Here is a 144,179-nt window from a genome sequence, read left to right on the forward strand (position 1 = left end):
AGTGGACAGGGGTGCCCCTGTAAAGGCTAGTATGAAAACTTAGAGTGTCATCATTAAAGGGGTTTTCTAAAAATGTTTAATTTATGACCTTTCTTCTGGACCTGGAAATTAACTGTAACCAGGAAATTAATTGTAAATGGAAAGCTCATTCTGGGAAAAAAGGACTTTTAATTCCTATGCAAATGAGCAGTTAAGTGCACCCAGGGTGGACCCAAGCTCCTCCTGCTTCCTTTGCCAGACCCTCTCCTTCCTTTTTGTTTAACAGGACCAGATGAGAGGACTATGCAGGACCCTGGTCCTCTTAATCAAGGAGAGGGAGTGGCAGAGAAAACAGGGGAAGCAATGGTGCATAGAGAGGCTTGGGTCCACCCTGGGTGCACTTACCTGCTCATTTGCATATGTATTGAGTCCTTTTTCTTCAGAATACATTTTATCTTTGTAGCTGTTATACAATAATAAACACACTGAACCTTACACTGAACACCAAGCTTTATTCCCAAGTCAAACTATCATCAATAACATAAAACATAAATACGCTAAATACAACAGTAATAAAAATGCTTGAACAATCCGACAACAGACTGGAAATGTAAAATAGAAATAAGCACTATGTCGGTATACATGAGAATTTTACAAAATTTCACAATAAAAGGAAGTAAAAAAGAAACATGCAATAAAAAGAAAATAATTGAAACGATAAAAACTAGAGACACTATAAGAAATCACACAACAGTAATAACCAGATACCACAACATGTTAAACTGCTTAAAAAAAAAATCAATATTTCTTTATATTTTTTTAACAATATGATTTTCTGTTCATAAATTTGACCCATGATATATACAGTATACTGGCAAATCATGCTAATGGGTTCCAGCATCCTTGGAGCCCAGCACCTAATAGGGTAGGGATGGCCAATCTGCGGCTCTCCAGCTGTTGCAAAACTACAACTCCCAGCATGTCCAGACTGCCTACAGCTATCAGCCTACAGCAGGGCATGGTGGGAATTGTAGTTTTACAATAGCTGGAGAGTCGCAGGTTGGCCATACCTCTAATAGGGCATATGGACACTAGCCATCTTTGTGAGACAACAACTTTAATGGGGTTTTCCAGGATGGCCTACTCTTCTGATCTGATCGGTAAGGGACCGAAACTATGCACTCGCCAATCAGTTGTTCTGCAGTAGCTCTGGCGTCAGAACTACACATCTCTGTCTAATGTACTGGATGGAGCTGGATGGAGCCTGCACTGTCCACTCCATAGTAGACGCAGCTGTGTAACTCTGGTGCAGGACAGGCCATCACTTGTAAAAATGGACGACCCCTTTAAGGCCAGGTTCATGTTTTGGTGCAGGCTTTTTGTTTTAATTTTTATTATTTTAATTTTTTTTAAATCATTTTTAAAAATAGTGAAAAATTAGACTTCTCTTATTTTTGTATCTTCCTCTTTAGTACCCAATCCTGCTGAAGCCATGTAAGTCCTCATACATATAGCTATATAACATATGAGCGCTAGACTCTGTTCACATTTTGCTTCCAGTTGAGCTTTTTAACAGCTTGGAAAATCCAGTTTTATATATCCGATAGGGTACATCTTAGGCTACTTTCACATTAGCGTTTTTTGCGGAAAGTAAATGGGGGACGGATCCGTTTTCTATTGTGTCAGAGAAAACAGATCCGTCCCCATTGACTTACATTGTGTGTCAGGACGGATCTTGCAGCGTTTTTCTGTCCGCGATGGGGACGCAGCCAAACAGAACAGAATGCATTTTAGTGCACTCCGTTTCGTTCGGTTCAGTTTTGTCCCCATTGTCAATGAATGGGGACAAAACTGAAACGTTTTCTTCCGCTATTGAGATCCTATGACGGAACTTAATAGTGGAATTGAAAACGCTAATGGGAAAGTAGCCTTAGACCAACAAGATTATTTATAGAGATCATTTATATAAAGAGTTGCCCTAGAAGACCCCATTTTTGTGGATATTTTTTAGCCCCTTGAGGAGGTGTGAAAAACCTCCATTAGTCTACCTGGGATCCCCATTCACATAACAGACCACTCATATCCTAAGGCCGTATTTTCCAATCTAGCCCTCGAGGAACCCCAACTGGTTAAATATTTGGCTGATACGTGTTCTGATGGGGTTCCTTGAGGATGTGATAAGAAACATTACCCTTATGTTTTATCAAACATAAATGAAAACACAATTAGTTGGGAAACCTAATTCTTTATCATTTAGGAAAATGGTTCTCCGCATTCAAGCTTGATCATGAACTCACAGTCATACTTTCAGATGTTACATCTGCCTGATGGGATCTTCTCCAATTTTTGGAGATTGGATGCAACATGGAAAGACTATATGACCAGATGTTACCATTACCAGTTCTTAACAGTAAAGCATGAACATTGGTTCAGTAACTCCACCAGAGCCGTATCCAATTTTTTAGTTCCCTTAATTAAAAAATAAGAGCTAAATATACGACATATAGGAATCAAGATACTGAATAGATACGCCCATGATGTTTCATTGATAACAAAAAGTACAGAACTAAAAAACACAGAATGAAATATAAGGAACTTAGCAAACAGTAAAGTGGTGACTGTTTTCACTGTGCGAATATGAGCTTCCATGTTCGGAGATCTGGATCCCACAGCATTCCCTTGTATTCTCTTTATGTGTTTGAACAAAGAGATCACAATGGTCAGTGCCGATACTAAGCAAAGCACAGAGCACAAGACACATATAATCAGAATGATCAATGATGACCAAGAACATCTTAAAGACACCTTCATTGATACAGCTGTGGACGTTGTGTTTAGACACTCCTGAACTGCTCCTATTTCAGAAAAATGAGGCAATAAGATGTAAACTACAATACAAGTAATCAAAGTCCGAGGAATCACCTTCGGAAATCTTCTCTGAAGACCAATGTAGAACCAATGGTTAAAATTGACAATCTTCAGACAGAAATGCATGCTAAGGAGGGCAGAAAAACATAAGGTGCACATGTTAAAGTACATAAGGGCCTGGCCAGTTTTCTTGACATACTTCTTACTGGCCGTTTGAAATATGTCTAGAAATCCATGTAGAAAGCCAAACATGCTATAGCCAAATATGAGCTGGTCGCTCAATGGAAGTCTTCTGTTCTTGTAGAAATCTAGAAGATTCACAACAATAATGAAGAAGTTTCCAGATAATGAGATGATCAAAGTCACAATAGCAACATATATAATGGCACCCCCTTCAACAGTCATCTCTCTGTGTCTGCAGTTTCAGAAGTTTAGAAATAACCAGTTGTTCCTCATACTCTACAATCTATGCCAGATGCAAATATAACGCGCAACATGAGACACTGGTTCTTTCATACGTTTTGCAAATAGGCTCTTCCCAAAGTGATGACAGTGAGGGAAAACATATAGTACAGTTTGGAAAAAGAAGTTGTGTACAGGTCATTCTTCTATACTTCTTTATATCCAGGGATGCCTAAAGGTTCCCATAAAGTTGACCATTCATTAGGTGAAACCAATGATCATTTTAGCCGAGCGATGTGAGACCATTATCTTGTGAAAAGAAGTAAGCCGTGTATGAAGTTTTCACCTAATAGTCGAAAGAAAAATCTTTCATTAAAACAACATTTCCAGAAAGATCTTTCGTCCATCACCCATGTATGGCCAGTTTGAACAACTAATGAAATGCCCAATATGGACTAAAATATTGTGTCTACAACAAAGAATGTTCACCAAATGATTGTTTGTTCAACTGATTTTCAACCATCAACCAACTTCTGTCTATGTGTGTGGTCACCTAAAGGAGGCTTAAAGGCTCTTCTGCCATATAAAAAGACCAATATTATACATGGCACTTGGTATATGGTTGTCCTGTTACAGATTTTGCATTGGGACCCAAGAGCTTTGTTACACCTCATCTTCAGGCAATACCCCATGTAAAGCCCAATCAGATTTGTGGAAATTTGTATTAGTATGCAGATCCCTTAAGAACTTTGGGCTCAGCCAAGCCAAACTGGAGGAAGCCACTGTAAGACATCTCTGACAGCACCTTATCTGCTCGAGATAAATCCGCAACATCTGTCGTCAGGGAATTACCATATGCTTAGATTGTTTGGCACACCTTTATGTGTATATTCTGTTGACAACTTACTGACTTGAGCACTGTGTAATACTTAATTTCTCCTGTGGGGGTGCTGCAGAAAAACTGAACGCCTACAGTCAGATTTACCCACAGTTGTTCGCTGAAGGTCAAAGTAGGGGAAAACTGTGTAATCAGCTTACTTCTAACAAGTTGGGTTTACCCCAAAACGTGTGCTTTTATGAGAAATATAAACTTTTTGGGAGGGGCTGGTTTTAATCTTCATAAGGGCTTACTCTTTTATGTCTTTTATAGGCTATATTATTCTTTTCAAATCTGATACACAGAACTGGGCAAGCAAATTGCTATGAGATTAGTTACTCTGCCAGACAGAATTTGCAAAGCAAATACAGGAAGAATTGCTTGCAAATGTACAAAATGATATGTATAATTATGCTGCCAAAACTCACAGTCCATATTAAACAAATAAAAAAAGTAACAGCGACTTATACAGTATAAAGTGACAAGTACAATGATTTACAAGTTCATATATCCAATAATACAAAAAGACACACAAAAGAGGATGATTCATACACACACAAACCATATAATAACTGCAGTAGAGGAATATAACAATAAAATAAACTCACAGTGGTAGAAACACTGTATCTCTGGTGGGACATCTGTAATGCCCCAGAGTGGCATTACCACCTTTGCACCCCGCTGCTGTCTTTATTGGTTAACCTAATGTCATCATGTGTATTTATTTCAGGTCCAAACACTGTGCATTTCCTATAATGTAACTGTTATGTTCATGTAATGTGCCTGGTTCACCAGTAGGTGGCAGCAAACACGGCAGAGCTAGTTAGAGAGAATGGAACCCTTCTTTCCATTCCAACTCTCCCTCTAAGGAGGGGAGGGGACTAGTTAGTTGGAGGTCAGTTTAGCTTACCCCCTGCTAGGGAAAGGAAGCAAGGGCTGGGCACGTCACCGTTGAACGTGCCGAAGCTAAGCAAAGCAAGCCAGCTAGAGCACCTTTAGCTCTGCTGGACATGGAGGCCACAGCTTAAAGCCTCGGAAGTCAGGAGGAGTTTTTCCTGGACAAATCTAGAGAGAGAGAGTTTGGGAATCAGGGCACAATATCTCCTCATATCCCTTTTCAAGCGGGCTTGTTGAGAGGCCCAAATCAAGGAATGGCGATGAAAAGAATATCTGAGTGTGGGATCACTTGTTTGGCAAGACTCTCCATGGTGGGAGGATGGAGGATCACGGTGGAGATTCTGTTGACCAGACTCTTGGCTACTGAGACTGGACTTGGTGGAAGACAGGGTGGTGCTTAACCGACTGGAATCATTATCTGAGGCAATCCAACCGACCACCTGGTCGCATTGGTCTGACTTCGAGAGTGGTGTCCTGCACCGCCCTGCAAACTGGGACATGAAGCTAAGTATCGTAGATCAGTGTGTTTCTTGTGCCCTGGCAGCAGGCACAATTTCACCGTGCCCAGGGCCACGGCCTCTGCGTGCACTATCAGCAGCAAGGCCACTTCCCCCTCCCTTACTACTCGCCTGCTCGGTATAGCGCAGGTAATGTCGCTGTCATTTATTGCATACCCAAACTACATAAAAATCCACAGGATCCTACGGTCTGCCCGATCATTTCAGGAATAGGCTCCCTCACCTGAAGTTTGTCGCAATACATTGATAAACTACTACAACCGACAGTGAAAAAGACTCAATTATACATTAAGGACACAACACAAATTATCCAGATAGTGGAAAATCTAGAATTTCAACCACACTGGATTATTGGTACGTTGGACGTCCATTCTCTATATTCTATAATTAATCATCAACAAGGGGTGGAGGCGATGAAAAAACAACTACAAATGGATAACCAACTACCCTTAAAACAGATAAAATATCTAGCAGAGGGGAAACAATTTATACTAACCCATAATTATTTTTACTTTGAGTCTGGATTTTATCTACATATACAGGGTACAGCCATGTTATGCCAATTTATTCATGGCCCAATGGGAACACCAAGTTATATTACCTAGACTGGGGACAGACCTGGTGCTCTGGCAAAGGTACATAGACGACATTATATTTGTATGGCAAAAAGAAGAACTTCAAATTTTTGGGGAAGAGATTAATGAAAATACATTCAATTTACAATTTACATCCAATATAGGCAAATCATCAGTTGAATTTTTAGATCTACAGATCACTATAGAAAAAGAAAGTTTGGTTTGTAGTACTTACCAGAAACCTGTCACCAAGAACAGTTACATTCTATATTCGAGTTGCCACCTTCCCAAGTGGCTTCTCAACATACCACTAAGACAATTCCATCGAATCAAACGTAATTGCATTAGGGAAGACAAATTTGAGGAAGAAGCCATAAAAATGAAAGAGCATTTTTTAAACAAGAAATATCCGTTGACAACGATAGAAACATCTTTACAGAAAATTCGAGATATGGACAGGCACGCAATTTTTAAAGATGAAACTATATCATCAGATAAACCCAAAGAAGTGGGCAGGGAGAGTGCCAGGGACTCATAAGGGATATACATGTTGTTCCCAACGGCAACAGGATCTGAAAAGAGAATTAAGACCTGCTGAATAGTGATGAAAGAACATCTACCGGGACGGTTCGCGAACGCGATCAAATGGCAGGTCCCATTTATTTTAATGGCAGGCGAACCTGAAAAACCTTCAGCTCATATTTGCAGCCAAGAAATAATTACTAGAAGTGCACAAATAGTCCCACAACATGGACAGTGACAAACCAGATGTGTTATTTGAATTTTCAATCTCCATAAAAAAAATATTTCAATGCGTTTTTTCAATGCAAAATATCGGCAATATAATTTTTGCGTGCGCGCATGCGCAAATGCACTATACAGTACCGAAAATGCACTATAAAGAAAGCATATTGGTATATAACACCCCGCTTCAATCAGTTTTTTGGGGGGGGGACTGGTATATCACACCAGTAGAAATGATTTGTTCCAATAACGCTTGTCCCTCTATCTAGCTGCGGTATCGCAGCAGAACCGCACACAACTGCCGCACAATACAAATGCACTATAATATACTGTCTAACATAGAAAGTATAACATTGTACAAGGAAGGCAATCCATTAGAATATACATGAAGATAAAACGTAATGTTTAATAATGTTAATATGAGGGTCCATTTACACGTCCGTAAGTATTTTGCAGATCCGCAAAACACGGACACCGGCAATGTGATTTCTGCAATTTGTGGAGCGCACATCGCCGACACTATAATGAAAAATGCCTAATCTTGTCTGCAATTGCAGACAAGAATGGGACATGTTCTATTTTTTTGAGGAAACAGAAGTACAGATGCGGAAGTGCGGATCCGCAAATGCGGATGCGGACAGCACATTCCGGCCCCATTGAAAATAAATGGGTCTGCACCTGTTCCGCGAAATTGTGGAACGGATGCGGACCCATTTTGCGGATGTGTGAATGGAAAAGATATCCCTCAAAATGAAAATAAATGAAATTATTAAAGTTAAGCAAAAAGCATAGTTATGATCCACTACTCCTGCCATATCAATAAACCGTGAGTAATGAAGGACATGATATGTCCCACCTCTCAGCAATTCTGCCCTTTACATAGACCCTACTAAAATGATGTATAAGACGATTATTGAATCTTTGTAAACTATAATAAATTTTTTGAGGGGCTGTTTGTGTTTTAATGCAAAAATAATAAAAAGGTAGATTTAAATTTTTTTGTTCTAAGTTCAATTGCAGAATTACTTCATTTTCAAATAAAACCATAGAGATAACTTCTAACATGTAACTCTACAAACTTTATTTACGTCATTCAATGTCCCTGTGACAAACAGTACATGGGGAGAACCAAAAGGACCCTCAAGAAAATAAATTCCGAACACATAAAGAACATAAAAATTAGTACATAACCAAGACCCTACGGGGTTAAAATTTGCGGCACTTGAAAAGGTAGAGAGGCATTGGAGGGGAGGGGACCATATCAGCCAAATGCCCAGATTAGAATCCAGGAGAATCTTAGAATTTAATACGTTATTACCTGCGGGCCTGTATGCCGAACTTGAAGTATTTGGATTCTTGTAGATTCAGGGTGGGTGCCCTCTGCCGACGAGTGATTGAGTTATCCTGTTGGTATACCGATCCCTCCTTAGCAGGAGGCCCCCACCCAAATACCAGAGATGTTCAGCTTGGGATATTCATCTGTAAAGAAAAAGGAACATATAATGTAACTTTGTCCAGCCCTAAAACATATCTCTTATTTAACTTACTATTACAGAATTGATGGAAGAATCAACTATGAATTAAAAACATGGAATGATATGTCGTAAGTGTCGATCGTTAGAATAAGGCCTCATGCACACGACAGTTTATTTTCACGGTCCGCAAAAACGGGGTCCGTAGGTCCGTGATCCGTGACCGTTTTTTCGTCCGTGGGTCTTCCTTGATTTTTGGAGGATTCACGGACATGAAAAAAAAGTCGTTTTGGTGTCCGCCTGGCCGTGCGGAGCCAAACGGATCCGTCCTGAATTACAATGCAAGTCAATGGGGACGGATCCGTTTGACATTGACACAATATGGTGCAATTGCAAACGGATCCGTCCCCATTGACTTTCAATGTAAAGTCAGGAGTCCCTTTACTTTCACACTTGCGTTCATATAATGCAGACGGTGGCTCCGTTCAGAGCGGATCCGTCTGCATTATATTGTTAAAATATTTCTAAGTGTGAAAGTAGCCTCAGACGGATCCGTCCAGACTTTACATTGAAAGTCAATGGGGGACGGATCCGTTTGAAAATTGCACCATATTGTGTCATCTTCAAAAGGATCCGTCCCCATTGACTTACATTGTAAGTCTGGACGGATCCGATTGCCTCCGCACGGCCAGGCGGACACCCGAACATAACTTGAAGCGTCCCCATCACCATGGGAACGCCTCTATGTTAGAATATACTGTCGGATATGAGCTACATCGTGAAACTCAGATCCGACAGTATATTCTAACACAGAGGCGTTCCCATGGTGATGGGGACTCTTCAGGTTAGAATATACTGAAAAACTGTGTATATGACTGCCCCCTGCTGCCTGGCAGCACCCGATCTCTTACAGGGGGCCGTGATCAGCACAATTAACTCCTCAGGTGCCGCACCTGAAGGGGTTAATTGTACTATGAAGGGGTTAATTGTACTATCATATCCCCCTGTAAGAGATCAGGGCTGCCAGGCAGCAGGGGGCAGACCCCCACCCCCCCCTCCCCAGTTTAAATATCATTGGTGGCCAGTGCGGCCCCCCCCCTCCCTCCCTCTATTGTAATAAATCGTTGGTGGCACAGTGTGCGACCCCCATCGCCCCTGAAGATCGCCCCTGTAGAAGATTCATACTTACCTGCTTGCTGCTGCGATGTCTGTGTCCGGCCGGGAGCTCCTCCTACTGGTAAGTGACAGTTCTTTAGCAATGCGCCGCACAGACCTGTCACTTACCAGTAGGTGGAGCTCCCGGCCGGACACGAACATCGCACCTGAAGGGGTTAATTGTGCTGATCACGGCCCCCTGTAAGAGATCGGGTGCTGCCAGGCAGCAGGGGGCAGTCTTGTACAAAGTTTGCAGTGTATTCTAACTAGAAGCGTCCCCATCACCATGGGAACGCTTCTGTGTTAGAATATACTGTCGGATATGAGTTTTCACGAAGTGAAAACTTAGATCTGAAAAAGCTTTTATGCAGATAGATCTTCGGATCCGTCTGTATGAAAGCAACCTACGGCCACGGATCACGGACACGGATGCCAATCTTGTGTGCATCCGTGTTCTTTCACGGACCCATTGACTTGAATGGGTCCGTGAACTGTTGTCCGTCAAAAAAATAGGACAGGTCCTATTTTTTTGACAGACAGGATACACGGATCACGGCCTCGGCTGCAAAACGGTGCATTTTCCGATTTTTCCACGGACCCATTGAAAGTCAATGGGTCCGCGAAAAAAAACGGAAAACGGCACAACGGCCACGGATGCACACAACGGTCGTGTGCATGAGGCCTAAAGGAAAATAAAAAGGTAAAAAAAATCACCAAAACAATCGCTAAAAACCGCATGTAGATCATAAGCAGACTAAGGCTCCTTTCACACCTGCGTTCAGGTGTCCGCTCGTGAGCTCCGTTTGAAGGGGCTCACAAGCGGCCCTGAACGCAGCAGTCTGGCCCTAATGCATTCTCAGTGGAGGCGGATCCACTGAGAATGCATCCGCCTGCCAGCGCTCAGCCTCCGCTCCGCTCAGTGAGCGGACACCTGAACGCTGCAAGCAGCGTTCGGGTGTCCGCCTGGCCGTGCGGAGGCGAGCGGATCCGTTCCGACTTAGGCCTCATGCACACGACCGTTTTTTTTTAAGGTCCGCAAAAATGGGGTCCGTAGGTCCGTGATCCGTGACCGTTTTTTCGTCCGTGGGTCTTCCTTGTTTTTTGGAGGATCCACGGACATGAAAAATGAAAAAAAAATCTAAGTCAAGTTTGCCATTGAAATGATAGGAAAAAACGGACACGGATCACGGACACGGATGACAATCTTGTGTGCATCCGTGATTTTCACGGACCCATTGACTTGAATGGGTCCGTGAACCGTTGGCCGTGAAAAAAATAGGACAGGTCATATTTTTTTCACGGCCAGGAAAAACGGATCACGGATGCGGGTGCCAAACGGTGCAGTTTCCGATTTTTCCACGGACCCATTGAAAGTCAATGGGTCCGCAAAAAAAAACGGAAAACGGCACAACGGCCACGGATGCACACAACGGTCGTGTGCATGAGGCCTTACAATGTAAGTCAATGGGGACGGATCCGCTTGAAGATTTCACCATATGGCTCAATCTTCAAGCGGATCCGTCCCCCATTGACTTTCAATGTAAAGTCGGAACGGATCCGCTCAGGCTACTTTCAGACTTAGAAAATTTTTCTAAGTTCTAATTAGGGGTGCACCGAAATGAAAATTCTGGTCCGAAACCGAAAATTCAGGATACCCCTTGACCGAGATCGAAACCGAAACTGCCTTTTTGCCCAAATACTTTTAAAATACTTTTTTTTTAAATGATTTTATATTTTATTAATAATTCTTTTTCATGAATTTAATAAATCATATTACCCACCCACCCCATAACAGTGCCATCCACAGACCCCCACCCACCCCATAACAGTGCCATCCACAGACCCCCCCACCTCATAACAGTGCCATCCACAGACCCCCCCCACCTCATAACAGTGCCATCCACAGACCCCCACCCACCCCATAACAGTGCCATCCACAGACCCCCCCACCTCATAACAGTGCCATCCACAGACCCCCACCCACCCCATAACAGTGCCATCCACAGACCCCCACCCCATAACAGTGCCATCCACAAACCCCCCCAACTCATAACAGTGCCATCCACAGACCCCCACCCACCTCATAACAGTGCCATCCACAGACCCCCCCACCTCATAACAGTGCCATCCACAGACCCCCACCCACCCCATAACAGTGCCATCCACAGACCCCCCCACCTCATAACAGTGCCATCCACAGACCCCCCCACCTCATAACAGTGCCATCCACAGACCCCCACCCACCCCATAACAGTGCCATCCACAGAACCCCCCCACCTCATAACAGTGCCATCCACAGACCTCCACCCACCCCATAACAGTGCCATCCACAGACCTCCACCCACCCCATAACAGTGCCATCCACAGACCCCCACCCACCCCATAACAGTGCCATCCACAGAACCCCCCCATTGCCGCTCCAGTACAGACTAGTTATTATAAAATGTGTACAATTAATAGAAAATAGCGGGGAGGGACTGGGAGGAGGAGCTGGGGGCCGGTGCGTTCACTGTGCTCCGGCCCCCAGCTCCAGTAGTTATAAAATGTTGTACAATTAATAAGGATTCTATTCATGAGGCCCCCTCTGCAGTAGAACATTCAATATAGCCACATCCTACTCACAGGGCTGTTATCTTAAGGCCTCCTGCACACGAACGTTTTTTTACATGGTCCGCAAAAACGGGGTCCGTAGGTCCGTGATCCGTGACCGTTTTTCCGTCCGTGGGTCTTCCTTGATTTTTGGAGGATCCACGGACATGAAAAAAAAGTCATTTTGGCGTCCGCCTGGCCGTGCGGAGCCAAACGGATCCGTCCTGAATTACAATGCAAGTCAATGGGGACGGATCCGTTTGATGTTGACACAATATGGTGCCATTTCAAACGGATCCGTCCCCATTGACTTTCAATGTAAAGTCTGGAGTTCTGTTATACCATCGGATTGGAGTTTTCTCCAATCCGATGGTATATTTTAACTTGTAGCGTCCCCATCACCATGGGAACGCCTCTATGTTAGAATATACTGTCGGATATGAGCTACATCGTGAAACTCATTTCCGACAGTATATTCTAACACAGAGGCGTTCCCATGGTGATGGAGACGCTTCAGGTTAGAATATACAAAAAAACTGTGTACATGACTGCCCCCTGCTGCCTGGCAGGTGCTGCCAGGCAGCAGGGGGCAGACCCCCCCCCTGTTTTTAACTCATTGGTGGCCAGTGGGCCCCCCCTCCCCTATTGTTAACTCGTTGGTGGCCAGTGTGCGCACCCCCCTCCCTCCCTCTATTGTAATAATAGCATTGGGGCCAGTGTGCGCGCCCCCCCACCCCCCCCCCCCTCCCTCCCTCTATTGTAATAATAGCATTGGGGCCAGTGTGCGCGCCCCCCCAACCCCTCCCCCCTCCCTCCCTCTATTGTAATAATAGCATTGGGGCCAGTGTGCGCGCCCCCCCACCCCCCCCTCCCTCCCTCTATTGTAATAATAGCATTGGGGCCAGTGTGCGCGCCCCCCCAACCCCCCCCCCCTCCCTCCCTCTATTGTAATAATAGCATTGGGGCCAGTGTGCCCCCCCCCCCCCCCCCGATCATCGGTGGCAGCGGAGTAGAAGATTCATTACCTGGCTGCTGGCTGCTGCGATCTCTGTGTCCGGCCGGGAGCTCCTCCTACTGGTAAGTGACAGGTCTGTGCGGCGCATTGCTGTCACTTACCAGTAGGAGGAGCTCCCGGCCGGACGCAGACATCGCAGCAGCCAGCAGCCAGGTAAGTATGAAAATCTTCTACTCCGCTGCCACCGATGATCGGGGGGGGGGCTGTGGGGGGGGGGGGGGCTGTGGGGGGGGGGGGGGGGGGGGGTTGTGCGCACACTGGCCCCAATGCTATTATTACAATAGAGGGAGGGAGGGGGGGTTGGGGGGTGCGCACACTGGCCCCAATGTATTAAAACAATAGAGGGAGGGAGGGGGGGGGGTTGGGGGCGCGCGCACACTGGCCCCAATGTATTAAAACAATAGAGGGAGGGAGGGAGGGGGGTGCGCACACTGGCCACCAACGAGTTAACAACAGGGGAGGGGGGGGGCCGCACAATGATATTCAAACTGGGGAGGGGGGGGGGGTCTGCCCCCTGCTGCCTGGCAGCCCTGATCTCTTACAGGGGGATATGATAGTACAATTAACCCCTTCAGGTGCCGCACTATCATATCCCCCTGTAAGAGATCGGGTGCTGCCAGGCAGCAGGGGGCAGTCTTGTACACAGTTTGTAGTGTATTCTAACTAGAAGCGTCCCATCACCATGGGAACGCTTCTGTGTTAGAATATACTGTCGGATCTGAGTTTTCACGAAGTGAAAACTCAGCTCTGAAAAAGCTTTTATGCAGACGGATCTTCGGATCCGTCTGTATGAAACTAACCTACGGCCACGGATCACGGACACGGATGCCAATCTTGTGTGCATCCGTGTTCTTTCACGGACCCATTGACTTGAATGGGCCCGTGAACCGTTGGCCGTGAAAAAAATAGGACAGGTCATATTTTTTTCACGGCCAGGAAACACGGCTCACGGATGCGGCTGCCAAACGGTGCATTTTCCGATTTTTCAACGGACCCATTGAAAGTCAATGGGTCCGTGAAAAAAAACGGAAAACGGCACAACGGCCACGGATGCACACAACGTTCGTGTGCAGGAGGCCTAATGCTGGCCGGCCGGGCAGACGAGCGGCAGCGTCACGACTGACGTCATGTGCCCGGCCTACTTTCTGAATGAAGGAGGCGGCGCAGGCATGTGACGTCAGTCGTGACGCTGCCGCTCGTCTGCCCGGCCGGCCAGCATTAAGATAACAGCCCTGTGAGTAGGATGTGGCTATATTGAATGTTCTACTGCAGAGGGGGCCTCATGAATAGAATCCTTATTAATTGTACAACATTTTATAACTACTGGAGCTGGGGGCCGGAGCACAGTGAACGCACCGGCCCCCAGCTCCTCCTCCCAGTCCCTCCCCGCTATTTTCGGCCGATATGTACAAATATCGGCAGAAATGGATTAGGTGCATTTTCGGCCGCCGAAATTTCGGTGCACCCCTAGTTCTAATGCAGACGGATCCGTTCTGAACGGAGCCACCGTCTGCATTAATATGAGCGGATCCGTTCAGAACGGATCCGATCGAACGCAGGTGTGAAAGTAGCCTAATTATGTTGTATAGAGAACATTTTTAAACTTTTTTTACTTTTATCATTATTTGTTTGTACTGAATTCTGCACCGGTAGTGATAAGGGTATGGGGGACCTAATAAGTAGGTCTATATATAGATTATAAGGTGTTCGGTGGCAATATACAGTCCTGATCAAAAGTTTAAGACCACTTAAAAATGGCAAAAAATCATATTTTACATTGTTGGATCTTAACAAGGTTCCAAGTAGAGCTTCAACATGCAACAAGAAGAAATGGGAGTGAGACACAACATTTTTTGAGCATTCAATTACCGGTAATTGAAAATAACGATTAAACTGAAACAGGCTGTTTTTCAGCTGATCCAAATTTTAGGACCACATGCCTTTAAAAGGCCAAATCTGTGCAAAGATATAGATTCATTGTCATTTTCTGTCAGGTAGTCACACGTTGTGATGGCAAAGGCAAAAAAACTCTCCCTTTTTGAACGTGGTCGGGTTGTTGAACTGCATAAGCAGGGTCTCTCACAGCGCGCCATCGCTGCGGAGGTGGGACGCAGTAAGACAGTCATTTGGAATTTCTTAAATGATCCTGAGGGTTATGGAACAAAAAAGTCAAGTGCAAGACCCCAAAAAATTTCACCAGCACTGAGCCGGAGGATCCAATTGGCTGTCCGTCAAGAGACTGGACGATCCTTGACCCAAATTAAGGCCCTTACTGGTGCTGACTGCAGCCCCATAACTATCAAACGGCATCTGAGACTGAAGGGCTTCAAAAACAAAAAAACGTCTTCAAAGACCTCGTCTCCTTGAACGCCACAGAACTGCTCGTTGGGACTTTGCAAGAGAGCACCAAACATGGGACATTCAAAAGTGGAAGAAAGTTTTATTCTCTGATGAGAAAAAATTTAACCTTGATGGTCCTGATGGTTTCCAACGTTACTGGCATGACAAGCAGATCCCACCTGAGATGTTTTCTACGCGCCACAGTGGAGGGGGCGCCATAATGGTCTGGGGTGCTTTTTCCTTCAGTGAAACAATGGAGCTTCAGGAAGTGCAGGGGCGTCAAACGGCCGCTGGCTATGTCCAGATGTTGCAGAGAGCATTCCTCATGACTGAGGGCCCTCGTCTGTGTGGTAATGACTGGGTTTTTCAACAGGACAAGGCTACAGTACACAATGCCCGCAGGACAAGGGACTTCTTCCAGGAGAATAACATCACTCTTTTGGCCCATCCTGCGTGTTCCCCTGATCTAAATCCAATTGAGAACCTTTGGGGATGGGTGGCAAGGGAAGTTTACAAAAATGGACAACAGTTCCAGACAGTAGATGGCCTTCGTGCGGCCGTCTTCACCACTTGGAGAAATGTTCCCACTCACCTCATGGAAACGCTTGCATCAAGCATGCCGAAATGAATTTTTGAAGTGATAAACAATAACGGCGGAGCTACTCATTACTGAGTTCATGTTTGGAAGTTGGATTTCTGTTTTGGGGGGGTTAGTTTTTTTTTTGGAGGTGTGGTCCTAAACTTTTGATCAGCTGAAAAACAGCCTGTTTTAGTTTATTCGTTGTTTTCATTAAATTGAATGCTCAAAAAATGTTTTGTCTCACTCCCATTTCTTATTGTTGCATGTTGAAGCTCTACTTGGAACCTTGTTAAGATCCAGCCATGCTAAATAGGATTTTTTTAAAGTAAAGAAGTGGAATAGACGGCTCTACTGCTCAGGTAAATGGTAGAGGTGCAAAGCTGCTTGATCTGACTCACCCAGTCAGAGACATAAAATTACAAAAGGATAAAGGATAAGCAGGCACAACACTCTTATTTGGGTACAAGGTATTGATTTATTTATATTCTAGTCTGGTGGATGGAAAAAAGTGTATAAAAGTAGTCCCTTTTAATAAATGAAAATTTGAAAAATGAAAATTGGAGGAGTATTGAAGTGATAATTAATCACCACTGGATGAGAGGTGATGGATGTTCTGGAAAAAATTGTCCTAGGAAAACTGGTGGATAATAAAATGTATAGGATACCTAGATAAAGAGTAAAATGTCTAGATATAAATCTAGATAAAAAACTTTGGAAAAGAATGTTTATAGAGTCTTTCAAAAGCAGATAAAAATACCTAGAAAAAATATATTCATAAAGTCTTACATATAGTGGTCACTGATCAGGAGTAAAATCAAGTAAAAGATGTATGGGATAGTCATTCAGAGTCACTGTAAAGAGGATTTTTGTCCAATAATGCCCCTTTGTGCAATTGGGATATAGTGTAGATAACAAATTGCCGCTCAGCAGAGGATCAATGGTGCGCCTTTTCAAAGTGTAGTTTACAAATGTAACAATTTATGGCTGGTGGTAGTTATGTTCCATATATTGCGCTGTAGAGGAAAGGGGTGCTCTGTGCCTAAGGTGCAGCGTCCCGCACTGTCTCTGGCTACAGAGATCACTTACCCTTCCCGGCGCTTGATCTCTTGGGTCCTCTGATGGTAGTCTACTGTTCCTGGGAGGCTGTTGCGATCCAGTCCGGTTCTCAGGAGACAGCGGCGTGCCTCGTGTTGCCAAGGACGCCGGGGGGCGTGGTTCGCGCGTCTAGAGAGTGACGTAGGTGGTCACGTGATCACGGACTTTCTTTCAAGCGCCTTCACAGTGTTTCTCCTACTCTGTTGCGAGTAGTGAATATTCCGGTAATCCTCAGCTTTCTTAAACGCGTTTCGGGAGTCTATCCCTTCATCAGTAATGCACTTACTGATGAAGGGATAGACTCCCGAAACGCGTTTGAGAAAGCTGAGGATTACCGGAATATTTTACTCCTGATCAGTGACCACTATATGTAAGACTTTATGAATATATTTTTTCTAGGTATTTTTATCTGCTTTTGAAAGACTCTATGAACATTCTTTTCCAAAGTTTTTTATCTAGATTTATATCTAGACATTTTACTCTTTATCTAGGTATCCTATACATTTTATTATCCACCAGTTTTCCTAGGACAATTTTTGATTGATGGTCCTGATGGTTTCCAACGTTACTGGCATGACAAGCAGATCCCATCTGAGATGTTTTCTACGCGCCACAGTGGAGGGGGCGCCATAATGGTCTGGGGTGCTTTTTCCTTCAGTGGAACAATGGAGCTTCAGGAAGTGCAGGGGCGTCAAACGGCCGCTGGCTATGTCCAGATGTTGCAGAGAGCATTCCTCATGACTGAGGGCCCTCGTCTGTGTGGTAATGACTGGGTTTTTCAACAGGACAAGGCTACAGTACACAATGCCCGCAGGACAAGGGACTTCTTCCAGGAGAATAACATCACTCTTTTGGCCCATCCTCCTGATCTAAATCCAATTGAGAACCTTTGGGGATGGATGGCAAGGGAAGTGTACAAATGGACAACAGTTCCAGACAGTAGATGGCCTTCGTGCGGCCGTCTTCACCACTTGGAGAAATGTTCCCACTCACCTCATGGAAACGCTTGCATCAAGCATGCCGAAATGAATTTTTGAAGTGATCAACAATAACGGCAGAGCTACTCATTACTGATTTCATGTTTGGAAGTTGGATTTCTGTTTTGGGGGGGTTAGTTTTTTTTTTGGAGGTGTGGTCCTAAACTTTTGATCAGCTGAAAAACAGCCTGTTTCAGTTTATTCGTTGTTTTCATTAAATTGAATGCTCAAAAAATGTTTTGTCTCACTCCCATTTCTTATTGTTGCATGTTGAAGCTCTACTTGGAACCTTGTTAAGATCCAGCCATGCTAAATAGGATTTTTTTAAAGTAAAGAAGTGGAATAGACGGCTCTACTGCTCAGGTAAATGGTAGAGGTGCAAAGCTGCTTGATCTGACTCACCCAGTCAGAGACATAAAATTACAAAAGGATAAAGGATAAGCAGGCACAACACTCTTATTTGGGTACAAGGTATTGATTTATTTATATTCTAGTCTGGTGGATGGAAAAAAGTGTATAAAAGTAGTCCCTTTTAATAAATGAAAATTTGAAAAATGAAAATTGGAGGAGTATTGAAGTGATAATTAATCACCACTGGATGAGAGGTGATGGATGTTCTGGAAAAAATTGTCCTAGGAAAACTGGTGGATAATAAAATGTATAGGATACCTAGATAAAGAGTAAAATGTCTAGATATAAATCTAGATAAAAAACTTTGGAAAAGAATGTTTATAGAGTCTTTCAAAAGCAGATAAAAATACCTAGAAAAAATATATTCATAAAGTCTTACATATAGTGGTCACTGATCAGGAGTAAAATCAAGTAAAAGATGTATGGGATAGTCATTCAGAGTCACTGTAAAGAGGATTTTTGTCCAATAATGCCCCTTTGTGCAATTGGGATATAGTGTAGATAACAAATTGCCGCTCAGCAGAGGATCAATGGTGCGCCTTTTCAAAGTGTAGTTTACAAATGTAACAATTTATGGCTGGTGGTAGTTATGTTCCATATATTGCGCTGTAGAGGAAAGGGGTGCTCTGTGCCTAAGGTGCAGCGTCCCGCACTGTCTCTGGCTACAGAGATCACTTACCCTTCCCGGCGCTTGATCTCTTGGGTCCTCTGATGGTAGTCTACTGTTCCTGGGAGGCTGTTGCGATCCAGTCCGGTTCTCAGGAGACAGCGGCGTGCCTCGTGTTGCCAAGGACGCCGGGGGGCGTGGTTCGCGCGTCTAGAGAGTGACGTAGGTGGTCACGTGATCACGGACTTTCTTTCAAGCGCCTTCACAGTGTTTCTCCTACTCTGTTGCGAGTAGTGAATATTCCGGTAATCCTCAGCTTTCTTAAACGCGTTTCGGGAGTCTATCCCTTCATCAGTAATGCACTTACTGATGAAGGGATAGACTCCCGAAACGCGTTTGAGAAAGCTGAGGATTACCGGAATATTTTACTCCTGATCAGTGACCACTATATGTAAGACTTTATGAATATATTTTTTCTAGGTATTTTTATCTGCTTTTGAAAGACTCTATGAACATTCTTTTCCAAAGTTTTTTATCTAGATTTATATCTAGACATTTTACTCTTTATCTAGGTATCCTATACATTTTATTATCCACCAGTTTTCCTAGGACAATTTTTTCCATAACATCCATCACCAGTAGTGATTAATTATCACTTCAATACTCCTCCAATTTTCATTTTTCAATTTTTCATTTATTAAAAGGGACTACTTTTATACACTTTTTTTCCATCCACCAGACCCCACGAACACTAGAATATAAATAAATCAATACCTTGTACCCAAATAAGAGTGTGCCTGCTTATCCTTTATCCTTTTGTAAATATGATTTTTTTGCCATTTTTCAAGTGGTCTTAAATTTTTGATCAGGACTGTATAAAGAAAAAAAAGGATAATAATAAACCCACTGTTGTAGTATGTTTTCCCCCATCCCTTACATACTCAATAGGGACGAGGGGGAACATTGGATAATCATGAAAGACACGATTGATAATCGGATAAAAACACACATGAATGGGATGCGATAATATGTTTACCAGCAGGAAGCCGATATACTAACATTTTTATGCTATAGACGTAGTATGTAAGTTAAGGTATCATGGACACTGACTATCTAGAGGTATGGTAAACGGAGAATAATCTTGATAGTTGTGCAAAGAATAGCGAAACATGGAAGGGAAGATCCACTCCACTTTTCCGTATTACGGTATCTTGAAGCCATATGGAAAAACAGTATTTAAGGGTACGAATAGCATAAAGGAATTAACCACTGAAGAAGGAGCACGTTTTAAAGCTCCGAAACGCATATGGTCGGAAATATCCTTATGTACAAGTACCCTCGTATGGATTTATAAAAAACAATAACCAGTGGAGCGCTCCAGGGACTTCGTCCACTGCAGATCACCTTAGACGCGGGACGCCGACTAGACCTTCTGTTGGATATCAATCCACCGAATACGTGAGACGCCAACTAGATTTTCTGTACCACACGAAAGTTTGCATAAAGAGCTGACACTCACGAATAAAAAGGAGATACGGAGGTAAGGTGTGTCGGTGGCCTGTGTTAGGCGGGACGCGACATTCCCGCTTCCGAACAGTGCCTGGGCAGCACGTGGGACGCCATAACCGATACTCAACAGTGAGTAACAAACTAACATATCGCGCAACTGTGCGGCATAATAGTAAGAAGGTCTATGCACTCCCCTTTTGATTTATTTACTATCATTGATCTCGAAAAAATAGAGATCAAGTGATTAGTGACATACTAATATCGGATGAATTACAGACAACTTCCATAAATGTGCACATGGAATACGCAAATGAATTAAAGGGCTTCTGTCAGCCCACTAAACCCTTTTTTTTTTTTCCCGTTAATATTAATCCCTACACTGCAAGCTCCCTGTACATATGCTAAATATTAATTTTCGTTCAGTAGATATTGTTAAAAATCAAGTTTTATCATATGTAAATTACCTTGCTACCAGCAAGTAGGGCGGCTACTTGCTGGTAGCAGCCGCATCCTCCTCTCATCATGACGCCCCCTCCGCCGTTTGATTGACAGGGCCAGGGAACGGGTTCGTTCTCTGCTGGCCCTGTTCGAATTCAAAATATCGCGCCTGCGCCGTACCTTTCTTTAATCGGTGCAGGCGCACTGAGAGGCGGCCTCTCTCCCGGCCGCTCCATCCTCAATGCGCCTGCGCCGGGTGTGGATGTGACGTCATCGGCGCAGGCGCACTGAGAGGCGGCCTCACTCCCGGCCGCTCCATCCTCAATGCGCCTGCGCCGACAGAAGCCCTTTAAACTAAGTCTGTCTATAGACTCAATATCCCGGGATACATTTGGATACAACATAACATCTGAGTTCCCTGCCGAAGCTACTTAACAATTTTAGGTGTTCATTACGCACTATGTATCACAATATCCTATGATAGCGTTTGCCCGGCAGAGGCATGTCACCAATGGGTCTTGGCACAACTGATTTATGTGGTGTATGACAATTGCCTTATCGGAGATCTCTCACTGTCGGGTGAGATTTTGAGCATTTACAGTGACGTTAGTGTATAAATTTGTATTTTAATATTATGATATTTTTTATAATACTATATTTTATTTTATTAGAATTTTTTGGTATTTTTATATTCTTTATCACATGTGAAGAGTAAGATTTTATTAATAAAACGTTTGCACATGGTGATTCCGGATGTTGAGTGCCGATCATTCGTAATAGATAACTTTCAATGGTTAATGATTAGTCCTAACGATTAGTGCACCAGTTCCATACTAGATAACGGGAGAGCCACTTTGATCCCTACAAATATATTTATATATATTGATTTATATATTATATTATATAAATTTACATACACATATCTTCAGAAGATCACCAGACCTGGATGGGCCAAAAATTCTAAAAAAATATATACATAGATTAGGCTACTTTCACATTAGCGTTTTTCTTTTCCGGCGCTGAGTTCCGTCACAGGGGCTCTATACCGGAAAAGAACTGATCAGGCATATCCCCATGCATTCTGAATAGAGAGTAATCCGTTCAGGATGCATCAGGATGTCTTCAGTTCAGTCATTTTGACTGATCAGGCAAAAGAGAAAACCGTAACATGCAACGGTTTTATCTCCGGCGAAAAAAAAAATGAAGACGTGCCTGAATGCCGGATCCAGAATTTTTTCCCATAGGAATGTATTAGTGCCGGATCCGGCAGTCAAAATACCGGAATGCTGGATCCTTCCTTCCGGTCTGCGCATGCGCAGACCTTTAAAAATGAGAAAAAAATAAATACCGGATCAGTTTTGCCTGATGACACCGGAAAAACGGATCCGGTATTGCAATGCATTTTTCTGACTGATCAGGCATTTTTCAGACTGAGGCAGGCAGTTCAGGCAACGTAACTGCCTGCCGGAATCAAACAACGCAAGTGTTAAAGTACCCTAACAGTGCTTGAAAAGAAAATGCACCCCAAAACCTATATACAGCATTTCCAAAATGCAGACCACCTGGTGATTGCATTTTTTTTAATGGGATGTTAACGAGCTTGTCCACCCTCATGTAACTTTGTGTCAAACAGGAATTTTTTTAATGAAAAGTATGCATCAAAAACATTTAGATCTAAAACTCCTATCCAAGCACAGGTGTAAACACAAAAACAATGTCAAAATAATCTACAAAAGGTGTACAAAGCTGATATATACCACAAGTGTAAAAGTAAAAAGAGCTTGTGTTCTCAAAAACATCGGAGCAGAGCCATGTTATATATAGTTATCATCCACATATGTGCTAAAAATGTATACTGTACACTGCAAACAGCTACTATGTTACCAAAATCTACGTTTTCTGAGAGAGCAAAACATAGCGTATGAAAATATAACCACCTCAGCCAGCTCTGTACTAGTATTTAAGGACGGCATTCGGATCGGAGCGGGTGCTATAGCTGCGGGGTTCCTGATGTTTCATACAGCAGACACCTGCAGCTCATGTCCGTGACCAGTGATAATGCCGGTCGCGGACATTTAGCAATTCGGATGTCGTGGTCATTCCTGACCATGGCATCCGAGCACGCAAAAACCCGGAAGTACACGATTCTGGGTATGCTCCGTCTCCCTCAAGTGGTGGTCGGAGGACACTTGTGTGTGGCAGCCCCTCTCATTGAGAATGACAAGAGGATAGTGTTTCCTATGGAGCCCTTGTCTGTAATAGGGCTCCATAGGAAAGTAGTAATTTTCTCCTAGACTCCAAAGCTAATGCATTGGAGTCTACGAGAATAGCAATCCAATGATGCTTGTTATAGTTCCCTATGGGAACCATAAAAAAAAGTGTAAAAGATAATAATAATAATAATAATAATAATAAAGCTTTAACAATTTTTTTTAAAATTTAAAAATATTAAAATTAAAATCACCCCAAAATAAAAATAAAAAAATACACACCATCGGTGTCATCACATGTGAAAATGTCCATACTATAAAAATATTTAAAAAAAATTCCCATACTGTAAATGGCGAAACAGGAAAAAAAAAATCAAAATGGCTGATTTGCTGTTTTTGATTGCTTCATTGCCCACAAAAAAAAAGTGATCAAAAAGTCATACGCACACCAAATTGGTACTAATGAAAAGTACAGATCGCCCCACAAAAAGTTTAGCCCTCACACATCTCGGTATACATAACTACAAAAATGTTATAGGGGTCAGAATATGGCAATGAAAAGATAAAACTGATTTTTTTTTCAAGGTTTTTATTATTTTATCAGTATCAAAACGCAAGAAAAACTACACATATAAGGTATTGACGGATTCATACCGACCTGGAGAATGAAAGTAACTGGTCAGTTTTATCGCATACAGAACTCATAAATAAATAAAAAATGTAAAACTGTGGCAGAATTGCTTTATGTTTTTTTCCAATTCCACCCCATTTGAATGTTTCCCACTACATCATATGCAATATTAAATGATGGCGTTGGATAGTACAACTTGTCCCACAAGTGGAAAAATAAAAAAAGTTATGGGTCTGGGAAGACAGGGAGCACAAAACGAAAACGCAAAAACCTCAGTGTAGAAAGGGTTAATGCACACAACCGCCCTCATATAACTTTGCAGCAAACACGTATTATAAGCAAAGATTTGACAAAAATTTAAATGTGTGACTAAAATTCATAATCTAGGAAAGACTGTATACAAATACTGAACAATATAGTCTGCAAAAGCCTGTAAGATGTGAGGAGTTCATACACACCGCACATCTAATACACCTCCAAACCATCCCATCTGGGACAGTCTCAGATTTCGGCGACTGTCCCGCAGTCCCAGGGTGGCTGAGGTATGTCCCTATTTCTGAAGACACAGATATAGTTGAACGCCATGATGAAGCCGGGAGCTGTCAGGAGATTATCCCTCGGCCTGTGCACTCTCCCAGTCAGCTCAGCAGGCGTGATGACATCATCGCATCGTGCCTGCTGCTGGGGAGAGCGTGATTTCTCCATTCATCGGGGGAACAGGGCTAGGTGAGCATTGTTTTTTTATTTAATTAACACTACAGGGGCAGCACTACTATCAGGGGACCAACGAGGTAGCAGCACTACTGTAAGAGTGGCATTAAGGGGGCAGAACTGTAAGGGAGGAAAGGGGCAGCACAACTGTAAGGGGAAGAACTGTGAGGGAGGCATAAAAGGGGCACTAAAGGACCAACAATGGGCAGCACTACTGTAAGGGAGCACGAAGGGGGCAGAACTGTAAGAGAGGCATTAAAGGGGCAGCACTACTGTAAGAGGGTCACTAAGTTGGCAGCACTACTGTAAGAGGGTCACTAAGGGGGCAGCACTACTGTAAGAGGGGAACTAAGGGGGCAGCACTACTGTAAGAGGGTCACTACGGTGGCAGCACTACTGTAACAGGGTCACTAATGGGGGGTGCTACTGTAAATAGGGCATTAAGGTGGCAGCACTACTGTAAGAGCGGCACTAAGGGGGCAACACTACTATAAGGGGGCATTAAGGGGCAACAATACTGTAAGAGGGTCACTAAGGGCGCAGTACTACTGTAAGAGGGACATTAAGGTGGCAGCACTACTGTAAGAGGAGCACTAAGGGGGCAGCACTACTGTAAGAAGAGCACTAAGGGTGCATTAAGGGGGCAGCACTACTGTAAGGGGCATTAAGTGGGCAGTACTACTGTAAAAGGGGCATTAAGGTGGCAGCACTACTGTAAGAGGGGAACTAAGGGGGCAGCATTACTGTAAGGGGAAGAACTGTAAGAGAGGCATAAAAGGGACACTAAAATGGCAGCACTACTGTAAAGGGACACTAAGGGAGCAGAACTGTAAGAGTCATTAAAGGGGCAACACTACTGTAATGGGACCAACAATGGGCAGCACTACTGTAAGGGAGCACTAAGGGGGCAGAACTGTAAGAGAGGCATTAAAGGGGCAGCACTACTGTAAGAGGGTCACTAAGGGGGCAGCACTACTGTAAAAGGGGCATTAAGGTGGCAGTACTACTGTAAGAGGGGAACTAATGGGGCAGCACTACTGTAAGATGGTCAGTAAGTTAGCAGCACTACTGTAAGAGGGTCACTACGGTGGCAGCACTACTGTAACAGGGTCACTACGGGGGCGGTACTACTGTAAATAGGGCATTAAGGTGGCAGCACTACTGTAGGAGGGCATTAAGGGGCAACAATACTGTAAGAGGGTCACTAAGGGGGCAGTACTACTGTAAGAGGGACATTAAGGTGGCAGCACTACTGTAAGAGTAGCACTAAGGGGGTAGCACTACTGTAAGAAGAGCACTAAGGGGGCAGCACTACTGTAAGGGTGCAGCACTACTGTAAGGGTGCATTAAGGGGGCAGCACTACTGTAAGGGGGCATTAAGAGGTCAGCACTACTGTAAGAGGGTCACTAAGGGGGCAGCACTACTGTAAGAGGGTCACTACGGTGGCAGCACTACGAGGGCGGTACTACTGTAAAATGGGCATTAAGCTGGCAGCACTACTGTAAGGGGGCATTAAGGGGCAACAATACTGTAAGAAGGTCACTAAGGGGGCATTACTACTGTAAGAGGGGCATTAAGGTGGCAGCACTACTGTAAGAGGGTCACTAAGGGGGCAGCACTACTGTAAGAGTGTCACTAAGGGGGTGGTACTACTGTAAAAGGGGCATTAAGGGGGCAGCACTACTGTAAGAGGGGCACTAAGGGGGCAGCACTACTGTAAGAGGGGCACTAAGGGGGCAGCACTACTGTAAGGGGGCATTAAGGGGCAACAATACTGTAAGAGGGTCACTAAGGGGGGCAGTACTACTGTAAGAGGGGCGTTAAGGTGGCAGCACTACTGTAAGAAGAGCACTAAGGGGCAGCACTACTGTAAGGGCGCATTAAGGGGGCAGCACTACTGTAAAGGGGCATCACTACTGCAAAGGGGTCACTAAGGGGCAGCACTACTGTAAGGGGGGCATTAAGGGGGCAGCACTACTGTAAAGAGGCAGAACTACTGTAAAGGGGTCACTTAAGGAGCAACACTACTGTAGGGGGGCAACAATACTGTAAGAGGGTCACTAAGGGGGCAGTATTACTGTAAAAGGGGCATTAAGGTGGCAGCACTACTGTAAAGGGGTCACTAAGGGGCAGCACTACTATAAGGTGGCATCACTACTGTAAGGGGGCATTAAGGGGCAGCACTACTGTAAGGAGTCACTAAGGGGGCAGCACTAATGTAAAGGGGTCACTAAGGGGGCAGCACTACTGTAAGGAGGGCATTAAGGAGGCAGCACTACTGTAAGGAGGGCATTAAGGAGGCAGCACTACTGTAAGGAGTCACTAAGGGAGCAGCACTACTGTAAGGGGGTCACTAAGGGAGCAGCACTACTGTAAGGGGGTCACTAAGGGGGCAGCACTACTGTAAGGGTGCATTAAGGGGGCAGCACTACTGTAAGGGGGCATTAAGGGGTCAGCACTACTGTAAGAGGGTCACTAAGGGGGCAGCACTACTGTAAGAGGGTCACTACGGTGGCAGCACTACGAGGGCGGTACTACTGTAAAATGGGCATTAAGCTGGCAGCACTACTGTAAGGGGGCATTAAGGGGCAACAATACTGTAAGAAGGTCACTAAGGTGGCAGCACTACTGTAAGAGGGTCACTAAGGGGGCAGCACTACTGTAAGAGTGTCACTAAGGGGGTGGTACTACTGTAAAAGGGGCATTAAGGTGGCAGCACTACTGTAAGAGGGGCACTAAGGGGGCAACACTACTGTAAGAGGGGCACTAAGGGGGCAGCACTACTGTAAGGGGGCATTAAGGGGCAACAATACTGTAAGAGGGTCACTAAGGGGGGCAGTACTACTGTAAGAGGGGCATTAAGGTGGCAGCACTACTGTAAGAAGAGCACTAAGGGGCAGCACTACTGTAAGGGCGCATTAAGGGGGCAGCACTACTGTAAGGGGGCATCACTACTGCAAAGGGGTCACTAAGGGGCAGCACTACTGTAAGGGGGGCATTAAGGGGGCAGCACTACTGTAAAGGGGCAGAACTACTGTAAAGGGGTCACTTAAGGAGCAACACTACTGTAGGGGGGCAACAATACTGTAAGAGGGTCACTAAGGGGGCAGTATTACTGTAAAAGGGGCATTAAGGTGGCAGCACTACTGTAAAGGGGTCACTAAGGGGCAGCACTACTATAAGGGGCAGCACTACTGTAAGGAGTCACTAAGGGGGCAGCACTAATGTAAGGGGGTCACTAAGGGGGCAGCACTACTGTAAGGAGGACGTTAAGGAGGCAGCACTACTGTAAGGAGGGCATTAAGGAGGCAGCACTACTGTAAGGAGTCACTAAGGGAGCAGCACTACTGTAAGGGGGTCACTAAGGGGCAGCACTACTATAAGGTGGCATCACTACTGTAAGGGGGGCATTAAGGGGCAGCACTACTGTAAGGAGTCACTAAAGGGGCAGGACTAATGTAAGGGGGTCACTAAGGGGGCAGCACTACTGTAAGGGGGTCACTAAGGGGGCAGCACTACTGTAAAGGGGTCACTAAGGGGGCAGCACTACTGTAAGGGGGTCACTAAGGGGGCAGCAGTACTGTAAGGGGGTCACTAAGGGAGCAGCACTACTGTAAGGGGGTCACTAAGGGGGCAGCACTACTGTAAAGGGGTCACTAAGGGGGCAGCACTACTGTAAGGGGGTCACTAAGGGGGCAGCAGTACTGTAAGGGGGTCACTAAGGGGGCCGCACTAATGTAAGGGGGTCACTAAGGGGGCAGCAGTACTGTAAGGGGGTCACTAAGGGGGCAGCACTACTGTAAAGGGGTCACTAAGGGGGCAGCACTACTGTAAGGGGGTCACTAAGGGGGCAGCAGTACTGTAAGGGGGTCACTAAGGGGGCAGCAGTACTGTAAGGGGGTCACTAAGGGGGCCGCACTAATGTAAGGGGGTCACTAAGGGGGTCACTAAGGGGGCAGCACTACTGTAAAGGGGTCACTAAGGGGGCAGCACTACTGTAAGGGGGTCACTAAGGGGGCAGCAGTACTGTAAGGGGGTCACTAAGGGGGCAGCAGTACTGTAAGGGGGTCACTAAGGGGGCCGCACTAATGTAAGGGGGTCACTAAGGGGGTCACTAAGGGGGCAGCACTACTGTAAAGGGGTCACTAAGGGGGCAGCAGTACTGTAAGGGGGTCACTAAGGGGGCAGCAGTACTGTAAGGGGGTCACTAAGGGGGCCGCACTAATGTACGGAGGGCACTAAGGGGGCCGCACTACTATAACTACTGTGTGGGGGCACAAAGCGGACTGAGCCTGTATAGATCGGCATTGGTCACAGATGGAGGCCTGACTTGTCAAACAATTGCTGAAGCACCTGGTGCACAAAGCTGCGGTCGCTCCTTGGCCTCCTCAGAAGACGGACTATGATATATTATCTTTATTTATGCACTTTACAAATAAAAAAACACCAATATATTTTTATTATATGTATTTTTAATTAATAAAAAATATATATATTTTTATACCTGCACACTATGGCCACTTTCCCTCCAGGCCCGTCATGAGTACAGCCATCATAAAACCTCACAGTCCTGCTGCATATAACAGGCGAAAAACAACCCTTTCCATCCTGACTGGACGCCATTTCGGGCACAGACGGGGGCATCACGTGACCTGACCAGCGTGTTTCCCGCCAGTTGTGAGACGCTGCTGCGTCACGTGACCTGGCGCGCGCCTCTGTCTCCCCCCTCCTAGCCGAGAAGCTGTTTCCCGCCCGTCTCCTCAGGCGCGCAGCTCCACGGCCGCCATTTTACCTGCAGTTAAGTACCCGGAGCCGCCTGACAAGTCACACAGCAGCGCCTGTCAGTGTTAGTGAGGGGCTCATGTAGTGAGCCGTGGAGCTGGTCGTCCACGGGGGATAATATCGCATTAGTATATCAGGGGGGAGTTTCTGAGGTGAAATGATCATTTAAGGTGACCAGAGGTTAATGAACACTGGAAATAAAAAGGCATTTGTAAAGCTTTTTTTCTTCTTAGGGAGTAACTGAAGTGAAATCGCTATCGTGAATTGCGCAGACATTTTAGCCGCCATGTTTTTTCATCCTCGTTGCTCAGTCACAGACGCCTTAAAGGGGGCTTCCAGTTACAGAAACTTATCCACAGGATAAGGGATGACCGAAGTGTGGGGTTCATTCTGATGGGACCCCACGAGAACAGGGGCCCCGTACCCCTTGAAGTGAAGGGAGCCACCACTCCATTTCTGGACATAAGCGACTACAGCGCTCAGCATTTATTTAACCCCTTAAGGACATAGGGCGTACCGGTACGCCCTATTTCCCGAGTCCTTAAGGACCAAGGGCGTACCGGTACGTCCTAACTTAAAATCTTAATTCCGGCGCCGCTGGGGTTAATCGGAACGGGATTTCGGCTGAAATCATTCAGCCGGCATCCCGTAACAACGCAGGGGGGGGTCATTTGACCCCCCCGTATCGGCGATCGCAGAAAACCGCAGGTCAATTCAGACCTGCGGTTTGCTGCGCTTTTTGCCGTTTCTGATCCCCGCGGTCCCTGACCGCGGGGATCAGAAACTTCAGAGTGCCCGAAATCAATATTGTTAACCCCCCCCTGCACCCCTGCACGATTTGATGGCGGCGGGTGGTGCAGGGGGGGTGTCGCATGCAGTGGGGGCGTTGCGGGAGGCGGGCGGTGCGGCAGGCGGGATCGCGATCCCCCGCCCGCCTCCCATTGCATAATCGTTGGTGTACAGTGGGTATACCAGGGTGCCAGCACATTGCTGGCACCCTGGTATAAACGGCTGACATCGTTGATGCGATGTCAGCCGTTTAACCCTTTCCATACAGCGGTCCGTACGGACCGCTGTATGGAAAAGGTTAACAGTAAGAGGGAGCTCCCTCCCTCTCCGATCGGGGGGCTGCTGTGCCTTTGCAGCCCCCCGATGGGAGAAGGAGAGAGCCCCCAGACAGCCCCCCCAGAACCCCGTCCTTACCCTTCCCCGTCTGCGAAGTTCTGAGCAGACGGGGAAGGTTCCCATGGCAACAGGACGCCTGATCAGGCGTCCTGCTGTCCATGGTGCTGAACAGATCTGTGCTGAAAGCATAGACCTGTTCAGTGTAAGTAAAATACAGTGCAGAAACCTATATAGGTTCTGTTCTGTATTTTACAGACATCAGACCCACTGGATCTTCAAGAACCAAGTGGGTCTGGGTCAAAAAAATCAAATAAAAAGTGAAAAAAGTTAAGATAAAAAAAAAAAACATTTATCACTGAATAAAAATAAAAAAAATAAAATACACTACACATATTAGGTATCGCCGCGTCCGTAACGACCTGATCTATAAAATGGTCATGTTACTTTCCCCGCACAGTGAACGCCATAAAAATAAAAAAATAAAAACTATGAGAAAATTGAAATTTTGCCCACCTTACTTCCCAAAAAAGGTAATAAAAGTGATCAAAAAAGTCGCATGTACGCCAAAATAGTACCAATCAAACCGTCATCTCATCCCGCAAAAAATGAGACCCTACTCAAGATAATCGCCCAAAAACTGAAAAAACTATGGCTCTTAGACTATGGAAACACTAAAACATGATTTTTTTGGTTTCAAAAATAAAATCATTGTGTAAAATGTACATAAATAAAAATAAAGTATACATATTAGGTATCGCCGCGTCCGTATCGACCGGCTCTATATAAATATCACATGACCTAACCCCTCAGGTGACCACCGTAAAAAAAAAAAAAAAAAAACTGTGTAAAAAAAGCAATTTTTTGCCATCTTACGTCACAAAAAGTGTAATAGCAAGCGATCAAAAAGTCATATGCACCCCAAAATAGTGCCAATCAAACTGTCATCTCACCCCGCAAAAAATTAGACCCTACTCAAGATAATCACCCAAAAACTGAAAAAACTATGGCTCTTAGACTATGGAGACACTAAACAATTTTTTGGTTTTCAAAATGAAGTTATTGTATAAAACTTACATAAATAAAAAAAATTGTATACATATTAGGTATCGCCGCGTCCGTGACAACCTGCTCTATAAAATTACCACGTGATCTAACCTGTCAGATGAATGTTGTAAATAACAAAAAAAAAAACATGCCAAAAAAGCTATTTCTTGTTACCTTGCCGCACAAAAAGTGTAATATAGAGCAACCAAAAATCATATGTACCCTAAACTAGTACCAACAATACTGCCACCCTATTCCGTACTTTCTAAAATGGGGTCACTTTTTTTGGAGTTTCTACTCTAGAGGTGCATCAGGGGGGCTTCAAATGGGACATGGTGTCAAAAAACCAGTCCAGCAAAATCTGCCTTCCAAAAACCGTATGGCATTCCTTTCCTTCTGCGCCCTGCCGTGTGCCCGTACAGTAGTTTAGGACCACATATGGGGTGTTTCTGTAAACTACAGAATCAGGGCCATAAATAATGAGTTTTGTTTGGCTGTTAACCCTTGCTTTGTTACAGGAAAAAAAATATTAAAATGGAAAATCTGCCAAAAAAGTGAAATTTTGAAATTGTATCTCTATTTTCCATTGAATCTTGTGCAACACCTAAAGGGTTAACAAAGTTTGTAAAATCAGTTTTGAATACCTTGAGGGGTGTAGTTTCTTAGATGGGGTCACTTTTATGGAGTTTCTACTCTAGGGGGGCATCAGGGGGGCTCCAAATGGGACATGGTGTCAAAAAACCAGTCCAGCAAAATCTGCCTTCCAAAAACCGTATGGCATTCCTTTCCTTCTGCGCCCTGCCGTGTGCCCGTACAGTAGTTTACGACCACATATGGGGTGTTTCTGTAAACTACAGAATCAGGGCCATAAATAATGAGTTTTGTTTGGCTGTTAACCCTTGCTTTGTTACTGGAAAAAAAATATTAAAATGGAAAATCTGCCAAAAAAGTGAAATTTTGAAATTATATCTCTATTTTCCATTGAATCTTGTGCAACACCTAAATGGTTAACAAAGTTTGTAAAATCAGTTTTGAATACCTTGAGGGGTGTAGTTTCTTAGATGGGGTCACTTTTATGGAGTTTCTACTCTAGGGGTGCATCAGGGGGGCTTCAAATGGGACATGGTGTCAAAAAAACTGTCCAGCACAATCTGGCTTCCAAAAACCATACGGCGCACCTTTCACTCTACGCCCCGCTGTGTGGCCGTACAGTAGTTTATGGCCACATATGGGGTGTTTCTGTAGACAGTAGAGTCAGGGCAATAAAGATACAGTCTTGTTTGGCTGTTAACCCTTGCTTTGTTAGTGGAAAAAATGGGTTAAAATGGAAAATTAGGCAAAAAAATGAAATTCTCAAATTTCATCCCCATTTGCCAATAACTCTTGTGCAACACCTAAAGGGTTAACGGAGTTTGTAAAATCAGTTTTGAATACCTTGAGGGGTGTAGTTTCTTAGATGGGGTCACTTTTATGGAGTTTCTACTCTAGGGGTGCATCAGGGGGCTTCAAATGGGACATGGTGTCAAAAAAACTGTCCAGCAAAATCTGGCTTCCAAAAACCATACGGCGCACCTTTCACTCTACGCCCCGCTGTGTGGCCGTACAGTAGTTTATGGCCACATATGGGGTGTTTCTGTAAACAGCAGAGTCAGGGCAATAAAGATACAGTCTTGTTTGGCTGTTAACCCTTGCTTTGTTAGTGGAAAAAATGGGTTAAAATGGAAAATTAGGCAAAAAAATGAAATTCTCAAATTTCATCCCCATTTGCCAATAACTCTTGTGCAACACCTAAAGGGTTAACGGAGTTTGTAAAATCAGTTTTGAATACCTTGAGGGGTGTAGTTTATAGAATGGGGTCATTTTTGGGCGGTTTCTATTATGTAAGCCTCGCAAAGTGACTTCAGAGCTGTAGTGGTCCCTAAAAATTGGGTTTTTGTAAATTTCTGAAAAATTTCAAGATTTGCTTCTAAACTTCTAAGCCTTGTAACATCCCCAAAAAATAAAATATCATTCCCAAAATAATTCAAACATGAAGTAGACATATGGGGAATGTTAAGTCATCACAATTTTTTGGGGTATTACTATGTATTACAGAAGTAGAGAAACTGAAACTTTGAAATTTGCTAATTTTTCCAAATTTTTGGTAAATTAGGTATTTTATTATGCAAAAAAATTAATTTTTTTGACTTTTTTTTACTAGTATCATGAAGTACAATATGTGACGAAAAAACAATCTCAGAATGGCCTGGATAAGTCAAAGCGTTTTAAAGTTATCACCACTTAAAGTGACACTGGTCAGATTTGCAAAAAATGGCCTGGTCCTTAAGGTGAAAATGAGCCCGGTCCTTAAGGGGTTAAAAAATGCATTAGGGGTTGGCCTACCCCGTGCAGTACCTCAAACCTCCATTTGGGGTGCTGTTTTCATGCCCTTCTGGCCCCCACAGGGCAATTATACGTCGTGGCATACTGCTTTTTCATACACAGTCCAATAAAAACAACGTATGGCAGACGGTATGTTCTTTTTGGAAGCCTGTAGGTGACGTCTGCAATTGTACGGCATACAGCGACATTTTGGGGGGCGACGAGCCGAATGTAATTTAGCGTGGTGTGAACAGACCCTGATTTCCTCCCTAAGGCCACCTGCACACGATGAGGATTAGGCGTGGTTTTACCGAGCGTATGAGATTAAGGGCTCATGCACACGACCATATATATTTTGCGGTCCCCAAAAAATACGGATGATCGTTTTGCAGAACGGAACAGCTGGCCCCTAATAGAACAGTCCTATCCTTGTCTGCAATTGTCTATTTTTTTCGGGATCGGAATTGTGGACCGCATTTCCGGATCCGGGCAGCACATCGTGCGGCCCCATAGAAATGAATGGGTCCGCAATTCTGTTCCGCAAAATGTGGAACGGAATTGCGGACGTGTGAATGGAGCCTTGTAGGTTTTTATGTCTAAGGGCTCTTTCACACTTGCGTTGTTCTGTTCCAGCATAGAGTTCCGTCGTCGGGTCTCTATGCCGGAAGAATCCTGATCAGTTTTATCCTAATGCATTCTGAATGGAGAGAAATCCGTTCAGGATGCATAAGGATGTCTTCAGTTCAGGACCGGAACGTTTTTTGGCCGGAGAAAATACCGCAGCATGCTGCGCTTTTTGCTCCGGCCAAAAATCCTGAACACTTGGCGCAAGGCCGGATCCGGAATTAATGCCCATTTAAAGGCATTGATCCGGATCCGGCCTTAAGCTAAACGTCGTTTCGGCGCATTACCGGATCCGACGTTTAACTTTTTCTGAATGGTTACCATGGCTGCCAGGACGCTAAAGTCCTGGCAGCCATGGTAAAGTGTAGTGGGGAGCGGGGGAGCAGCATACTTACCGTCCGTGCGGCTCCCGGGGCGCTTCAGAGTGACGTCAGTGCGCCCCACGCGCATGGATGACGTGATCGCATGGACACGTCATCCATGCGCATGGGGCGCTCTGACGTGATTCTGGAGCGCCCCGGGAGCCGCATGGACGGTAAGTATACCGCTCCCCACTACTACTATGGCAACCAGGACTTTAATAGCGTCCTGGCTGCCATAGTAACACTGAAAGCATTTTGAAGACGGATCCGTCTTCAAAAGCTTTCAGTTCACTTGCGTTTTCCGGATGCGCCGTGTAATTCTGGCAAATGGAGTACACGCCGGATCCGGACAACGCAAGTGTGAAAGAGGCCTAAATAGTGTAAAAATTAAACTTTGAGAACAAATATATATATATTTTCAACACCATATTCTGACCCCATAACTTTTTTTATAGTTATATCTACTGATCTGTCTGGGAGCTCAGTTTTTATTGATACCATTTTGGAGTGTGTGTGACTTTTTGATCACATTTTATTACATTTTTGAGGTTAGAGAAGCAATGAAAAAATGGCAAATTGGCCATTTTGACCTTTTTCTGTTTTTTTAATATATTTTTTAAGTTAAAAAATTTGTATGATTTTGAAGCTCGTATTTGAGCATACAAAATCAAATTTTTTTAAAAGTCTGAACAATCATGGATTTTTTACATCCATTTATTGTTCAGAATTGCTAATTTCTTATTTTGGCCTGCCATCTGCTGGGCAAAATAAGAATTGCAGCTATAATACCCTTGGTCTATTCAGCAAGACCTGGGGTACTGAATTCAATTACCGGCATCCTCATTGGCCGCAGTGGATGCCGGTAAAAAGCCTAGCCAGAAGAGCGAGCTACAGATTGTCCTGCAAAAAATGAGCCCCCACACAGCTCGGTAGATATAACTAAAAAAAAAGCTATGGGGGTCAGAATAGGGCGACGTAAAAAACATTATTAATTTTTATAGTATTTACACGTATAAAACCTATACATACGGGGTATCGTTGTAATCGTACTGACCCAGAGAATGAAGGGCATGGGTTAGTTTTGCCGCAAAGGGGGCGGCATAGGGACAAACCCGTAAAACGGTGGAGGAATATATATTTTTTTCGCATTTCACCCCATTTGAAATCTTTCTCGCTTCCCACTACATTTAATGCCATATTAACCCCTTAAGGACACATGACGTACCGGTACGTCATGTGTTGTTCCCATCACCGGTGGGCGGTTATCGGAACAAGGTGCCTGCTCAAATCATTGAGCAGGCACCTAGGCTAAATGCGCTGGGGGTCCCGTGATCCCCCCGTGTCGGCGATCGCAGAAAACCGCAGGTTTGCGGCGCTTTCTGCAGTTTCTGATCCCCGCGGTCCCTGACCGCGGGATAAGAAACTTTAATATGTGCACCCCTGATTGATTTTATGCCGGCGGGTGGTGCTGGGGGGGTTGCGGGCGGTGCGGCAGGCGGCATTGCGATCCCCTGCCCGCCTCCTCTTGAATATTCATTAGCGTCCAGTGGTTATACCAGAGTGTCAGCACATTGCTGACACTCTGGTATAAACGGCTGACATCTGTGCTGTGATGTCAGCCATTTAACCCTTTCCATACCGCGGTCCGTACGGACCGCGGTATGGAAAGGATGAAAAGGGTTAATAGTCAGGGAACTCCCTCTCACATCGGGGGGCGGCTGTGCCTTTGCAGCCCCCAGACAGGATGGGGTCATAGAGGGAGGGAGCCGCCCTCCTTACCCTTCCCCGTCTGCTCAGTGGTGGCAGATGGGGAAGGTTCCCATGGCAACAGGACGCCTTCTCAGGCATCCTGCTGTTCATGGTGCTGAACAGATCTGTGCTAAAGGAACCCCTTAAGGATCCATGACGTAGCTGTATGTCATGGGTCCAATCCCTAAACATGGCGCCTTGCTGGCGTGTGCAGCTGGCGCCTTAGCCGCGGAGTCTCTGCTATTTTAAATAGCAGAGACCCGCGGTACATGTATGCAATCAGCTATAAGGCTGATCGCATACATCTTACCTTTCAGATGCCGTTGTCAAATGTGACCACAGCATTTGCGCAGACCGGAACCGGAAGTTGCGCGCTTCCGGTCCGGTAACAGCGTTCCCCGGCTGAGATCCGGGGGCCTGTTACTACGATCTAATTGACCGAAGGCCCCAAGAAATTATTCAAGTGTGGTATCGTTATAACCGTACTGACCTGGAGAATGAAGATTACAGGTCCAATTTTACCGCATAGTGTACAGTGTAAAAAAATAAAAACCTTTGTCAGAATAGTTTTTTCCCAATTCTACCCCATTTGGAATTTTACTCCCGCTCCCTACTACATGGTGTGCAACCGTAAATGGTGCCATTAGAAAGTACAACTTGTCCCGCAAAAGATAAGCCCTCATAAGGCTATGTGAATGGAAAAATAAAAAAGTTAGGACTATGGGAAGGCGGGGAGTGAAAAACTAAAACGCAAAAATGGAAAATCCCAGGGTCCTGAAGGGGTTAATTCATATTTTACCACAGATTTAGATTTTTAGGCTTCCAATTGGTTTCATCGAAGAATTTCCACGCAGAACCGTACTAAGGATATACCGCTACACGTTACTTTTTTAAATCTAGGACATTGATTTTCAATCCCCTTTGAAAACAATGGGAGGTGGATCAAGAATGGTGTCTGCATGCCTTTGGGTGCAAAAAAGCGCAGGAAAATCCACTGTGTGAACATAGCCTTATGTCCCCGTGTGATCTAATTCCACAGTAAATCTGCTTGAGTAATGCCTCTTTCACACAAGCGTGTCCGGATGCATTGCGGCAAACCCGCGTGAGTAGGTACGCAATTTCAGTCAGTTTTGAATAATAAAGATCGGGTCCCCATCCTGATCGTCTCCTAGCAACCGTGCGTGAAAATGGCACCGCATCCGCACTTGCTTGCGATTTTCATGCAGCCCCATTCACTTCTATGGGGCCTGCCTTGCGTGAAAAACGCACAAAATAGAGCTTGCTGCGATTTTCACACAACGCACAAGTGATGCGTGAAAATCACCGCTCATGTGAACAGCCCCATAGAAATGAATGGGTCAGGATTCAGTACGGGTGCGATGCGTTTAACTCACACATTGCACCCGCGTGGAAAACTCGCCCGTGTGAAAGGGGCCTAAGGGCACTTTCACACTAGCGTTATTCTTTTCCGGCATAGAGTTCCATCAAAAGGGCTCTATGCCGGAAAAGAACCGATCAGGCATATCCCCATGCATTCTGAATGGATAGAAATCTGTTCAGTTTGCATCAGTATGCCTGATCAGTCGCCGGAATACCCGATCATTATTTCCCATTGACTTGCATTAGTGCCGGATCCGTCCTTCCGGTCTGCGCATGCACAGCCCGTGAAAAAGACTGCATCTGTCCATCCGCATGACAAGCGGAGAGATGGATCCGTTCTTGCAATGCATTTGTAGACAGAGCCGCGCCCGGATCCGTCTATAAATGCTGTCATTTGTCACACTGATCGGCGGATCCGGCAGGCAGCTCCGACGACGGAACTGCCTGCTGGATCACACTAAGGGCTCATGCACACGACAGTATTTTGCGTTCAGTATACTGGACGTTTTTTGAGCTCAGTATACGGAACATATACTGAACCATTCATTTCAATGGTTCCGCAAAAAAAACGGAATGTACTCCGTATGCATTCCGTTTCCGTATTTCCGTTTTTCCGTTCCGTTTTAACATAGAACATGTCCTATTATTGCCCGCAAATCACGGTCCGTGGCTCCATTCAAGTCAATGGATCCGCAAAAAAAACGGAACACATACGGAAATGCATCCGTATGTCTTCCGTTTCCGTTCCGTTTTTTCCTGAACCATCTATTAAAAATGTTATGCCCAGCCCAATTTTATCTATGTAATTACTGTATACTGTATATGCCATACGGAAAAACGGAACGGAAAAACGGAACAGAAACGGAAACACAACGGAAACAAAAAACGGAACAACGGATCCATGAAAAACGGACAGCAAAACACTGAAAAAGCCATACGGTCGTGTGCAATAGGCCTAACTCTAGTGTGAAAGTACCCTTACATGCGCATTTCAAAGGGTGCAGTGATGAAACCTGCGGTGGAAACTTGCAGCATAAATTGACATCCTGCAAATTAAAAATCTTTGCTGCAGGTCAAATTTCACTGCAGATTTTTATATATATATTATTATTTTTTAAATCTCATCCACTTTGCTGTTGCTTTACATTACTGTGGATGTCACTTTTACGGGCTAGCGTGGCTGGTGTTGTAATGGGGGCACTGGCTTTCACTGTTATGTTAACCCTTTCAGGTAGTTTTCCCTTTTTTTTTCATTTTTGTTTTGTACTCCCATACTTCCCAAAGCCGTCATTTTTTTATTTTTCCTTCCACATAAGGCCTGCACACGACCGTATTTTGTTTCCGTGTCCGATCAGTTTTTTTTTGTGGATAGGATGCGGACCCATTCATTTCAATGGGTCCGCAAAAAGCGCGAACAGGGTGGAATTCTAAAAAAACCCACAATTTCGCCACAGTTTTATTTTTACAGCGTTCCCTATACGGTAAAACTGACCTGTTACTTCCCTTCTCCGGGTCAGTGCGATTATAACAAATACCACAAATGTTTTTTTGTTTTTTCATTTTAATACAGAAAAAAGTAAAAACTTTAAGGAAACTATTTTTTTATCTTCATTGCCGTTTCCTGACTACCCCATAACTTTTTTGTAGTTATGTGTATGGAGCTTTGTGGGGGCTCAATTTTTCCGGGCTGGTTTGTACTTTCTATTGATACCATTTTGAACTTAAAAGGGATTGCCTTTTTAAGTTTGGTTTTCTTCGGATAAGGCTACATGCACACGACCGTTGTTTTGGTCCGCATCCGAACGGTAGTTTTTGCGGCTTGGATGCGGACCCCTTCACTTCAATGGGGCCACAAAAGATGCGTACAGCACTCCGTGTGCTGTCCGATCCGTTGCTCCATTCCGTGGGGCCGCAAAATAAAATAGAATATGTCTTATTCTTGTACACAATCGCAGACAAGAATAGGCATTTCTATTATGGGTGGCCTATTCCATTCTGCAAAATGCGGAACGCACAAGGGCTGCATGCGTGTTTTGCAGATCCGCAATTTGTGGACCACAAAACACGACGCGGTCGTGTGAATGTAGCCGCATGGTGTGTATTGACTGGATTTCCTAAAGATTCTTCTGTGGACTTCGTGTGCAGCTTGTGAACACAACCTTAGGACTCTTTCACAGACGTGTGCTTTCCCTGGTCTCCATTGACTTTAATGTATTCACACTTCAGTGGTTTCCCAAGCATGCCCTATCTTGTTCATGATTATGGAAATGGGCCGTTGAATACCATTCCAGGTGCCATCCGTGTTTGGTCCGTAGTTTCCAGGGACTATTGGTATGAGGAATGTGGATGACACACAGACCAGACACTAATGAACCACTGACCATCTTGTCACGGATGTCATCACAGACGCGTGAAAGAGGTTGGACAGGGCCAACTCTACATCAATGCCAAAGTTTCGGAGCTAAGATCCAGCAGCTCCAGCCCCTAGGAGGCAATCAGCAGGAGTAACACAGCAGTGATATTGGCTTAGCTGCTTCGACAGTTTTGTGCTGTGTATAAATGACGAAGATGATGTGTATTTCAGGTCGGGAACAGATCTGAAGATGGCAACTGCTCAGATGCACCGAAGCGCGGTGGTGAGTTTTCATAACCGTATGTGTCATTTCTTATCTAAAATTGCGGAACGGGTGCGCACTCAGTCATACAGTGGTGTGAATGAGCCGTAATTCTCGGTTGTCCCTTTGCTGATGGATGGAGACTAGCTGCTATGATGTCTCCCATACACAGCAGACAAGAAGTAGAGGGGATTCTGCTCTCCTATCTCTGTGTCTCACGTCCTGATCTGTGTAGATATGAATCTGCAGCATGTCTGTGTGAGTCTCCCTGCTTCTCTCTCAGCTTCACCTCCCTTCTCCATGGGCAGCACGAAATGTGATCCCTCAGTGCTGCCCGTCTTGTCTACCAAGACTGATTTAGCTGTGAATTCAGAGAGAGTTATCAGTTTATGGAGGGGAGGACAGGAAATGGGCCTGATAAGTGGAGAAAGAGGCAATTTTCTCTGGTAAGATATATTAAAAGTCGCTTTATTCAGACATTTTTGAAGGCGATGCTCACACAGGGTGACAGCGCAGTGGAGTTTTGACATGGATTGTGCACCACAAAACTACACCAAATCACATTCAAACATAAAGAAAAACATCTGAACAGGAGCCGGAACATGCCGCTGAGTTTCATCTTACGGAAGACTGTGGATTTCACTTGAAGTCATTGTATAGCGTGAAATCCCTGGTGAATCTGCGGCACAATTCATGGGGACTTACCCTAGTAATTTTCTACTCAAATTGCCAGTTTGTGTATTTGCAAGCAGTGCAGTGAGTGTTGGACTGTCTGGCTCTATGGGATTCATCCATTTTTACTGTACCATTTGGCTGATTTTTTTGTCTTCAGAGCTCGGTGACACTACCTAACCGCATCGCTACAGAGCAGCAGTCTTTGGTTCTTGTGAAGAGGCTGCTGGCCATCTCCGTGTCGTGTGTCACTTACCTGAGGGGCTTATTTCCTGAATATGCATATGGGACAAAATACCTGGAAGGTAAGAACCGTTTTACTCCCCTTTTCCTCAGGGAATCTGCTCTTACAATCATGGATTATTATGTGAAGTAATACAAGAGGAATACTGCAGATAAGGAGTCCGGATCTCTTTTTTTTTTCCCTACTGTCAGCACTCAGAGCTGCGCTGAAATACACAGTTCGGACTCCTGTGCTGTGCTAACATAATGCGCATGCACAGCAGTCCTGACAATGTATTTCAGTGAAGCCCTGAGCACTGACAGCGGGGGGACGGAGGGCAGTAGGAAAAAAAAAAATAGTCATTTGGACTCTTTACTTGCAGGACCCCTTGTATAGTGCTGCAGATAATAGTCTAAAGGCCCTTTTACGCAGGCCAAGGATCTTTACGCAGGCAGGAATGCTCGTTATTGATTATGTGGCAGTGCTGATTGATTACCCGATCAATGAGAGTAATAAGCTCGTTAGTGCAGGCACCTAAATCATCGTGCCGACTAAACATCTTCTGCTACTGGCAAACAACGAGTCTGTATTGGGATGAGCGATGGCATCAGTGATCGTTCCTCCCCATACTGTGGAGGAGATCGCTGCATGTAACGGTTCCTTCCCGACAATCGCCTGCTGAATTGTCCCGTGTAAAGCGACCTTAAAAGGGTTTTCCGAGACTTGAGCGCCGCAGCCTTCTCTGTTCTCACCGAGCACATCGCCGTACATTGTATAGCAGCTGTGCTTCTATGGGGCTGAGCTGTGCTCGGGACATGTGACCAATGGACCTCGCCTAGTCACTACTGCGAGCACCAGTACAGTACCTTCTCAAACAGCTGACCGGCGGGGGTCCTGATGTCAGACCTCCACTGATCAGATACTGGTGGCCTAGCCTAAGGATAGGTCATCAGTATTAAAGTCTCGGAGAACCCCTTTAAGATTGTGGTGACAGATTCCCTTAAAATTGTCAATTAATGACAAGTGCACTTACTGTGTATTTTTGTAACAGTTAGGCCTCATGCACACGACCGTTCAGTTTTTTGCTTTGCGGTCCGCAAACCGTGCATCCGCAAAAAACGGAAGCCGTCCTTGTGCCTTCCGCAATTTGCAGAACGGAACAGACGGCCCATTGTAGAAATGCCTATTCTTGTCCGCAAAATGGACAAGAATAGGACATGTTATATTTTTTTGCGGGGCCACGGAACGGAGCAATGGATGCGGACAGCACACGGAGTGCTGTACGCATCTTTTGCGGCCCCATTGAAGTAAATGGGTCCAAACCCGAGCCTTAAAAACTGTGGCTCGGATGCGGACCCAAACGACGGTTGTGTGCATGAGGCCTTAAAGGCATTTTCCAGTTTTTGATATTGATGACCTGTCCTCTGGATAGTTTATCAGTAACATATCAGTGGAGATTGACACTCGTCGCCTCCATTGATCTGCTGTTTGGGAGCTATACGGGGGACGTACCAGGAAGCAGAAGGTTCTGTCTAGTGGCCAGGCCAGTTCCTAGTGAATGGGAGCTGAGCTGGAGTATACCGCCACAGCAACTACACAGTGGGTGGGGCCTTCTGCTTTCAGCTCCGCCCACTGTATAGTTCCTGACATTAGCATCTGCTGCAAACAGGCGATAACGGGAGTGTCGGACCCCCACCAATCTGGTATTGATGACCTCGTTAATATCAAAAAGCTGGAAAACCCCTTTAACTCTGCATCAAGTTCCATGAAGTTATAATTACTATTTAAACAGCGCAGCTTCCAAGCAGATCAATGAGAAATTGAGATGATTGCCTAACAATTACTTAAAATTGGATCTTTCCCTTGAAATCTGGTTGAATTACTGATGTCATGGCATTTCCATTGACGAGTGGCTTATGATTTCTTAAGAGGACCTTTTCTTTCTTCTCTTACCAGACGTATGTGTAAAGATTCTCAGGGAAGATAAAGGCTGTCCTGGCTCCACCCAGATGGTGAAGTGGTGAGAAATGTGTAGCAGAATCGGACACTTCAAGGGGTTTCTGGCATTATGAGCTGCAGTATTACACTGCCAGATGATCGCTAATGAGCATTCCTGCGAATGCGCATTAGCGATTGTCTGCTGAAAAATCGGGCAGTGTAATACAGGCGTAACTGCTTCAAATCTGGCAAACTCGACCAACTTCCAGGATTACTGCACTTTCATATGTTTCTATGCATAAGCATCCAGCAAAAAACATATATAATGCGTTATATATATTTTTTTTTACTATTTTATCCTATGGACACATGTGCCACTGAATGCCTGTGCAGTACAATGGCATGCCTAGGGGCCTTCCATCGGAAGTACACGTCCGGACATCCTCCCAAGGTGTGCCACCAATGGGGGGCTTGAAGGCTACGTGAGCAGAACTTGGTCACTGATTCTTTTGAAGGGACACTATGTAATACCACTCCCATTATCCCCTGCAGCTTAGAAAAGCTGGGCTTGCGACGATCATATTAATACCACATGCAATAAAATATATATATTGTCTTTTTGTTGCAGGATTTTGGGCTGTTATGATGCATTACAAAAAAAATATGTAAGTATTATTATTCAGAGTTGCAGTAAAATTTGCCTCAAAATGATTGTTTCAAAGACGCAGAACTAACTAAACGCAGAACCATTTATGGCGTATCATAATGAACATAGATAATGCGTGGCTTCCCTCTGTTCTGAAATTACGTGCTTGCCTATTTTTGAAAGAACCATAGCAGTGAATGGAGAGCAAGACACAAAGGCACAGCCGCCCGTCAGTTCACCACTATGGTGCACACTTTGCTTTCGTTTTTCCTCTGGGCCCCGTTCTGGCAGAGGTGGGACTCGCATGTATCTATCTGGCTTTTTTGGCATATCCTATTGTGATGCCATTAGATAGGTTATAAGTATCAGAGTGGTGGGGGTCTGACTCTTCTTGTCCTTGCACGTAATTCAGAAGGGTCCATCGGGCACTGTGTATTCACTGTTCTGCACTCTCCAGGGGGGACACTGGTTACCAGCCATGTAACATTTGACACTGTAAATACTACAAGAACATATCCCATAAGTTAGTGATATGTTGTTCTAATCTGTCCTTTTGCTTTGTACAGCTGAGAATGGTGATATTAGCGGTAAGTGTGGCTTATTACTATGCAGCGTTTGCCTTGGCAATTGTCATTGTGCGCTAGAACACAAAGTCCATTATACATTACATGTACTGCCATACAGATTGTTTACAGCTCACCCTGATGTGTAGAGGCCAGCACTTTCTTTTTTGCCATTCTTTTACCTTTAAAATATTCCCAATTTACATGGTTAATGTGGCTGTCAGAGAAAGCCAAGCCATGTCTACTCTATAGGAGTGGCCACTGGGCCATATAATACTGTGCGGACCTGCTGAGAAGTTCTGGCTCACATACTTTTTTGCAGTTACTTTTATTTCTCATGGTAAGTGCATATGACATAAAGCTGTATTTTACTTTACTTTTAGCTTTACACCGACATTGAAGATCCAAAGGTATGGATTTTAGCACAGACTGTGGTACTGTATTGGCGAAGTGTTTTACAGAACACTATGTGCGGCATTGGAATCGTGAAGCATCTCGTCTGTCAGAGGTGGACCTCGGTGCTCAATATATAGTAAAGGAGACCACGGCACTCGTTTTTCGTATATATGAAAAAAAAAAATTATATTTTCATTTCATAATATTATTATCTTATTTCATCATTTCATCATTTGTAATTTCATTATTTGTTAGCATCCAGGAATGCATAGACTTGGCCAACGTTTAACGTTTCGGTCCTTGTATGGGACCTTGATCACGGCCTGGAGTAAAGCACAATGCAATGTATCAGAAAACATTATACATGATTAGGATAAGTTAAATTATAGTTCATAGTATATATCACATATATGTCAAGTTGTCCACTGTCTAGTAGCTAGGGCCGCAGAGGGTAATAGGTAAGCATACTATCATTTCAGATATATATTTCTCATATAGAAATCATCTACTGTCAAGTTACATACACATAGTTAGGTACAATTAGGTACAACATTGAATGGCAGAACAGGAAAAACAATGCAGAAGTCCGCAGCAAATGTAATGGTGATATCTTTTGCGAAATTCCTAATTAGCAAGGGTAATAATTGGCAGGCATGGGCAGAGTCAGGCAGGGCAGCGGAGCTTCTCAGGGGTGGCAAGACCTGTGAAGTGTTGCAGAGGTTATATCCTTTGTCATTAGCTTAATAACATGTTGTTGTAAGGCTAGACATATATGCATACACCAAATAAGAGCGGAACCTCGGTGCTCAACACTGGTGCCCTGCAGCGCTGGGGTCCTGCACGGAGTTTGTATGTTCTCCACGTGTTTGTGTGACCTACTGATAGGGATCTTGTGAACCCCATTGGGGACAGTGTGATGACAATATGTCAGCCCTATGTAAGTGCGTAAAATAAAATAATAAAAATACCTCTGATGAAAGGCTGTGACTTATGCCAATGTGTTAGCATGCAGTAGGATACAGCAACTATAAGCTCACGTTGTAAAAAAAAAAAGAAAATACTGCACGGTATGTGTCTTAGATTAGAAAGAGTAGTAGACTACGTTACCCAATACAGTGTAGAAATGCTGACACATACTGGGCCAGGACAAAAGGACGCTTTTTTGACATGAAAACATGGGAGAATACCTCTGACTGATTTGAACAGAGCCTGAATGCACTGCGTCTCCCCGACTTTGTCTTTTCCCGCGGCACTAAGGGCTGTATTATTTGGGATTCGCGTCCCCACCTATCCCTTGGTTGAATTTGATGGACGTCTTTTTTCAACTGTATTAACACAAACAGATTATCTGTCCGATAGATGGACAATAATTGGTCAGATAACCTGTCGGGGCAGTACAGCCCTAAGACTCTGCCCATCCTCTCTGTTATACTCTCCTGACTGGTAGAATTATACGCCCGCCTAGTCTGGCAGATGACAGACCGCCACCTTCATGTGTGCAGAATATAAAGACATGTACAAAGCTGACCCGACTTCAGATGTAAATCCGTGGTTATTTCTTGGTTTCAGACCGTCACTGAATGCTACCAGTTTAAGTTTAGCTACACTCCTAGCGGACCCATTATGGACGTCAGCAGGTAAGTAGCTCTTTAGTCTGATAACCTACCTCTCTATGGTGTTGATAATGACTCCGTTTTCCGATTACATTCAGTTAACTATAATCAGTCACAATGGTAATTATTTCAACATATTTTATAATAAAAGGGGACTTTTTTTTTTTTATCCACATTTGATATTAAAATGAATGTCACGGCAAAAAATGTAACCTTTTCTTTTTCAATCCCATGACACGGGGGCTGCGACGTCCACCAGGAAAGAAAAACATCTATAACTTTTGACACCAGATAAACAAAATACCAAGTCCTTTTCTGTTTCTGATAATGCAAAAATGTCTAATTCGACCCGACGTTCCGGTTTCAGGAAATGTGTCTGGAGCACAAGTGGCTGATTTACACAGAACTAGCTATTCAATGTAATGATCTAGACGGCGGGCCCCATGGTGTATAGATAATGTACTTGACTGATGGCTGCGCACACAGGCATATTGTTTTTGCATACAGATCAATTATACCAGCCTGCCCTCTTAATATCTCATCGATTAAAACCGCCTCTTGACATTGTTTTTCGTGTGGAAAGTGAATAGTTCATCTTCCGCTAAGGCTCAAGAGGTGGGCTTTCATCTCCCCACTTAATGGGTGTCAAGGGAAGTGAGCTATAAGGGACGCTAGAACAAAAAGTTAGGTGTCTGAGGCTTCTCAGGTCAGGGCAGCCATGATGGCGACTGCAAAAGAGGGGTGAGTAATTGAAGTTCAAGGGACTAATGGTGACAGAGTTAGGAAAAGCAGCTGGCTGTGGTATATTAGATGGGGTGCAGGATGGGTTTAGTAGGGCAGGTAGATTTTTTTTGATTTGATGGTGGATTTTTATTGCAATGTGTTGGGTTACATGGCCTTGATTCTCAGAACTGCACCCCTATGGTTTGGTGGTGCTCCACTGTCACAGCCGGTGGACTAGGCCTACCACTTGAATGGGCAGCCGATCAGATTGGCCTATGTGGCAGAAGGGGCATGGCCAATCCTTTAGGTGGCTCAGCAACAAAGAGCGGTGTGAGATTTTTAGGCAGACCCATAGTAAAAAGTATTTAGAAGTGCACTTAAATGGGGTTGCTCTCTTTTTAGTGAGGTGCATGATACCTAATAAAAGAATCATACTCACCTGCTGACGCTATCCAGTCCTGCACCCAGACTCCCATTTAGCAATTTTCCAGTCCCCAGCTTATTTACGGACGAGGTTACGTGCGGCACTGCAGCCAGTGACCGGCCTCAGCAGTGTTGTGCCCCCAAGTGGCCATTGCTGTGTCACAGGGTATGGAATCTAAAATAGGCCAATGACCAAGCTATGCTCCTTCTTGTGCACCAGTCTTTATATACATGTAGCAGAGCTGAGTTTGACATCGCGATACTGAGATCATCCGTCAGTCCTAAGAAACCAATAAAAGCCCATTCATCACTTTTGCATTGGAGAGAGCACAGCGCGGCCCACATATGCTGATCCGCACCCTCTACAAGCGATCGGATGATTTCACTGGAAATCCTTTCATCTTCTGTGCATCCACAATGTTCTTTGTTTTTTTACATGACTGATGGCAATGTTGCTTTGTAGAAGTTAGTGTTTCAGCCATGTTACCTGTGAAACGACATCATACGCTGTACAATAAACCTGCTCCTATCATATTCTTTGTTTGCAGCAATAAAGGAAGCATTGCTTCCGTCTGCACAGATTTGAGGACATCCAGCATCCTGCTGGTCCGCAAACTGTACATTTTGATGCAGAATTTGGGTCCTCTGCCAAACGATGTCTTTCTGACTATGAAGCTGTTTTATTACGATGAAGGTAAATTCTAGTAATGGATTCAATGCTGCCGCTACATGCTAAGTTCATGTTATGGTTATCATACAAGTGTACTTGTATAAGCGTGTGCGCCAATCTGTATTACAGCTATAAGGCTACTTTCACACTAGCGTTCGATCGGATCCGTTCTGAACGGATCCGCTCATATTAATGCAGACGGTGGCTCCGTTCAGTACGGATCCGTCTGCACTATATTGGCAAAAAATGGCTAAGTGTGAAATTAGCCTGAGCGGATCCGTCCAGACTTTTACATTGAAAGTCAATGGGGGACGGATCCGTTTGAAGATTGAGCCATATTGTGGCATCTTCAAACGGATCCGTCCCCATTGACTTACATTGTAAGTCTGGACGGATCCGCACGGCCAGGCGGACACCCGAACGCTGCAAGCAGCGTTCAGGTGTCCGCCTGCTGAGCGGAGCGGAGGCTGAACGCCGCCAGACTGATGCATTCTGAGCGGATCCGCATCCATTCAGACTGCATCAGGGCTGGACGGAAGCGTTCGGGTCCGCTCATGAGCCCCTTCAAACGGAGCTCACGAGCAGACAGCCGAACGCTAGTGTGAAACTAGCCTAAGGTGTACGTAATATCCAACCTACCTTGATTTCATACAGTTTTTTTTTTGACCTGTCAGATTTTGTATGAATGTGACAAAAACAATTGTGGCATCCTCAATTTGACTCTGTATGTATTGGAGCAATGCTACTAGGAGAAAATTCTTCATATGCAATGGAGCCTATGCGAATCCATACTAAGGAGACATACCACCTCTTCATTCACTGCCGTACAGACTCAGACGGCTCTATGACATAAGCATATACACATTCCCCTCCATAGGAATTCTTCTCCCCACTTTAGGACTCTCATGTTCCTTAGAAAAGCACTGGATAAATAACCTAATAGAATTTAAGTTGCATCTTATACTTTTTCTTCTTTTTGCCATTTTCAGTTACACCAATGGACTATCATCCTCCCGGCTTCAAAGAAGGGACCTGTGACGGCATGATGTTTGAAGGGGAACCCATGTATCTAAAAGTGGGGGAGGTGGCTACACCTTTTCATAACTTAAAAGTAAGGGTGACCACAGAAAAAGACAGGATGGAAAACCTTGAAAAGAACATCCTAAAGAATGTAGAGCACAAAACTCCCATGCCGGCCATCAGGATGGACGTGGACGAAGCTCAAGATACAGGCAGTTTTGTAAGTTTAAGGGTCCATTCACACGTCCGCAACTGTTTTGTGGTTCGCAAATTGCGGATCCGCACAACACGGACACCGGCCATGTGCGTTCTGCATTTTGCGGACTGCACATGGCCGGCACTATGATAGAAATGCCTTTTTTTGTCCGTGGCTGCGTACAAGAATAGGACATGTTCTATTTTTTTGCGGCGCCGCAGAACGGAAGTTCTGATGCGGACAACACATGGTGTGCTGTCCGCATCTTTTGCAGCCCCATTTGAAATGAATGGGTCCGAACCCGTTCCACAAAATTGCGGAACGGATTGCGAACGTGTGAATAGACCCTAACAAGGAGATGCATCAAGTACAGAAAGCCTTAAATGGGGTTTTCCGAGATTTTACTACTGATGGATGACCTGTCCTCTGGATAGGTCATCGGTATCTGATCGGTGGGGGTCCGACACCCGGGATCCCCACTGATCAGCTCTTTGAGAAGGCAGCGGCGATCACAGCAGCGCTGTGGCCTTCTCTCAGCTGTTACTAGACGGAGTGACAACATGTCACGTGGCCTAGGAGCAGCTCAGTCCTATTCAAGTGAATGGGGATGAGCTGTGATACCGAGCAGAGACACTATACAAGGTACGGCGCTGTGTTTGGTGAGCATAGAGAAGCCCTCTCAAACAGCTGATCGGTGGGAGTCCCAGGGGTCAGACCCCACCGATCAGATACTGATGACCTATCCTGAGGACTGGTCATCAGTATTAAAAATCTCGGAAAACCCTTTTGAAGCAGGCACTACAGCTGGTATTCAACTACAACTCCCAGTGTACTCTATTCACTTCTATGAGAATTTCAACAACAGCTGAACAAGTGCGCATGCTGGGAATTGTAGTATCATAAGTGTCAGAAGTCTGGCAGTCAGATAGGAGAGAATGGGAGTGTTTAGTCCTTGCCTGGCAAAAATGACAATTACCAGAGGAACTGAGGAGGTGTTATGTAGTCTGGTGAGGACTGGGCACTATATAAAGCTACTGTCCTATGCAGAGTAAGGGCTCATGCACACGACCGTATGCCCTCCGAGACATGCGGTCTGTGAGCGGGCCATATGTCCCAGAGCGGCATACATAGTGCGTACCGGAGCGCACAGCATCATAGATTACTATGATGCTGTGCGCATCGGGCCGCCCGCGGGACTATTGTCTCGCACTCATATGATATTAGCCCTGCGGGCGGCACGATGCGCCCAGTATCATAGTAACCTATGATGCTGTGCGCTCCGGTACGCACGATGTATGCCGCTCCGGGACATATGGCCCGTTCACAGACCGCATGTCGGTCGTGTGCATGAGCCCCAAGTTGTGGCCGTGTGCTGTCCACGGTCTCACCTATCCATTGGCTTTAATGTTTGTATTCACAAATCAGTGGTTCCATGGTGACACCCCGGAAGCATACCCCATTGACAGACCGCTCACACACATTATAATCTATGGGCCTGGACACAACATGGACAGCATACATTTTCTGTCAGTGGTTATCACGGACCATTGGTAGGAGATGGTCTGGAAACTGATTGTCAGCCTAGCAGTTTACGTGGAATAAGGATGACACACAGACCAAACATGGATCCTTCATGGACACAGATGAACCACGGATATCATCATAGACGTGTGAAAGAGACCTCTTTATATTCAGGGTAACCCAGGGCACCACATGGCATTGTCTGGGCACCCAGAGCATCATCTTCCAGTTAGTCTGTATTTTTTATTCTAATGTAATCTGAGCTGTCGTCATTTCAGGTTTATTAATAGACTGCATTTGGCAATTGTATTTTAATTGAGCCCCACATTTACTCAAAGCTGCATTTCTGCGACTTAAATACTCCAACCTGGTTATTATCTTCCTGGTGCTGCCCTGAAATTAGATTTCTGAAGCTCATTCTGTTCTGCTAAACAAAAAGCAAAATCAATAAACCCAAATGAAATCTGTTACAGGAAGAATAAACCGCTGTATTTTCTTTTTACCTCCATAAAGGATGAGCCACTTCACGAGCCTTCAGTTGATTTTGAGAAAAACAACATTGCAGATTTGAAGGTGGACGGTAAGAGGCACAAAGTGGATAAATATCAGCGCTGTCTGTTCGGTTATTAGGAGGCCGGGGTCGTTCTGTGCCGAGACTTAGGAATTCATATAAGCTGTATGAGGTAGACTTCATGTTCATTGATTAGTTGACGTTTCCACTGCTGGATTTTGGGGGTTGTCAGTATAATGTGACATTGGCCGACGAACTAGTGCAGTCATTTGTATGCTTGGAAAACCAGTATAAGGGCTCATGCACACAAACATAGGTTCCGTTTTTTTTTTGTGAGGCCAGTATGCTGAAGCATTCATTTCAGTGTGGCAGCAAAAAAACAGAAATGACTCCATGTGCTTTCTGTATGCCCACAAGCCTGTTCTGGAAAAAAATACAACACGTCCTATTCTTGTCCATTTTGCAGACAAGGACAGGCATTGTTACAATGGATCTGCAAAAAAAAAAACGGACGTCACAAAATACATACGGTCATGGGCATGAGCCCTAATGTGCATATAAGGCTCTTGGGCCGAGTTCTGCATTGACAGGCAGATATTGTCACTTACCGGACCTACCTCCAGCAGCGCTCTGCCTCTCCTCCTGATACCACGGCTGTCCGAATCCTTGAAGCAGGTGATTGACAAGGAACTGCTTGGGGATTCATTATGGGGAAAATCTATACTTCCTTGCAGAAGTTAAAGGGGTTGTCTGGGGTTATTTTTTATTTTTTTTCAAATTTAACCCACAGCCAGCGGTACCTGTGGAGAAATCCATACTGACCTTCCTCCCGTTCCGGTTCCCAGGACTGTTCCTGTACTTCCGATCCCCGCATGGATGGGGTCACATGAGCCACTGCAGCCAGTGACAGTCCAATGTGGTGCTTCACCCAGCAGTGAGGTGACACATGGGGACACGTCAGCTGTAGTGGCAGAGGTTGACAGGTAAGACCAGAAGTCCATTGAAGGGAACCTGGGAGCCAGAACGGGGAGCGGGTGATTATAGGTTTCTCAGCAGGTACTGCTGGCTAGGGGGAGGCAAGTTTAAAAAACAAAACTTGGACAATCCCTTTAATAGTGAAGAACGCATAATCACTTAGCCCTCGCTGGTTTAGTCTGCATTCGTCGAACTGGGGCTTAGAGGATTCACTGCCGCGTCCAGCACCAGATATATTTCACTTGAATGGGAAAAAGACACATTTATTCCATTTAGATAGGTCTCCCCCTTTATTATCATGTCTACTAGAAGTATGGCATTCTGCTGTACACGGTGAGGAGATGCAGCCATTTCCTGAGTGCTGATCTGCAGGAATGCCCCTTCGATATGCCGCATAACATATCAATCTGCACACGCATCACAACTGCGACATAACCTCGTTGTGTGGTCGTACCCTTAGGCCTCTTTCACACGAGCGTCATGTTTTTTGCCCGGATAAGATGCGGGTGCGTTGCGGGAAAATGCACGATTTTTCCGCGCAAGTGCAAAACATTGTAATGCGTTTTGCACGCGCGTGAGAAAAATCGTCATGTTTGGGTTAGGTGTTGTGTAGATTGAATTATTTTCCCTTATAACATAGTTAGAAGGGAAAATAATAGCATTCTTAATACAGAATACATAGTACAATAAGGCTGGAGGGGTTAAAAAAGAATAATAATAATTTAACTCACCTTAATCCACTTGATTGCGCAGCCGGCTTCTCTTCTGTCTTCTTCTTTGCTGTGCACAGGACCTTTAATGACGTCACTGTGCTCATCACATGGTCCGATCACGTGGTTCATCACCATGGTAAGGGACCATGCGATTTGACCATGTGATGAGACGTCACCACAGGTCCTTAGCCGGCAGCTCAACATTACAGAAGAAGACAGAGATCCGCAACTACGCGATCAAGTGGACTCGGTGAGTTATTTATTTATTTTTTTAACCCCTCCATCACTATTTTACTTTGCATTCTGTATTCAGAATGCTATTATTTTTCCTTATAACCATGTTATAAGGGAAAATAATACAGATCGGGTCCCCAGCCCGATCGTCACCTAGCAACCGTGCGTGAAAATCGCACCGCATCCGCACTTGCTTGCGGATGCTTGCGATTTTCACGCGGCCCCATTCACTTCTATTGGGCCTACGTTGCGTGAAAAACGCAGAATATGGCCTCATGCACACGACCGTTGTGTGCATCCGCGGCCGTTGTGCCGTTTTACGTTTTTTTTCACGGACCCATTGACTTTCAATGGGTCCGTGGAAAAATCGGAAAATGCACCGTTTGGCAGCCGCATCCGTGATCCGTGTTTCCTGGCCGTGAAAAAAATATGACCTGTCCTATTTTTTTCACGGCCAACGGTTCACGGACCCATTCAAGTCAATGGGTCCGTGAAAAATCACGGATGCACACAAGATTGTCATCCGTGTCCGTGATCCGTGTCCGTTTTTTTTCTATCATTTCAATAGCAAACTTGACTTAGATTTCTTTTTTCATTTTTCATGTCCGTGGATCCTCCAAAAAACAAGGAAGACCCACGGACGAAAAAACGGTCACGGATCACGGACCTACGGACCCCGTTTTTGCGGACCTTAAAAAAAAACGGTCGCGTGCATGAGGCCTATAGAGCATGCTGCGATTTTCACGCAACGCACAAGTGATGCGTGAAAATCACAGCTCATGTGCACAGCCCCATAGAAATGAATGGGTCAGGATTTAGTGCGGGTGCAATGCGTTCACCTCACGTTAGTGTTGTGCTGCGATAGGGCAGATCTCTATTGAGAAGCTGCAGAGAGATCCTATGACTGCTTCTGCCTAGCTGTGCTTTTCAGAACCAGACAGGCAGCTTCTTCAGGCCTTACAATAAATGGCAGCAGTAGATGAACATATATTTGCTAGAATGACAGTTTAAAAAAAAAAAGTATATATAATACAATAAAAAGGTTAAAAACAATTGCATGCTGCCATAAATTAAAGTGAAAGATGTAGGAATGAACGCCACACGTAGTGGTGTGAACAACAGTGGCTACTTTCCGTTCTAAAGCAATGACTTCCATTTCTTTACCTGATAGACTAGCGTAGCAAGCTGTGCTGTCCTGCCTAGCAGGGAAAAAAAGATTTCCGATGGAAAGGAGGTTTTCTGATGCCAAACTGATGAGATTTGTTATCAAAAGAATATTATTGAAATCAATGGAGCCTCGGAGGGAAACATCTCTTTAGACTTTTCTGTGAAGACAACAGAATAATGTGTCCTGTATCTTTTCAGAACTCAACCTTGCTTGTCAAGAGGATGAAGACATGAAGCCTGAGAACCCAGCTAGTCAGAAGTCACAGGTACGTGAGCCCTTCCTATTTATAATACCTACTGACAGTAGTCACCCGATACGCCCAAAGAATCAGTGTAATGGGTGGGAGTTCCCCTGCTTTACATAATACGCTATAAATGACCTGACATTAGTAAGGGCTGTTTCACACGTCTGTGAATCACGGACAGCACATGTACCCATTGATTTTAATGTGTTTATTTACTCAGCCGTGATTTTCCACTGACTAACAGACGTGCACTATTTTGGTCCTTGATGAGGGCGAACCACTCTTACTAAAGTCTACAGGTCAGTGAAACCACTCATACAACATGGATGTCTTCCGAGTTCTGTCAGTGTTTTTCATGGACCATTGGTAAGATATTCAAGAAAAAGGCAGCAGTCGAGGCTCACCTGGTCACGGTCTGAGATGGAGGCACGGATAATCGCCAGGAACTCATGAGTAAGGATCTGAATTTGTTGATCTGTAACGCGTAGACCTGGTGTACATGTCCGGATTTTAGCACGTTTTTTCATTAAAGCATTTATATGGTCGTCTGGAAGCTGGATTTCCTTTTTTCTTATATTGGTAAGATATTGCTCCGCCTCGCAGTGTCTGTGGAATAGGGATACCAGATACACAGACCAAACATCTTCATAGATGACCTCTGACCATCTTGTCACAGATGTTATGACAGATCCAGACGTGTGAATGAGTCCTAACCATGAGGACCTCTCGTACAGGTGTGCTTTATTTTTCTCGCCCATTCCATTGGGGGACACAGACCATGGGTATAGCTTAGGTCATTACTAGGAGGAGACACTATGCAAATAAAAAAAAACAGCTCCTCCTCCACTGGCTATACCCCCATGCTCCAACAGGAGGACCTCAGTTTTAGCTTAGTGTCGGATAAGGAGGCTTGTCCCTGTCGTTTTTTCTTCTCCTGTTTGTTTTTTTCTAAACAGGACGCAGGGTCGCATGGTGCGTCCCTGGTCTCTCAGTGGAGCGAGCACCGGGGTCGAATGGCCGTCCCCGGCTACCTCCTTTTCCCCCCAGAAGATAAGTGGAACCGGGCTCGACCTGCAGCTCCGGTGGCCTACCAGATCTGGGGTCACCTAGTCCTGCCCTCTATCCAGTGCACTGCCACTCTTTGTGCCAGATGACTGAAGAGGTGACCCCATGCTGGTCCGGAACAGAGGGTGAAGACTGCAGGACTCAGATAAGTACATCGGCTCTCCTGCAGCTTCCCCTCCCCCCGTGCTCACACTGTGACACGGTTGTTTAGGGCTTACCTGTGAGAGGGAGGAGGGATTCCTTCTTGTCCCCTGTATCCTGGTGGTGTGCGCCATTTTTGGAGCCGGAGTCTGCCTTTTCTCATAGTCCCGCGCGCGTGCAATTTTTTTCCCACGATTTCTGTGATGCGACTGGGGGGCGGAGCCTATTCCGCTTTGCATCAGCGCCTCTCCACGCTTGACTGCTACTCCAGCTCCTCACAGGTCATGGTAGGACTGATAGTGTTCTGCAAAACTTTAGGAGACCCTGACTCCGGGATTGCCGCCATCATGCCAAGACCTGGGGCCTCCCAAAAATCGAAAGCAACACCTCAGGTTCCACTGGGATCCTGTAAGGTCTGCTGCTTGCCACTATCGGTTACAGGCTCCTGTGACTCTTGCCTTGCCTCGGGACACGATCATCCACCGCCTCCTCCTCCTCCACCAAACCAGCCCAGTCCCTCCTCCGCCCCTTCGGAGCCCGCGGAGCCCTCCTGGGCCTCTGCCATAGCTAGGGCGGCCACGGACTTGGCCCAAGTCTCACGCGCGGCCATGGCCTTTATGGAACGCATGGCGGCCACTGATCCTCCGCCTGCGGTGCCTGTGGTTAGCACCGCTCCACCTCCCGGTGCCCCCCACGGAGGACGCTTGACCGCTAAGAGGCAGCGTACGCACCAACATCCCTCATCGGATGACTCTGCTTCCCCCCCCTCGCCTGGAGGGGTGTTCGGCCTCTCCCTCTCGCAGGGATTACAGGTCTGAAGGGAAAAGGTCTGGCTCGGACGAGGACACGGAGCCGGAACCCTCACCTAAGCTCTCCACAATGGTGGCAGACTTGGTCACGGCGGTACGTGACACCTTTGACATCCAGGGGGAACCTCCTTCTACTAGTAGCCAGGAATTCCCCCTCTTCCACTCCAGAAAACCGGAGGCTGTCACATTCCCCATTCATGGAGAGTTCGCCAAGGTCATTTCTAAGGCTTGGCAACGCCCTAATCACCGTTTTTCTGCTACAAGGCGCATGGATACTCTTTATCCTTTCCCGGCAGATAACGTGCAGCAGTGGTCTTCTCCTCCTAAGGTCGACCCGCCGGTGGCCAGATTGGCTAAGAATACGGCAATACCAGTCCTGGACGGGTCCTCCCTACAGGACTCCGTTGACCGGCGTCTGGACTCTCTTTCCAAAGCCATCTTCTCTCTGGCGGGCACAGGTCTGCAGCCCGTGTTCACCTCGGCCTGGGTAGCCAGGGCGCTTTCGGTGTGGTTGCAGCGCCATCATCAGGACCTCGCAAAGCAGGATGCCTCTGCGGACACCCTAAACTTCATCCTCCAGATGTCCCAGGTGACAACATTACTCTGTGAGGCCTCATTGGACGTCAGCACTCTCTTTGTGCGGATTTCGGCCCTCTCGGCCACGCATCGCAGGGAGGTCTGGTTGAAGGTCTGGGATGCCGACGCTTCCTCCAAGCGCTCCCTCACTAACCTCCCCTTTGCGGGCTCCAGGCTCTTCGGTGCTAAGCTGGATGAGATTATCTCTGATGCTACGGGGGGCAAGAGTACACACCTGCCCCAATCTAGATCCAAGCGGGCCTTCAGAGCTCGCCCCTCTGGCTCTAGAAACCAGTCCTTTCGGCGCTTCTCCTCCTCCAGGTCTGCGACAGCCCCCTCCTCCGGCGGCTCTCAAGACTCCCGCAAGAAGCCTTCCTTTAAGCCTCAACCTTCATGGCGCCCGCGGGCACAGTTCCAGGGGAGTTCTGCCCGCCCCACGGTTCCCAAGCCGTCTGCTCTCCTTTCAGCATATCTGGAGAGCTCACGTTCAAGACGCCTGGGCCCTGGAAATTGTAACTTCCGGTTACAAGATAGAATTTGTTTCCAGACCTCCGGAACGTTTCTTTCAGTCTCGTGTCCGGGGGATCCGGCCCGAGCCTCGGCCCTTTTACAAGCGGTTTCTTCCCTTCGGGTCAGGGGAGTAGTTGTCCCAGTTCCGCTGGAGGAACAGGGGGCAGGTTTCTACTCAAATCTCTTTGTAGTGCCAAAGAAGGAGGGATGAGTGTGTCCGGTCCTAGACCTGAAGCTGTTAAACAAGTACCTGCGGGTGCGGAGCCGGATGGAATCCCTCCGCTCCATTATTGCTTCTCTTCTTCCAGGGGAGTTCCTCGCGTCGGTGGACATCCGGGACGCCTATCTGCATGTCCACCGACATGCAGATAGGCGTGGGTATTCACAAAGATCCCGTGGGTATTCACAAAGATCTTGGCGCCGATCATGGCGTTTCTCCGTACCAGGGGCATATCTCTGCTGCCCTACCTGGATGACATTCTGATAAAGGCTCCCTCTCGTCCCCAGGCCGAAGACAGCGTCAGGATCACTGTTCAGACTCTGCAACAGTTCGCCTGGCTGATCAACTTCCCGAAGTCCTCTATCCAACCTTCCCAGAGGGTGACCTTCCTGGGGATGATTATGGACACTACTGCAGCCCGGGTATTCCTCTCGGATTGCAAGTTCTCACGGATACGGGAGTCGGTGTCTCGCCTTCTACATTCCCCGTGTCTCTCCATCCGGGAGTGCATGCAGGTTCTGGGGCTTATAGTGGCCTCCTTCAAGGCAGTCCCATTTGCCCAGTTTCACGCTCGGCCTCTGCAGCAGGCGATCCTGTCCTTCTGGGACAGGACATCAAGGGGTCTGGACTCTCGGATCCGCCTTCCTCCTCGGGTTCGCATGGAACTCCTGTGGTGGCTGTCCCCTCAGAATCTGACTTTGGGGAAATCATTCCTCCCAATCTTGTGGACAGTAGTCACCACCGATGCCAGTCTCCTGGGTTGGGGTGACGTTCTCCTGGCTCGGGCGGTTCAGGTGTGGTCATAAGTGGAAGCCCGCCTTCTGATCAACATATTAGAGCAATTTTCCTCTCTCTGTCTCATTGGACCCCCACAGCCGTGGCCTACATCAATCATCAGGGTGGAACCCGCAGCCGGCCGGTGATGCAGGAGGTGAAGAGGATCCTCCAGTGGGCGGAGGCTCACGTTCCAATATTGTCTGCAGTATACATCCCAGGGGTCGAAAACTGGACGGCGGATTTTCTCAGCCACAACAGGGTGGATTCGGGAGAGTGGTCTCTGCATCCGGACGTATTCGAGGACCTCTGTCGCCTTTGGGGCCGCCTGGATGTGGACTTGATGGCGTCCAGGCTCAACAACAAGGTTCCCATGTTCCTGGCCCAAGCCCCGGATCCGGAGGCGTACGGGGTGGACGCTCTGGTGTCTCCCTGGCAAGACTTCGCACTCCTCTATGTCTTCCCACCATTGCCTCTACTCCCAAAGGTTCTTCGCAGGGTCGCGGCAGAAGGAATTCTGACCATCCTCATTGCCCCCGATTGGCCTTGCCGCGCCTGGTTCTCGGAGGTCACTCGGATGCTGGCGGACGTTCCGTGGCCTCTTCCTCTCAGGGAGGACCTACTGTCTCAAGGACCTCTCTTCCACCAGAATTTACAACCACTTTGTTTAATGGCGTGGCTGTTGAGACCACCATCTTGAAGAAGAGGGGCTTCTCGGACTCTGTCGTGAAGACCATGATCAAAGCCAGGAAACCAGCTTCCTCCCGGATATACTATCGTACCTGGAAGGCCTTTCTTGCCTTTTGTGAGAAGATTTTTTCCCCTTCATTTCTCCGTTCCGGTGGTCCTCTCCTTTCTCCAGTCGGGTCTTGATATGGGAATGTCCCTGAGCTCTCTGAAGGGTCAGGTCTCCGCTCTGGCCATTTTCTTTTAGCGCTCTCTGGCTCTGCTAGGTCCGGTGAGGACCTTTCTGCAGGGGGTGGAGCATTCGGTCCCTCCGTATGTCCCTCCTCTGCCCCCCTGGGATTTGAACCTGGTTCTGTCTTCTCTCCAGGCGGCTCCTTTTGAGCCCCTGAGGGACATTTCCCTGAGTTTTCTCACCTGGAAGGTGGTCTTTTTGGTGGCCATCACCTCTATCAGGAGGGTATAGGAGCTGACCGCCCTTTCCTCTAAGGAGCCCTTTTTGGTCTTCCACAAGGACAAGGTGGTACTGCGCCCTGTCCCTTCCTTTTTGCCCAAGGTGGTCTCCGCCTTCCACCTTAATGAGGACATAGTCCTGCCATCCTTTTGCCCCACTCCGGCGAACCCCAAGGAGCGCGCTCTCCATTCTCTGGATGTTGTCCGTGCTTTACAGGTGTACCTGTCGGTTACTGCCCCATTTTGCCCCTCGGCCTCCCTTTTTGTGGTTCCTGAGGGGCCTCGTAAGGGTCTGGCGGCCTCCAAGGTCACTGTGGCTCAGTGGATTCGGTTGACTATTGCCATGGCCTATCGATCCTGGGGTAGGGTTCCCCCAGCGGGGGTTACCGTGCACTCCACTAGAACGCCGTTGGGGCCTCCTGGGCCAGGCGCAATCAAGCTTCTACATCACAACTTTGTAAGGCGGCCACCTGGTCGTCCTTACATACCTTTACAAAATTCTACCAGCTGCACTCTCTGGCGTCGGCTGATGCTGCCCTAGGGCGCAAGGTATTGCAGGCTGTGGTTCCTGTTTAAACCGTTGGACGTTTTCCCTCTGGAGGTGCTGGTCTTCCGACCCCATGGACTGCTCTAGGACGTCCCATGGTCTGTGTCCCCCAATGGAATGGGCGAGAAAAGGAGATTTTTTGTGAAACTCACCTGTAAAATATTTTTCTCATCTTTTCCATTGGGGGACACAGCTCCCACCCATTCTTGTCTGTTGCAGGAGGGGTTGGTTCTATTCTAGTGGGACCTTATGGTTAACGGCCTGCTGGCGGTGTTCCTTGGTTCTGCTTTTCTTTGTTAATATTTGGGCTCTGATCTCCTTCTCCTACTGCTTTTGCATGCACTGAGGTCCTCATGGGGGTATAGCCAGTGGAGGAGGAGCTGTTTTTTTATTATTTGCATAGTGTCTCCTCCTAGTAATGGCCTAAGCTATACCCATGGTCTGTGTCCCCCAATGGAAAAGACAAGAAAAAGATTTTACAGGTGAGTTTCACAAAAAATCTCCTTTTTGTATTCCCCATTGGGCGCGGTTCAGGGTCAGCAGGTCTCTTGAATGCTATGTATGATAAAACTTTGCATCGGGCGGTGCAGACCTATAATATGGGCATGATTGTAAGCCAATTATTCAGAATAATTCCCGGGGCCATAACTTTTTAATTTTTCCGTTCACATACCTGTATGAGGGCTTGTTTTTTTATGGGGCAAGTTGTACTTTCTAATAGCACTATTTAATGTTGCGTACGATGTAGCAAGGAGCTGGTAAAAAATTCGAAATAAAGTGGAATTGGAAAAATACATTTTTTAATTCTGCCACAGTTTACTGGTTTTGTTTTTATGACGTTTCCTTTGCGGTAAAACTGACCAGTTACCTTCATTCTCCATGTCAGTACGATTGTATAGTGTTTATATAGTTTTGTGTTTGAATACTGAAAAAAATAAAAACCTTGTTTCTTTGCATCACTTAATTTTGACCCCCATAACTTTTTTTATTTATGACTAGAGAGCTGTGTGAGGGCTAATTTTTTGTTGGGGAGATTTGTATTTTTTATTGATACCATGTATGGCATTTATCAGCAGATGAAAGTATTCAACCCACACAACTCAGAAGTAATTGCCCAAATGAAGTACATGGTGTATTGAGAGAATGTATACATTAAATTACCAAAAAAAACACATTTCTTTGAAAGAAATGAATAACTTTTATTGAAACACACCTGTAAACTTGATGGGGGTAATTTATGACACTTTTTGGCATACTTTTGTCACAGATTTGGTTGCAAAGGCGACTGTTCTCCGCTCACACCACTTTTACAAGGATGCGGATAAAGGTGGGGGTGAGCCGGACAGCCCAGCTTCATTTATCATTTGCTACAGCTGTTTTTGGTGTAGAAAATAACTTAAATCTAAGCCAGTAAGGGAGCACGGCCAGCGCCTAAGTTATGTAGAGGCCGGCACCTCTACAAAAACTTAGGCACATCAAGCGCGATCGCAGGGTTATTAGGAATAAAACGCTGGTCTTAATAAATTACCTCAAATATGTGTAAAATACATATACAGTACTGACCAAAAGTTTGGACACACCTTCTCATTCAAAGAGTTTTCTTTATTTTCATGACTATGAAAATTGTAGATTCACACTGAAGGCATCAAAACTATGAATTAACACACGTGGAATTATATACATAACAAAAAAGTGTGAAACAACTGAAAATATGTCATATTCTAGGTTCTTCAAAGTAGCCACCTTTTGCTTTGATTACTTCTTTGCACACTCTTGGCATTCTCTTGATGAGCTTCAAGAGGTAGTCACCTGAAATGGTCTTCCAACAGTCTTGAAGGAGTTCCCAGAGATGCTTAGCACTTGTTGGCCCTTTTGCCTTCACTCTGCGGTCCAGCTCACCCCAAACCATCTTGATTGGGTTCAGGTCCGGTGACTGTGGAGGCCAGGTCATCTGGCGCAGCACCCCATCACTCTACTTCATGGTCAAATAGCCCTTACACAGCCTGGAGGTGTGTTTGGGGTCATTGTCCTGTTGAAAAATAAATGATGGTCCAACTAAACGCAAACCGGATGGAATAGCATGCCGCTGCATGATGCTGTGGTAGCCATGCTGGTTCAGTATGCCTTCAATTTTGAATAAATCCCCAACAGTGTCACCAGCAAAGCACCCCCACACCATCACACCTCTTCCTCCATGCTTCACGGTGGGAACCAGGCATGTAGAGTCCATCCGTTCACCTTTTCTGCGTCGCACAAAGACACTGTGGTTGGAAACAAAGATCTTAAATTTGTACTCATCAGACCAAAGCACAGATTTCCACTGGTCTAATGTCCATTCCTTGTGTTATTTAGCCCAAACAAGTCTCTTCTGCTTGTTGCCTGTCCTTAGCAGTGGTTTCCTAGCAGATGTTCTACCATGAAGGCCTGATTCACACAGTCTCCTCTTAACAGTTGTTCTAGAGATGTGTCTGCTGCTAGAACTCTGTGTAGCATTGACCTGGTCTCTAATCTGAGCTGTGGTTAACCTGTGATTTCTGAGGCTGGTGACTCGGATGAACTTATCCTCCGCAGCAGAGGTGACTCTTGGTCTTCCTTTTCTGGGGCGGTCCGCATGTGAGCCAGTTTCTTTGTAGCGTTTGATGGTTTTTATGACTGCACTTGGGGACACTTTCAAAGTTTTCCCTATTTTTCGGACTGACTGACCTTCTTTTCTTAAAGTAATGATGGCCACTTGTCTTTCTTTACTTAGCTGCTTTTTTCTTGCCATAATACAAATTCTAACAGTCTATTCAGTAGGACTATCAGCTGTGTATCCACCTGACTTCTCCACAACGCAACTGATGGTCCCAACCCCATTTATAAGGCAAGAAATCCCACTTATTAAACCTGACAGGACACACCTGTGAAGTGAAAACCATTTAAGGTGACTACCTCTTGAAGCTCATCAAGAGAATGCCAGGAGTGTGCAAAGCAGTAATCAAAGCAAAAGGTGGCTACTTTGAAAAACCTAGAATATGACATATTTTCTGTTGTTTCACACTTTTTTGTTATGTATATAATTCCACATGTGTTAATTCATAGTTTTGATGCCTTCAGTGTGAATCTACAATTTTCATAGTCATGAAAATAAAGAAAACTCTTTGAATGAGAAGGTGTGTCCAAACTTTTGGTCTGTACTGTATATATATTATCCAAAATGTAACAATACATTTAATACACCTCTGCCAATATTTAAAGAGGTTATGCAGATATTTATGAATTATCCTCGGGATAGGTCATCAGTATCAGATCAATTCAAGTCAGTGGTGCTGAGTTGCAATACCAAGCACTGCCACTATACTATGTATGGAGCTGTCCTCGGAAAGCCTGCATCACTGACCAGAGCTTTGGTAACCACAGGGGCTCCCTAAAACAGCTGAACGTCAGGGGTGCCGGGACTCGGACCCCCAGTGATGTGGTAATAATGACCTATCCTGAAGATAAGTCATGATTATCTTTTTCAGGATAACCCCTGTGGGGATTTGCTCTGGTAGTTAGGACTAGCGGATGCAGTATAGAGGCAAAGTACACAGTTCTTGAATCAAACAGCGGTGTTTATTCACACATTGGTGTATAACAAATTGCAGATAAGGTGTATCACAAAACGCAGGTGGCTTGGTGTTTGTTCACACACAAGGAAAGTCCATAAACAATAAAAGTCACCTTTTCTCCTGGGTGTTAATTCACACCCTGTTAGCAGTTCAGCTTCATCAAGTCCATGGGCAGCCTGTTCGCCTTTAGAGGGGCCTGAGTCCTCCAGCCCGGCTCAAATCCCAGGACAGCCCTCAGTTCAAAGCACACAGACTCCTGAGCTCCACTGTCAGAGGGAGGTAAATCCACCACACCTGTGTCACGAGGGTGTCAAGAGCCACGTCTGACTCCGTTATACCCGGGGTCAGGAAGTCGCAGCGGGTGGCTGCGCGCTCTATGTCTAAAGATCACGTTGTTTCTTAGTGATTGTTTTCTGTGTTTGCCTTGCAATCCTTTTTGTCTCACTCAGGGATCCGTAGCTTCTCCTCCTCAGCTGTTTCTTGTATGCCACTCCCAACCTCCTTATATTCTCCTCTCACACTTCTCTAGTTGCCAGTTATAGAGCTTCCTGCCTGGACTTCTATACTGACCCACTGGAGCTGTGAATCCTGGTTGTTGTTCCAGAGTGCTACCCTCCGGATCCCTGTTGGGCTTTTTGTTGTCTCCTGTTGTCGCCCACCTGGGATTATATGTTGAGTCTGTATTGTCTGTCCTCCCCTTGGTGTTTTCCTTTAGAGCTAGTGGTGCGGACTAGTGTTCCCACCGCCCTGTTCACTATCTAGGGCTCATCTTAGGGAAAGCCAGGGTTTTAGGCACGTGATCGGCGTACGGGTGAGGAACCCGTCTAGGGACGTCAGGGCAGCCAGGTGCCAGCCGCAAGGTGAGTCAGGGGTCACCACCTTCCCTCTCACTTGGGCAGGGCCTTCCTCTTTCCCTCCCTCTGTGTCACGTATGTGATAGTCACGCCGATCGTGATATTATAACTGGCCCTTATTTTTTGGATTCTCTACTTAGAATCCAATATGGATCCTATTGCTGCTTTGGCAAAACAGCTTCAAGGCCTGTCTTTGGAGGTGGCAGGATTGAAGGCGTCTGTCCTCCAACAACAGCAGCAAATGCAGCAGACCGCAAGCCCAGCGGTTGCTATGGGTAACCAGGTTGTTACAGAACCCAAGGTTGTTCTTCCTGACAGATTTTCTGGGGGAAGGGACAAATTTGTGACGTTCCGTGAGGCCTGCAAATTATATTTTAAGCTGCGCCCTTACTCCTCAGGTAATGAAGAACAGCGAGTGGGGATTGTTATTTCCCTGCTTCAGGGGGACCCGCAATCCTGGGCGTTCTCGTTACCCCCTGGTTCCTAGGCGCTCCGGTCAGTGGAGGGATTTTTTGGGGCTTTGGGTCTCATATATGATGACCCTGACCGAGTCGCCCTGGCTGAGTCGAAGTTACGGAGACTCCTACAGGGAGATCGGCCAGCAGAGGAATATTGCTCACAGTTCCGTAGGTGGGCTACGGATACTCAGTGGAACGACCCGGCTCTCAGGAGTCAGTTCTGCTCTGGGTTATCTGAAAGGGTTAAGGATGCGCTGGCGCTGTATGAGACCCCCCTTTCCCTTGATGCTGTTATGTCCCTCTCTATCAGAATAGATAGACGTCTTAGGGAGAGATCGAAAATTCCTGAGCAATTGGTAACCTCTCCCAAGCAGCAGTTAGTCTGTACTGACTTAGATGAGCCTATGCAGCTAGGAGGAACTTCTCGTCAGGTCCGTCCTCCTGAGGTTCGCCGTAGGTGGGGGGCTTGTTTTTTCTGTGGGGGGAGGGGTCATTTCATTAATGTCTGTCCCTCCTTTCTCAAAACAAAAGACCGTCGGAAAACTACTAACCCCAGGCTGTGCGGAGGATGTCAGCCGGGGGGTATACGTTTCCTCCATACGAACATCTCAATTTGTGTTGCCAGCGGTTATTGTTTTTGGTGTTAAGACGGAGTCTATTTCTTTTTTTCTAGACAGTGGAGCAGGTGTAAATTTGATAGATGCCCATTTTGCCCGCACTATGGGTTTGTCTCTCTGTACGCTGCAGAGACCTATTCCCATATTCGCTATTGATTCTGCTCCTCTGTCTCAGAGAAACCTCACTCACATTGTCCATAACTTACACCTTCGGGTAGGGGACCACCATAATGAGTGTCTTTCATGTTACGTTCTGGAGGGCCTTCCCTCTCCTGTGGTATTGGGTCTTCCCTGGTTGGTAGCGCACAATCCAGTGGTGGATTGGCAGGCCAGGGAGATATTGGAGTGGAGTGAGCATTGCAGAGAGAATTGCTTAAATAACAATTGCTTAATCGCCTCCATAGCTTCCCTACCTACATTTATTTCGGACTTTGAGGATGTTTTTTCTGAAAAGGGTTGTCAGAAGCTACCACCTCATCGTCCTTATGATTGCCCGGTTAACCTGATTCCCGGTGCAAAATTACCCAAGTCCAGGTTGTATAATCTTTCGGGTCCCGAGAGACAAGCCATGAAAGATTATATCTCCGAGAGTCTGGCTAAGGGACACATCAGACCCTCTTCTTCACCCGTGGCTGCAGGGTTTTTCTTTGTTAAAAAGAAAGATGGGGGCCTGCGTCCTTGCCTAGATTTCCGTGAGCTAAACCGGATAACCATCCGAGACCCATACCCTCTTCCTCTCATTCCTGACCTTTTTAATCAGATTGCGGGTGCTAGGTGGTTCTCCAAACTTGATCTTAGGGGGGCCTACAATCTGATTCGTATCAAGGAAGGGGATGAGTGGAAGGCAGCTTTTAACACCCCTGAGGGGCATTATGAAAATTTAGTCATGCCTTTCGGTCTGACCAATGCCCCTGCTGTCTTCCAACATTTCGTTAATGATATTTTTAGTCATCTCATCGGCAGGTTTGTAGTCATATACCTAGATGATATCTTAATTTATTCGGCGGATCTGAAAACACATGAAGTACATGTCAGGCAAGTACTGCAGGTCCTACGGACGAATAAATTATATGCGAAAATTGAAAAATGTGTCTTCGCCGTTCAGGAAATACAGTTCCTGGGATATCTATTATCTGCTTCAGGTTTCCGTATGGATCTTAGGAAGGTCCAGGCAATTTTAGATTGGGATCTTCCTGAGAACCTTAAAGCTCTACAACGGTTTTAGGGTTTCGCAAATTTCTATAGAAAGTTCATTAAAAATTATTCAGTGATCGTTAAACCCCTTACTGACATGACTAGGAAGGGGACTGATTTTTCTAAATGGTCTGACGCCGCTAAAATTGCATTTTCCTCTCTAAAAGAGAGATTTACCTCGGCACCTGTTCTAATTCAACCTGATGTCTCCCAGCCTTTTATTGTTGAAGTAGATGCGTCAGAGGTGGGAGTGGGGGCTGTATTGTCTCAGGGTCCGTCTCCTGGCAAATGGCGTCCTTGCGCTTTCTTTTCCAAAAAGTTATCTACTGCAGAAAAGAACTATGATATTGGAAATAGGGAACTGTTGGCGATTAAACTGGCGTTTGAAGAGTGGCGTCACTTCTTAGAGGCAGCAATCCACCCCGTCACGGTGATTACGGATCACAAAAACCTTCTGTACCTAGAATCGGCTAAGCGTCTCACCCCTAGACAAGCTAGGTGGTCGCTATTCTTTACCAGATTTAACTTTGTAATCACCTATCGTCCTGGGGCAAAAAATACCAAGGCAGACGCATTATCTCGTAGTTTACCTGGAGGGGGTAATGTTAGTGATCCGGTACCTATTTTACAAAGAGGAGTGGTTGTCTCTGCTGTACACTCTGTTCTAGAGGGAAAGGTGTTAGAGGCCCAGGGGGACGCCCCGGCCTCTTGCCCCTCAGAGAAATTGTTTGTACCGTTAAACCTGCGTCTTGAATTATTAAAGGAACATCATAATTCGGCACTTGCTGGGCACCCGGGTAGTAAAGCAACCTTGGAGCTATTGTCTCATCGTTTTTGGTGGCCAAGGTTGCGTCAGGATGTAATGGATTTCGTGTCTACTTGTTCTACTTGTGCACGCGCGAAAGTCTCTCATACACGTCCAGCAGGGTCTTTATTGCCACTTTTCATCCCCAATAGGCCATGGACACATCTGTCAATGGATTTCATCACTGACTTACCGTTGTCTGCGGGTAAAACAGTTATCTTGGTAGTAGTAGACAGGTTTAGCAAAATGGTACACTTTATTGCGCTACCCGCACTTCCTAATGCTAAGACTCTTGCTCAGGTGTTTATCAGTGAAATCGTGAAGCTTCACGGGGTCCCTTCCGATGTGGTTTCGGATCGGGGAACCCAGTTTATTTCTAAGTTTTGGAAAGCTTTTTGTTCCCGTTTGGGGGTACACTTGTCCTTTTCCTCAGCTTTCCATCCTCAGTCGAATGGACAGACTGAGCGTACCAACCAAAACCTAGAAACATATTTAAGGTGTTTTGTGTCTGAAAACCAAGAGGTGTGGTCATCATATTTACCGTTAGCCGAGTTTGCCATAAATAATCGCTGTCAGGAATCCACTGGCAAGTCACCATTTCTTGGTGCATACGGTTTTCATCCCCAATTTTGTACTTTCAAAGAGGGGGGGTCTTCTGGGGTTCCCGAAGAGGAACGGTTTTCTTCATCTCTTTCATCGGTATGGCAGAAGGTGCAAGCTAACTTGAAAAATATGAGTGGTAAATATAAATGCATGGCCGATAAGAAACGGTCGCCAGGTCCGGACCTAGGAGTGAATGACTATGTGTGGTTGTCTACTAGGAATATTAAGTTGAAGGTTCCCTCTTGGAAACTGGGCCCTAGGTTCATTGGTCCTTATAAAATAGTAGCCGTCATTAACCCTGTGGCTTTTCGCCTGGAGCTACCTCAGACTTTTAAGATCCATAACGTCTTCCATAAGTCGTTACTCAAGAAGTATGTTCCACCTCTAGAACCATCACCGCTGCCACCTCCTCCTGTTATTGTGGATGGTAATCTGGAGTTTCAAATATCCAGAATTGTTGATTCTCGTCGGGTCCGCCGCTCTCTTCAGTATCTGGTGCATTGGAGGGGTTACGGTCCCGAGGAAAGAATGTGGGTTCCAGCGTCAGAGGTAAACGCCAACAGGTTAATTCAGGCTTTCCATGCCTCTCATCCTGAGAGACCTGGTCCTGAGTGTCCGGAGGCCCCTCGTGAAAGGGGGGGTACTGTCACGAGGGTGTCAAGAGCCACGTCTGACTCCGTTATACCCGGGGTCAGGAAGTCGCAGCGGGTGGCTGCGCGCTCTATGTCTAAAGATCACGTTGTTTCTTAGTGATTGTTTTCTGTGTTTGCCTTGCAATCCTTTTTGTCTCACTCAGGGATCCGTAGCTTCTCCTCCTCAGCTGTTTCTTGTCTGCCACTCCCAACCTCCTTATATTCTCCTCTCACACTTCTCTAGTTGCCAGTTATAGAGCTTCCTGCCTGGACTTCTATACTGACCCACTGGAGCTGTGAATCCTGGTTGTTGTTCCAGAGTGCTACCCTCCGGATCCCTGTTGGGCTTTTTGTTGTCTCCTGTTGTCGCCCACCTGGGATTATATGTTGAGTCTGTATTGTCTGTCCTCCCCTTGGTTTTTTCCTTTAGAGCTAGTGGTGCGGACTAGTGTTCCCACCGCCCTGTTCACTATCTAGGGCTCATCTTAGGGAAAGCCAGGGTTTTAGGCACGTGATCGGCGTACGGGTGAGGAACCCGTCTAGGGACGTCAGGGCAGCCAGGTGCCAGCCGCAAGGTGAGTCAGGGGTCACCACCTTCCCTCTCACTTGGGCAGGGCCTTCCTCTTTCCCTCCCTTTGTGTCACGTATGTGATAGTCACGCCGATCGTGATAACCTGGCAGTGCTGGCTGGTTTTATGCCTAGCAAAACCCTGCCTGGAACATGGGGAGTAGTCACCCACCCAGCACTTTGACTACTCCCAGTAAGAGCCATCCGGGATCAACTATTACAGCCATACTAAGTATCAAGGTGTCAATTAGCAATAGCTGCTGCTGACACATAAAATACTGGCTCCCTCTTCACCGAGGTCAGGAACCTCTGTGACACATACCTTCCATCCACAATGATTCCAGGTACCTTCTTACACCCCCCCCCCTTTGTTCAACCCTGAGGGGGTGAACACCTGCCATACAGTATACCCAGGACAGGGCATCCGCATTTCCCTGCAACCGGCCTGCCCTGTGTTCCATGGAGAACTTCAAGTTCTGTAAGGACAGAAACCACCTGGTGACTCAGGCATTTGTGTCTTTGGCCTGGCTCATCCACTTGAGAGGGGAGTGGTCGGTCACCAGGCAGAACTTTCTCCCCAACAAATAGTAGCGGAGAGACTCGAGTGCCCACTTGATAGCCAGGCACTCTCTTTCCACTATACTATACCTGGTTTCGGCTGGGGTGAGCTTGTGGCTTAAAAAGACAACGGGATGCTCCTCCCCATTGACTTCCTGAGAGAGTAGAGCACCGAGGCCTACTTCAGAGGCATCTGTCTGTACCACAAACTCCCTATTGAAGTCGGGCGTCACCAAAACCGGTGACCCACACAGGGCCGACTTCAAAGTGGAAAAAGCCTCTTCCACCCACTCATCCGAGCAAACCATCACTGATTTTCATCTCTTCAAGAGCTCTGGCAAGGGAGCGGCTATAGTGGCAAAGTGGGGAACAAATCTTATCTAATAGCTTATCATTCCTAGGAACAACTTTACTTGTTTAGTGGTGACAGGTCGGGGCCAATTTCTTATCGCCTCTATTTTGTTTACTTGGGGTTTGATCACTCCGCGCCAAATGACATACCCCAGGTATTTTGTCTCCTTTAACGCTATTGTGCATTTTTTGGGGGTTAGCTGTTAGTCCAGCCTTTCGAAGGGAGTCTACTACAGCCTGCACTGGGCAGGTGACTGTCACGGATGGTGTTGCAGAAAGCTGGAACTTATAAATGAACATCCGACTGGCTTGATCCAAAAAAGGAGCACATGGGTGAGCCCTATAAAACCCATAGAGCTCTCCCTGACTGCTATGCTCATGCAAAGGTCTTTATGGTAGACGATTGCATGCCCACGTACCTAATACTGTGTGGCAACGACTTCCAGCAAATAAAGATACAAACCAATACAGGGTCAAATAGAAAAACACCTAGTTCCAGCAATAGTAAAAACCCTCTAAAATGATGCACTTTAATTATTATACTTAAAAGTATGACAAACTGAACACATATTACTAAGTAGATATACCGTAGGCAAAAATAATCAATAGCGGGTGGGGAAACTATCCCTATGGTCACACCCTAGTCTCATGCTCAGCCCAGGGACGGCCCCTGATGGTGGGGATTCCCTGTCCTCCAACCTGGACTAAAAGACTCCTAATATAACCCTACTACCAGGATAGTGAAGGAGGGTAGAGTAGGTGCCTAACGGTAGAAGACAAAATACACACAAAACACTGAACACATACACTCCCCTATAAACATAGGGTAAGTAGATGGACTTTGTATACAGCCCTTTTGACACAGATAATGATCAAAGGTACACAGTACACCGAGGTATATGAAAACACCCCAAAGATTAAGCACAAAAAGAACCCCAACGCGTTTCCCCCACTATGTGGGATCATCAGGGGGTAGATAAGATCAAGTAACCGATATCAAGGATAACGGATACCCTTGCTATAAAGTGATATCCGTCATATGGGTGAGGACCACCAATATTTATGAATCGGTGCCCATTATGTATTCATCTAAATTATGAAGGGACCATCATTTGATGAAAGAAGGAGGGCAGAGTCAGTTGAACTATACAGCGACCATAGCAGAGGGAGGTGGTTGCTCTATACAATCACATTTTCAAAGATGCATCTGTGTGGGAGAGACACAGAGTAATGATAGTGAACATACTAAATAGTAACCTCCACCACTAGCCACCCAGATCACACATAAAACTCACAGTCTCCACAAAGATAGGGAGTATCCAGCTATGTAGCAGGTGGCAACAACCACAATAGATATCCTAAATAACAAGAGGGGCACGTTCAATGTCACCAGCAAGTCTCGTCATAATAGCAGACAGAGCAGGGGAACTGTGTCCCTACTTACAGTTAGTTGTCAGGCTGTTAAGTTGACCATACAGGCTTTTCCAAAGGTCCGATACCATAATAGTCCCAATCCTTCATTTAAATTCCCCCGCCAATTACTGTGTCGCTCAGTGCAAGACCTCACTTCCGATTTTGCACCGGGTCATTATTAGTGGGCGATCCACATGTAAAGCGCAGACCAGCCCTTGGAACGCATCCCGGGTACCAGCTTCCGGTGACTGGAGCGCATACTACATGCGTCATACTTCCGGTCACACGGACTGACCCGTGGAACGCATCCCCCCTCTCTTCCGGTGGTTGGAACGCATAGTGCCCCATACGTTCTTCCGGTCACGTGATAGGGAAGCTCCGTAACAGATAGCTGAAATCGGTGGTTGAGGCGCCCTGAAATACAACTGTGTGACACCTGAAAACTCTATAATAGTGAGGGGACACAACCACCGGCTCCCTGCACTTAATACGGACGGAGTGAGGGTCACCTAGAATCAAGCCAGCAAGGAAACACAAATAAAGGAAAAAGACTTATCTGAGGAATCAGCAGTAGAAGCCTTCAGCAGTGAACAACTCATCCAGGAATAAGTATAAACCATAAAGTGAGGCAGTATGGGAGGGAATATAAAGGGAGACAATTAGTGTAAATAGGTGACAGCTGGGAGAAGGAAAGGAGATGACAAAGTGAAACCAAAGCAAAGAACGTCACGCAAGAGGTAGAGAAGAACGTCTAGCAGACCTTCTCACAGAACTGGCGGTGACAGTACCCCTCCCTCTACGGGTGGACTCCGGACACTCAGAGCTCACCTTCTCAGGATGAGACCTATGGAAAGCCCTGATGAGACAAGTGGCCTTAATGTCTGCCACTGGGACCCTCATCCTCTCCTCAGGACCATAACCCTCCCAATGAACGAGGTACTGGAGAGAATCGTGGATAATGTGAGAATCCACGATCCTAGAGACCTGAAATTCAAGATTACCATCAACAACAATCGGAGGAGGAGGCAAAGGGGAGGGTACAGTGGGTTGGACATAAGGTTTTAATAGGGACCTGTGAAAAACATTATGGATCTTCCAAGTCTGAGGAAGATCAAGACGGAAGGCAACGGGATTGATGACGGACAAGATCTTGTAAGGCCCAATAAACTTAGGACCCAACTTCCAGGAGGGAACCTTCAGTTTGATATTCTTTGTAGACAACCACACCAGATCACCCACATTCAGGTCCGGACCAGGCACACGTCTCTTATCCGCCACATGCTTATATCTCTCACTCATCCTCTTCAGATAACCCTGAATCTTTTGCCAAATAAATGACAAAGACGAGGAAAATCTCTCCTCATCAGTTAAACCAGAACACCCCTCTCCAGAGAATGTCCCAAACTGCGGATGAAACCTATATGCACCAAAAAATGGTGACTTATCAAAGGACTCCTGGCGACGGTTATTTAAAGCAAACTCAGCAAGGGACAAAAAAGAACACCAATCCTCCTGATTTTCCGCCACAAAACAGCGCAGATATGTCTCCAGATTATGATTGACGCGTTCGTTCTGACCATTAGACTGCGGGTGAAAAGCAGAAGAGAACGACAACCGAACCCCCAAGCGAGAACAGAAGGCCTTCCAGAATCTGGAAACAAATTGCGTGCCCCTATCAGAAACGATGCCATGCAATTTAACAATGTGATCAACAAACGCTTGCGCCACTGTCTTAACATTGGGTAACCCAGGAAAGGGAATGAAATCGGCCATTTTGCTAAAACGGTCCACTACTACCAGAATCACAGTCTTCCCTGAGGAACGAGGCAGGTCCGTAATGAAGTCAATGGACAGATGCGTCCAAGGACGGGAAGGAATGGGTAACGGGAGGAGAGAACCCTATTGCCGTGAATGAGGGACCTTGGCACGAGTGCAGGTCTCGCAGGCTGCCACAAAACCCTCCACCGTCTTACGAAGAGCCGGCCACCAGAATCTCCGAGCAATGAGATCCACTGTGGCTCTACTCCCCGGGCGCCCAGCAAGGACAGTATCGTGGTGCTCCTTAAAAACCTTGTGTCGTAAAGCGAGAGGCACAAACAACCTCCCAGGGGGACAAAGATCAGGAGCCTCTGCCTGGGCTGCCTGAACCTCTGCCTCCAAATCAGGATAAAGTGCAGAGACGACCACCCCTTCAGCCAAAATGGGACCCGGGTCTTCAAAGTTCCCCCCTCCCGGAAAACAACGTGACAGGGCATCCGCCTTCACATTTTTAACCCCAGGGCGGAACGTAGCAACAAAATTAAACCTAGAAAAGAACAAAGACTATCTGGCCTGTCTCGGGTTCAGACGCTTGGCGATTCCAAGTAGGCCAGATTCTTATGGTCTGTAAACACGGTAATAGGGTGTCTGGCTCCCTCTAACCAATGGCGCCATTCCTCAAAAGCTAATTTGATGGCCAACAACTCCCTATCTCCCACATCGTAAATTCTCTCTGTAGAGGAGAGTTTCCTTAAGAAAAAGGCACACGGTCGCCATTTGGCAGGAGAGGGACCCTGAGATAAGACCGCACCCACACCCACCTCAGAAGCGTCCACCTCAACAATAAAAGGTAGAGAGACATCAGGTTGTACCAAAATGGGAGCGGAAGCAAAACTCTCTTTGATACTAGAAAAGGCTTGAAGCGCATCTACCGACCATGAAGAAAAATCTACCCCCTTTTTAGTCATATCAGTGAGTGGCTTAACAACAGAGGAATAATTCAAAATGAACTTTCTGTAATAATTGGCAAAACCCAAAAACCGCATCAGCTCCTTCGGATTCTCAGGAAGCTCCCAATCAAGCACAGCTGGTTAAACAGGTCCGGGATCAGAGGAAGCGGATATGGGTCACGAATCGTGATACGGTTCAGCTCCCTGAAATCCAGACAAGGTCTTAAAGAACCATCTTTTTTCTTAACAAAAAAAACCCCAGCAGCAACAGGTCACTTCGAGGGTCGGATGTGTCCCTTTCTCAGGCTCTCAGAGTTATAAGTACGCATAGCGACTCTTTCAGGTTTGGAGAGATTGTATAAACGTGATTTTGGCATTTGGCGCCTGGGATGAGATTAATAGGGCAATCGTACTCCCGGTGAGGAGGCAACTCCTGGACACCACTCTCGGAAAACACATCCGCAAATTCAGAGAGAAAAGATGGCACAGTCTTGGTAGAGAGCGTCACCCACAGTCAAACGGATATTGTGAACTATGCCCTTTAACGATCTTTGAGAAAGTGGAGCGGATCGATAGCAAAAACAGGTATATCCTTTTCCAAAGTGCATACCTGGAAACCATGCGTTATTGCAAATTGATTATCAATTAGATTGACAGCTGCTCCACTATCTACAAAAATCTCACAATGTTCTTGCTGTCTAGCGCCACCCTGGCAGGTAGGAGAAAACGTGAACTACAAGTAAACGGCAAACCTTCAATTTCTGCATCAACTTTGCCAATAGTAGCAAATGGAAAGTTTTTAGAGGGTTTTTTTCTTTTGGTTTTTCTTTTATTACCCTCAGAAAACTCCATGAATCTCCTAGAGGGGCAAACATTAGCCAAATGATTTATACCGGAGTGCAGCATCATTCCAACCAGTATCAGCTGCCCATCTCCGAAATTCAGAACACTATATCTCTGCAGACTGTTTACCCTGGCATAAAAGACGCAGTTTAGATTCAGCCAGAGCAATACGATCTGGGTCATCATATATCTGCCCCAGGGCTACAAAAAATTCATCCACCGATCGGAGGGGCTGTGACCCCACCGGCAGCGTAAAGGCCCAAGACTGAGCGTTATCCCTGAGCAGCGAGATGATGATCCCCACCCTCTGCTCCTCATCACCAGAGAAATGGGGAAGTAGGCGAAATTGGAGTTTGCAAGCCTCTCTAAAGCTAACAAAATTCTCACTACCCCCAGGGAACGTATCCGGAAGCGAGATCTTAGGCTCGGAACAAACTCCATGAACGCCAGCAGAACCGGTCACCTAAAACTGAGACACAGTTGTACGGAGATCTGCTACCTCCAGCGAAAGACCTTGCATGCGGTCAATCAAGGCTGAAACCGGATCCATGCTTAAGACGGTTACGGCGGTTTATAATGTCACGGATGGTGTTGCAGAAAGCTGGAACTTATAAATAAACATCCGACTGGCTTGATCCCAAACTAAGGAGCATATGGGTGAGCCCTATAAAACCCCTAGAGCTCCCCCTGACTGCTATGCTCATGCAAAGGTCTTTATGGTAGACGATTTCATGCCCACGTACCTAATACTGTGTGACACCTGAAAACCCTATAATAGTGAGGGGACACGACCACTGGCTCCCTGCACTTAATACAGACGGAGTCAGGGTCACCTAGAATCAAGCCAGCAAGGAAACACAAATAAAGGAAAAATACTTATCTGAGGAATCAGCAGTAGCAGCCTCCAGCAGTGAACAACTCATCCAGGAAGAAGTATAAACCGCAAAGTGAGGCAGTATGGGAGGGAATATAAAGGGGGACAATTAGTGTAAATAGGTGACAGCTGGGAGAAGGAAAGGAGATGACAAAGTGAAACCAAAACAAAGAAATTCATGCAAGAGGTAGAGAAGAACGTCTAACAGACCTTCTCACAGAACTCGCGGTGACAGTGACTTTCCCAGTCGGTACTGTGGATGACAATATTGTCTAGGTAAGCCGAAGCGTACCGACGATGTGGTCGCAGCATAATGTCCATTAGCGTTTGGAAAGTGACGGAGGCACCATGCAGACCAAAGGGTAACACCTTATACTGGTACAGCCCCTCCTGTGTTACCCCCGAGAACATGTTGGTGGGCTGGACTCTAACACGAGTTTTCGATAGACCCCGGGCACCACCAACTGTTCAACAGGTTCACCCCGCAGCTGGTTTACCCAATATAGCATATTCTGGTGGACCACAAAATGGGGAAACATCGTCTCGGCCCCAGGTTGTTGGGGTACCCCATCAAGGGTTGGGTCTCGGCGTTGAGCTGTACCAAAATTCTCCCCGGAGACGTTGAAGTCTGCCAACCCAGGACCCGGTGGCAACTCCTCCACGTCTCGCACCATTACCCTACTCAGGTTCCCAGGGTTCTGGCCGTCCCTCTAAACAAGGCTAATCTCCTGGGATTATTCCTGTCTCAGGGGTATCCTTAACTCTCACAACCGGCCATAGGGCAGGGAAACCTGGAAAGTTCATAGTGGAGATTTGTGGCGACTGCCACTTTGTGGGTCCACCTGCCGGCCTTCGTGGTTAGAGACACGCGCACTGTGGGGTAGTCTTTCAAGTCTCCATGAATGCATATCACCCCAACTTTCCGGCCAGTATACTCAACGGACCGCACCAGGGTAGCCCTTACCAAGGTGGTGGGGAGTTCTGGAGTTTGCCTGCCCTCCTCCTAAAATAACCGCTCTTGAGATTCTTGGTGGCCTCATAGCGTTCCACCAGGTCCACCATTTCCAGGAGATACCTGGCCGCTCCAGTGCTGGAGAGTGGGTGGCAGCGCCCTCCAGAATATGTCAGCCAATAGTCTACCTAGCATAGCCGTGGGACTCAGCACATCACGCTGTAGCCACTTTTGCAAAAGGTGGAGTAAGTCATAATACTGGGGTCTCGCGGGCTCAGCTGGCTTAAACCCCCACTGATGAACCCGCTGGTCCCAGACCAACACATTAGATGGAAGACTGTAAATCACTGATAGGACCTCCTCCTCATAGATGGAAGATTGTAAATCACTGATAGGACCTCCTCCTCATAAAGGGAAGGTTGTCAATCACTGATCGGATCTCCTCCTCATAGAGGGAAGGCTGTCAATCACTGATAGGGCCTCCTCCTCATAGAAAGAAGGCTGTTAGTCACTTATAGGACCTCCTCCTCCTCATATAGGGAAGACTGTAAATCACTGATAGGACCTCCTCCTCATAAAGAGAAGGCTGTCAATCACTGATAGGACCTCCTCATAGAGGGAGGACTGTCAATCACTAGTAGGACCTCCTCCTCATAGAGGAAAGGCTGTCAATCACTGATAGGACCTCCTCCTCATAGAGGGAAGGCTGTCAATCACTGATAGGACCTCCTCATCATAGAGAGAAGGCTGTCAATCACTGATAGGACCTCCTCCTCATAGAGAGAAGGCTGTCAATCACTGATAGGACCTCCTCCTCATAGAGGGAAGACTGCCATTCACTGATAGGACCTCCTCCTCATAGAGGGAAGACTGCCATTCACTGATAGGACCTCCTCCTCATAGAGGGAAGGCTGTCAATCACTGATAGGACCTCCTCCTCATAGAGAGAAGGCTGTCAGTCACTGATAGGACCTCCTCCTCATAGAGGGAAGGCTGTCAGTCACTGATAGGACCTCCTCCGTATAGAGGGAAGACTGTCAATCACTGATAAGACCTCCTCAACATAGAGGGAAGGCTGTCAGTCACTGATAGGACCTCCTCCTCAAAGAGGGAAGGCTGTCAATCACTGATAGGACCTCCTCCTCATAGAGGGAAGGCTGTCAATCACTGATAGGACCTCCTCCTCATAGAGGGAAGGCTCTCAGTCACTGATAGGACCTCCTCCGTATAGAGGGAAGACTGTCAATCACTGATAGGACCTCCTCATAGAGGGAAGGCTGTCAGTCACTGATAAGACCTCCTCAACATAGAGGGAAGGCTGTCAGTCACTGATAGGACCTCCTCCTCAAAGAGGGAAGGCTGTCAGTCACTGATAGGACCTCCTCCTCATAGAGGGAAGGCTGTCAGTCACTGATAGGACCATCTCCCCATAGAGGGAAGACTGTCAATCACTGATAAGACCTCCTCCTCATAGAGGGAAGGCTGTCAGTCACTGATAGGACCTCCTCCTCATAGAGGGAAGGCTGTCAGTCACTGATAGGACCTCCTCCTCACAGAGAGAAGGCTGTCAGTCACTGATAGGACCTCCTCCTCATAGAGGGAAGGCTGTCAGTCACTGATAGGACCTCCTCCTCATAGAGGGAAGGCTGTCAGTCACTGATAGGACCTCCTCCTCATAGAGGGAAGGCTGTCAGTCACTGATAGGACCTCCTTCTCATAGACAGAAGGCTGTCAGTCACTGAAAAGACGTCCTTCTCATAGACAGAAGGCTGTCAATCACTGATAGGACCTCCTCCTCATAGAGGGAAGGCTGTCAGTCACTGATAGGACCTCCTCCGTATAGAGGGAAGACTGTCAATCACTGATAAGACCTCCTCAACATAGAGGGAAGGCTGTCAGTCACTGATAGGACCTCCTCCTCAAAGAGGGAAGGCTGTCAATCACTGATAGGACCTCCTCCTCATAGAGGGAAGGCTGTCAATCACTGATAGGACCTCCTCCTCATAGAGGGAAGGCTGTCAGTCACTGATAGGACCTCCTCCGTATAGAGGGAAGACTGTCAATCACTGATAGGACCTCCTCATAGAGGGAAGGCTGTCAGTCACTGATAAGACCTCCTCAACATAGAGGGAAGGCTGTCAGTCACTGATAGGACCTCCTCCTCAAAGAGGGAAGGCTGTCAGTCACTGATAGGACCTCCTCCTCATAGAGGGAAGGCTGTCAGTCACTGATAGGACCATCTCCCCATAGAGGGAAGACTGTCAATCACTGATAAGACCTCCTCCTCATAGAGGGAAGGCTGTCAGTCACTGATAGGACCTCCTCCTCATAGAGGGAAGGCTGTCAGTCACTGATAGGACCTCCTCCTTATAGAGGGAAGGCTGTCAGTCACTGATAGGACCTCCTCCTCATAGAGAGAAGGCTGTCAGTCACTGATAGGACCTCCTCCTCATAGAGGGAAGGCTGTCAGTCACTGATAGGACCTCCTCCTCATAGAGGGAAGGCTGTCAGTCACTGATAGGACCTCCTCCTCACAGAGAGAAGGCTGTCAGTCACTGATAGGACCTCCTCCTCATAGAGGGAAGGCTGTCAGTCACTGATAGGACCTCCTCCTCATAGAGGGAAGGCTGTCAGTCACTGATAGGACCTCCTCCTCATAGAGGGAAGGCTGTCAGTCACTGATAGGACCTCCTCCTCATAGAGGGAAGGCTGTCAGTCACTGAAAAGACGTCCTTCTCATAGACAGAAGGCTGTCGGTCACTGATAGGAATATAAATGAATACATTACAGGTTTTACTGAATCTTTTCCCATAAACCTCTATATCAATGTGCTCAGCTCCTCCTGCTCTATAATATGCCACCTGTAGCTTACATTGCATTTTCATGGTGACAGGTTCCCTATAAATGTGCATTCTCCCGTACTGGATAATCTGGCTCATTTCAAATAAATCTTTACTGTTCTTTTTAGACTAGTGTGTCACTGCTTGGAGATTCCAGCTCTGCAACTGAAGGACGCAAGACCAGAAGTGGACGGAAGCTTCCAGAAAGGGTTTATACAGTGAGTGAAAGTTATGGCAATGAGAAAGAAAGTTTAAAGGGGTTGTCTCACATCAGTAAATGGCATTTATTAAAAGGCACTTACTAATGTATTGTGATTGTCCATATTGCCTCCTGTGCTGGCTGGATTCATTTTTGCATCACATTATAAACTGCTTGTTACCAGCGGTTTACGACCACCCTGCAGTCCAACAGTGGTGGCCATGCTTGTACATTGTAGGAATATGCATTGGCCTCATATCCCTGTATCTGCACTGCAGGGTGGTCATAATATAACCAGTGTATAATGTGATGGAAAAATGAATCCAGCCAGCAAAGGAGGCAATATGGACAATCACCATACAGACGTGGACAAAATTGTTGGTACCCTTTGGTCAATGAAAGAAAAAGTCACAATGGTCACAGAAATAACTTTAATCTGACAAAAGTAATAATAAATTAAAATTCTATAAATGTTAACCAATGAAAGTCAGACATTGTTTTTCAACCATGCTTCAACAGAATTATGTAAAAAAATAAACTCATGAAACAGGCATGGACAAAAATGATGGTACCCCTAGAAAACACAGAACATAATGTGACCAAAGGGACATGTTAATTCAAGGTGTGTCCACTAATTAGCATCACAGGTGTCTACAACCTTGTAATCAGCCATTGGGCCTATATATATGGCTCCAGGTAATCACTGTGTTGTTTGGTGATATGGTGTGTACCACACTCGACATGGACCAGAGGAAGCAAAGGAAAGAGCTGTCTCAAGAGATCAGAAAGAAAATTATAGACAAGCATGTTAAAGGTAAAGGCTATAAGACCATCTCCAAGCAACTAGATGTTCCTGTGAGTACAGTTGCACATATTATTCATAAGTTTAAGATCCATGGGACTGTAGCCAACCTCCCTGGACGTGGCCGCAGGAGGAAAATTGATGACAAATCTAAGAGACGGATAATCCGAATGGTAACAAAAGAGCCTAGAAAGACTTCTAAAGAGATTCAAGGTGAACTTCATGCTCAAGGAACATCAGTGTCAGATCGCACCATCCGTCGTTGTTTGAGCCAAAGTGGACTACATGGGAGACGACCAAGGAGGACACCATTGTTGAAAACGAATCATAAAAAAGCAAGACTGGAATATGCCAAACTACATGTTGACAAGCCACAAAGCTTCTGGGAGAATGTCCTGTGGACAGATGAGACAAAAATCGAAGTTTTTGCCAAGGCACATCAGCTGTATGTTCACAGACGAAAAAATGAAGCATATCAAGAAAAGAACACTGTCCCTACTGTGAAACATGGAGGAGGCTCTGTTATGTTCTGGGGCTGCTTTGCTGCGTCTGGCACAGGGTGTCTTGAATCTGTGCAGGGTACAATGAAATCTCAAGACTATCAAGGAATTCTAGAGAGAAATGTACTAGCCAGTGTCAGAAAGCTTGGTCTCAGTCGCAGGTCATGGGTCTTGCAACAGGACAATGACCCAAAACACACCGCTAAAAACACCCAAGAATGGCTAAGAGGAAAAAATTGGACTATTCTAAAGTGGCCTTCTATGAGCCCTGACCTCAATCCTATTGAGCATCTTTGGAAGGAGCTGAAACATGCAGTCTGGAAAAGGCACCCTTCAAACCGGACACAACTGGAGCAGTTTGCTCATGAGGAGTGGGCCAAAATACCTGCTGAGAGGTGCAGATGTCTCATTGACAGTTACAGGAAGCGTTTGATTGCAGTGATTGCCTCAAAAGGTTGCGCAACAAAATATTAAGTTAGGGGTACCATCATTTTTGTCCATGCCTGTTTCATGAGTTTATTTTTTTACATAATTCTGTTGAAGCATGGTTGAAAAACAATGTCTGACTTTCATTGGTTAACATTTATAGAATTTTAATTTATTATTACTTTTGTCAGATTAAAGTTATTTCTGTGACCATTGTGACTTTTTCTTTCATTGACCAAAGGGTACCAACAATTTTGTCCACGTCTGTACATTAGTAAGTGCCTTGTATTAACTTTCTCTACATAATAAATGCCAGATGCTGAAGTGAGACAACACCTTTAATTCACATGTATGGTAGATATAGCCGTGCATTGTTACTTAGCAGAGCCATGGATAGTGAAAGGAACAGTGGTCGTATGTGCACTACCGCTCTATTCACACAGGGGACAAGGAAAATCTGTTCTCATGTGGTGGGGGTACCAGCGGTTGGATCAACCCCTTCTACTGGGGAGAATTGCAAAGATTTGCGCTCCCTCTGGGGGACCTGGAGTTCTGGGGGCTCCGTAAGCTTAAGGCTGGTTTCACACGAGCGAGTGTCAAGCTCCAGTCTCACAGCGTGAGTATGCGGCAGCTCCCGTCCTGACCTCCCAGCACTGCTGGAGTCGCATAGCATTATATTGGTTTATGATGCTATGTAACCCTTACAGCTCTGGAAAGTATTGGATAACACTGACATAATGCGGTCAGAGTTATCCAATACATTCCAGACCTCTAAGGGTTACATAGCATCATAAACCAATATAATGCTATGTGACCCCGGCAGTGCTGGGAGGTCAGTACGGGAGCTGCGCTGCTAGACCGGAGCGTGACACTCGCTTGTGTGAAACCAGCCTAAAGGGGTTTTCCAGGATTTTAATATTGATGACCTATCCTAAGGAGTGAGTGCAGCCTTCCCTTCATTGTTTACCTGCTCGCCGTCTACATCACAGCGGTGATCAGCGTAACTACAAGCCGTCCCATTCACTTCTATGGGACGGCTCCTTCTTATACACTTGAATGTGTAGGAGCGTGGTTCAGCAATACCATAATAAAGCATGGTCTTAATAGGAGTGGTGTACACAAAAGGAGGGTGTGCACTAGGATACTTAGCAAATGTGCTTTATTATATATTGAAGATGCAGTGGAACAATAAAAGAAATGATTGTGAAAGAGCACGTAGCCTTATGGGAATGTGTTATGAGGGCCTGGATTTCAATTCCCAAATTGTGTACAAAAATGAAAAATGTTGCTGTAATGTGCAGCATCCACTAGGTGTCAGCGGTGTGCCTCTGTTCTGTCAGGTCTGCAGCTGTCAGCTGCTTTATAGGTAACATCATGGCTGGCTTCCTACTCACTGTCCACACTCAGGGGCATTTACCAGCTTTCTGGCTTATTGCTTAGATATGGCATAACTTCATGATTAGAAAGTGGCCATCACAAAGAAGTGGGCACATGGGACCCTAGGACACAGAGCCCCTTTATCCTATGCACTGCATGAAACACAGATGCTGGGCAGGCTCTCAGGAGAAAAAAATTAAAAAAATACAGTATTCTGAAATCAAACTTTGTGTAAGGTTATATTACTAGAGGATAGAGTTGTCCATGTAATACATAAGTGATAGTTCAGCCCCTCTGACCGGGAAGTAACTTTCCTCTAATTGATTTTTAGAAACCTGCAGTGATTTCTGAGAAAAAAATGGTCAAGACTTCCAAGGGAGGCAAGAAAAGACAACTGCCCAACAAAGAGGTAACATCCCGAAAACAGCTGAGAGCTCATTTTAAAGGGGTGTGCCAGACGTTAATACTGATGACCTATCTTCAGGTAAGTCATCAGTATCTGATCGCTGGGGGTCTGACACCTGGGATGATCAGTTTGAGAAGGCAGCGGCGAAAGTAGCTTTTTGTAGGCCAGTGACGAGACGTTCATCTTTCACATGGCCTAGGAGCAGCTCAGCCCCATAGAAAGGAATGGGGGCCGAGCACGATACCAAGCACGGAGAAGGCAGTGGCGCTTACTGATCGATGGGGGTCCTGGGTGTCAGACCCCCGCCCACCGCTTAGTATTAAAGTCTTGAAAAACCCTTTTAATGGGTGAGCCTTCAAAGTGTTCTATTATAACAAGGCTTATACTAGAGCTGGTGAAAGGATAGGCCATCACTAGCTGATCGGCAGGGGTCTGACACCCTGCACCCCTATGATCAGTGGTTCAGGTATAGCTCCAGTGCCAGAAGTCAGCACCGGAACCACACAGCTCCGTCATCAGCCTTGTGAACAAGTTCTTGAGCATTCCCAGAACCATTTCGTTAAACTCTTGTGGACTGCAGCCATCTTTACAACTCGGGTTGTGCCATCCAAGGATGGATATGTGTCATGCAGTCTTAACCTACTGAGTCTTAATCCACAAACAGCAGGCTCCACATGAACCTTCTACAATCCACAGGCTCCACATGAACCTTCCACAATCCACAGGCTCCACATGAACCTTCCACAATCCACAGGCTCCACATGAACCTTCCACAATCCACAGGCTCCACGTGAACCTTCCACAATCCACAGGCTCCACGTGAACCTTCCACAATCCACAGGCTCCACGTGAACCTTCCACAATCCACAGGCTCCACATGAACCTTCCACAATCCACAGGCTCCACATGAACCTTCCACAATCCACAGGCTCCACATGAACCTTCCACAATCCACAGGCTCCACATGAACCTTCCACAATCCACAGGCTCCACATGAACCTTCCACAATCCACAGGCTCCACAAGAACCTTCCACAATCCACAGGCTCCACGTGAACCTTCCACAATCCACAGGCTCCACGTGAACCTTCCACAATCCACAGGCTCCACATGAACCTTCCACAGGCTCCACATGAACCTTCCACAATCCACAGGCTCCACATGAACCTTCCACAATCCACAGGCTCCACATGAACCTTCCACAGGCTCCACATGAACCTTCCACAGGCTCCACATGAACCTTCCACAGGCTCCACATGAACCTTCCACAATCCACAGGCTCCACATGAACCTTCCACAATCCACAGGCTCCACGTGAACCTTCCACAATCCACAGGCTCCACGTGAACCTTCCACAATCCACAGGCTCCACGTGAACCTTCCACAATCCACAGGCTCCACATGAACCTTCCACAATCCACAGGCTCCACGTGAACCTTCCACAATCCACAGGCTCCACGTGAACCTTCCACAATCCACAGGCTCCACGTGAACCTTCCACAATCCACAGGCTCCACATGAACCTTCCACAATCCACAGGCTCCACATGATCCTTCCACAATCCACAGGCTCCACATGAACCTCCCACAATCCATAGGCCCCAAGATCAATAAAATATAGAATTTGGAAAATGTCTGACGTCACTTGTGATGGGAATAAACCATTGGTAAGCGGGGTTGTACGTCCAGTGCTAACCATTTCCATCTTCCTCCTGCAGAATCAGGTCCTGGACTTTTTCTGTAGTCAAGATGAACCAACCGCACCAAAGAGAAAGAGGTTTAGCGAGCCAAAGGATCCCATATAAAGGGTGTGCCCCTCACAAGTTACCCCCGGCCATGGTTACCTCTACCCAGGTTCCTGATAATTACTAGTTGTTAGTTGAAGGCCCTTTATGACTTATTAAATGAATTTGAGATGATAGTTTGTGTCGTCCTGTGCACTGCAGTGTGAGACTGAAGATAGCGTGAAATAGCGGAGCAGTGGGCACAGCCCCTCCCTGACCATCCCAGACATTGGGAGATAGAGAGTTCTCGTGAAAACCCCTTAATCATCCTCATATGTAAGTTACTTGGGTCTCCGCACAAGGCAATTACATCTGTTTATTCCCGATAATTGCCTGCTCTTCAGAGGAGGTAGGAGCTGATTTCCATACAGCAGTCACTTCCTCTGTGTGGGGAGCGATGGCAGCAGGGACCCTTCGTCCCCGTACACAGGAGATGATTGCTGTATGGAAATGCAGCTCTCACCTCCTCTGAAGAGCAGGCAGTTATCAGGAACAAACTATTCATTCCCAATAATTGCCTGCTCCTCAGAGGAGGTGAGAGCTGCATTTCCATACAGCAATCATCTCCTGTGTACGGGGACGAGGGATCCCTGCTGCCATCGCTCCCCACACAGAGGAGATGACTGCAGCGGTCAGCTCCTCTGAAGAGCAATTATCGGGAACAAAGTTGGTCTACGTGACGGGGCCTTTAACCGCCATCTACATCAGTCTTTACATCCTGTCTGGTGTGAACAGTAGTCCTATATATGCACATTGATGTGAACAGTCATTTCAGTCTACACCATGTCCCATAAGGCGGCGTAATCCAAAGCTGGCCAGACATTGGGCTGACACCTCTCCTGACCACATGCATGTGACCTGGGATGGAGTTAGGAGAGCAAGCTGGTGCTGGACACCTCTGATGCCAACGTATCTCTCCGAGGACGGGCACCTGCATCGGGAAAAGTCGTGAAACCCCCACATAGCGCCCACATATGTGAAAAGCTCTAATGACTGGGCAGAGAACGTGGCATCACACCTGTATCTTCTCAGTTTTATAGAATGGAGCTCAAGAGACCCCCGTTCTCCCAGGAGGTGGGACCTCCTAATATGTTATGTTCTCATAGCTGACCTGTCTGCAGCCCGATAGGTAGCCACAGCCAGGGTAACACCAGGAAACCAGTTCCACCAGTCACCAGGACCAGTTCAGCGACCTGGAAAACACAAGTGCCAAGCAAGATTCCTGTGTCCAGCTAGGAAATTATGGGACTGTCACCTAGGACGGTCTGACCATGTAACCAGGACTGGGACCGCTCCCCGATCAGCCGCTGTCATGTGTACATCATACATGAGCCCCCCCACGATATGAGCGATGGTGGGGGAGACGCCCCACTATATCATCAGATCAGTTTTAGACTAGGGCGCCGCCAGGTGGTTGTGCTAAAATTGCAGCTTGCCACCATACCAAATTGCAGGCCTCTTGGGATAACCACATGAGGTCCATCTGATGGGCATCTGGAATTGGGCATAGACTCATGGGTTCATACAGAATAAAGAGGCACCATTGTAGATGCATCGTGTGAATCTGGCCTTAGGACATCCTTTTATAAAGGTGATGTAATAATCACCTCTATATATCACTACCCCCTTGGTATCTACAAGAGTCCTTATTCCCTAAACAAAGATGGCCGCCGCGCGAAGATCACATGACGTAGTTGTCTTGGGCTTCCACCAGGTCCCGCCTCCACTCCGCTTTTTCGGTTTCTGATTGGCTAGGCTAAGCTGTCACGGCATCCGCTTGTACGAGCCGAAGCCTGGGCGACGCAGGGCGGGGCCAGCGCCTTACATCGCGGGGGCCGCATCTGATTGGTGGATTGTGCTGTCAGTCAGTGGCGACACCGAGCGACGTGAAGGAGCGCTGCCCGCCCCGAGCTGATGTGTCCCAGACCAGGAAGTGAAGTTTTTAAGGAGCTGAACTGAGTGGAGCAGGTAAGACGGGGGAGGACGGGGGCGTCGTGACCGTGTGTGTCATGTATGTTATATGTGCAACTATGTCACCGTCCCATGATACATGTCAAGCTGGCCTATGCGGTTATCACGATCGGACATATCTGTCACGATATGTTATTATCATAAGAGGAGTCCTACTTGTGCAGATAAGGTCATCACCCCCATCAGGATAGGGTTACAGAGGATTGTCCTGGGGTCCAGATCGGTGTCCCCTACACCCAGAATGTCCACAGAGATACCAGAGGTGGGCGACCTGTCACATAGGGTGTCACCTCTGATGCCCCACACATTTAGCCACCAGGGTCGCAGAGGGTGCCAGTAGTGGGGCTCCTGGCATCACTGATGGTGGCAATAGTCAGGCTTCCGGGATCGCTGCGGGCCCCTGTAGCTGGGCTTCCGGGATCGCTGCGGGCCCCTGTAGCTGGGCTTCCGGGATCGCTGCGGGCCCCTGTAGCTGGGCTTCCGGGATCGCTGCGGGCCCCTGTAGCTGGGCTTCCGGGATCGCTGCGGGCCCCTGTAGCTGGGCTTCCGGGATCGCTGCGGGCCCCTGTAGCTGGGCCTCCGGGATCGCTGCGGGCCCCTGTAGCTGGGCCTCCGGGATCGCTGCGGGCCCCTGTAGCTGGGCCTCCGGGATCGCTGCGGGCCCCTGTAGCTGGGCCTCCGGGATCGCTGCGGGCCCCTGTAGCTGGGCCTCCGGGATCGCTGCGGGCCCCTGTAGCTGGGCCTCCGGGATCGCTGCGGGCCCCTGTAGCTGGGCCTCCGGGATCGCTGCGGGCCCCTGTAGCTGGGCCTCCGGGATCGCTGCGGGCCCCTGTAGCTGGGCCTCCGGGATCGCTGCGGCCCCCTGTAGCTGGGCCTCCGGGATCGCTGCGGCCCCCTGTAGCTGGGCCTCCGGGATCGCTGCGGCCCCCTGTAGCTGGGCCTCCGGGATCGCTGCGGGCCCCTGTAGCGGGGCCTCCGGGATCGCTGCGGGCCCCTGTAGCGGGGCCTCCGGGATCGCTGCGGGCCCCTGTAGCGGGGCCTCCGGGATCGCTGCGGCCCCCTGTAGCGGGGCCTCCGGGATCGCTGCGGCCCCCTGTAGCGGGGCCTCCGGGATCGCTGCGGCCCCCTGTAGCGGGGCCTCCGGGATCGCTGCGGCCCCCTGTAGCGGGGCCTCCGGGATCGCTGCGGCCCCCTGTAGCGGGGCCTCCGGGATCGCTGCGGCCCCCTGTAGCGGGGCCTCCGGGATCGCTGCGGCCCCCTGTAGCGGGGCCTCCGGGATCGCTGCGGCCCCCTGTAGCTGGGCCTCCGGGATCGCTGCGGCCCCCTGTAGCTGGGCCTCCGGGATCGCTGCGGCCCCCTGTAGCTGGGCCTCCGGGATCGCTATTGGAGTGCCGGCTGTCTTACTCTGAGGGCGCCAGTAGTCGGACTCCGGTTGCCAGCCTCCTGGGATTGCTGTAGTAAGGCTTCCCCGATCACTGAGGCCCACAGTAGTCAGGCTTCCCAGGTCGCTGTGGATACCAGTGATTGGGCTCCCGGCATCAATGAGGACGACGGTCAAACATGTTTGGCTTTCCTGTCAATACACCATAAATCTGCAGAATGGAGAAACCTTGTCCAGATGATGCCACCAAAACAAGAGTCATTCCAGTTGCAATCACCAGTGGTTTAGGGTAAACTGCAGTACAACCACAGCGCCAGTTGGGGTAAAGTTGTGAGCTACAGGTGGCGGCCTAACCTATAACGGGGTAGCTCCTGCTGATGGGTTCCTTTTAGGTTGTCCATCCATGTTATTCCTTATTATCCAGAGGTGAAGCTTGGATCTCCATCTCCTGGTGCCAAATCTGCAACTCTGAGCCCCCGAATGACAAGCCATTTATTGTATCGTCTCTCAGATGTGAACCCCGTATCTATGCACTTAACAGTACCCCCATAATGTGGGTCCAGTCTCTCCTCTAACCCATCATATATCAACAGCCCCAGTGCCCCTTTAACAGTGCCTAATTTATTACCCCCATACTATTGCTAGTGTCACTCCCTGTAAATCTTTTACAGACACAGTGCCCCCATAACATTGCCAGCTACTGTGCCCCCATCACATTACCAGCCATCGTGCTACATAACATACAGTGCCCCCATCACATTACCAGCCATAGTGCTACATGACATACAGTGCCCCCATCACATTACCAGCCATAGTGCTACATGACATACAGTGCCCCCATCACATTACCAGCCATAGTGCTACATGACATACAGTGCCCCCATCACATTACCAGCCATAGTGCTACATGACATACAGTGCCCCCATCACATTACCAGCCATAGTGCTACATGACATACAGTGCCCCCATCACATTACCAGCCATAGTGCTACATAACATACAGTGCCCCCATCACATTACCAGCCATAGTGCTACATGACATACAGTGCCCCCATCACATTACCAGCCATAGTGCTACATGACATACAGTGCCCCCATCACATTACCAGCCATAGTGCTACATAACATACAGTGCCCCCATCACATTACCAGCCATAGTGCTACATAACATACAGTGCCCCCATCACATTACCAGCCATAGTGCTACATAACATACAGTGCCCCCATCACATTACCAGCCATAGTGCTACATAACACAGTGCCCCCATAACATTACCAGCCATAGTGCTACATGACATACAGTGCCCCCATAACATTACCAGCCATAGTGCTACATAACATACAGTGCCCCCATCACATTACCAGCCATAGTGCTACATAACATACAGTGCCCCCATCACATTACCAGCCATAGTGCTACATAACATACAGTGCCCCCATCACATTACCAGCCATAGTGCTACATAACATACAGTGCCCCCATCACATTACCAGCCATAGTGCTACATGACATACAGTGCCCCCATCACATTACCAGCCATAGTGCTACATGACATACAGTGCCCCCATCACATTACCAGCCATAGTGCTACATGACATACAGTGCCCCCATCACATTACCAGCCATAGTGCTACATGACATACAGTGCCCCCATCACATTACCAGCCATAGTGCTACATGACATACAGTGCCCCCATCACATTACCAGCCATAGTGCTACATAACATACAGTGCCCCCATCACATTACCAGCCATAGTGCTACATAACATACAGTGCCCCCATCACATTACCAGCCATAGTGCTACATAACATACAGTGCCCCCATCACATTACCAGCCATAGTGCTACATGACATACAGTGCCCCCATCACATTACCAGCCATAGTGCTACATTACATACAGTGCCCCCATCACATTACCAGCCATAGTGCTACATGACATACAGTGCCCCCATCACATTACCAGCCATAGTGCTACATAACATACAGTGCCCCCATCACATTACCAGCCATAGTGCTACATAACATACAGTGCCCCCATCACATTACCAGCTACTGTGCCCCCATCACATTACCAGCCATCGTGCTACATAACATACAGTGCCCCCATAACATTGCCAGCTACTGTGCCCCTATCACATTACCAGCCATCGTGCTACATAACATACAGTGCCCCCATCACATTACCAGCCATAGTGCTACATAACATACAGTGCCCCCATCACATTACCAGCCATAGTGCTACATAACATACAGTGCCCCCATCACATTACCAGCCATAGTGCTACATAACATACAGTGCCCCCATCACATTACCAGCCATAGTGCTACATAACATACAGTGCCCCCATCACATTACCAGCCCTAGTGCTACATAACATACAGTGCCCCCATCACATTTCCAGCCCTAGTGCTACATAACATACTGTGCCCCCATAACATTGCCAACCATAGTGCTCCATAACCAAATCGCCTATAGTGCCCTGATAGCATTTCCAGCCATAGTGCTCGATAACATTATCGCCTACTGTGCCCCCCATAGCATTGCCAGCCACAGTACCTCATAACATACAGTGCCCCCATAGCATTGCCAGCCACAGCACCTCATAACATACAGTGCCCCCATAGCATTGCCAGCCACAGCACCTCATAACATACAGTGCCCCCATAGCATTGCCAGCCACAGCACCTCATAACATACAGTGCCCCCATAGCATTGCCAGCCACAGCACCTCATAACATACAGTGCCCCCATAGCATTGCCAGCCACAGCACCTCATAACATACAGTGCCCCCATAGCATTGCCAGCCACAGCACCTCATAACATAATCGCCTATAGTGGCCCCATAGAATTTCCAACCATAGTGCTCCATAACATACAGTGCCCCCATAGTATTGCCAGCCATAGTGATCGATAACCTAATCACCTACAGTGCCCCCATAGTATTGCCAAACCATAGCACTCAATATCGTAATCGCCTACAGTGCCCCCATAGTATTGCCAGCCATAGTAATCGATAACATAATCACCTACAGTGCCCCCATAGTATTGCCAGCCATAGTAATCGATAACATAATCACCTACAGTGCCCCCATAGTATTGCCAGCCATAGTAATCGATAACATAATCACCTACAGTGCCCCCAGAGTATTGCCAGCCATAGTAATCGATAACATAATCACCTACAGTGCCCCCATAACATTGCCCCATTATTTCATCAGGCAGAGTGCCCTGTAGATATGACCAGCCCCTATGGGATTGGGTACCGCAGTACCCCCATTACATCATCAGCCCTTACGTTCACACCCATGGCATAGAAGTGTGACCTGGGGGGACAATATAAAGACCCCTTTAGGTTGAAGCCTACATTATGGGATGTTTCCTTACAAAGTCAATGCGTTTAAAGGGGACCCCTGAAACCAGGTACTTATTTTGGCAGGGTGCAGCAGTGACATGCGTGTGATGGAACCGGTGCACCGATGACAGATGAGACTCTTATTTTTAACCCCTACACCTTGCCTGGTAATACAAAATGGCTTCCCGGTCTTGGAGAATCCCTTTAAGGCCTTGTGCACATGGGCGTTCTCCTACCCCTTGTTCTTCTCCACTATAGGAACAGCGTCGCACATATGGGGCCCAGTGGAATTTTTTAAATGTTTTTTCACAGAATTTTTTACTGAATCGGTGACTGAGGTCCTTCCCGGAGCCTCCAGCACTGAGGTGAACATGACCTTGTCATGGGGGACTTTTATAAAGCTATCTAGAAGACAACCTGCCTTTGTTGCCCCTATCAACCATTCACAGCGCAGCTTTCATTTCTTAAACTCCTCAGGAAAAATGAAAGCTGTGCTGTGATTGGTTGCTATGGGCGACGACAGCTTTGATAAATGAGGCCTATAGGGGAGATAAAGGAAAACTTGCTTAGTTGCCCATAGCAGCCAATCAGATTCCCCCTTTCATTTTTCAGGCCTCCTTTGGAAAATGAAAGGTGGAATCTGATTGGTTGCTAGGGGCAACTGAGCAAGTTCTACTTTACACCAGTTTTGAAAAATGAAGCCTATAATATAGGTTTTATAATCTAGCTCTCGGCCCACAGACTCCTATAAAATGGCCATCGCTCGCAGGCACGTTTGCCCACTGTAGTGACAGGGGGCAGTCTACCCTGCCAGTCAGTAAAACCTCTCAAAGAGAGAGTCTGACAGGAAAATTCTCTTCGACCAATCGGAGCACAGCTTTTATTTTTCCAGAGCCGTTTTAGAAATGGAAGCTGAGCTCTGATTGGTTAGACAGACTGTTTTGAGAAGTGAGGCTGTAACCCATAGGTGCCCCATTTAGCGTGCACCTATGTACCCATATTAATAAAGATGTCCCCATGTAAAAGATAGAAACTTTAGTTTATGTTCACACAGCCTTTCTTGTGTATTTTACTCCCAAAATCTGCGTTAAATCCCCATTCTATTGTTTCCAATGGGACCCTTTTCCGTACGGCTTTGAAATCTGCGTCAAGAAGTGACCTGGCGTATAAAAAACGTGATTGGGTAGTCGCAAACTGCAAATCTGCAGTGAACATACCTCTCGGGTGTCCAAGATTAGAAGAACATGGCTGTTTCCACCCAAAACAGCGCCACTACTGTCCTCAGGTTGTATCCGGTATTGCAGCTCAACTTTAAATGAATTTAGCCAAACCCCAATACCAGGCACAACCCATGGACAGGTGTGGCGCTGTTTTTAAAGAAAGCAGCCATGATGAATGAGACCTTTAATGTCCATGTAGTCACCATGTATCTGACTGTTTCCCCTCCCCCACTTTATTGAAAGGATGACCACTTTAATTCGGCGTGGCCGACGTGGAGAAGAGGGCCCGGACAAGAGGGCCGATTCTGACGATTCCAGCAAAGACAAAGATGAGGATGCCGCGGGGGACTGTAAGGACATGAGGCTGACGCTTATGGAGGAGGTTCTTCTCCTGGGCCTGAAGGACAAAGAGGTGAGAATCAGAAGAAGCGGCCATGTTCATGATGTCCTGCTGCAGCTCAGGCTTATTCAGGTGTATGGGGCCGAGCTGCAGTACCGGGTACGGCCACATGGACGGAGAACTGCCATGTTGGGTACTACAGTATCTGACACGCCGGCTGCTGTTAAACTCCAACTCTCAGTATGCTCGGCTGTTCTTTGTACCGCCGAGGACTGGAGCATGCTGGAAATTGTAGTTTCAGAGGAGATTGAGTGCCACCTGTCTTAGTGAGACACCGAAGCTCCCAACACAGCAGTTCTCTTGTCCACATGGCCATAGCCACACATGCATCGCAATGTGGCTGAGCTGCAGTACCAAAACCAACCATGCAAGCGTGGGTGGCGCTGTTCCATTCCGTAAGCTGAAATTGTGTGGCGGGGGCCCTCCAGTTTGCCGTATAGAGAGAGAATGTAAGAAGATAAAAGTGAAAGACATGTGGCAGCAGTTTTAACCCATGGGGGTCCAGGTGCAGAGACCCCCAACTATCACTAAAACAAAGGGGCAGGAGCACTTAGTGTATGACTGACTCGGTTTATGGCTCTGTACAAGTAGACCTAATCCAAAATGAGTGGGGGTATGCTCAGCTGACAGCTTCCATGTCCATGTTAGATATTGGTAGCAGGGGTCTCCAACCGGACCCCCACTGATCAAATGCATTTTAAAGTGATAGGTACCCTTTAGGGTTTGTTCACCCGCAGCAGTTTTTTTTGAGAGCTAGACTAAACACTTTTAAATATCTACCCTGCCCCTATTCAGACTGCAGTGTCTCCATGGTTACAGACTACAAACATCCCTATGTAGTCTGAACATGCAGTCTTGTGTCAGTCCCTTTTTAGGGTTAGTTTGGAGACACATGACTCTATGGACGCCGTATCCCCGCAGCACTGGCCACACCAGCAGCTTCAGTTTTAGGTGCGTTGAGGCAATAGAAAGGGTTTCAGAAGTAAGCATACCCTTTAACAGTATTATTTCTAGTGTGACGGGCGAGGTGATCTGTGACCACCGCCCAAGTGTCCACCAGCAGGAAATTCCAGCCGGACCTGATTTAGAGATCATCTACAGGGTCCCTGTTTCAGGATTTGTGCTGCTGAAGATTTCCTTTTCTCACTGGTGGTCTAGTTGCTTGTGGGAGTATATCCACCTCTAGGACCCGCACCTCCCGTGTTACTGTACCATATAGTGAGAACTGCTCATGTGCGCAGCCACCTCTTCATTCATTCTTCATTCTGCTGTGGTTGTCTCCTCACCTGATTAGACTGGGGCAGAAGACCACCCTACTTTAGGGTGTTAGTACCCTAATTAGCACTTCATGCATGGACGTCCTGGTGAACTTGTGGTTCCACACAGCCACCAGTCTGAACATGCTGACCTGCAGTGTAAAGCATGGAGGAAGCCTCCGTGTGGTTTCCTAGTAGGGTGTAATTGTATCCATTTAGCACCTCTGGAAAGGACTGTGTGAAGCACATCTGACAACTTCAGATGGCATTTTTTCCCCGATAGATGCTGCAGAATTGTTATTAACATGGAGGATGCAAGTAGTTCCTAAAACAGAAGAGGTGTGGATTATTTATTTTTTACGGAAAGTCGTGCGAATTTCTGCACGACAACCCGCAGGAGCTGTGATGCTCCGTTATTGAGTAGACAGTGCGCAGGCAGCAAGGCCCCATGCAAGCAGTGACGAGGCTGTGGAGATTGAATTAGGGCCACAAGCTGATCTGCGGCGGTCCCTGGAGTCGGACCCCCTACGTATGTGGTATTGATGACCTGTCCTGAGGATTGATCATCAATATGCCGATCCCGGAAGACCCCCGTAGGCGGACATTATGCTGCCTTTGCATCATTTTGAGGATTTGTGACCACATAGGCATCCGGGGAATAAGGAAGTGTCACGTTTTTTCCCCCCCTTCTTCATATCCTGTTTGTAATGGCTGTAATGACCGTTCGTGTCTGGCAGCCGCTCGGAGTCCTCTTTTAATATTTAACCAGATAGTCGCTGCTCTGCCCTGTACCTCCTAAGTGGAGGCCTGGAGAGAAAATGGAAGTAGTAGTCCAGAAAAAGCTGGGTGGCTCGGCCGTTTCAAGAACTCCCATGCTAATGAAAGGAATGAGCTGTTCACATGTACGGGGGGGGGGGGGGGGTGCAGGGGAGCCCCCCAGTTCTTCACGTAGGTGTGGGACCTAGGTCTGAGTCATTTATTAAAGGGGTATTCCAGTCTCTGAGAATGAGGGTTATTGTATGATTCTGTAAAGTTATACAATTTTTTTATATACTCTGTGTATGAATTGTTCGTGTTTTTCAAGATCTCTGCTTGCTGTCACTATGTGGAAGTATTCATTGTTTACTCCCATTGGATAAAAGAAAGGGCTGTTGTGGAAATTGTGACACAAGAGATCCCAGAATTTAACCACAGCTTGTAAATGGAAGTAAACCATGTAAATGAACCATATTCCTGTTAAATGACAGCTAGCAGAGATCTTGAAAACCAAAACTGATACAGAAAGTACATTAGAAAGTTGCATTACTCCTATTCACAGAAACCCCTTTAATTGACATGATATTTTTTATATATTTTTTTCTGTGTGCAAATGCAGGAAATGATTACACTGGAAATGCATTTTGTGACAGCGCCCAACAGGGGCAGATTTGTGCCAGTGTCCAGGCAGTGACCATGGGAGCTACGTATAGGGCCATATCTATGTTTATAGCAAATAGAGTTGAAACCCTGCCTTATCTAAGCTATGAGATGGCTCTGCTGACTCTGTCCTAGTCTATACTGCAACTGAGGATCTACATACAAGGCCAAATCTGTGTTTATAGCAAATAATGTTGCTACTTTGCCTTATGTAAGCTATGAGTTGGCTCTACTGACTCTGTTCTAGTCTATACAGCAACTGTGGGGAGCTGCATATAGGGCCAAATCTGTTTCTATAGCAAATAATGTTGCTACACTGCTTTATCTTAGCTATGAGATGGCTCTGCTGACTCTATCCTTGTCTACACAGAAACTGAGGAGCTACACACAAGGCCAAATCTGTGTTTATAGCAAATAGTGTTGCTACTCTGCCTTAACTTAGCTCCGAGAGGACACTGCTGACTGTTCTAGTCTACACAGCAACTATGAGGAGCTGCATACAGGACCATATATATGTTTATAGCAGGTAGTATTGCTACTGCTGCTTTATCTAAGCTATGAGATGGCTCTGCTGACTCTGTCCTAGTCTATACAGCAAAGCGAGCCTCAGAAAGACGCTATGGATTATTTCTGCCATTTCATTACAGTGAATGGGGCTGAGCTGTTATACCAGACATGACCTATGCGCAAGAGTGGGGCTGTTTCTGAATCAACAAAGCAAACCTTTCTATCTCATCTTATAAAAAGATTTGTCTCTGCTGCTTTCGACCATGAATCATGGGGCTTGCTGTATTGTGATGCCGATACATGACCATGCCCACTAGGGGCAGCATTGTGTGTAATCATGAGGGCTATAATAAGCAATAAAATTATAAGAAAAAAAAACGCAACAAAAATCCAAAATTTCTCTCCGCCCAGAATTCACGGTGGGGTGCCACCAAAGAGGTAGATTATTTTGCATATGGCCACCGGCTCTATTGTTTCAGGACTGTGGGTGGTTGTTTTTTTTCTTTGTTTTATGGGTTAGTTGTGCAGTATTAGGGCGGATTACTACTAAGCCTCTTTTATGACATTATCCTAGTATTAGTGCCTCGATTTAATTTAAGAATTACAGTAAAATATGGCGGATGCTTCTGCTATATCGTAATGTCGTCCAGCAGGCTCTAGAAGTTTCTCACCCGTGGAGAATGCGGTTGCTATGTTCTCTATGCATGTGACGTGACTCTAGTAGATAAGAATGTGGATGGGGAGGATGTCTACTGTATATGACGGTGACAACTGGTTTATACGTTGGGGCATCATATACACTCATGACTAACGATGGCCGCTACATTGAAGCATTGAGGCCTCGTCTAGATATCCATATCAGAAGTTTAATCTTTAAAGCCTCTGGAATAGACCTACACCAATCGGCCATAATATTGCGTAGATCCCTCTTGTTCCTCCACAAATCATGGACACCACAAGACCTCTGAAGGTCTGGCAGCAGATCCTGTAAGCTGTGAGGTGAGACCTCCATGGATCGGACCTGTTTTTCCAGCACATGATGGGAACGGATGGAGATCTGGAGGGTTTGGAGGCAAAGTCAACATATTAAAACCTCTTTCACGTTCCTCAGAAACGTTCTCATAAGTGTAGGGGATCGGGAAGCATCAGAACTGGGTCGGTGAAGTAAGCAGCCTTTTTAAAGAAATTTTAGTAATCTGGACAAACCCGTTTAACCTCTTTTTGCTGCCATGTCTCCACCACTTGAGGATGCTGGATCAGTGGGATTCCAGAAGGCCAAATTATAGAACAACAGTTCTTGAGTAGACCTTTGGAGGAGGGGAGAAGAATTGAAGCACCATAAAGAGGAGATAACTTGATAAAGCATTGTGTCGTGTTTACTCTTCCACTGCCTCGCCCCCGGAAGAGGATTTGTACGTCCTGTAGATTCTCTGATATAAGGGCCCAACCTACCTCGCACATTTCTATTGTAGGTCGTGTCAGACCTGTAGGACTGGTTGTTCTAGTCCTGTCCAGGTAGTCGTCGGGCTTAACCCTAGCTCTGATTGAATGCCTGGACCCACACACGTTATGGTTCTTCTCATGTTTCATTGTCATCTCCGAACCTTTTTGACCTTCTCCATAGCAGCTCCTTACGGTATATACAGCTCCTTATCCTGCTCCACCATAAAACTCAGCGTGGCCTTTTACAACATAATTGATACGCGCAGCTGATATTTTACATTTGTTGCAAGACAATTAGTGTCTGGATGGCATCCAAATTATTTTTTTCTCAAGTTGTTTTCTCGCCAAAGATTTTATTGGCCTATTGATTAGATGGTTTGGAGATCTAGAGAGACCAATTTGGTTTCCTGGTGGAGGAGTGAACATTATATCTAGTAGATATGTCATAAAAGCCTATGTAAAGATAACCTCCTGGTCTTATTACCACCTTGCGATATACATGAGCCCCCTCCCCGCTCAATCACCTGATGGTGGACTGTTGTGATGGACAATCAGCCGCCAATACATAACATCAAGGGTCAGCCCCAACCATTGAGAGCTATTAAAGGGATTGTGGCAAGATGGAATCCAGGTTAGGAGATCAGTGTGTTTGATCGGTGGAGGTCCATCCGTTCATTCTCCACCAATCGGCTGTTCCTGCGGTAGCTCTAGCACCAGAGCTACAACGCCATCCATTGTGTAGTGGACAGAGCTGGTAACCGCATTGAAGTGACTACTGCAGTAACCAGCTCCGTCCACTACTCAATGGAGTGCGCTGTAGTTCCAGTGCCAGAGCTGATGAGTGGTGGTGTCGGACCCCTGCTAATCACGTATTGATGACCCACCCTGAGGAGTTTTCCTACTGCCATGTAATGTCTGGCCGCACCAGTACATGGCACGTGTGGACATGCCCTAAGGCACACCTCACAGGATGTGAATGGATTCTAAATCCACATCTGAATCTTCTCGTGTGGAGCAGTGTGAACCCGGCCCAAGGTATCTTGAAGGGCTACTCCCGTTTCAGCAATCCTTGTTAGACTTCTAGATCATGGAAAGTTGAACAGTTTTTGTATCCGTTCCCCACAGTTTTCAAGATCTCTGCTTGGAATTGACCTCCACAGGATGGAAGCCTGTTCTGGTCATGTGATGGACACACACACACACACACACACACACACGGGGACCTGCACTTGTCCTGGTCATAGTGAAGTTTCTATGCATGGACAGCAAGCAGAGATCTTGAAAGCCCTGGATTCTGAAAGAATATTGAAGGCTTGCATCATTTTACGTCCTGGAGTTGGGTTTTCAGTTATGTGCGTCATCGTAGCTTTCCGGACACCTGCTGGTATCGGGCCTTTGTACTAATATTTGAGCTTGGAGTTCAGGACAGAAGTTGCACCTCCTCTGTTGGGCAAGCCTCTACCTGGCAGGGGAGTGCCTGTCACTATACGGACAACCAGAGGCGACGCGCTTGACACCATGAGCTCTGCGAGGGATTATCACTGTTCTGTTAACCCTTTCCTGCACAGAATAGAGATGGGGAATGTCCCTGCATTATCCCAAATTTTTAATTAACCCCTCCCCACCTATGTCATGTATATTAGCAGGCTTATTGTACGCTCTCTGTTCATTTCCGTGTTATGTTGGAAGGCGCTGCTTCTGCATTTCACTAATTGCTAGAGAATCATTTCCAGGGAATTTAATATTGATGGCCTATCATTCATATTAGATCACGAAACCCCTCTACGATCAGCTGCTTGAAGAGGCTGAGACGGTATACCCAGAACAGCGCCATATATTGTATAGTGGATGTACTTGGTATTGCAGCCCAGGCCCATTCAAGTGCACCTAGGCCATGTGACAATAAACATGACGTCACTGCCCTAGGAAGAGGCCACAGCTCTTATCGGCGTGCCGTGGCTTTTTCAAGCAACTGATCAGAGGGGGGGGGGCCACGCCCACACCCACCGATCTGATATTGTTAGGATAGGTCAGTAATGGGCAAACTGCGGATTTCCAGCTGTTGTAAAACTACAAATCCCATCATGGCCTGCTGTAGGCAGACTGGGCATACTGGGAGTTGTAGTTCTACAACAGCTGGAGAGCCGCAGTTTGCCCATCCCCGAGATAGGTCATCCATATTGAACTCCTGGAAAACCCCTTTAAAAGAAACGTAGTTTCCGACACAACGAGGAGCCTTCTGTATGCAGACTTATACCGTTCCCAGTCAGTTCAAAGGGAGCTGTCTACATCTATAACCCTCCTCCTGAGTAGCACATTAATATAATAAATGTATGCAGTAAGCTCCTGAGCTCCCTCTAGTGGTATCTACAAGCAGACAGAAGTTTATTACTCCAAGAGGCACATTTATGGCACATTGACAGGATATGCCATAAATGTCCTATGCGTGTGGTTCCAGAGGTGGGATCTGCACCCATCTTGAGAAAAGGGTATTTTTTTCGGCCGCTATTGAGGTGGCCTTGTGTGTGCAGACCACTTTTTCTCTATGGGAGTTTCAGAAATAGCAAAGTAAGCGTGTGTTCCTATGTTTAGAACTCCCTATAGAAGTGTATGCAAGGCCACCTCTCCATTCCTGGGGGGGGTTCAAGGCTGGGCCGTGTTCCTGTGGGGGTTCCAGAGGTGGATATGATATAAATGTCTTATGACTGTGACATGAGGCAACGGATTTGGAGCTCATTAACATAAAAAATTATCTCCAACCCCTACAAAAGGAGGGGAACATCTTAAAATTCCTGGGGGTTCCCCCACCGGTGGCAGAAGAAAGCATCTTGATGGAAAATTACTACTTGGGGAATTTCCTTAGTGTATTCCTGGAATAGAATTTCATGAGATACTTAATAAGTTTGCAGTTAGTAATGTAGGGGCAAATAGGCCACTCCCCTGGGCATGCCCCCAAACTGTACAGGTCTGCCCATTTATGGGCGAGGTTTACATATGCCCCACCCACTTTTGGTCCAGGACAGTCCCAATTTGCATCTGAAACTTAGGAACAGCCCCTGCAAATTCAGGACTATGTGAGATGGTCAATAGTATGGGAGTCAACCCTCAGGAACCTACCGATTAGAATAACAAGGGGGGCTTATCTCTTACTAGAGAGCCCCCCACCCTTTCTGCTTTTTGCAGGGCACCCCTATAGATGTACTACAGCTGGGAGAACTGCATTCTGGGTAGTGTTCGCATTGCACAATCTTCTCGCCGTCTTCGCTCTCATTTCTGGACAGCTGGAATGAGGTTTGGCATGACGCAGGCCAGTCCTCTCCTTGATGACGGACACATCCGGGAGAGATCTGGGTGGCTTGGCACACATGACTGGCACAATTATCACTTGGATGTATGCACAGTAAAGAGAGATGTCGACACTGAGCAGTGTCCACTTAACCCTTCGTCGACCCAGGCCATGGTCGTAATGTTGCTTTCACCTTTTCTCTAGTGATATCGCTCATTTAGGCAGCAGTACGTTTTTATTCCAGACGATAGACAACCTGAAGAAAAATATTAAATCTATAATATCCCACTTAGAAGCTAAGATATGACTCTTTTGATTTGTAGGCCCAAAACCTGAAGAGTGCATCTGATAACACATTCCCTCCGAATTTTTGAGGTGATTTGTAGCCCGAAAGCCTGAAGAGAGAATCTGATGACGTCCTATTCCATCCTGATTTGTAGGCCCAAAGCCTAAAGAGGGCACCTGATGATGTCCTATTCCCTACTGTCTTCTCTGAGATGATTTGTAGGTCTAAAGTTTAGAGAGAATCCAATGATGACAAATGTCCTCATTTCTGTGAAGTGAAATGTTGTGATGGAGACCTTAAATGGTGCCAAATCATAGAAAATATTGATGTCCCCACATATACACATTTGGCTGATTCTATATAGGCCGGGTAGGATGGAGATACGGTTGTATTTCATGGTTTGATGCATGTCAGGTCTCCAGGACAACATGGCAGGAAGGAGATGTGTTGTCATCAGAGTCTACTTCAGGCCTCTGACCTGTGTCTTGAAGCTATTATATCTCAGCAGAGAAGGAAGAAAAGGCTTTCACGTTTTTAGTGTGCATTAAAGGGGTTTTAAAGACCCAACAAGTCCAAACAACCGAACTTAACTACACAGAACACACCTGAAGAAGAAAGTTACTCGCCTTCCTGAATATGCATTAGTCGGCCGCTCCGGATCCCAGTGCTCTTCTGAATATTTTGAATTTGCCAACTTCACGTCCTTTACTAGGTTTCCAACCTGAGCTATGGACAGGACATCACTTCTGCTGTGGACGGGACCAGAACTATTCCTCTCTGGTGCTTGTGCAGATGAACGAGAAGGAAAGAAATAGTTCTAGCCTGTCTACATCGGAAGCAACCTCCCATCCATAGCTCAGACCGGAAAAATTATGACTGTGGATGCGTGATTTTTAGAAGTGGAGCATTATGAAACTTGGTTTCCGAGTGGCTGATCATATACCTTCAGAACTTCCAGGAGTGATAAGTAATCAAAGAGTTATACCCATCGCCGACATCAATGGCATATCTCTAGGATATGCAATCTGTGTCAGATATGTTCTGGACACACCTGTGGCACCCCGCTCCTATCTCCAGAATGGGACCTCTGAAGCTACATTGGGAGATCCAAAAATGGCCAAGCAAGCTTGCTCAGCTATTTTTGGAAGTTCCATAGCGGCGAATGCTCGGTGTGCTCTCCTTTGCTTCATGCTTCTCATTTTGGAGATGGGAACAGGTCCCGCACCTATCTGACATTTATGGACGAGGTGGTCAGACTGTTTCACAGATTGAGCACCCTCATATGAAACCTCCCTTTAGGACAGTATTACACTTATTGTGATGTCAGTTTTTCCTGACTTGTCTCGTTTTGGTGCAGGGTTATACATCCTTTTGGAATGACTGCATATCCTCGGGACTACGTGGCGGTATCCTCATCGAGCTCGCCCTCAGGGGACGTGTTATTCTGGAGCCGGCTACTTTACGCAAGAAACGCCTCTTGGATCGAAGGGTAAGATTATGTACTCCTCTGCACATCGCTTTAAGAGCTTACATTGGGGTTGTCCATCAGGACCATCTCCCATGGAAGGCTGTTTTTGTTTTATTTTTGTTTTTATTTTTACCTTTATACCGTTGTATTCCATACCACAACCAAATGGTATGCCAAGTCCATCTGGCCTCCTAATGGAACATTGTGGATACTTCTGGTGTATGTCAGGAGCTTTATCCAGTGTATGCATTAAATGAATCTCCATGTAATGGCAGCTGGGCAGGGTCTGCCAGCACGAGACCTCTTTCTTCAGAGAAGGTCCTAGGCGGAGACTTCTAAAATCTCTAAGTTGTGGGAGAGTGACCCTTTAAGACAACCTCCCCCCAGGTAAAAAAATACATAAATCACACTAGTGGTAGGGTGTGCATGCTTCTTTAAATGTCAGAAGCCTTACTACTTCCTGGTACAATAGGAAATCTATAAAACCGGGCAGGGTTCCAGATGGTCAACACCATGGTGTGTGTTCAGCCTGTGTGATGCGGAGCCAAATCCTTACCAGTCACAAGGTGGATGTGACACTTCTTAAAGGCAATACTAAACTTCTGCAGTCCATAACAAAATGTAGCAAAATTCCTTTAAACCCGCATTCGATAATCCATAAATTCTCAGTCCAAGACATGTTGCCTCACCGAGCGCAGCCGAAGGTGAACAGGTCTCAGTGGAGCGTTTCTGCCCTTGTATGTCATCGATCAACACCGCCACCAATCAAAAATGCGCACATACGCGCACACAAAACTTCTTGCGGAGTGAGTAGGGTAGCTTTGTCATGCTGCACATGTTCAACCACCCTGAGGCGATTACAGGTCGTAGCTAATGCAAACAGTCAGCAGGCTGGACTAATGAGGTCAGAATTTCCCATCGTGGACCTACAGTGAGCTGGTGTATTATATAATACTGTAGTATGAGCTCCGACCCACCCCCTCCTGCTCCCAGAGCTGTCTCCGCTCAGCTAATCTTCCAGGGTGTGGTGTAATAACCGACGTCCTGCTATTTAGTATGTGTGCACTGACCTATAAGAACCCTAGAAAGTTATTGGCTGCACATAAGCTCTGCAGCCTCCGGTCTAATGACTACAACCTCCCTCAGACCCGTCACACATTCCTTTTTTTTCACCAAAACCTTTACTGACTGATGTTTGGAGTAGTTGTTTTTGTAAGATCCCTAGGTTGGGAAACACTATTAAACAAAACCTTTTACGCAGCCTGAGTGTCGGGGCATTGGTAGGAATGCTCGTTCCCGATAATTGCCCTATGTCAAGGTGCCTTCAAGCGAGGTCATTCTTTGGGTGATCACATCTTTCACACATCACCTTAAATGATAATTTCTGGGCCGAGGATCATCCTGTGTAAAGAGGGATGTGTTTCCAACAAACAGTGAATCTGTATGGGGAGGAATGATCGTAGCAGTGATAATTTATTCCCTTGCAGAGGGGATTAGTGCTTCGTGTAAATGCGGTTTAACAAACAGTAGTGATCGATAGCAGGAGAGAAGGACCACCCATGGCCAACCAAAAAGGGGGGGTTTCGCCACCTGTGCAGGGCTCGGGATTTTCTTAGTCAGGGGCATTTATTGGGTACAGTTTTGCCAGTTTGTTGAGACATGAGGTCTTGCTCTAAGTTGACCTTTCGTATAATTGCTTCATAGGTGCTGCTCAAGTCAGAGGCACCAACAGGAGATGTTCTGTTGGACGAGACCCTGAAACACATTAAGGCAACCGATCCTGCGGAAACTGTCCAGAGCTGGATAGAGTTACTGACCGGTAAGACCTGTGGAGCGTCACTTGGGTTGGGAAACCAGAGGCAAAGCAAAGGTGATCGGTTGAACTGAATTTCAAGGGGTTTATCAGGAACATGATATTGATCCTTAGGATATGACACCAATATCTGATGAGGGAATGCGGGCTACCACCATCTTCTGGTGGTCATACATTTTACCTGCTGTAGCCTGCCAAGACAACGTCCTCCGGGTCAAGTACTGCTTTTTAATAGTGGCCATCCCTACTGGCTCAATGAGAAATCTCCATCCTGGGGCAAACTTAATCAAATATTTTTTTTAAATGTACCCACCTGTCCACAGTCCCCCCTGTTCCAATGCTGCAGCTCCATTCCCAACCATTTTGGGTCCCCGTCTGAGTGGTTTGGTGTCGTGACCATAAAGCCATTGATCGGTCATTACTCCGGGCAATAGCTGTATTTTAAGCCTTTGCTCATGGAGGTAGTGCCATTTCCATCCCCATGGTCCCTGTAATTAGGGGGATCTTGCATCCTTCCAGGATGCACAGGTCCTAGTCAGTGGTTGTCATGACCCACCTGGGAACCTGTATAACAAATGACTCCCATAAAAATCTGCATGTGCAGCAAGTCATTTTCTTGTCAGGTTCCCTGGCAAATCATGAGAACCTGGATCCCCTCGGGTTGAGATAGATATATATAGATATAGATATAGATATATATAGATATATATAGATATAGATATATATATATATATATATATATATATATATATATATATATATATATATATAATATATATATATATATATATATATATGCTTTGTGGCTCAGTAGGGCACCTTCAGTATCACTTTAAACACCACCCCATTGGAGGCTGTCTTTATTGCACCAGTTCTGAGAAGCTGCAGTTGGGAAAGTCCTCATAGATCACCACTGAATCATTGAGAACTGGTATCCGTGTTGGGGACCGCAAAACATCCAACGGTCATGTGCATGAGCCCATATCATGTGTTAGCGCTTCCTTACGTAACATTTCTGACGCTTTATTTTTACCAGGTGAAACATGGAACCCGTTCAAGCTTCAGTACCAACTCCGAAACGTTCGAGAACGTATTGCCAAGAGCTTGGTGGAGAAGGGAATCTTGACCACAGAGAAGCAAAACTTCCTGCTCTTCGACATGACCACCCACCCTGTAACCAATACCACAGAGAAGCAACGACTGGTGAAGAAGCTGCAAGAATCTGTCCTCGAAAAGTGGGTGAATGACCCACATCGCATGGACAAACGGACACTGTCCCTGCTGGTCCTGGCCCACTCCTCTGACGTCCTGGAGAACGCCTTCTCCACACTGCCGGATGACAAGTATGACATGGCCATGAACAGATCCAAAGACCTCCTAGATTTGGATCCTGACGTAGAAGCCACGAAACCCAACTGCACAGAAATGATCTGGGCCGTATTGTCTGCTTTCAACAAATCTTAAGATCTATGGTGGTGGGAATTAAACCGGACGAAGGATTCATCCATATTGTTTTCCAGAACGTTCAGTGGGGCAGGAGAGATGCAGAGATCGAAAACTTTGCTTGAACATGAATTCTGAACCTCCAGCCCCCAAATACCCTTCCATCTGCTACCTACCCACATACCTAGTGTATTGGTAGAGCACATGGAAGCAGTGGACTCTGTAGCTACCGTAATACACGTTTTTGTTTTTTCTTTGTAGGGCTTAAAAAAAAAATCAGCAAGTAAGGTTCACTCAACAACCTGATAATTCTGGAGTCTTCAATGGTCCATGGTGATGTACATTGGTACAAATGTGCACCCCCTTCTTCCGTTCTAAATAGGCTGTGGACTCTTGAGTGGTCAGGTCACAAGCGAGTGACCGTTGTACCTAGTTGATGTCTCCTGCTCACGTTTTCTATGACGATCACACAAAAAGACATGTAGACTTTTTTGAAGGATATGTATAAGTTGCACAGATTTGGGCCATGATAAATGTTTTTTTAACTTTTTTTGTTTTTAGGTTGCGAAGCCACTTCTATAACTTGATCTCGTTAATTATTTGCAATGTAGCTTTAATAGAGAGGGGGGAAAAAAATTAAAATATGTTTCTTTAGGAACAGTACATCGGGATCTTCGTGATTTATTTATGCTCTTCACAGAAGTTCTTCCTTTCCAGCTTGTATTGGGCAGATTTTGTATCTAGAAGCCTTCATCCACTGCTTGGGTTGATAACCAGCCATTAGGGCATTTAAAGACAAAAATGGGGTTGGGCAAAAGTAGACACCTCATCTGGCTGCCCCATTGCATATGTTTATTTGTGGATCTTCTCACGTAGGCTTTTTACTCAGTGGTGATCATCCACAGTAGTTAGTCTGGTGGACATGTGGAGCCTTCCTGCATTAGAATAGATGTTTGCAATGAAGCTGGTTCCAGTGAAGAGTCACATCATCCATCGTGACCCCCCCCATAAAGACATGGCTGGGTATTGTCTATGTACGGCAATTCAGAACCAAAGTTTGGGAACCTGGTCTCCACTGTGCTACCAACACCCAACTTTTTGGGTTACACTCGTTAAGGTTCTTATCGCCAGGTGCTAAAAACTTCTGAAATCAAGTTGCTGGCAACTGAAGCCTACAGGAGTTTGTCCATCTGTTGCTGCTGACTACGACCAGTGAGCGCTTGAAGATGCCATACTGTGCTGCTCTCCTGACGTCCAGTTTGCATGGTATCAGTATGACCTCCAGGGCATTCTCCCCTATTCCCTCCCCTGTAAAACCAGCTTGCCATCCAACATTTTGGAACTGCGTTGCGATATGGAATTGTTCTAAATTACAAAAATAGTCACTGCTACATCCACCTCATTAACCATCTGACTCCACAAGGCCCCAGTTACAATGACTTCCATAAACTTTGCCGACTGATTGGAAAGTGGTGCTGGAGCGGACGTGCCCGCAAGCGACTTGTTTATTACCGTGGCCTCCAACCATAAAAAGGGGATCTTTTTTGCTTTTTTTTTCAATGCATTGGAAGAAAGGATGAAGATTTATTTCACAAAGCCTTCAAATTATTATATCATTTTTACATCTATTTTATTTTATCATATATTCTTTTAATTGCATTAAATATTACTGTCTGATCGAATACCCTGAAAACGTCTTTTTGTAAAACTTCGGAAAGAGAAATCAATGCACAAGGATTATTTAAGGAGTGTTTTATGTGGGCTGCCCGGATTATACCTTGAATTCAAGGGCCTCAAAATGGATGCCCAGCGTGAAAGTAACTGGTGAGAATGGTCTGGATGATGGACTAACGGGATAATCGTGTACACTGGACCAAAGTCATGATGTATTTGTTGCATTTATGAATTAAGTATCTTTCAAATAAAACTGCATAATATTTTAAAGTGTGAATTTCTTTTGTGGAATGGGGGGGGTCATTTTATAGTGTTTCTTTGGGTTTTTGTCTCTTTGTGTTGCGTTAGTGGGGGGGACTCGGAACAAGCCTGTGCAGCTTTGGAGGATCCCAGATAAAACCTCTTATGACCGGTACAGCTCATGTCGTCACTCAGACAGGACCAAATACTATAGTGCAGCACAATATACTTCCCCAGCAGAATTAAGTACTACAGTACAGCACAGTATACCATCTAAGAAACACAAAATAACTCCCCAGAAGCTACCCTTATGTCTATTCTGTCATCCTATTCCACATCCACTTGTCTCTAAGATATGGAGGAGGGGGTTGGTTGAAGAGTGAGATACACGGGCCACAGCACAGAGCCAGCTCCACCTCCAGCATGCTACTTGGGCTTTCAGTACTAGCAAGCATACAGGAGAATACAGCACTGCATACATGTCTACTACATCCAGTGACGTTTCCTCATCTTCTCCATTAGGACCAGACCGCCATGACTACTACTTTCAGCCATATCTTCTCTCTGCTGAGTTTGCCACACAGACATCTTAGATTCAACACTTCTCCATCATCCTCCCCACCCAGGTGCATCAACAGTGTTATCCTGCTGTCACCCCCCCAAATAATGTGCCCGCTCTGCCCTCCAAATAGTATGCTTTAGAAAGTGTCCCCCAGTAATAATAATGTCCTCTATAGTGCCCCAATTTTTCTGGCTTCTACAATAAAAATGCCCCATCTCTCTCCTCATATAGTTCCCCTAGTAATAATAATGTCCCTATAGTGCCCCCAGTATTAATAATTCCTCAATACAGTGGCCCCAGTAGTAATACATTCTATAGCGCCACCAACAATAATAATATACTTCCACCAGCAATAATATTGTCCCCTATTCTTCCTCCAGTGATGTCCACCACAGTACCAGTGCTACCATCTGTGAGGTAGACCACAGGCATCTTCTGAGAGAGTTTGTATGGGGGATACCATTGTACAGTAGGGACACCCTCAGGAAAATGGAGGGGATATGTCTTTAGCCTACATCATTGCAGACATCACTATATGAGGAGGCACTCCTCCATTCCTCATACTAGGGGAGTGGAAGCGGTGGAGTTCTTCCTAAGTATAAGAGGTACTCACCTCCGTGAGCATATTGATCTCCTGATCCAACTTTTGCTGTTGGTTTTGACACCTAATTTATTTTATTTTTGGGGCCCAGGTCTTCCACAAGCTGAGGGGTACCGCTATGGGGAGCTACTGCACCCCAAGTTATATAAGTCTATTTTTGGACTGGTGGGAGGACACAAGAGTCTTTGTGGACAGGCATGATACCTCATAAGTCAGGCTTCACTGATAATGTCCTGATTTTCTGGAAGGGTATGAGAGGATTAATAGGAATTTGTCTGTGAACAAAATGAAGATGGCCTTTTTTTACTTATGACATCAATGAAATAGAAAGTTGTTTTCTGGACACAAAAATTGCGGACTCCCCATGTCCTTATTTCGTAAACTGATGGCTACAAACAGCCTCTTTATATGGGAAAGTGCACATATGATTCCTCTTAAACAAGGTATTTCAACAGGTTTGTATCCAATGGTAAGATGAAACTTTAATGTCATGCACACATTTGAAGAGAAGGCCAAAAACTTGAGGGACAAATTTAAAGCCTGGGGCTACACAGATATAGTTTTGAGCAAGGCATAAAAAAGAGCGAGATTGTGACAGAAGGGACCTCTGAGGTCTCCAACCATGTGCGGAAGAAAAATTGTGGGACTTTTGACCCATTGTCATCCCGAAAAATTAAGAGACTTTTGAGCATATTACAGTGTGATAAAGATCTGACAGATGTTCTTCCCTGTAGCCCTCTCATCACATAAAGGAGAGTTAGAAACTTGAGAGACAGACTAACCCACAGCCACTTTACTGAACCAAGGGTTGACACCTAGTTGGGAAACCATCCAAGAAGCACATACAGGTGTGGCCTGCGAGAATATACAAAGAACTATCGCCTTTACAACAGAACACTGGTCACACATGACTTCATAAATTGCGGCACTAGAGGTGTTGGGCAACATGCGCATGCCCACTGGACTAATGGACTACGTGGGCAAAACAAAGACGTGAGTTCAGTATTGGTATAAGGAAACATCAATGACATTGTTTATGGAAGAGATACCCCAGTGACTGAACACACAAAGGTGGTGACACTTGAAAAATTCAGTTTGCAGGTTTTGAATGAATAAAGTATTCTATTAGGAAGAGGTCCTGGGACAAAGGATACTCCAAAAAGAAGTGCACTGGATCTTTAGGATTTACTCAAAAATGGGTGTGGCGTCTGTTTTCAGAACCATAGAAGCCGTCATTTTCAAGTCCACAGCCTCATTAGTATTCACTTCAGCCCGGCCCACTGGCTATGGGTTGGGCTGTCTCCCAGCACAAAGCCTTTGACAGCACCATGACTAGCTTTACAACTCATTGTTGGGATTTGAACCACAGACTTTTTATATAACAGACACTGAAAAATGAAAAAAATAGCACACCGCTTACCAAAATCATGCAAAAATATATCTTTATGGACCAACATCTAAAACCAACACGAAAAAGTACTGACTTCCTAACCTACATGGACGTGCCCAGCCGTGGTCATATATACGGGTGAAACTCGAAAAATTTGAATATCGTGCAAAAGTTAATTTATATAAGTGATGCAACTTAAAAGGTGAAACTAATATATGAGATAGACTCATTAGATGCAAAGCGAGATATTTCAAGCCTTTATTTGTTATAATTTGGATGATTTATGGCTTACAGCTTATGAAAACCCCCTCAAATCTCAAAATGTTTTAATATTGTATGAAATCAATAAAAAAAAAGGATGTTAAATAGAAAAATGTAGGACTTCTGCAAAGTATAATCATGCATATGTGCTCAGTACATGGTTTGGGCCTCTCAATGCGGCGTAGCATGGATGCTATCAGCCTATGGCACTGCTGAGGTGTTATGGAAGACCAGGATGCTTCAATAGCGTCCTTCAGCTCTTCTGCATTGTTCGGTCTCATCTTTCTCTTGGTAATGCCCTATAGATTCTCTATGGGGTTCAGGTCAGGCGAGTTTGCTGGCCAATCAAGTCATTGAACCAGGTTTTGGTACTTTTGGCAGTGTGGGCAGGTGCCAAGTCCTGCTGGAAAATGAAGTCACCATCTCCATAAAGCCCGTCTGCAGAAGGAAGCATGAAGTGCTCCAGAATCTCCTGGTAGAAGGCTACATTGACTCTGGACCAGCACAGTGGACCAACGCCAGCAGATGACATGGCTTCCCAAATCAACACAGACTGGAAACTTCACACTGGACCTTAAGCATCTTGCATTGTGTACCTCTCCATTCTTCCTCCAGGCTCTGGGTCCTTGGTTTGCAAATGAGATGCAAAAGTTGCTCTCATCAAAAAAGAGGACTTTGGACCACCGAGCAACAGATCAGTTCTTTTTTTCTTTAGCCCAGGTAAGACGCTTCTGACGTTGTTTGTTGTTCAGGAGAGGCTTGACAAGAGGAATACGACAGTTGAAACCCATGTCCAGGATCCGTCTACGTGTGGTGGCTCTTGATGCACTAACTCCAGCCTCAGTCCACTCCTTGTGAGAGTCCCCAACACTTTTGAATGGCCTTTTCCTGACAATCCTCTCCAGGCTGTTGTCATCCCTGCTGCTTGTGCACCTTTGTCTTCCACACTTGTCCCTTCCACATAACTTTCTATTGACGTGCTTTGATACGGCACTTTGGGAACATTCAACTTTTGCAATTACCTTTTGAGGTTTTCCCCACTTATGGCGGTGTCAGTGATGGTTTTCTGCACCACTGTCCGGTCAGCAGTCTTTCCCACGATTGTGATTCCTACTAAACCAGACTGAGAAACAACTTAAAGGCTCAGGAACCCTTTGCTCAGGGGGTATGGATTAATTCGGGTACTTTCACACTTGCATCAGGATTGCAGCAGGCAGTTCCGTCTCCGGAACTGCCTGCCAGATCCGGCAATCCGGAAGCAAACTGATGGCAATTGTCAGATGTCTGACAAATGCATTGAAATACCTGATCCGTCTTTCCGGTGTCATCCTGAAAAACGGATCCGGTATTTAATTTATTTTTTTACAGTTTTTAAGGTCTGCGCATGCACGGACCGGAAGAACGAATCCGTCAATGCGGCAATTTTAATTGATACGTTTCAATGGAATTCCGGCAAGTGTTCAGGATTTTTGGCCGGAGAGAAAAATGCAGCATGCTGCGGTATTTTCTCCGGCCCAAAAATGTAAGAGGGACTGAACTGATGCATCCTGAACGGAATGCTCTCCATTCAGAATGCATTAGGGTACTTTCACACTTGCGGCAGAGTATTCCGGCAGGCAGTACCGTCGCCGGAACTGCCTGCCGGATCCGTCAAAACTTATGCAAACTGATGGCATTTGTCAGTCGGATCAAGATCCTGATCCGTCTGACAAATGCATTCAAATGCCGGATCCGTCTCTCCGGTGTCATCCGGAAAAACGTATCCGGCATTTATTTTTTTTAACATTTTTGCGGTCTGAGCATGCGCAGACCGCAATGCCGGATACGTTTTACAGGAACACTCGGGGCTGGCATTAATGCAAGTCAATGGGAAAAAATGCTGGATTAGGCAAGTGTTAAGGAATTATGGACGGAGAAAAACCGTACCGTGCTGCAGTATCACTTCCGTCCTGAAAAGTCAAAAAGACTGAACTGAAGACATCCTGATGCATCCTGAACGGATCGCTCTCCAGTCAGAATCATTAGGATAAAACTGATCAGTTCTTTTCCAGTATAGAGCCCCTAGGACGGAACTCAGTACCGGAAAAGAAAAACACTAGTGTGAAAGTACCACTTTGAGCCTAGAATATTGAACCTTTTCACAATATTCAAATTTTCTGAGATTGTGACTTTGGGGTTTCATAAGCTGAAGGCCATAATCATCCAAATTATAACAAAGGCTTGAAATATCTCGCTCTGCGTGTAATGAGTCTCATATATTAGTTTCACCTTTTAAGTTGCATCACTGAAATAAATGAACTTTTGCACGATATTATACATTTTCGAGTTTCACCTGTAGATATGACCACATCTGGGCACGTCCATGTAGGTTAGGAAGTCAGTACCTTTCGTGTTGGTTTTAGATGTTGGCCCATGAAGATATATATTTTTGCAATTTTTTTCATTTTTCAGTGTCTGGTATATAAAAAGTCTGGGGTTCAAATCCCAACAATGAGTCGTAACTCTAGTCATGGTGCTGTAGAAGTCTTTGCGCTGTTTCACCTGTAAATAGACAAAGCAAGTAAAAATCGTAGAAATGAAACACCATCAAACCACAATGTGATGTACAAGTTGTGCTCATAAGTTTACAAACCCTTGAAGAATTTATGATTTCGTAACCATTATACAGAGAATATGAAACTTTTCTCTCACTCATGGTTAGTGGTCGGCTGAAGCCATTTATTGTCAAACAACTGTGTTTACTCTTTTGGAATCCTAATCAGGCTTGGACTGGCCCATCGGGGAATTCCCCGGTGGGCCCCTAGTCTCCCACCCCCTGCACAAGTGACTTACTGCACTACATACATATATTCAATGTACAGCACCTCAACCAGCCTATGGTGGACCCCAGGTACCCCAGTCCGACACTGACATAATCACAACACAAACTACCCAAATCACCCTGATCAAAAGTTTACATACCCTGGTGATTTGGCCTGGTAACATGCACACGACTTGTTACAATGGCTATCATAATGGCTGTAATTAGTGGGGGTGTATAAAAGCTCAATGACTTTCTTGACCCTTGCATCTTTCATCCCGCGCTGCACTTATGTTGTTTGGATTCTAAGTCATGGGGAAAGCAAAAGATTTTGGGAGGAGGCTTAGGATGTTGGAGTTCTCCGATAGCTGCACTCTTCTTTGAATGGCACTGCGATGCTGACAGTGGTCATGGTAAACAGGATCACCTGCTCTGACTAGTTGACCTACTCCCCCACCGCCTACATCGGGCCTCCTATCTGAGGAGGGCAGGTGGAACTCATGCTCCTCCTATTCAAAACGGATTGGATGAAGGATAAGCTAGGCGTCCCCGCCCCTCTCTGACACGGACAGGGGTGATTGGCCTGCACAATTAGGGTGGGGTTAACTTGGACATAAAAAGGCACACAGCAGAGCTGACCACACCATAGGTCAGATGCCTCCAGACTGCACACCATGTAGCCTGCTCTCTCTCATAACAGTTGGGACAGGAAAGCGTAGGGATAGGTTCCAATCTATTGGGCAGTCTTTCTGAGGATGTTACTCAGTATACACCGCAGGGTGCAATTAGGGACAGCAGTACTGGAGTGTGATGATGGTCACTTGTAGGTGGTGGTTGACTTTTAACCCCATATTAAGCCTGCTATGAGCAGTACCTGGGGGCACAGTATATTGGTGGGAGATGTCTCTTAACCCCGGAGATAGAGCCCTCAATAAGAGTATCCTTTACAGTTGACCTGCACTGGGGGAGATTAGGTGGACGGGACACTAATCACCACACTGGTGGACCCATTCTACATATAGTAGCTGTTAACGTAATTAACACTGGCAGCGTCAGATTGTTACCTACCTGGCCAGCGCTCGGCCTGCTGGGAATCATCCTGGTAGCGTCTGTAGCCAGTCTAACCCTGGTGCAAATCACTTCCAGATATAGCGCTATACAGTGCCCGCATAACTCCTAGATATAGCGCTATACAGTGCCCACATAACTCCCAGATATAGCGCTATACAGTGCCCACATAACTCCCAGATATAGTGCTATACAGTGCCCACATAACTCCTAGATATAGCGCTATACAGTGCCCACATAACTCCCAGATATAGCTCTATACAGTGCCCACATAACTCCCAGATATAGCGCTATACAGTGCCCACATAACTCCTAGATATAGCGCTATACAGTGCCTGCATAACTCCTAGATATAGCGCTATACAGTGCCTGCATAACTCCCAGATATAGCGCTATGCAGTGCCCACATAACTCCCAGATATAGCGCTATACAGTGCCCACATAACTCCCAGATATAGCGATATACAGTGCCCACATAACTCCCAGATATAGCGCTATACAGTGCCCACATAACTCCCAGATATGGCGCTATACAGTGCCCACATAACTCCCAGATATAGCGCAATACAGTGCCCACATAACTCCCAGATATAGCGCTATACAGTGCTCACATAACTCCCAGATATAGCGCTATACAGTGCCCACATAACTCCCAGATATAGCGCTATACAGTGCCCACATAACTCCCAGATATAGCGCTATACAGTGCCCACATAACTCCCAGATATAGCGCTATACAGTGCCCACATAACTCCCAGATATAGCGCTATACAGTGCCCACATAACTCCCAGATATAGCGCTATACAGTGCCCACATAACTCCCAGATATAGCGCTATACAGTGCCCACATAACTCCCAGATATAGCGCTATACAGTGCCCACATAACTCCCAGATATAGCGCTATACAGTGCCCACATAACTCCCAGATATAGCGCTATACAATGCCCACATAACTCCCAGATATAGCGCTATACAGTGCCTGCATAACTCCTAGATATAGCGCTATACAGTGCCTGCATAACTCCTAGATATAGCGCTATACAGTGCCCGCATAACTCCTAGATATAGCGCTATACAGTGCCTGCATAACTCCTAGATATAGCGCTATACAGTGCCCGCATAACTCCCAGATATAGTGCTATACAGTGCCCACATAACTCCTAGATATAGTGCTATACAGTGCCCACATAACTCCCAGATATGGCGCTATACAGTGCCCGCATAACTCCAAGATATAGCGCTATACAGTGCCCACATAACTCCCAGATATAGTGCTATACAGTGCCCACATAACTCCCAGATATAGTGCTATACAGTGCCCACATAACTCCAAGATATAGCGCTATACAGTGCCCACATAACTCCCAGATATAGTGCTATACAGTGCCCACATAACTCCTAGATATAGCGCTATACAGTGCCCGCATAACTCCTAGATATAGCGCTATACAGTGCCCACATAACTCCCAGATATAGCGCTATACAGTGCCCACATAACTCCCAGATATGGCGCTATACAGTGCCCACATAACTGCCAGATATAGCGCTATACCGTGCCCACATAACTCCCATATATAGCGCTATACAGTGCCCACATAACTCCCAGATATAGCGCTATACAGTGCCCACATAACTCCCAGATATGGCGCTATACAGTGCCCACATAACTGCCAGATATAGCGCTATACCGTGCCCACATAACTCCCAGATATAGCGCTATACAGTACCCACATAACTCCCAGATATAGCGCTATACAGTGCCCACATAACTCCCAGATATAGCGCTATACAGTGCCCACATAACTGCCAGATATAGCGCTATACCGTGCCCACATAACTCCCATATATAGCGCTATACAATGCCCACATAACTCCCAGATATAGCGCTATACAGTGCCCACATAACTCCCAGATATAGCTCTATACAGTGCCCACATAACTCCCAGATATAGCGCTATACAGTGCCCACATAACTCCCAGATATAGTGCTATACAATGCCCACATAACTCCCAGATATAGCGCTATACAGTGCCCACATAACTCCCAGATATAGCGCTATACAGTACCCACATAACTCCCAGATATGGCGCTATACAGTGCCCGCATATCTCCCAGATATAGTGCTATACAGTGCCCACATAACTCCCAGATATAGCGCTATACAGTGCCCACATAACTCCCAGATATGGCGCTATACAGTGCCCACATAAATCCTAGATATAGCGCTATACAGTGCCCACATAACTGCCAGATATAGCGCTATACAGTGCCCACATAACTCCCAGACATAGCGCTATACAGTGCCCACATAACTCCCATATATAGCGCTATACAGTGCCCACATAACTCCCAGATATAGCGCTATACAGTGCCCACATAACTCCCAGATATAGCGCTATACAGTACCCACATAACTCCCAGATATGGCGCTATACAGTGCCCGCATATCTCCCAGATATAGTGCTATACAGTGCCCACATAACTCCCAGATATAGCGCTATACAGTGCCCACATAACTCCCAGATATGGCGCTATACAGTGCCCACATAAATCCTAGATATAGCGCTATACAGTGCCCACATAACTGCCAGATATAGCGCTATACAGTGCCCACATAACTCCCAGACATAGCGCTATACAGTGCCCACATAACTCCCATATATAGCGCTATACAGTGCCCACATAACTCCCATATATAGCGCTATACAGTGCCCGCATAACTCCCAGATATAGCGCTATACAGTGCCCACATAACTCCCAGACATAGCGCTATACAGTGCCCACATAACTCCCATATATAGCGCTATACAGTGCCCACATAACTCCCAGATATAGCGCAATACAGTGCCCACATAACTCCCAGACATAGCGCTATACAGTGCCCACATAACTCCCATATATAGCGCTATACAGTGCCCACATAACTCCCAGACATAGCACTATACAGTGCCCACATAACTCCCAGATATGGCGCTATACAGTGCCCACATAACTCCCAGACATAGCGCTATACAGTGCCCGCATAACTCCCAGTTATAGTGCAGCTCTGAGCTGTATTTTCGGAGTGGCGGTCTGATCTCCGGGTGTAGACGTGCGCTGGCGATGATCCACATGAACTGCAGAATTCCAGCATCCGAGACACTTTAGCTTGTCTTCTTGTACAGTTAAATCAATAGCGAGCAGGACTTATCATTCCGAGCACCTGAGAGGTGGATTCAGCCCCGAACGCTTCCATTGACCACACGGCGGGAGACCGGCATCACTCAGCTACACGCAAAGCTTCCTCAAGAAGCTTTGAAATATTGCGAGCAGATCAAAGAAAACATAGAACCTAGAAATGATGATTTGACAGAAGACAAGTCCTCCATACTAAGTGCATTCGATTGGCCATTTTTTATTTTTATTTTCTACTAAGAGCGCCACCCTGGTCTATGGGCTGTGCCTGGTATTGCAGCTTTCAAGTGAACTGAGGGCGAGCTGCAATATCCCCATTGGACAAAAGATAGAAATGTTTCTAATTCTGGAAACCTTGAAAAAAGATGCCCCCCCCCCCAACATCCCTAGTGGGTATCTTTAAACTGGAGGCAACGCAGTCTTTAAGGATCTAGATTATTGACTTCAAGGGTATGTTCACATTTGAGCATCATCTTACATAAGAATATAATCTACATAAAGTTCTGAGTCAGTTTGTAAATACGTTATACAGGTCCTTCTCAAAAAATTAGCATATTGTGATAAAGTTCATTATTTTCTGTAATGTACTGATAAACATTAGACTTTCATATATTTTAGATTCATTACACACAACTGAAGTAGTTCAAGCCTTTTATTGTTTTAATATTGATGATTTTGGCATACAGCTCATGAAAACCCCAAATTCCTATCTCAAAAAATAAGCAAATCATGAAAAGGTTCTCTAAACGAGCTATTAACCTAATCATCTGAATCAACTAATTAACTCTAAACACCTGCAAAAGATTCCTGAGGCTTTTAAAAACTCCCAGCCTGGTTCATTACTCCAAACCGCAATCATGGGTAAGACTGCCGACCTGACTGCTGTCCAGAAGGCCATCATTGACACCCTCAAGCAAGAGGGTAAGACACAGAAAGAAATGTCTGAACGAATAGGCTGTTCCCAGAGTGCTGTATCAAGGCACCTCAGTGGGAAGTCTGTGGGAAGGAAAAAGTGTGGCAGAAAACGCTGCACAACGAGAAGAGGTGACCGGACCCTGAGGAAGATTGTGGAGAAGGACCGATTCCAGACCTTGGGGGACCTGCGGAAGCAGTGGACTGAGTCTGGAGTAGAAACATCCAGAGCCACCGTGTACAGGCGTGTGCAGGAAATGGGCTACAGGTGCCGCATTCCCCAGAAACAGCGGCAGAAGCGCCTGACCTGGGCTACAGAGAAGCAGCACTGGACTGTTGCATGTCATTCGGAAATCAAGGTGCCAGAGTCTGGAGGAAGACTGGGGAGAGGGAAATGCCAAAATGCCTGAAGTCCAGTGTCAAGTCCCCACAGTCAGTGATGGTCTGTGGTGCCATGTCAGCTGCTGGTGTTGGTCCACTGTGTTTTATCAAGGGCAGGGTCAATGCAGCCGCTATCAGGAGATTTTGGAGCACTTCATGCTTCCATCTGCTGAAAAGCTTTATGGAGATGAAGATTTCATTTTTCAGCACGACCTGGCACCTGCTCACAGCGCCAACACCACTGGTAAATGGTTCACTGACCATGGTATTACTGTGCTCAATTGGCCTGCCAACTCTCCTGACCTGAACCCCATAGAGAATCTGTGGGATATTGGGAAGAGAAAGTTGAGAGACGCAAGACCCAACACTCTGGATGAGCTTAAGGCCGCTATCGAAGCATCCTGGGCCTCCATAACACCTCAGCAGTGCCACAGGCTGATTGCCTCCATGCCACGCCGCATTGAAGCATCCTGGGCCTCCATAACACCTCAGCAGTGCCACAGGCTGATTGCCTCCATGCCACGCCGCATTGAAGCATCCTGGGCCTCCATAACGCCTCAGCAGTGCCACAGGCTGATTGCCTCCATGCCACGCCGCATTGAAGCCTCCTGGGCCTCCATAACACCTCAGCAGTGCCACAGGCTGATTGCCTCCATGCCACGCCGCATTGAAGCCTCCTGGGCCTCCATAACACCTCAGCAGTGCCACAGGCTGATTGCCTCCATGCCACGCCGCAGTGAAGCATCCTGGGCCTCCATAACACCTCAGCAGTACCACAGGCTGATTGCCTCCATGCCACGCCGCATTGAAGCCGTCATTTCTGCAAAAGGATTCCCGACCAAGTATTGAGTGCAGAACTGAACATAATTATTTGAAGGTTGACTTTTTTTGTATTAAAAACACTTTTTTTAAATTGGTCGGATGAAATATGCTAATTTTTTTAGATAGTAAATTTGGGTTTTCATGAGCTGTAGCCAAAATCATCAATATTAAAACAATAAAAGGCTTGAACTACTTCAGTTGGTGTGTAATGAATCTAAAATATATGAAAGTCTAATGTTTATCAGCACATTACAGAAAATAATGAACTTTATCACAATATGCAAATTTTTTGAGAAGGACCTGTATATGCTTTCTCCAGAGCTGCATTCATAATTCTGCAGGTTGTTATTGGAACCAGTCAACAGGTTTGTTGTCAGACCCACACCAGACATCTTAACTGGGTTCCTATAAAGACCTGATTTCTGGAAAGTGTACACTTTCTGGAATTCAAATCACCAGGACTAAATTACAGGGGCCAGGACCAGACTGCTTTACAGAGGAAAAGGTGAATCCCACCGGTGGGCACCTACACCCCCATGAGGGGCAAATGGCACAGTACGCCTGGGGCACTACCTACAGGAAGGCAAAGTACAGCTTCTCAGCCAGCCTATGTCCATAGCTGGCTAGTGACCCCCCTCACCAGGTCCTACCTTCTGGGAGTTGTAGTCTTCCCTGTAGATTGCATTCCAAAGAAACCTCACACCTCAGGGTGAGCTCACACCTATCAGCCGCCATGCATCCGGAAACCGTGAATAGTGAGCGAAGCTCTGGAGTATAATACAGGATGTAACTCAGGATCAGTACAGGATAAGTAATGTATGTACACAGTGACTCCACCAGCAGAATAGTGAGTGCAGCTCTGGAGTATAATACAGGATGTAACTCAGGATCAGTACAGGATAAGTAATGTATGTACACAGTGACTGCACCAGCAGAATAGTGAGTGCAGCTCTGGAGTATAATACAGGATGTAACGCAGGATCAGTACAGGATAAGTAATGTATGTACACAGTGACTCCACCAGCAGAATAGTGAGTGCAGCTCTGGAGTATAATACAGGATGTAACTCAGGATCAGTACAGGATAAGTAATGTATGTACACAGTGACTGCACCAGCAGAATAGTGAGTGCAGCTCTGGAGTATAATACAGGATGTAACTCAGGGTCAGTACAGGATAAGTAATGTATGTACACAGTAACTGCACCAGCAGAATAGTGAGTGCAGCTCTGGAGTATAATACAGGATGTAACTCAGGATCAGTACAGGATAAGTAATGTAATGTATGTACACAGTGACTGCACCAGCAGAATAGTGAGTGCAGCTCTGGAGTATAATACAGGATGTAACTCAGGATCAGTACAGGATAAGTAATGTATGTACACAGTGACTGCACCAGCAGAATAGTGAGTGCAGCTCTGGAGTATAATACAGGATGTAACTCAGGGTCAGTACAGGATAAGTAATGTATGTACACAGTAACTGCACCAGCAGAATAGTGAGTGCAGCTCTGGAGTATAATACAGGATGTAACTCAGGATCAGTACAGGATAAGTAATGTAATGTATGTACACAGTGACTCCACCAGCAGAATAGTGAGTGCAGCTCTGGAGTATAATACAGGATGTAACTCAGGATCAGTACAGGATAAGTAATGTATGTACACAGTGACTCCACCAGCAGAATAGTGAGTGCAGCTCTGGAGTATAATACAGGATGTAACTCAGGATCAGTACAGGATAAGTAATGTATGTACACAGTGACTGCACCAGCAGAATAGTGAGTGCAGCTCTGGAGTATAATACAGGATGTAACTCAGGATCAGTACAGGATCAGTAATGTATGTACACAGTGATCCCACCAGCAGAATAGTGAGTGCAGCTCTGGAGTATAATACAGGATGTAACTCAGGATCAGTACAGGATCAGTAATGTATGTACACAGTGATCCCACCAGCAGAATAGTGAGTGCAGCTCTGGAGTATAATACAGGATGTAACTCAGGATCAGTACAGGATAAGTAATGTATGTACACAGTGACTCCACCAGCAGAATAGTGAGTGCAGCTCTGGAGTATAATACAGGATGTAACTCAGGATCAGTACAGGATAAGTAATGTAATGTATGTACACAGTGACTGCACCAGCAGAATAGTGAGTGCAGCTCTGGAGTATAATACAGGATGTAACTCAGGATCAGTACAGGATAAGTAATGCATGTACACAGTGACTGCACCAGCAGAATAGTGAGTGCAGCTCTGGAGTATAATACAGGATGTAACTCAGGATCAGTACAGGATAAGTAATGTATGTACACAGTGACTGCACCAGCAGAATAGTGAGTGCAGCTCTGGAGTATAATACAGGATGTAACTAGGGATCAGTACAGGATAAGTAATGTATGTACACAGTGACTGCACCAGCAGAATAGTGAGTGCAGCTCTGAAGTATAATACAGTATGTAACGCAGGATCAGTATAGGATATGTAATGTATGTACACAGTGACTCCACCAGCAGAATAGTGAGTGCAGCTCTGGAGTATAATACAGGATGTAACTCAGGGTCAGTACAGGATAAGTAATGTATGTACACAGTGACTGCACCAGCAGAATAGTGAGTGCAGCTCCGGAGTATAATACAAGATGTAATGCAGGATCAGTACAGGATATGTAATGTATGTACACAGTGACTCCACCAGCAGAATAGTGAGTGCAGCTCTGGAGTATAATACAGGATGTAACTCAGGATCAGTACAGGATAAGTAATGTATGTACACAGTGACTGCACCAGCAGAATAGTGAGTGCAGCTCTGGAGTATAATACAGGATGTAACTAGGGATCAGTACAGGATAAGTAATGTATGTACACAGTGACTGCACCAGCAGAATAGTGAGTGCAGCTCTGAAGTATAATACAGTATGTAACGCAGGATCAGTATAGGATATGTAGTATAACTCCACTGTATGCATAGATTATTTTTAAACTGTAATATGGTGTCCATCGGTGGACCTACCCTTTAAGCTATCTGGATAGTGGCTACGCAGATGAATGACGCGTTGCTCAGCCGGTAACCCTGAATGGTTTGATGAAGGGATGAGGAGCGTTCTCCCTGATCATCAGCCTCTGTCTCAGCACATCACCGCTTACCGGGCTCCATGATGCCACACACCAGCGGTAAATTATTACAGTAAATAAAACGTGAACTTTGATTAAGGAGCACATTTAAAAATCAATGGAAAGTTTAGCAAAAATCCTTTTAGCCTCGGCTGATATACAATTCATGTATAATTCCTCAACCTGGGCGAAGACATTTCCCAAATCACCTCTTAAATTGTTCTGACACGGTCTGCTATGTCCTGACACCCCGGCCAGAAATTAGTGGGGCAGCCGCCATTACTTATATACTAATATTATAGAAGGGCAATGCTATCTCAGAAACCCTCATCCACAGGAATCCTGGCCCCTTTAAGTATTTGGTGGGTCAACCATAGGAGCTATGAAATCTTTATAGAGACAAGCCCCGGACTATACAGGGGGTGAAAAGGGGCAGGAGCCCGCATCTTCAACCATCCAGTTCCTTTAAGTTCTTCTAAGGAGAAGAAGGCAGACGTCTCCCATCAGTGTTTGGGCGATGAACTGATTGCTGGAATCCCTTTATTCCCTGTTCCCAGCTCTGCCTAGTTATATTGGGGAGGGATTGATATCTAGGCAGGTTTTCCATGCAGGAGACTGGGAAAGTATTTGCAACCCAACAACCCACTCCTACTCTCAGATTTTTCTTATGTGGACGTGTCCCTCCCGGTAATACATGTTAGATCTGCCAACTGCCTTATGTGTGTTTTACTGTCTATCTACAAGCTGTGTGAGCTGCCCTCCTTGGGTGCTTTACCCCTCTCCACTGTCTAATCATGTACAACCTCCTACCCCTCCCCGCTGCTATGTCTAAAGCCTCATGCAGACGGCCCGTGAGACACCAGACCGGCATTGTAGGAGCGCAACCAATGACGCCGTGCACTCCTGCAATGCCAGTCCGGTATCTCACGGACCGTGTTCCACGGACATCTGCATGAGGCTTAACAGTGAGAGAAGGGAGGGGGAGAGCAGAGAGAGCTGCCAGAAACAAGAGCAGAGCCCCTGATAGATTTATGTCAGATTTAGCAGCACTACAAGGTAGATGAAGGACTTACACACTGATCTGCAATGTACAATATCCCCCCCCCCCCCCTCCCTGCTGCTATGTCTAACACTGAGAGAAGGGAGGGGGAGAGCAGAGAGAAGGGAGGGGGAGAGCAGAGAGAGCTGATAGATACAGAAGCAGATTTTTGTCAGTACCAGCTAGATGAAGGACTTACACACTCTCTACAGAAGCAAAATGGTAGGACATTTTTTAATGAAGACTATTTAGAAATAACCTTTAGTTTAATATTAGGGATACAATAATGCAACTTTTTAAGTGCCCTATACTATTTCTGCCCTGGTAAGCTCATTGTGGGGGAGGGAACGGACCCTGTTCCATGGACGACTAGCTATACATTGTGGAATTTCCTTAAAGAACATGCGTTACTGCCCCTTCCATTCAAGCAGGGTAGTAGGGGCTCCCATTCTCATGATTGGTGGGCGCCCTAGTGGTCAAACCCCTGCCGATCAAACACATCCCCTAAGATGTCTTAATGGGACCCCTTTAAGAAGCACCTCTGGTATAACACAGCCCCCTCTGTAGACAGGAGGTAACCTATCTGCTACGAGGGGGGCCTAGTGCATATAAATCTATTGATCCCATTGGGTTTAATATGCCAGTGCCACTATGAAAGGCTTATGGGGTTCAGCTGTCTTTTTTGTGGGGTGGGGGGCACTCTTCTAGCACTATGAAAGGGGTGATATAGATGACATTATCAATGGAGATTCTTTCTCATCATCGAGCATAGCCTACACTTATAGTTTACATAGAAAAAAATAAATTCTGCAATCCTAAATGCCCCTGCCTGAAAATTATTCTTAAAAATATGGGTAAAACCCTGTGTAGTGATGTCATACCCTGGTTATACCACAAGATGGCAGCAGAGCCCTCTTGTAATATTGCATCTGTATATGACTAGCTATCACAGCAGGCTTATTCTCACTATTGCCTATGGGGGAAAAAAAGTTGCAACTATTGGAAAATTTCTTATGTGGTTTGCGATTGTCACATGTTTGATTAAGTCAATTTTTTAGATTTTACTGGTTTAGTGAATTTGAAGGGTCTGCACCGTCCCATAGGTGTCGTCACCCAGCTTTCCTATTCTCTTACACGCCAAACGTATAACTGTATAATTAGGCCTACTGTATGTGCCATTCAGATGTCTTAGAAAGCTGGGCGACAGCCCCTGTAGCTGGTCCCGTGAGTTAATAAGGGGGGTCCTTAGTTCCAGATTTTATGTTTTCTATCAGCTAGACCAGAAATGAGCACTGAGGACCCCTTACATGGACCAGCTGGTCCAATAGGAACTGTGTAATGCCGCATTTCCCCTCTGGAGGCGCTGCAGGAAAATTGAACACTTGCTGTAGAGATCTCCAACAAATCCTTGGCACAGCTTTTCATCGGGGGACCTTTTTATATGAAAATATGTTTTCCAAAGTTTTACGCAGCATTAAAGAAGGGCCTTCGAATTTCAATAATCCAGTTTCATCTGGAGGACTGAGGAGAAGAATGTTCAGAAATTTTTGGAAATTTTTTTGTGTTGTAGGTTTACTGTACATACTCGCCTTACGCCCATCTTGCTACTGTACCAAAGCTGTAGTGACGTGACTGTGAGAGACCTACCAAATTACAGAGATTGCATTACTTTTATGGACACTGTGCAGTACCTCTTCTTGCCTGTTGAGGCACTGCAGGAGAATGAAACACTTGCTGCTAGGTTCCTTCAAAGGATTACAATTTATCACGGAGAGTCCCAGCAGAGTAAGATGGCTAGTCCCCAGAAAATAAGCACCAGTAATTTTTTTATTTCCACCATACAGTTTTATTTTAATTTTTTTGTTTTGTTGTTTTTTTTTCATCTTTTTCCCATTTTTCCCATTCCGTCCACTATAACGTCAGTATTTTTAAGACTACATAGCTATTCAAGGGTCTTTTGCCATCATTTTCAGGTACCTACTGTATGTGGTATTCGTTAATTTATGGGGTGTTTTTTTTTGTTTTGTTTTTTAATTAGGAAATGCATACAAGAAGCAATTCCAGCATTATCATTTTTATTTTATTTTTTACTTTCACGATTAAAAACTAATTGCATAACTTAATGGGTCAAGATAAATTTGAGGAATATATAATATGTAAATAAAGTGTTTTATATCTTTTGCTTATTTTTGTGTTTTTTAGCATATTTTTTAAATTTATATGTATATAAATTTTGAGAAAGGCTTCATGATGGTGCCGAAACGTCGCGTCATTTATGGGTGAATAAACACATCCTCTTTTTTCTACTACAATTTGGAGTGCTGCGCTGCTTTTTTTTTTTTTATATATATATATATATATATATATAATTTTATTTTTATTTTTTTATTTTTTTTGAGAATCGGGACCACATAAAAGAAGCAATTCTGGCATTATCTTTTTAATTTTATTTTTATTTTCACGATTTAAAACTAATTGCATAACTTAATGGGTCAAGATAAATGTGAGGAATATATAATATGTATATATATATATCTTTTGCCTATTTTTGTGTTTTTTTGCATTAAAAAAATAAAAAAATAAAAATAAATATGTATATATATATATATATATATTTATTACATTTTTTTTATTTATTTTTTTTGAGAATCGGGACCTCATCAAAGAAGCAATTCTGCAAATATCGTTAACAATTTTTTTTTTATTTCACCATTAAAAATCAATAGCATAACTTTACGGGTCAAGACGAAAGTGGGGGATTTATCATATGTATATATTATGTTTTATATCTTTAATTTTAGCTTAATTTTTTACTTTTATATTTCATTTGTTAACATTTATAGTCCCATTACCGGAGTTTTACTATTTTTTCTATTAAATCAACTATTTTTTACTGTCTATTTGACAGCATATTACTGCCTGAGCCTGGATCTCCTACTCTCAGACTATTTGTAAGCAGCCCTATAGGACCCTTATTAGGGGTGTCAGGATTTCCCAGTCAGCCCTGATCCCGTTGCTGGAGTTTACAAAGGGAACCCCCTCAAGTTACCCCTACTAATCGCAGTGCATTAGAGGTTAGATCGTCAGGGATCGGCATCTCCACCGATCCTGCCCACTATTTCGGGAGTGTGCCTGCCGGTGACTATTACGCACGTGAGCCAACCTGATACCTATATTATTTTTGATAAATTCGGGGCCTTTCAGCCAAACGCCTGGGAACTCCCCCAACCATCTTATCGTCGAAAAGTTGATTTATTTCAGTAATTCAATTAAAAAAGTCAAACCCATATATTCTATAGATTCATTTATTTCTTTTAATGTAGATGATTATGGTTTACAGCTAGTAAAAACCCAAAAGACAGAAACTCTGAAAATTTGAATATTGTGAAAAAGTTGAATATTGTAGGCTCATGGTGTCACAGCTCATAGACACAAGACACCTGCAGAGGTTCCCTTTATATGGTCCCTCAGTCTGGTTCAGTAGGCTACACCATCATGGGGAAGACTGATGACTTGACAGTTGTCCAGAAGACAGTCATCCAGTCATCATCCATATGTATCCAAGCATAATAATGGAAAGTTGAGTGGAAGGAAAACGTTGGTTAGAAAAGGGTGCACAAGGGATAACCACAACCTTGAAAGTATTGTCCCAAAATTTGTCAAAATTTGGGAGAGATTGACAGTGGCTGGAGTCAGTGCTTCAAGAGCCACCACAAAGATGTATCCAGGAAATGGGCTACAACTGTCACCACTAATGACCCAGAGACAACGTCAGAAGTGTGAAGTTTCCACAGTCAGTGAAGGTTTGGAGAGCCACGTCATCTGCTGGTGTTGGTCCACTGTCTTAGCCCAAAGTCAGCACAGCCGTCTACCAGGGAATTTTAGAGCCCTTCATGCTTCCCTCTGCTGACCAGCTTTATGGAAATGCTGATGTCATTCTTCAGCAGGACTTGGCACCTGTGCCCACTGCCAAAAGTACCACTACCTTATTTAATAACCACAGTATCAAAGCAAACTCGCCTGACCTAAACCCCATAGAGAATCTATGAGAGACACCAGAGCTGAAGGCCTCTGTCAAAGCAACCTGGGCTTCCATAAGACCTCAGCAGAGCCACAGGCTGATCTCCTCCATGCCACACCGCATTGGTGCAGTAATTCATGTAAAAAGAGCCCCGACCAAGTACTGAGTGCATATACTGTACTTACCGGTAGTTTACAGTAGGCCAACATTTCTATATTAAAATTATTTTTAATTGGTCTTATAATCAAATTGGTTTTCATTAGCTCTAAGACATAATCATCAGCATTAACCTCTTCCTCACATGTTAGAGCGTCAAAGATGGCGCCCGCTCCGCCGGGTACCTGCTGTTTCATACAGCAAACACCCACAGTTAATGTCCGCGATCGGTGGTAATGCCGACCGTGGATATTTGACCCCCTCAGTTGCTGTGGTCAAGTACTAGGCTTTCAGGCTCATTTTTAGTATATCCCAGTTCAGGCCAGCAGGTGGCAGCACTGAACTGGGATATAGCGATTTCTGTACAGAATAACGGAGCAAATTCCATTATTCTGTATAAGTTGCAATCTGATCATTGCAAATTGTGGTCCACTTGGGGACCTAACAAAAAGTTTTAAAAAAAACTTACGTTTTAAAAAAAATTGAAAAATAGAAAAATTTGAATAATCCCCCTTTCCCCAAAATTAGAATAAATAAACAATTTTAAAACATAGCATCATGGGCATCACTGCGTGCAAAAATGCCCACACAATAAAAATTTTAAAAAACATTCCATATAGTGAATGGTGTAAAGGGAAAAAAAAAGACAGATTTGCAGTTTTTTCATCACTTGATCTCCCCAAAAAGTTGAATAAAAAGTGATCAAAAAGTCATACAAATCCGAAAATTGTATTATCTAAAACTACAGATCGTCCTGAAAAAAAAAAATGAACCCCCACACATCCATGTAGACATAACTATAAAAAAATAAGTTATGAACGTCAGAATATGGTGCTAAAAAGAAAAACATTTTTTCAAGTTTTTTTTTTTTTTAGTACTATGCATATGTGGTCTCGCTAAATTCATACCGACCTGGAGAATAAAGAGCACAAGTCAGTTTTATCACATAATGAATGCTGTAAAAAAAATAAAATAAAATAAAACTGTTATTTGCCAATTCCACCCCATTTTGAATTTTTTTCCCCACTACTTCCTATGCAATATTAAATGATGTCATTAGAAAGTACAAATTGTACGGCTATGTGAGCGGAAAAATAAAAACGTTATGGCTCTGAGAAGGCTGGGAAAGTGAAAAGTGAAAACACAAAGACGGAAAATTCTTTTTTCGATGATATTTCAAATTTTTTGAGATGTACCTGTATGTGGGGGCTCAAGCTTCACCCATTTTCAGCCCAGGACAGTCCAAATATACCGGATTTGTCTGAAAATTAGAGACAGTTCCTACAAATTCGGGACTGTTGGCAACTATGTGGTGCTTCTACCATCTGAAATGAAGGTGGGGGTCACCTACTGCTGGGACCGTACATATGAGGTATCGTTCCGATTGTTGCACATTTTGGCAACGAGCAGGATATAACAATTTGCCGCCACTTTAAAAGACATGTACTTATGGTCTCTAATGCAGATGCTGGTGTCCGCTAGCAGGGGAATTACCTGCGCGTATACTTACAAATTGAAATGAATTAGCTATGCGGTTTTATCTTAAAGAGCCGTCGACTCTCTCAACTAATTCATCTCTGTGAAGTCTAAACCACTTATTAATATCTAATACTGTCAGCTTCGGCCGCGTGCCGCAGAGCCCTCTGTACACAGCTCCCGCTCCCCTTCTGCTGATCTCCAATATGGCCGACCCATCAGTCAAAATATCAATACGACTGGAGATTAACCTCTTCATCACAGATCCTGCATGGAGACAGAACATGAGGCTGGGCGACCATAGGAAGAATGTTTACCTTCCCCCCATAGTCTAGCACTCTCTATATCTATGTTGAAGAAAGCTAGGTGACCGTCAATCCTGAAAAAGATCCAGGGACTACTTCCTCTCAAGGTTTTGTTTTGATTTGTGACAAAAACAGAGGCTTAGGAGACCACTTAGGATGGTCATTGGCCATCCAGAAGGCCAAACCAGCCGTATATTATAATGCACCATTGATTGTACAACCATCAAGTGTGCTGTACCTCTGACTGTGGATAGAGCATCAATGCAGCACCCATACATCAGTGATAGAGCATCCATGCAGCACCCGACAGAAGAAAAGCAGTGGACTGTTTGCCCTTTTGTTGCAGGAGCCACTAAGAAGGGACCAAGGGTTGAATAGGATGGATTCATCTGATCTACTTAAACCTCTCAATGAAATCATGCCGTTTCCCCGTGAGACCAGGCAAACCTGGACAAATGCCAGTGCACACTGAGGTTAGGTGGTCCATGGCAACCTAGGTAAGCATGCTGAAGATGGGTTAGACATAAGGCCTACTGAGACCCTGTCCCTCAATGTGCAATGTACACCCAAAGCTGACCTTGGATCCATGTCCATGGTGGAGTTGAGGGCTCCACTAGGCTAATAATGGCATCTTATGTCTTTAGAGGAAAGTCCAAAGGCAAGTGTTGCCTCTCAACTCTGTCCAGATAGGGAGGAAAACTGTACACGACCAGTAGCCAGAATCATTGACCTGGTCCTGGATATCCATTTGCATCTCATATAGGTGTATTAACTGATCACTGGAGAAATGTATTCTTCATATTCCAAAATAAAGGACAAACATTTGGTCAACACTTCTTGTTGCTGAAGACATTGACTCCTTTGAGGAGTAGATGTCTGGTACAGTGGTGCTGGACACCCATTTGATCCCATTTGGTCAGTGAACACCCAATGGACATTTTTTAATTAGTTGTCCAACTCTACCTCAGCTCTCCTTAAGACTTTCCTGTTCTACAAACCTATTATTCTAGGTATAGATTTCCTTAGATCCCTGATTTTTAAGCTGAGGAGCACAATACCAACCAGAGAAATGGCTGTTACACAAACCCATCCTTCTAGGTAGAGTTCTCCTTGGATCTCAGATTTTTTTTTAAGCTGTGGAGCACAATACCAAGGAGAGAGATACCTGTTACACAATTGTTCTACTTAGAGTTTTCCTTGGATCCCTAATTTTGTGTAAGCTGAGGAGCTCAGTGTCATCCAGAGCCATGTCTGTTGCACAAACCCATCCTTCTAGGTGGAGTTCTCCTTGGACCCCTAATTTGTTTTATGTCCAGGAGCGCAATACCAAGGAGAAAAAGGCCTGTTACACAAACCCATTATTCTAGGTAGAGTTCTACTTGGATCTCTTTTTTTAAAAGCTGAGGAGCACAATACCAAGCAGAGAGATTCCTTTTACACAAACGCATCTTTCTTGGTAGAGTTCTCCTTTGATCCCTAAATTTTTTAATGCTGAAGAACACAACACCAACCAGAGAGGTGACCATGTGTAACAACCCAGAGTGGTGTTACCACTTTTGCATCTTGCTACTGTCTTTATTGGTCTAACCTCATGTCTTCTTATGCATTTATTCCAGGTCCTCCACACTGTGCATTTCTAATGTCATGTAACTGTTCATGTAATGTGCCTGGTTCACCAGAAGGTGGCAGCAAACATGGCAGAGATATACTTAGATAGAATGGAACCTTCCATTCCATTCCATTCTAACCCCCCCTCTGGAGAGAGGTGGGCGAGTCCTACTTCCTGCAGGAAGGGTGGGAACCAGTTACTTAGTCTAACTTACCCCCTGCTAGGGGAAAGGTGTGCAGGGGAACGCATCTGCTGGACGTGTCCAAGTCAGCCAGAGCACCTTAAGCTCTGCTGGCCATGAGGCCAAAGCTTAAAGCCTTAGAGTCAGACTACAGAGAGAAAGTGTAGCTTACAGAGGAAGACAGGTTACCTATTCAGCTTATCAGTACAGCAGAGAGAGATAAAGCAAGCAGAGTTATTGAAGAAGCCTGCCAGTTTCATACTAAAGCCTGTTAGAACCAAGACAAAGCTTGAAGACTGGGTCTGGACTCAAGTTACTGTTTCTGGACTCAAGTTATTCTGTTAAATCCCTCAATTATCCCCCCTATTTATTGCTTCGGAGCCAAAGCCTGGGGTCCAGCGGTATCCAGGTAGGAGCACCGTGACACATATAGAGAGACATTTTAGGCCTCACTACACCACTCAGCATTCCTCAACCTAGGACGCGCGTTATAGTAGGGCCCTAGGGGGGAGGCCGCCCGTCGGACATGCTGCAATAGACAATGCATGACGACGGAGAACTTTCTCTGCCGCCTTCGATCGGCTGCTAAATATGTTTCTTTGCATTTCCCGCCCCAAACCTCCAGACATCGATGCTTATTACAATACACCGGGCTCGGCTATCAATGAAGCCACACAATATAAAAAACAAATAAAAAAAAAATTACAAAATACACATTGTTCTCCACATAAAGCAAAAGACGACAAAAAAGGGAAATGAACAAAAGCGCGGAGTGAGGAAGAGAACGAGGGAGACACATCTAGAATTACATGGGCAGGAGAAGAGAGGAAGAGAGAGCAGGGACTAGGAGACCGGGGAGGTATTGATTGGTGTCTGTCAGGTATTGTGGAACAATGGAGCAGATTCTTGTCTGGGCACTGCACCAAAGCACAGATCAATGGGGACATCGATGCTGGAGGAAGGATAGGCTCCGACTCCATAGCAACGCTACAAGGAGAAGCGATGACGGGGAGGCCACTTCCAAACTTAGCTGTAGACAACCAGTGACCCAAATTTCTGTCATATGGGTTCCCTCTTGTAATAGATTTAAAGTGCACCCGTCCCCTCGGCAGCCATTTTGTCGGAGAACGTTGTGTTTCAGTTCTGTAGAGCCCCAACACCAGTCCTCTCTACACATGGGTTACCCCAGCTATATGCCAGGCATCGTAAATATTCAGAAAGTCCGCGGTTTGCTGAAAAACGAAACGTGTTCATGAATAAACAACGCGGTGGTTATTCCTGGCTCCAGGATTAGAAAGGGTGTGGACCGTGCATCCTAAGATAGAAACAAAGCGATCCAAATAAACTGGATCATGGTGATATTATTTGGCGGCATTATTTGAGCACGGTTAGGTGGTATTATTTAAGAATTGTATGGTGGCACTTGAGCAGTGTATGATGGTATTATTTGAGTACTGTATGGTGGCATTATATCGGTGGTACTTGAGCACAGTATGTTGGTAGTAGTTGAGCATTGTATGATAATATTGTTTGGGCAGTGTATTGTGGTATTATTTGACTACTATATTGCGATATTATTTGAGTACTGTATGCTGGTATTTCAGTGGTATAATTTGAGCACAATATGGTGGTAGTAGTTAAGCACTGTACGGTAATAATATTTCAGTACTATATGTTGGAATTATTTGAATACTGTATAGTGTTATTAGTTGAGCACTGTATGGTGGTATTATTTGAGCAGTGTTTGGTAGAATTATTTCCGTAGTATAATTTTAGCACCATATGGTGGAGTTATTTGAGTACTGTATGGTGGTATTATTTGAGCACTGTATGGTATTATTTGAGTACCGGATAGTGCTTTTATTTTTGTGGTATTATTTGAGCACAGTTTGGTGGTATTAGTTGATCAGCGTCTGGTGGTATTATTTGAGTACTGCATGGTAGTATTATTTGAGTACTATATGGAGGCATTATTTGAGTACTGTATAGTGCTATTATTTTTGTGGTATTATTTGATCACAATATGGTGGCAGTAATTGAGCACTGTATGGTAGTATTATTTGAGCACTGTATAGTTGTAATTATTTGAGCACTGTATGGTGGTATTATTTGAGTACTATATAGTGGTATCTGAGTACTCTATGGTGGTATTAATTGAGCACAGTGTGCAGATAGTAGTTGAACAGTGTATGGTGGTATTCTTTGAGCACAGTATAGTGGTTTTATTTGAGTATTATATGGTGGTATTATATGAGTACTATATAGTGCCATTATTTCAGTTATATTATTTGAGCACAGCATAGTGGAAGTAGTTCAGCACAGTATGGTGGTATTATTTGAGCAGTGTATTATTTTGGTGCTATTATTTCAGCATGGTATGATGATAGTTGTTGGTTACTATATGGTGATATAATGGGAGCACTGTATAGTGGTATTGTTTGCGGACAATGTAGTAGTAGTTGAGTACTGTATGGTGATATTGTTTTAGTACTTTGTGGTGGTACTATCTGAGTAGTGTAGGTGATATTATTTGAGTAATATATAGTGATATAATTTTGGTGGTATTATTTGAGTACTGTATGGTAGTATTATTTGAGTACCGTAGTTGTATTATTTGAGCACAATATGGTGGTAGTTGAGCACTGTATGGTGGTATTTAAATACTATATAGTCATATTTCAGTATTATTATTTGAGTACTGTATAGTGATATTATTTTAGTGGTATTATTTGAACACAGTATGGTGGTATTATTTGTGTATCATATGGTGGCTTTATATGAGTACTATATAATGATATTTCAGTGGCATTATTTGAGCACAGTATGGTGGTAGTAGTAGTAGTTGAGCACAGTATCTGGTATTATTTGAGTATTATATGGTGCTTTTATATGAGTACTAAATAGTGATATTATTTTGGTGGTATTATTTGGGCACAGTATGGTAGTAGTAGTCAATCCCTGTATGGTGGTATTGGTGGTATTATTTTAGTAGTATTATTTAAACACAGTATGGTGGTATTATTTGAGTATTATATGGTGGTTTTATATGAGTACTATATAGTGATATTTCAGTGGTATTATTTGAGCATAGTATGGTGGTAGTAGTCGAGCACTGTATGGTGATATTATTTGAGTACTATATAGTGATATTATTTCAGTGTAATTATTTGAGCACAGTATGGTGGTAGTAGTTGAGCACTGTATGGTAGTATTATTTGAGTACTATATAGTGATATTATTTCAGTGCAATTATTTGAGCACAATATGGTGCTAGTTGAGCACTGTATGGTGGTATTTAAATACTATATAGTCATATATTCAGTATTATTATTTGAGCACTATATGGTGGTATTATTTGAGTACTGTATAGTGGTATTATTTTAGTGGTATTATTTGAGTATCATATGGTGGTTTTATTTGAGTACTATATATTGATATTTCAGTGGTATTATTTGAGAACAGTATGGTAGTAGTAGTTGAGCACAGTATGGTAGTAGTAGTTGAGCACATTATGCGGTATTATTTGAGTATTATATGGTGCTTTTATATGAGTACTATATAGTGATATTATTTTGGTGGTATTATTTGAGCACAGCATGGTGGTAGTAGTCGATCACTGTATGGTGGTATCATTTTAGTAGTATTATTTGAAAACAGTATGGTGGTATTATTTTAGTATTATATGGTGGTTTTATATGAGTACTATATAGTGATATTTCAGTGGTATTATTTGAGCACAGTATGGTGGTAGTAGTCCAGCACTGTATAGTGATATTATTTGAGTACTATATAGTGATATTATTTCAGTGTAATTATTTGAGCACAGTATGATGGTAGTAGTCGATTACTGTATGGTGGTATTATTTTAGTGGTATTATTTGAACACAGTATGGTGGTATTATTTGAGTATTATATGGTGTTTTTTTAATGAGTACTATATAGTGATATATTGGTGGTAGTAGTCCAGCACTGTATGGTGATATTATTTGAGTACTGTATAGTGATATTATTTCAGTGTAATTATTTGAGCACAGTATGGTGGTATGATTTGAGTATTATATGGTGGTATTATTTGAGTATTATATAGTGGTTTTATATGAGTACTATATAGTGATATATTGGTGGTAGTAGTCCAGCACTGTATGGTGATATTATTTGAGTACTATATAGTGATATTATTTCAGTGTAATTATTTGAGCACAGTATGGTGGTATGATTTGCTGGTATTACTCTTATTCCCGCACCGCCCTGTGTGGCTCTTATATTTAGGCTCTGTATTCTATAGTTGTTCTGCGCAGGGTGCTGGTAATGGTCCATCATGGTGTAATAATACTTTCCTAGCTTTCTCCCTATCCCTGTGTAAGACATCTAATGGATACTTACCATCACATGTCTGACCAAATCACCCGACCACAACATCCCAGACATGAGCTGACAACAAATTATTTGCAGGAAGCGGCACTCGAGGGGTTAACACAAGGAGGTCATCTGGCGTGACCTATATTAGCAGGTCTTGTGGTTTCTAGCACAGGAATGAAGTAAAATATTAATGGCGATGTGCAGATATTAGCATGTCCAGACAGTCGGTGATGGGTCTCAGGGCCTAAATTCAGATGATTAATAGGGTCGGCTTTCCCTTTCCTTCACTGTGGCTTTAGGGCGGCTTGACTTATGGGATTCCTGGAAGACGCAACGTTTTAGTTTCTCCTCTCTCTGCTCATTTCCAGGAATCCCGCGCGTTTCAACCTCTCGTCCCAGGAGAGAGAGGTTCTACTAGTTCTTCCAAGGGTCTTACAAGAATCCTGAAGCTTCCAAGAAGTGAGCAGCATCAGACACCTGACCCAGTGCAAATGGTCCTGCCTCCTACAGGATCACATTTCCATGTAAGCTGAAGGAAACATCATGAATTTCTTAAGATGTTGTTTATTCCTGATTGATTTTTTTCGAGAACCAGAACCTTCTTGCATATTTAGATGAGACAAACGTTTAATTTAAATGTGTATGAAAACAGCAACATGGTGGCCAGTCAGCATCTCCACCAATGGTTTCCCTATGTTTCATGTAACTTCTCCATAGGCATTATGTATCAACATAAGCCTTAGAGAACATGAGGTCTTGTAGGCCATAGCAACCTTGGTTGAGTATGAAATGATGGCTGTGATGAACAAAAAGGTTACTTCTCCATATCTATTCTTTCAGTGATACGCCATACTTATAAGAATCATTTGTGGGTGGGGTTACATCTTAGTAACTCCACCCACAAGTATAGACCACACCTCCATAAAACAGCTTTATTTTAAGGGATTTTGAGGGAGTCTGTCAACAGTTTTGACCATGCATTTGGTAAGGGCAACGCAGAGGAATACAAACATACCTTTTGTGGAGTTTTTCTCACCAGGAGTAGTGTGAATATGAACTTTTATTCTGCCAGGTTCTGCTCCTGCAAGTGCCCAGTAGGCAGAGCTTCACTGTGAAGTTCTCTGCATTGAGCTGCTTCACAGAAACTTCCCTCTGCTCTGATTGGCAGCTGCTGTGGTCTTCTGGTTGGATGCTACAGCTAAACCTGGCAGAATAAAAGCTCATATTCACACTACTCCTGATGAGAAAAAAGTCACAAAAGATATGTTTGTACTGCCCTTACCTAGCACTGTCAGCAGTTTATCATGGTCAAAACTGCTGACAGACTCCCTTTAAAATGGCTGCCTATTATTATTATCACTATTCATTTTTACTTCCTTTTAGAGTTTTTTTTTTGGTCAGGCATCCATTTTAACTCCCACCCGACACAGCAGCCATCTTAGGTCCTCTTTGAACACCATTATCAGAGACGGCTATCATGAAAGGCGTTCCTGAGGAACAATACATTTATTGTCTGTCGTGTGGGGAGAAGGGTTAAGTATATAGACAGAGCAGAACAAAATTCCTGAGGTATTGATTTCTGTGCTCCTGTCTCCAGCGGTTCCCTGTAGTTTCAATCAATGAAGGTAACTGGTAAAACTCACTGGGGCTCCCACCACCCAGAGTCATAAAGCATCACGTCTCCTGCACAAGGTCTGCAAGTCAAATGTGACCATTTCCTTACCACAGGCGACAGATAGCGGCTCCTAGGGTTCCCAGAATCCCCCTTGACACGACAAATGTGTGACAGTCACGGCTTTCTGTCATAAAGTCTATAAAACGGGTCTAACCCTGACATTACAGATGGGCGTAGAGTTCAGTCCAGTAAATGGCAGTCAAACCACTGGGCCGATTATCATTGATTTTCTTAGAAATCATTCATACCCCCACAGACCAATGTAACACAAAACCATGGCCGCATCCTGGAATTATACACATAGTCAAGGGTTTGTCTTCATCTGCTAGTGTCTTAGAGAAGGTGGACGGGGCAGCGAGGTGCGACGAGGGTGCAGAATAGACTTACAGTTTGAAGAGGACAGGCGAGGCGGCCATTAGTTTGATGACTAAGTAGGAGAGGGTCTTACAGGGTTGAACCGGCCTCCACCACATCCTGACTACTAGCCAAACATTAAGACCATCGATGTTGCCCAATATCTTTGGGTAGCCCGGTATGATCATAAACCCCTACCTTGAGGGACTTTTGTAGAGGTTGTGGTGTTCTCTCATGTGATTGAAGTCTCCTTATATCATACTTACCAACTTTTCTAAGTTGACCTGCGATAGTACATAGAGTTTATTTTTATGGCTGTGGACATACCCTCTTTTGGGTACTCCACCCCTTTCTTGTATAGGGCACACCCATTTAGTGACACAACACGCCCCCTCAGACCACATATGGGCACAAAAACTGTGTCAGATAATACAACATCCAAGCACCACACACAGTTATACCTTAAGCAGCCCTCCATGAGCTGTGTGGGAGATTTGCCAACTTTGCCAGGAGTTCACAAGGTCTGCCCTTTTTCCAGGAGCCTCTCATATGTTCAAAGGAAGTTGGCAAATATGCTTAGGAAAAGGGTCTAACTTTAAACATCTGGGCCAAAAGGGAACATCTGTAACAGGCCCCCACCTGCCATGTACTGTTTGTAAAAATGGTGTTGCAGAGGGGCAAATGGTGTCGCTAACTGTGATAATAAGACCACACACTGCCTAGTATGCAGTAGTTAGTGCCTACCAAAAGTGACTCAAGGATGAACAACCAGTGAACTAGGGCACCTAAGACTCATTGACACCTGGGGAATGAAGACTAGCCCATGTGGTCCAATCTTGCAGGCTCTACTCTAGACATAACACAGTTTTAGGAGCATTTCTTGAACTTTCAACGACTTTTTCCGAGATCTGTGGTCTACCATAGATGATACAGTCCAAAAAAAACTCAGCTTTGCATTCCCCTTCGTGGAGTTTGAGTCATGTCCTATCAGAGGAATGTACATTACATCCCTTGATGCAAAGAAACCTCTACTGGTGGAATCTACACCTGGTAGTCCTGCCAGGCTCACAGCCCCTTGGTCTGGTGATTGCTGGGGTAACTGGCTATGATTGGTCAGGGACAGGGCAAATATCAGCACTGGACAAACCTGGGCCAAAGCCAGGGGTTTGGGCTGTCCAAAACTGTATGCGTACACTTGCTCTATGCTTTCCCAGCTAAAGATGAGGTGAACATGAGGCCACTTTGACTGTTGCCCAGCATTCCTCATATGCCTGGTGTTGGCCCTGGACAGTTCTCTAATTCAGCTTTCAATTAGAGGACCAAAGGCATCAACAGCAACAGTTCATCCCTGGCTGTAGTAAATACAGTAAATAAGATGCTCCTGTGACGTGGAGCTTACAGTCTAATCACATTAATACAGGCAAAAAGTTGGGTAAAAAGGGAGGTTAAAGGCCACAGCAGGGGTCAGACACTTATTTGACATTTTTCCTTAACAAGTAGAGTCTGAGAAGGTATAAAAGGATGGATCGTCTTGTTAATGGAAATGAAAGACGTGATGCAGCGTCAGCAGGCGGTTTATGTGAGAGACATTTAAGTGTCAGAGCTGTACAGAAGACCTGCAGTCTACAGTGAGCAGGATGTTTTTGTTGGACACAGAACCACTTTATGAGTGTGATAAACTAAGGGTACGGCCATAGATTTGTGGTGGATTTTGCTTCTTTTTTTATTTCCCATGTTGACTTACCCTTATAGGTCTGTGGGTATGACAATATGTTGTGAGGACACCAATAATGATAGTTAGGGGTAACTGAAAGTTTAAGCATTAGACCACTGTCCAAAGACCCATGTCAAGAAGGGGCCCACGATCTCTGAAGCTGGATATAAACAATCAATAGAAAAACAATTGTTAGGCCGACATCCATTTTTACCAATTTTCCCACATACGTACCCGTTCATTTCATCCAAGTGTGTATATGTTGTCAATAGAGAGGAGTAGGCCTCTGCCAGACACCTCTGGTAGTGACTTATCTCCTGGAAGCACAAAAGGATCGAGTGAAAAACTTTATTTAGCCCAGTCCCTCTCTCTCCCAACATCATCTGTTGGGGAAGAGAAGAGATCTCCCAATACACATTAGGCTGTTGGTTGAACCTTCTTTAGTCAATTAAAATACTCCTTCTGGTAAATGCTCCTCAAATATACCAAAACCAAGAGGTTGGTAAAGAGACCATGACTTTTATTGCCCAGGGGCACAGGTCAGTATGAGTCCAACCTTATGACAACCAGTTATGGTTATTTTAGACATTTTCTTTTACAACTGTCCAAAGGTTCATTAAAAATTAAATATATTATACATTTTTTTATATATTTTTTATTGTATTATTCAGTCTGTTACTGGTAGCAGTAACCAGCATGATCTTGGGGATCTACTTTAAAAATTGTGGTCACAGGTCAGCCATCTATGTCGTCTACAGTACATAGGGGGCCTCCAAGCTCTCCCTCGACAGATTATGCTGAGAAAAAAAGGATCGGATGTGTTGAATTTCCATTCTTGTTCTTGGGGGAGATAAGCTGCCGCTAGAGATGTCTGAATCTCGACTATAGGCATTGCCACAAAACTGCTTTTACACTAGTATTGAAATCGTTTACAATTTTTGAGGTTTCTTTTATATCAATGGAAGAAGTGAAAGTGGTCTTCCATTTTGTTTCTTGAGAGCAGCAGAGGTTTGTCTCCACTAGAAAGAAAGGATCTGCGTGTTAAAATACAACATACTTGATTCTTCTTTCCCCTGACATCTGGGGAGAGTTTGGACACCCTCATATGTGAAATCGGTGGGTTCAGCTGACGTTTCAGTGTATGGTCACCCTAAAAGTAGGTTTCTGAGACCCTCAAAATTTAAGGTAAATGGGGGGAAGGGGGAGTGTTATAAAATAACAAATGGAGCCAGCGGTCTCTGTTTCTGGTTCTGCAGTGATGACATTCCTGACTAAGGTCCCTGTTTCTGGTTCTGCATTGATGACATTCCTGACTAAGGTCTCTGTTTCTAGTTCTACAGTGATGCCATTCCTGACTAAGGTCCCTGTTTCTGGTTCTGCTGTGATGCCATTCCTGACTAAGGTCCCTCTTTATGGTTCTGCAGTGATGACATTCCTGCCTAAGGTCTCTGTTTCTGGTTCTGCAGTGATGCCATTCCTGACTAAGGTCCCTGTTTCTGGTTCTGCAATGATGACATTCCTGACTAATGTCCATGTTTCTGATTCTGCAGTGATGACATTCCTGACTAAGGTCCCTGTTTCTGGTTCTGCAGTGATGACATTCCTGACTAAGGTATCTGTTTCTGGTTCTGCAGTGATGACATTCCTGACTAATGTCCCTGTTTCTGGTTCTGCAGTGATGACATTCCTGCCTAAGGTTTCTGGTTCTGCAGTGATGCCATTCCTGACTAATGTCCATATTTCTGATTCTGCAGTGATGACATTCCTGACTAAGGTATCTGTTTCTGGTTTTGCAGTGATGACATTCCTGACTAAGGTCCCTCTTTCTGGTTCTACAGTGATGACATTCCTGCCTAAGGTCTCTGTTTCTGGTTCTGCAGTGATGCCATTCCTGACTAATGTCCATGTTTCTGATTCTGCAGTGATGCCATTCCTGACTAAGGTTCCTGTTTCTGGTTCTGCAGAGATGACATTCCTGACTAAGGTCTCTGTTTCTGGTTCTGCAGAGATGACATTCCTGACTAAGGTCCCTGTTTCTGGTTCTGCACTGATGACATTCCTGACTAAGGTCTCTGTTTCTGGTTCTGCAGTGATGACATTCCTGACTAAGGTCCCTGTTTCTGGTTCTGCAGTGATGACATTCCTGACTAAGGTATCTGTTTCTGGTTCTGCAGTGATGACATTCCTGACTAAGGTCCCTGTTTCTGGTTCTGCAGTGATGACATTCCTGACTAAGGTATCTGTTTCTGGTTCTGCAGTGATGCCATTCCTGACTAAGGTCCCTGTTTCTGGTTCTGCAGTGATGACATTCCTGCCTAAGGTTTCTGGTTCTGCAGTGATGCCATTCCTGACTAATGTCCCTGTTTCTGATTCTGCAGTGATGACATTCCTGACTAAGGTCCCTCTTTCTGGTTCTGCAGTAATGACATTCCTGACTACCCCGCATGATTGCTGCAGCCAATCACTGGTCTCAGTGTTCACGTGAGATATCATTATGGCAGGACCAGTCTCTCTTCAGCGATGACGTTCCACGCTACCCCAAGTGAATATTAATGCTGTGGTGTCAGAAACGGAGACTGGCCGGGAGAACCCAAGCAGTTGGAGGATTGGTTATTTTATAACACCATCTGCCTTTACATGATCCTTCAGGGCGTCTCAAAATAAAGTTACCCTTCCAATGCTGTCCTTGCTTCCTCCACCGGCTGACCATGTAAATTGGGGTGAAGTACAGAACCAGGATTACAGATATATAAAAGATACAGCCGATCCCAACTTTAGCCTCTGCCCACTCTCTCAATTGTGCATAGAACCCTTTTTAA

At 45.5% G+C, this 144,179-nt stretch overlaps 3 protein-coding genes across 3 annotated transcripts; all 3 read left to right on the forward strand.

The window, feature by feature from the left end:
- Window positions 1–29,354: 29,354 nt before the first annotated feature.
- Window positions 29,355–88,138, forward strand: LOC122921376 (HORMA domain-containing protein 1-like). Its single transcript, XM_044271352.1, has 16 exons — window positions 29,355–29,398; window positions 40,613–40,664; window positions 41,476–41,620; window positions 43,495–43,558; window positions 44,105–44,141; window positions 44,689–44,709; window positions 45,069–45,095; window positions 46,651–46,718; window positions 48,389–48,534; window positions 49,500–49,750; window positions 51,761–51,827; window positions 55,046–55,113; window positions 80,860–80,949; window positions 84,367–84,444; window positions 86,158–86,216; window positions 87,979–88,138. The coding sequence occupies exons 2-16, from the start codon at window positions 40,632–40,634 to the stop codon at window positions 88,136–88,138; spliced, it is 1,314 nt and encodes a 437-aa protein (XP_044127287.1). The 5' UTR covers window positions 29,355–29,398; window positions 40,613–40,631.
- LOC122921971 (Golgi phosphoprotein 3-like A) lies at window positions 88,058–108,258 on the forward strand. Its single transcript, XM_044272331.1, has 5 exons — window positions 88,058–88,191; window positions 94,398–94,566; window positions 104,106–104,237; window positions 105,921–106,035; window positions 107,066–108,258. Exons 2-5 carry the CDS (start codon window positions 94,399–94,401, stop codon window positions 107,491–107,493), a joined length of 843 nt encoding a protein of 280 aa, XP_044128266.1. The 5' UTR covers window positions 88,058–88,191; window position 94,398; the 3' UTR covers window positions 107,494–108,258.
- Window positions 88,555–89,652, forward strand: LOC122921377 (basic proline-rich protein-like). Its single transcript, XM_044271353.1, has one exon. It carries the CDS (start codon window positions 88,555–88,557, stop codon window positions 89,650–89,652), a length of 1,098 nt encoding a protein of 365 aa, XP_044127288.1.
- Window positions 108,259–144,179: the final 35,921 nt, after the last annotated feature.

The sequence above is a fragment of the Bufo gargarizans genome, chromosome 11, assembly GCF_014858855.1.
Source record: "Bufo gargarizans isolate SCDJY-AF-19 chromosome 11, ASM1485885v1, whole genome shotgun sequence".
In the NCBI taxonomy this organism is placed as follows: Eukaryota; Metazoa; Chordata; class Amphibia; order Anura; family Bufonidae; genus Bufo; species Bufo gargarizans.

Coding starts and splice junctions, on each gene's coding strand:
- LOC122921377 (XM_044271353.1), top strand. CDS start 88,555: ATGGTGGCAATAGTCAGGCTTCCGGGATCGCTGCGGGCCCCTGTAGCT.
- LOC122921971 (XM_044272331.1), top strand. CDS start 94,399: ATGACCACTTTAATTCGGCGTGGCCGACGTGGAGAAGAGGGCCCGGAC. Junction 104,238..105,920: donor AACGCCTCTTGGATCGAAGG/GTAAGATTATGT, acceptor ATTGCTTCATAG/GTGCTGCTCAAGTCAGAGGC. Junction 106,036..107,065: donor CTGGATAGAGTTACTGACCG/GTAAGACCTGTG, acceptor TATTTTTACCAG/GTGAAACATGGAACCCGTTC.
- LOC122921376 (XM_044271352.1), top strand. CDS start 40,632: ATGGCAACTGCTCAGATGCACCGAAGCGCGGTG. Junction 44,710..45,068: donor TGAGAATGGTGATATTAGCG/GTAAGTGTGGCT, acceptor CTTTACTTTTAG/CTTTACACCGACATTGAAGA. Junction 84,445..86,157: donor GACAACTGCCCAACAAAGAG/GTAACATCCCGA, acceptor TTCCTCCTGCAG/AATCAGGTCCTGGACTTTTT.